The 144,179-nt window shown below is 48.7% G+C and overlaps 1 protein-coding gene across 2 annotated transcripts; it reads right to left on the bottom strand.

The window, feature by feature from the left end:
* Positions 1 to 87,724: 87,724 nt before the first annotated feature.
* LOC134999715 (transmembrane 4 L6 family member 1-like) lies at positions 87,725 to 143,582 on the bottom strand. Of its 2 annotated transcripts, XM_063951444.1 has the most exons (7): positions 143,375 to 143,582; positions 118,593 to 118,775; positions 99,716 to 99,898; positions 96,623 to 96,688; positions 90,442 to 90,587; positions 89,195 to 89,381; positions 87,725 to 88,124 (listed from the first exon to the last, which is right to left on the bottom strand). In XM_063951444.1, the coding sequence occupies exons 2-7, from the start codon at positions 118,617 to 118,619 to the stop codon at positions 88,110 to 88,112; spliced, it is 624 nt and encodes a 207-aa protein (XP_063807514.1). In that variant the 5' UTR covers positions 118,620 to 118,775; positions 143,375 to 143,582; the 3' UTR covers positions 87,725 to 88,109. The 2 variants fall into 2 exon arrangements, with proteins under 2 accessions (XP_063807514.1, XP_063807515.1); XM_063951445.1 differs by lacking the exon at positions 118,593 to 118,775 and having other exon boundaries at positions 143,375 to 143,569.
* Between the last annotated feature and the right edge of the window lie 597 nt (positions 143,583 to 144,179).

The following is a 144,179-nucleotide window of genomic DNA, read 5'->3' as shown; positions in this document are numbered from 1 at the left end:
GATAATGAACACTGTTCACACATGAGGGACGGGACCCCTCGGAAGAAGGGGTAGAATTACAAGCAGTACACATCAGTTTGTCAGCAGACATTATGTATACAATAACAATGCAGTGAACACCCCCTGAAAACACTTCCCCACAGACCCCAGAGAGCCCCTTGAGTGACATAGAGAACAAGGAGACCAGCACACAAACACAGCAGTGCAGTGTATAGCTGAGTATGTGGATCACACTATCTTATGCAGCGGCGCTACCGCTGATATGCTCCCCCCTTGCTATGGCCCCCTGGTACCAGTACAGAGTCAGTAACAGCCTGGGTCCTTGGAGGAGCAGTGTGCATGCAGCCTTGTGAGCCGCAGCAGCAGGAAATGGCGCCTTCCCGCCTCTGGATCCGCTCTCCGGGAAGCCCCGCCCCCATAATGGCGCGCGGTCCCTCTTAGATTATACTTGCTGAAACATGTATATACATCCAACATAATGTATACTGACAGATGCTGAGCACCCTGCAGAGCATAGCTCTCTCCTGAGCCAGTGTTGTCTACTGCGGGTACCACAGCTCGTGGCCCGTGACCGCCATGTGACATAACGCAAAACCGCACCGGGGACCCGCTAACCGGGACCCCGGTGTTAACACTCACCGCACCTGCGACTCTTAGGCATCTGTTAGAGGGTGGCAACTTGCTGCTGGTGTGGGCACACACAGTGTGGTGTGTGAAACAGCACATCAGGAGCTCAGTGTCCTGTCAGCTGGGATTACGAACCATTAACCCTCAGGAGGTTGGTTCGGTCCCCCCACTAAGCCCCACGAAGCAGGTAGACTGGTTGCCAACCAGTACTACCTGAAAATAGTAAACTATAATAAAAAATAAAGGAAACTCTCTGGAACTCCAGTGAAATGCACCCGGCTCCTTGGGCACATTTTTCTAAACTGAGTCTGGTAGGAGGGGCATAGAGGGGAGGAGCCGATCTATACCCATGGTACTAAAGTACAATTCCCCAGTACCCACTAGGATGTTAGAGAAAGTAGATTTTATTCCATTGTAAGCAGTGGCATAACACCTAATGATGCGATGACGCAATGCTGCATGACAGAGGAGCAGGGACTGAGGAGAGAGCAGGAAGAAGGCGGAAGGTTTTAGTTGGACAGTCACAAAAAAAGGGACTGTCCCACGAAAATCGGGACAGTTGAGAGGTATGGCTTAGTGCTGATGCCCTGTGTCTCTCCTCCCGGCCGGGTTCAGTGAGCATGTGAGTGATCTCACTACTATCACAAGATCTCACATGCAGTCCGGAGCTGGCAGCCGCTGCAGCCTGGGACAGCACTGTATGGGGCAACGACATCTGCAGCTGTCGAAATCGATAGCTGCAGGCAGGGGTGTAGCGAGGGTGGCTCCAATGGAGCGTGAGCTCCGGGTGTCGAAAATGTTAGAGGGCGCGCTGCCGCCCACACCCTTCCCACGGGCCACCCTACTGGCAGCCGCAGAGCAGGAGAAGCAGGGGGCGCACTAGGTAGGGAACAGGGCAGGTCAAAGGCGACAGCAGGAGACACTGATAGCCGGCACATGCCGGAGCTCTGCCCTTCCTCTTTATATGTCTCACTGTCTGCTTGTAGCTGTGCAGCAGGGTTATTTCTATCCTGCCCAGGCTGCTGTGGTATCTTTCTGCCCCGGCTGCTGCAGCACTTCTCTTTACATTGATGTTGCAGCACCTCTCTCTGCTCCAGCACCTCTCTCTGCCCCTCAGGCTGCTGCCGCACCTCTCTCTGCCTCTCAGGAAATTCTGGGACATTATTTTCATTGAAGCATGGTGGGATTATCAGGTCTGGGATATCAATTCTAGGGTTAAGGCATTGGGGACTATGAAACAGTGTGTGTGTGTGTGTGTGTGTGTGTGTGGGGGGGGGGGGGCAATTTTGATGCAGCATTTTCATTAAGAGTTTAGGGGTGGTTTGGGTCCATGGAAGGGGGGGGGGGGTTCACATTTGGGGCATTCTTTTGATTGAGGCTTTGGGAGATTATCAGATTACCATGAGCTCCACAAGGTCTACCACTACCCTTGTCACCTATTTAGGATTTTTAAACATTGTTTCTTTTCAAATGTAACATGCCGCCACGTGTTGGCTAGGCCCCCAATTCAGTATTCAGTATAGGGGAGGGGGGCGCCAAAACATGCCCTTGCTACGGGCACCATGGTGCCTAGCTACACCTCTGGCTGCAGGTGTCGGAACGGTCAGTGCCCTGCATATAGATGTGCTCTCTAAAAGATAGCAGTGCCCCTCTCACCTTGCGTGAACCGCCACATTAATACATGGAGGGGAAGCGGTATCAGCGCGCATGAGTTCCCGCCATAAGGCAGTATCATACATCTACCCCTGGATGCCTTGCTTCATCTCCGCTATCCATATGTACAGTATATCTGTGGCTATGGCTGTACAATATCTGTCTACCTTCTGTGACCCTCTTATCCATACACTCCCCTGCTTTACCTCCTGTGACCCTCTGAACCCTACACTCCAATGTTTTACCTCATGTGATTACATGAACATTGCACTCCACTGCTTTATCTCCTGTTACCCTTTTTCCTTACACTCCACTGCTTTACATCCTGTGACTTTGTATTCTGCCATTTTACCTCCTGTGACCCCATGAACTTTACACACTCCGCCGCTTTACCTCATGTAACCCCATGAACCTTGCACTCTGCTGCTTTACTGCCTGTTGCCCTCAACCTTGCACTCTGCTGCTTTACCTCCTGTTGCCCCATGACTCTTGCACTCCACCACTTTACTTCCTGTTGCCCTCTAAACCTTGCACTTTGCTGCATAATCTCCCTTTGCCCTCTGAACACTGTACTTTGAATTTTACCTCCTGTGACAATCTGACCCTTGCAATCCACTGCTTTACCTCCTGTGACCCCATGAACCTTGCACTCCACTGTTTTACCTGTTGTGACCCTCTGAACCTTGCACTCCTCCGCTTCCCCCCCCTCCCCCGTTACTCACTGAACCTTGCACTCTACCGTTATACTTACCCTCTGAACCTTGCACTCCTCTGACTCTTGACATCCACATCTTTGCCTTTGCAATTGTTATGATTCCAGTACTCCTGACCGGAGGAGATGTAATGACAATGGCCAGAGTACTGGAAGGGGAATGCTGGTTACGGGAGCTAGAAAGACTAGTTGCCCCTGGCGCCCTAACTCTATTGTCTCACCCGTGCTATCGAAAATCCCTTGCGAGACTATGGTTTCTTGAGCCCCTGGCAGCCACGTTTGAAAGGCGGATTATGTCTGCCCAACTCCGGTGCCCCCCGGTCTTAGTGAGAGACAAAGGGAAATCCGAGGCAGGATGATGACAAGAGGACCTCTGACTGACAACAGGCCAGGGGCAACAAGCTAACTAACCAAACCAGAAGTATGCGCGGAAAAACCGCCAGATAAAAGGACAACCAAAATCCACTAGTCCGTTACTCCTAGTGTGGATCTGTGGGAGCGGAATCCTCCGCAAAAGCTCCGAAACACAAATAATAAATAATAAGTAATAAAGCGGCCAAGCCGCAACACACGGCTACGCCGTGACTCACGAACACCACTGGATGTTTAAAGGTGCTCAGTCAGGACTCCAGGAACAGATGACGACTTCCGAGTACAGGACAACTGAGGACAGGAACGACCGGGTACAGCAGGACTGGAAACACTCTCAGCAAACAGATACAGCATGCAGGAAGCTATTACCGGCGTCTGTGAGAAGCCCTGGAAGTGTACTTAACAGGGAGTCCTCCAATCAGCTGTTTCAGAGGCTGATTGGATTAAATGCCGTGCAGCTGCCTTGCTGCACGGCCAGGAAACAGGTGCCCTATTAATTTAAATGGACCCAGCAACGGGGAACGCGGTCCGCCAGTGGCGTCCCCGTTGCTAGGGTCCGTGCGGCTCCGTGCGCCCGGCGTCTAGCGTTGCCAGGGAGCCGGCGGCTGTACGCGCACGGCGTCCCTGGTTGCTAGGCGCCGGGCCGCACCGACGAGCGGACCCCGGCGCCTAACAGTACCCCCCCCTTGAGGAGGGGTCAAGGAACCCCTAAAGCCAGGTTTCCGAGGAAATTCCCGAAAAAATGCCCTCTTGAGCCTCGGGGCATGGAGATCCTTATCCAGGACCCAAGACCTTTCCTCTGGACCATAGCCCTTCCAGTGCACCAGAAAATAAAGCCGACCCCGGGACAATTTGGAATCGAGTACCTTCTCCACCAAGAACTCCTGATGTCCCTGTACATCTACTGGTGATTTCCCCTGAGAGATCTTCCGATGAAATCTACTGGAAGAAACGTATGGTTTCAACAGGGAGCAATGGAACGTATTTCCGATTCGGAGAGCTCTTGGTAAACGTAACCGGAAAGCAACTGGATTGATTTTTTTAATAATATGAAATGGTCCAATAAATTTGGGGCCCAATCTAGCTGAGGTTTGTCGAAGTCTAATGTTACGAGTCGACAACCATACCCTGTCTCCCACCTTAAAAGTGCAAGGACGCCGGAGCCTGTCAGAAAACTTTTTCTCTCGAAATGCCGCTTTTCTGAGAGCAAGGTGCACTTTTTTCCAAATGACTCTGAGATGAGAGGTTAAGGTTAGCGAGGAAACAGAGGAATGTTGAAAAAAAGCATTAGCTCTGGGGTGAAAACCAAAAACTGAAAAGAATGGAGACACATTAGTGGAGGAATGACAAGAATTGTTGTAAGCAAACTCCGCCAAAGGAAGAAACTCGGACCAATCATTCTGGAGTTTGGCTGAGTACAAACGCAAATACTGTTTTAATGATTGATTAACTCGCTCGGTCTGCCCGTTGGATTGGGGATGATAGCCGGATGTTAAAGACAATTTAATCTTTAATGAGGCACAAAAAGACTTCCAGAATTGTGCAATGAATTGTGGACCCCGATCAGAAACAATATCAGTGGGCAACCCATGAAGTCTGAAAACATGGCGGAGAAACAAAACAACCAATCCCTGGGCAGATGGCAGTCGGGGAAGAGCAATGAAATGGGCCATCTTGCTAAAACGGTCCACTACCACCCATATGACTCGGAATCCGGCTGACAGAGGGAGGTCTACCACAAAATCCATGGAAATATGAGACCATGGCCTGAGAGGAACATTTAAGGGCATAAGTTGCCCGATAGGCAAGGAACGGGGAACCTTATGCTGTGCACAGACCTGACAAGAAAAAAACAAACTCCTTAATGTCTTTAGAAAGACCAGGCCACCATACTGAGCGGGAGACTAATTCCAAAGTCTTAGAGATCCCCGGATGCTATCATGAAACTCAGTCAAAACAGTAGCTCTCAAAAACTCAGGGACGTAAAGACGACCAGCAGGAGTATTTCCAGGAGCTTGATGTTGAAGCTGCTTTAACTGGGTAAACAAATCTTGTGTGAGGCCTGCCCAAATGACTGAAGACGGAAGTATGGGAGTAACAGGACTGTTATTATGAACTGGAAGAAAACTGCGTGACAGGGCATCCGCCTTGGTATTCTTGGAACCTGGCCTAAAAGTGATAATAAACTTGAAACGAGTAAAAAATAAAGCCCAACGAGCCTGCCGGGCATTCAGTCGCTTAGCTGATTCGATGTACTGAAGATTTTTGTGGTCAGTCAATACTGAAATGGTATGTGTTGCTCCCTCAAGCCAATGCCTCCACTCCTCGAAAGCCCATTTAATAGCCAGTAACTCCCGGTTACCAACATCGTAGTTGGATTCAGCAGATGAGAATTTCCTGAACATAAAGGCACAAGGATGTAGTTCCAGAGAGTCCGGATCCTTCTGAGATAGGATAGCCCCCACTCCAACCTCCGAGGCATCAACCTCAACAATGAAGGGCAATTCTGGGTTGGGATGTCTGAGGACTGGAGCTGAGACAAAAGCTTGTTTCAAGGCCTGAAAGGATAACTCAGCTTCACGTGACCAGTTGGTAGGATCCGCTCCCTTCTTAGTCAGTGCCACAATGGGAGCAACCAGGTCTGAAAAAGAATGAATAAATCTTCTATAATAATTCGCAAACCCTAAAAAGCGCTGAATTGCTTTTAAGTTGGTGGGTTGCGCCCAACTAAGGATGGCTTGGAGCTTCTTAGGTTCCATACAGAATCCCCGAGGGGAAATAATGTACCCTAAAAAGCATACCTCCGTGACATGAAACTCACACTTCTCCAGCTTGGCATATAGGTGATTTTCACGTAATTTTTGAAGAACCTGACGCACCTGGGTAACATGTTGTTCAATTGAGTCAGAATAAATCAGGATGTCGTCTAAGTAAACGACCACGAATCTTCCTAGAAAATCACGGAGCACATCGTTAATGAGATCCTGGAAAACTGCCGGAGCGTTAGACAAGCCAAACGGCATCACCAGATACTCGTAGTGACCCGACTGAGTACTGAAAGCCGTCTTCCACTCATCTCCCGACTTGATTCGGATGAGGTTATACGCTCCCCTCAGGTCAATTTTAGAAAAAATCACAGCCGAACGCAGCTGATCAAAGAGGACAGAAATCAGCGGCAGAGGGTAAGTATTCTTAACTGAGATCTTATTCAGGGCTCTAAAGTCAATGCAAGGTCTGAGTGATCCATCTTTTTTCTCCACAAAGAAGAAGCCTGCACTTAAAGGCGATTTAGATGGCCTGATAAATCCTTTCCCTAGGCTCTCCTTAACATACTCATTCATGGCCGCAGTTTCTGGCCCGGATAATGCATATAACCTTCCCTTTGGCAATGTGGCACCAGGAATTAGCTCAATAGCACAATCATAAGGCCGATGGGGAGGCAGAATATCCGCATTGCCCTTGGAAAACACATCAACAAAGTCCTGGTATTCCACGGGAATGAGTTCGGGAATGGCAGCAGCTATTCTGACGGGAAACGTAATACATTCCTTATTACAGATGGTACCCCATTGTGAAATCTCCCCCGACTGCCAATCAATGATGGGATTATGAAAGGCCAGCCAAGGGTGACCCAGAACCACTGGAACTGCTGGGCAATTGGTAAGGAAAAACTCGATCTTTTCGGAATGAAGAGCTCCTACCGTAAGTAGTATAGGGGGTGTACGGAGGGAAATAACCCCATTGGACAAGGGACTCCCATCTAAACCATGCATGGTGATACACCTACCCAAGGCTAACTGAGGAATACCTAAGGCTTTGGCCCACGTTAAGTCCATAAAGTTCCCTGCAGCTCCACTGTCAACAAAAAGCCGACACCGAAGAACTGAGGCTGCCAAAGGAAACTTTAGCTGGGACTAAAAGGGAGTTATTCGAGGAGATAAGCTGCAGACCAAAGTGAACCCCCTCACAATTCACTTGGTCGAGGCGTTTCCCGACTTGTTCGGACAATTACGGGCAAAATGTCCCTTACCCCCACAGTACAAACAAAGACCAGAGTTTTGCCTTCTGGCTCTTTCTTCTGGAGACAGCCGGGAGAGACCCATCTGCATGGGCTCCTCTATGTCCTCAGGAATGGAAAATACACATGGAGTAGACCTGACAGGTGCTCCTTTTTCAGCCCTCCGCTCTCTGAGACGACGATCAATCTTAATAGAAAGCTCCATGAGTTTATCGAGAGTCTCAGGAGCGGGATACTGAAGGAGACTGTCTTTTATAGACTCAGATAAGCCGAGGCGAAACTGACTGCGCAGGGCTGGGTCATTCCAGCCACAGTCGTTCGACCAACGGCGAAATTCTGTACAATAAACCTCTGCAGGATTTCTACCCTGTCTGAGAGCGCGTAACTGACTCTCAGCGGATGCCTCTCTATCAGGGTCATCATACAAAAGCCCTAAAGACCCCAAAAAGGCGTCTACTGACAACAATGCCGGATCCTCTGCTTTTAAACCAAAAGCCCAGGTCTGAGGATCCCCCTGGAGCAAAGAAATAATAATTCCGACCCGCTGAGATTCAGTACCTGAGGAGATCGGTCTTAAACGAAAATAAAGTTTACAGGATTCTTTAAAATTAAAAAACTCCTTCCTATCACCAGAAAAACGGTCAGGTAAGTGCATTTTTGGTTCAGGGACTACCCTCGGGGAAGTTCGTAAAAGATCTTCCTGCGACTTCACCCGAAGGGAAAGATCCTGAACCATCTGAGTAAGTTCTTGAATCTGGCTGACTAGGAGCTGGCCAGGATTTGGCCCTAAACCTGTGGGATTCATGAGGCCGATAACTCTTACAAAACTGAATAAGAAAAAAATCAAACCCTGTTTAATTTTAAGTTTTGGTAAGGCCGGTAATAATGTTATGATTCCAGTACTCCTGACCGGAGGAGATCTAATGACAATGGCCAGAGTACTGGAAGGGGAATGCTGGTTACGGGAGCTAGAAAGACTAGTTGCCCCTGGCGCCCTAACTCTATTGTCTCACCCGTGCTATCGAAAATCCCTTGCGAGACTATGGTTTCTTGAGCCCCTGGCAGCCACGTTTGAAAGGCGGATTATGTCTGCCCAACTCCGGTGCCCCCCGGTCTTAGTGAGAGACAAAGGGAAATCCGAGGCAGGATGATGACAAGAGGACCTCTGACTGACAACAGGCCAGGGGCAACAAGCTAACTAACCAAACCAGAAGTATGCGTGGAAAAACCGCCAGATAAAAGGACAACCAAAATCCACTAGTCCGTTACTCCTACCCAGCACCGCTGGATACCAGAGTGGATCTGTGGGAGCGAAATCCTCCGCAAAAGCTCCGAAACACAAATAATAAATTATAAGTAATAAAGCGGCCAAGCCGCAACACACGGCTACGCCGTGACTCACGAACACCACTGGATATTTAAAGGTGCTCAGTCAGGACTCCAGGAACAGATGACGACTTCCGAGTACAGGACAACTGAGGACAGGAACGACCGGGTACAGCAGGACTGGAAACACTCTCAGCAAACAGATACAGCATGCAGGAAGCTATTACCGGCGTCTGTGAGAAGCCCTGGAAGTGTACTTAACAGGGAGTCCTCCAATCAGCTGTTTCAGAGGCTGATTGGATTAAATGCCGTGCAGCTGCCTTGCTGCACGGCCAGGAAACAGGTGCCCTATTAATTTAAATGGACCCAGCAACGGGGAACGCGGTCCGCCAGTGGCGTCCCCGTTGCTAGGGTCCGTGCGGCTCCGTGCGCCCGGCGTCTAGCGTTGCCAGGGAGCCGGCGGCTGTACGCGCACGGCGTCCCTGGTTGCTAGGCGCCGGGCCGCACCGACGAGCGGACCCCGGCGCCTAACAGCAATCCTTAATCTTGAGCTCCACCACTTTGCTTCCTCAATCCTCAATTTTTCTCCTCTATCTCGTTCTTCCCTCAGGTTCTGGTGGCTCATTCAACTTGTCTGGATCTAATGACATGTTCATGGCGATGCAGGTCTTAAACAGGGATTCTTCCCTCACAGGTCAGTTTTAGGTCCTCTCCAGTGATATTATAATTTCCTGTTGTGTTTTCCTTGCTCCTCAGCTCCATTTCATCTATTGTGTTTGAGTTTCCTCTCCTGTTTGAGTGTTGTCTAGATGTACTTCCACCATCAGTCCTTTTACTTTACCTACTGTACTTCATGTTTTATATTTTCCTTTTCTTCCTCCTCCTTTTTCTTTCTGCTTAGTTAACTATCAAACTGTCCGCACCCTATGATGTTTATTCTTTCCAAGGTGGAGTCCTTGCGTCACACAATGGGTACTGGTTACAGTAACACATTAGCAGCAAATCAGATGCATTAAAATGAATTCAAGGGTTTGAAATTATATTAATCTATAACATAGCTTGTTGTTATTTATATTTAGATAGATAGATAGATAGATAGATAGATAGATAGATAGATAGATAGATAGATAGATAGATATTTTATTGAAAATTTTAAATATAGAACAAACAGAAAACAGGTCAGATGGGAAAGAGAATAGGGAACAAAGGAGAGGTGGAAACATGGGAAACAAAGGTGAAAACTTACCTGTAATGTACCTACCTCCATCCTACCCATCTTCTACTAACTTTATCCTGTCCCATCCAACCTCTGCTAACAACTTCGCATGCCATTCCCTTTCCCGCCACACGACCCTATTCGGATGGTTAATGACTAGGATTAATACATCATAGCACTGAGGTTATGGGTTCGATTCCTACCATGGCCCTAACTGTGTGTAGTTTGTATATTCTCCCCATCTTTGCATGGGTTTCCTTCATGGACTCCGGATTCCATCCAAAAATCCAAAAATATACTGGCAGGTTAATTGCCTCGCAACAAAAAATGAACCCTAGTGTGTAAGTGTGCATATACATGGGCAGACTATATGGGCCAAGTGGTTCTTATCTGCTGTCAATTTCTATGTTTCTATGTTTAAGTCTATCCGGCTGGTGTGCTCCAACCATTCTTTCCGCTGGTGTCTACTATTCACCATCTTGTGTACCCCACAGAATAGTACACACTTGGGATGTGCATTGAGGTAAATTGGTCAGGAGCCGCTGGCTAATACCAGAGACAGATTTACATGCAATACATGAGCCAAAGCGTACATCTGGGCATTATACACAGGTGCAGCAGTATAAACGCCTAGAAATGTTTTGATGAGAGATGTGGGGAAAAGATAGGCACTGCCTCACCTGCCATAGACTTTTTACTTCAAAGTTTTGACTATAAAAATTATTAGAATAATACAAAGAAGATATATCTAATAATTCTTTGTATTATTCATCTACTTTATATAGTCAGAACTCTGGTGCAAACGTTAGTATGACAGAAAAGGCTCTGCCTCACCGCACCGCACGTCAGGTGCCTAATTCAGATGCGGTTGCAAAGCGTCTATTGTACGTAAATCGGTTAGTTTTCTTACTGCGCATGTGTCTAAGCCACAGAGGTTTATGGTTAGACACTGGGTTAGGGTTAAGCACTGGGGAAGAGGAGGGTTAAGGTTAAGCAATAGGGGCAGCCAGGCAGGGTTAGGTAGGCTGACCATATTATCCCTTTTACCTGGAACACTCATGAATTACACAGGTTCTGTGGCTGCTTAAAACCAGGTGAAATGCAGGCTTGTGGTCAGCCAGCCACAGAACCTGTGTAATTCATGAGTGTCCCAGGTTAAAGGGATAATATGGTCAGCCTAGGTTAGGGTTAGACTGTGGGAGGGGAGGCAGGGTTGGACTGGGAAGCCAGGTTGCCTGCCAGGACTGCCGTCACCTCATTTAATAACTACCTTTGACCCAAGGTCACATTCACCCGGCGATACTCCCTACTAGTCTTTTCTTTCGGCAGTGCTGCTGCGCATAGAAGGAACTTTTGTTCCTCTACCCTGTTCTCCTCATCATGGGGATTTTTTAAGCAGATGCACAGGTGGAAGAAGTCGGCTCCCACCTGCCAGTAGGTGGACCCAGTGAATTATGGGAAAGGTCCTCTCCACGAAGGGTAACTAGATGCTGCCCTGTCAGTAGCTTTGATGCGGCTTTGGGGCTTATTCACACATTTGTGCAAATATATGTAACCGAGTTCTCTGAATTCTAATATTGTGTGGGATTTAAATCTGGTTACTGTTATCATTCAGGGTGCTGGGGGAAACAAAATGCCTTTTTTTTCTTGCTTAAAAATACCCCTCCCTTTCAAGCACCTGAATTATATCACTAAGCTAATTGAGCATCTGCTACTATATATGTCTGTTGTGAAAGGCAGAGAGGTATCCTGCATTAGGAGGAGGTGCAGGCCCTGACATATGGAGCATTATGGGGTTGCTCCAAGGTAGGTAGCTCTTAGCTTAGATATATTTAAGTAAGGAGCCATTATCATGTGGCTCCTTGCTGGTTAATCATAGACTCAGATTGGGGTAATGGAGGTGTGGGGTGTGGTGCCTCTGGACTGGCTCAGCTGGATGGCTTTAGTGTGGCATACCTTTACATTCTATTAACACTTTCCACATACTAATTTCCTTAACAATATTTCTCCATTTTAATTACATCTCATTTTTGTATCACCTTTATAGCTTCGGCTTCCTAACACTAATTTATTAACACTATAGTTGTTTCACTGGTATGCTGCCCTGGGCTTTCTGGCCTATGCTAGTGTTTTGGGGTGCCATACCCTGCACCAAGATATAGCGCTAGGGACCCCAAATAAACAGAGACGCCTTGATGCGGCTTTGGGGCTTATTCATACAGTTGCGCAAATATATGTAACCACGATCTCTGAATTCTAATATTGTGTGGGATTTAAATCTGGTTACTGTTATCATTCAGGGAGCTGGGGGAAACAAAATGTCTTTTTTTTCTTGCTTAGAAATACCCCTCCCTTTCAAACAGCTGAATGATATCACTAAGCTAATTGAGCATCTGCTACTATATATGTCTGTCAGTAGCTCCCTGCCAGGAGAGGTGAGACTGCGGTGTGATTGGAGGAGGCAGGTGTGGTGGGGGAGGGTGTCCACGTTGATGTGAATGCACAGCCCACTGAAGGCAGCAGGAGGCGCTGCTGAGTCAGGTATGTCTGTGACAGTGCTGTACATGATTCATGGTGTTTTCTTTATGGGGCACTGTGGGGAAAATGGCATCTTGGGGCATATGGTGCACTAAAGTGTTGGGTATTTCTGTGGAGCATTTTTGTGGGGTACATTTGATGGTGTTCATGTGGGGTACTTTTGTGGGGGGCTTGTGGGGTATGTTCATAGAGGTTTGTGGGGTACAATGATGGGGTTCATGCACAGGTTATTTCTCTGACGTCCTAGTGGATGCTGGGGACTCCGTTAGGACCATGGGGAATAGACGGGCTCCGCAGGAGACTGGGCACACTAAAAGAAAGATTTGGTACTACCTGGTGTGCACTGGCTCCTCCCTCTATGCCCCTCCTCCAGACCTCAGTTAGATTTCTGTGCCCGGCCGAGCTGGATGCACACTAGGGGCTCTCCTGAGCTCCTAGAAAGAAAGTATATATTAGGTTTTTTATTTTACAGTGAGACCTGCTGGCAACAGGCTCACTGCAACGAGGGACTAAGGGGAGAAGAAGCGAACCTACCTGCTTGCAGCTAGCTTGGGCTTCTTAGGCTACTGGACACCATTAGCTCCAGAGGGATCGACCGCAGGACCCGTCCTTGGTGTTCGTTCCCGGAGCCGCGCCGCCGTCCCCCTTACAGAGCCAGAAGCAAGAAGATGGTCCGGAAAATCGGCGGCAGAAGACTTCAGTCTTCACCAAGGTAGCGCACAGCACTGCAGCTGTGCGCCATTGCTCCTCATACACACTTCACACTCCGGTCACTGAGGGTGCAGGGCGCTGGGGGGGGGGGCGCCCTGAGCAGCAATAATATCACCTTGGCTGGCAAAATAACCACAATATATAGCCCCAGAGGCTATATATGTGGTAATTACCCCTGCCAGAATACAGAAAAAAGCGGGAGAAAAGTCAGCCGAAAAAGGGGCGGAGCCATCTCCCGCAGCACACTGGCGCCATTTCTCCCTCACAGTTCCGCTGGAAGGAAGCTCCCTGACTCTCCCCTGCAGTCTACACTACAGAAAAGGGTAAAAAAGAGAGGGGGGGCACAGATTTGAGGCGCAGTAAATATTATAGCAGCTATAGGGGACATAATTCAGTTAGTCCCTGCATTATATAGCGCTCTGGTGTGTGCTGGCATACTCTCTCTCTGTCTCCCCAAAGGGCTTTTGTGGGGTCCTGTCTCCTTTAAGAGCATTCCCTGTGTGTGTGTGCGGTGTGTCGGTACGGCTGTGTCGACATGTTTGATGAGGAGACTTATGTGGAGGCGGAGCAGATGCCTATAAATGTGATGTCACCCCCTGCGGGGCAGACACCTGAGTGGATGGACTTATGGAAGGAATTACGTGCAAGTGTCGACTCCTTACATAAAAAATTTGACGACATGCCAAATGCGGGACAGCCGGCTTCTCAGCTCGTGCCTGCCCAGGCAATTCAAAGACCATCAGGGGCTCTAAAACGCCCACTACCTCAGATGGCAGACACAGATGTCGACACGGATACTGATACCAGTGTCGACGACGATGAGTCAAATTTAATGTCCACTAGGGCCATTCGTGGCATGATTGAGGCAATGAAAGAGGTTTTACACCTTTCTGATATAAACCCGGGTACCTCAAAAAAGGGTATTATGTTTGGGGAGAAAAAACTACCAATAGTTTTTCCCCCATCTGAAGAATTAAATGAAGTGTGTGAAGAAGCGTGGGCTTTCCCTGATAAAAAATTGGTGATTTCAAAAAAATTACTAATGGCGTTCCCTTTCTCGCCAGAGGATAGGTCACGTTGGGAAACTCCCCCTAGGGTGGATAAAGCGCTTACACGTTTGTCTAAAAAGGTGGCACTACCGTCTCCGGATACGGCCGCCCTAAAGGAACCTGCTGATAGAAAGCAGGAGGCTATCCTAAAGTCTATATATACACTAGAGATGAGCGGGTTCGGTTTCTTTGAATCCGAACCCGCACGAACTTCATGTTTTTTTTCACGGGTCCGAGCGACTCGGATCTTCCCGCCTTGCTCGGTTAACCCGAGCGCGCCCGAACGTCATCATGACGCTGTCGGATTCTCGCGAGACTCGGATTCTATATAAGGAGCCGCGCGTCGCCGCCATTTTCACACGTGCATTGAGATTGATAGGGAGAGGACGTGGCTGGCGTCCTCTCCATTTAGATTAGATTTAGAAGAGAGAGAGAGAGAGATTGCTGTGATACTGTAGATTAGAAGAGAGTGCAGACAGAGTTTAGTGACTGACGACCACAGTGACCAGTGACCACCAGAGACAGTGCAGTTGTTTGTTTTATTTAATATATCCGTTCTCTGCCTGAACAAAACGATACACAGTCACACAGTGACTCAGTCTGTGTGCACTGCTCAGCCCAGTGTGCTGCACATCAATGTATTGTATATAAAGCTTATAATTGTGGGGGAGACTGGGGAGCACTGCAGGTTGTTATAGCAGGAGCCAGGAGTACATGATAAATAATATTATATTAAAATTAAACAGTGCACACTTTTGCTGCAGGAGTGCCACTGCCAGTGTGACTAGTGGTGACCAGTGCCTGACCACCAGTATATTAGTAGTATTGTATACTATCTCTTTATCAACCAGTCTATATTAGCAGCAGACACAGTACAGTGCGGTAGTTCACGGCTGTGGCTACCTCTGTGTCGGCACTCGGCAGGCAGTCCGTCCATCCATAATTGTATTATAATATATACCACCTAACCGTGTTTTTTTTTTCATTCTTTATACCGTCGTCATACTAGTGGTTACGAGTATACTACTATCTCTTTATCAACCAGTGTACAGTGCGGTAGTTCGCGGCTGTGGCTACCTCTGTGTCGGCACTCGGCAGGCAGTCCGTCCAACCATAATTGTATTATATACCACCTAACCGTGGTTTTTTTTTCATTCTTTATACCGTCGTCATACTAGTTGTTACGAGTATACTACTATCTCTTTATCAACCAGTGTACAGTGCGGTAGTTCACGGCTGTGGCTACCTCTGTGTCGGCACTCGGCAGGCAGTCCGTCCAACCATAATTGTATTATATACCACCTAACCGTGGTTTTTTTTTCATTCTTTATACCGTCGTCATACTAGTTGTTACGAGTATACTACTATCTCTTTATCAACCAGTGTACAGTGCGGTAGTTCACGGCTGTGGCTACCTCTGTGTCGGCACTCGGCAGGCAGTCCGTCCAACCATAATTGTATTATAATATATACCACCTAACCGTGGTTTTTTTTTCATTCTTTATACCGTCGTCATACTAGTTGTTACGAGTATACTACTATCTCTTTATCAACCAGTGTACAGTGCGGTAGTTCACGGCTGTGGCTACCTCTGTGTCGGCACTCGGCAGGCAGTCCGTCCATCCATAATTGTATTATAATATATACCACCTAACCGTGGTTTTTTTTTCATTCTTTATACCGTCGTCATACTAGTTGTTACGAGTATACTACTATCTCTTTATCAACCAGTGTACAGTGCGGTAGTTCACGGCTGTGGCTACCTCTGTGTCGGCACTCGGCAGGCAGTCCGTCCAACCATAATTGTATTATAATATATACCACCTAACCGTGGTTTTTTTTTCATTCTTTATACCGTCGTCATACTAGTTGTTACGAGTATACTACTATCTCTTTATCAACCAGTGTACAGTGCGGTAGTTCACGGCTGTGGCTACCTCTGTGTCGGCACTCGGCAGGCAGTCCGTCCAACCATAATTGTATTATAATATATACCACCTAACCGTGGTTTTTTTTTCATTCTTTATACCGTCGTCATACTAGTTGTTACGAGTATACTACTATACTACCGTGTACAGTGCGGTAGTTCACGGCTGTGGCTACCTCTGTGTCGGCACTCGGCAGGCAGTCCGTCCATCCATAATTGTATTATATACCACCTAACCGTGGTTTTTTTATACCACCTAACCGTGGCAGTCCGTCCATAATTGTATACTAGTATCCAATCCATCCATCTCCATTGTTTACCTGAGGTGCCTTTTAGTTCTGCCTATAAAATATGGAGAACAAAAAAGTTGAGGTTCCAAAATTAGGGAAAGATCAAGATCCACTTCCACCTCGTGCTGAAGCTGCTGCCACTAGTCATGGCCGAGACGATGAAATGCCAGCAACGTCGTCTGCCAAGGCCGATGCCCAATGTCATAGTACAGAGCATGTCAAATCCAAAACACCAAATATCAGAAAAAAAAGGACTCCAAAACCTAAAATAAAATTGTCGGAGGAGAAGCGTAAACTTGCCAATATGCCATTTACCACACGGAGTGGCAAGGAACGGCTGAGGCCCTGGCCTATGTTCATGGCTAGTGGTTCAGCTTCACATGAGGATGGAAGCACTCAGCCTCTCGCTAGAAAACTGAAAAGACTCAAGCTGGCAAAAGCACCGCAAAGAACTGTGCGTTCTTTGAAATCCCAAATCCACAAGGAGAGTCCAATTGTGTCGTTTGCGATGCCTGACCTTCCCAACACTGGACGTGAAGAGCATGCGCCTTCCACTATTTGCATGCCCCCTGCAAGTGCTGGAAGGAGCACCCGCAGTCCAGTTCCTGATAGTCAGATTGAAGATGTCAGTGTTGAAGTACACCAGGATGAGGAGGATATGGGTGTTGCTGGCGCTGGGGAGGAAATTGACCAGGAGGATTCTGATGGTGAGGTGGTTTGTTTAAGTCAGGCACCCGGGGAGACACCTGTTGTCCGTGGGAGGAATATGGCCGTTGACATGCCAGGTGAAAATACCAAAAAAATCAGCTCTTCGGTGTGGAGGTATTTCACCAGAAATGCGGACAACAGGTGTCAAGCCGTGTGTTCCCTTTGTCAAGCTGTAATAAGTAGGGGTAAGGACGTTAACCACCTCGGAACATCCTCCCTTATACGTCACCTGCAGCGCATTCATAATAAGTCAGTGACAAGTTCAAAAACTTTGGGTGACAGCGGAAGCAGTCCACTGACCAGTAAATCCCTTCCTCTTGTAACCAAGCTCACGCAAACCACCCCACCAACTCCCTCAGTGTCAATTTCCTCCTTCCCCAGGAATGCCAATAGTCCTGCAGGCCATGTCACTGGCAAGTCTGACGAGTCCTCTCCTGCCTGGGATTCCTCCGATGCATCCTTGCGTGTAACGCCTACTGCTGCTGGCGCTGCTGTTGTTGCCGCTGGGAGTCGATGGTCATCCCAGAGGGGAAGTCGTAAGCCCACTTGTACTACTTCCAGTAAGCAATTGACTGTTCAACAGTCCTTTGCGAGGAAGATGAAATATCACAGCAGTCATCCTACTGCAAAGCGGATAACTGAGTCCTTGACAACTATGTTGGTGTTAGACGTGCGTCCGGTATCCGCCGTTAGTTCACAGGGAACTAGACAATTTATTGAGGCAGTGTGCCCCCGTTACCAAATACCATCTAGGTTCCACTTCTCTAGGCAGGCGATACCGAGAATGTACACGGATGTCAGAAAAAGACTCACCAGTGTCCTAAAAAATGCAGTTGTACCCAATGTCCACTTAACCACGGACATGTGGACAAGTGGAGCAGGGCAGGGTCAGGACTATATGACTGTGACAGCCCACTGGGTAGATGTATGGACTCCCGCCGCAAGAACAGCAGCGGCGGCACCAGTAGCAGCATCTCGCAAACGCCAACTCTTTCCTAGGCAGGCTACGCTTTGTATCACCGCTTTCCAGAATACGCACACAGCTGAAAACCTCTTACGGCAACTGAGGAAGATCATCGCGGAATGGCTTACCCCAATTGGACTCTCCTGTGGATTTGTGGCATCGGACAACGCCAGCAATATTGTGTGTGCATTAAATATGGGCAAATTCCAGCACGTCCCATGTTTTGCACATACCTTGAATTTGGTGGTGCAGAATTTTTTAAAAAACGACAGGGGCGTGCAAGAGATGCTGTCGGTGGCCAGAAAAATTGCGGGACACTTTCGGCGTACAGGCACCACGTACAGAAGACTGGAGCACCACCAAAAACTACTGAACCTGCCCTGCCATCATCTGAAGCAAGAAGTGGTAACGAGGTGGAATTCAACCCTCTATATGCTTCAGAGGTTGGAGGAGCAGCAAAAGGCCATTCAAGCCTATACAATTGAGCACGATATAGGAGATGGAATGCACCTGTCTCAAGTGCAGTGGAGAATGATTTCAACGTTGTGCAAGGTTCTGATGCCCTTTGAACTTGCCACACGTGAAGTCAGTTCAGACACTGCCAGCCTGAGTCAGGTCATTCCCCTCATCAGGCTTTTGCAGAAGAAGCTGGAGGCATTGAAGAAGGAGCTAACACGGAGCGATTCCGCTAGGCATGTGGGACTTGTGGATGCAGCCCTTAATTCGCTTAACAAGGATTCACGGGTGGTCAATCTGTTGAAATCAGAGCACTACATTTTGGCCACCGTGCTCGATCCTAGATTTAAAGCCTACCTTGGATCTCTCTTTCCGGCAGACACAGGTCTGCTGGGGTTGAAAGACCTGCTGGTGACAAAATTGTCAAGTCAAGCGGAACGCGACCTGTCAACATCTCCTCCTTCACATTCTCCCGCAACTGGGGGTGCGAGGAAAAGGCTCAGAATTCCGAGCCCACCCGCTGGCGGTGATGCAGGGCAGTCTGGAGCGACTGCTGATGCTGACATCTGGTCCGGACTGAAGGACCTGACAACGATTACGGACATGTCGTCTACTGTCACTGCATATGATTCTCTCAACATTGATAGAATGGTGGAGGATTATATGAGTGACCGCATCCAAGTAGGCACGTCACACAGTCCGTACTTATACTGGCAGGAAAAAGAGGCAATTTGGAGGCCCTTGCACAAACTGGCTTTATTCTACCTAAGTTGCCCTCCCACAAGTGTGTACTCCGAAAGAGTGTTTAGTGCCGCCGCTCACCTTGTCAGCAATCGGCGTACGAGGTTACATCCAGAAAATGTGGAGAAGATGATGTTCATTAAAATGAATTATAATCAATTCCTCCGCGGAGACATTGACCAGCAGCAATTGCCTCCACAAAGTACACAGGGAGCTGAGATGGTGGATTCCAGTGGGGACGAATTGATAATCTGTGAGGAGGGGGATGTACACGGTGATATATCGGAGGGTGAAGATGAGGTGGACATCTTGCCTCTGTAGAGCCAGTTTGTGCAAGGAGAGATTAATTGCTTCTTTTTTGGGGGGGGTCCAAACCAACCCGTCATATCAGTCACAGTCGTGTGGCAGACCCTGTCACTGAAATGATGGGTTGGTTAAAGTGTGCATGTCCTGTTTTGTTTATACAACATAAGGGTGGGTGGGAGGGCCCAAGGATAATTCCATCTTGCACCTCTTTTTTCTTTTCTTTTTCTTTGCATCATGTGCTGATTGGGGAGGGTTTTTTGGAAGGGACATCCTGCGTGACACTGCAGTGCCACTCCTAGATGGGCCCGGTGTTTGTGTCGGCCACTAGGGTCGCTAATCTTACTCACACAGCTACCTCATTGCGCCTCTTTTTTTCTTTGCGTCATGTGCTGTTTGGGGAGGGTTTTTTGGAAGGGACATCCTGCGTGACACTGCAGTGCCACTCCTAGATGTGCCCGGTGTTTGTGTCGGCCACTAGGGTCGCTAATCTTACTCACACAGCTACCTCATTGCGCCTCTTTTTTTCTTTGCGTCATGTGCTGTTTGGGGAGGGTTTTTTGGAAGGGACATCCTGCGTGACATTGCAGTGCCACTCCTAGATGTGCCCGGTGTTTGTGTCGGCCACTAGGGTCGCTAATCTTACTCACACAGTCAGCTACCTCATTGCGCCTCTTTTTTTCTTTGCGTCATGTGCTGTTTGGGGAGGGTTTTTTGGAAGGGCCATCCTGCGTGACACTGCAGTGCCACTCCTAGATGGGCCCGGTGTTTGTGTCGGCCACTAGGGTCGCTAATCTTACTCACACAGCTACCTCATTGCGCCTCTTTTTTTCTTTGCGTCATGTGCTGTTTGGGGAGGGTTTTTTGGAAGGGACATCCTGCGTGACACTGCAGTGCCACTCCTAGATGGGCCCGGTGTTTGTGTCGGCCACTAGGGTCGCTTATCTTACTCACACAGCGACCTCGGTGCAAATTTTAGGACTAAAAATAATATTGTGAGGTGTGAGGTATTCAGAATAGACTGAAAATGAGTGTAAATTATGGTTTTTGAGGTTAATAATACTTTGGGATCAAAATGACCCCCAAATTCTATGATTTAAGCTGTTTTTTAGTGTTTTTGGAAAAAAACACCCGAATCCAAAACACACCCGAATCCGACAAAAATAATTCGGTGAGGTTTTGCCAAAACGCGTTCGAACCCAAAACACGGCCGCGGAACCGAACCCAAAACCAAAACACAAAACCCGAAAAATTTCAGGCGCTCATCTCTAATATACACACACTGGTGTTATACTGAGGGGACGCGGTGCACTACTTGGGGTTCCCGGTCACTCTACGAAGAAAACGACACCAAAAAAACATAAAAAACTCATGTAGACATTTTTCCATGTCGACCTTGTTCCTGTCGACCTTTTGTCCATGTCGACCTAAGGTGTGTCGGCCAATTGGCATCGACCTAAGGTGTGTCGACCTTTTTGTTGTCGACCCTGAGTCCCAGACCCGTTTTGTTTGAGGACATGTGGTCCTATTTATAGACATAATGGGGTATATTTACTAAGGTCCCGATTTTGACCGAGATGCCGTTTTTTCTACAAAGTGTCATCTCGGTAATTTACTAAGCAAAAATACCGGCAGTGATGAGGGCATTCGTAATATTTTGGAAGTCCTAGGAAAAATTCACGAATCAATACACCATCGGTCAAATACGCCTGCAATTTGGTAGAAATCGGGAATTTACTAAAAAGTGCAAAACACAAACACTGCCGACAATAGCCAAACACTGCCGTGCTAAAATACAAATCGTGAAAAAGTGCTAAAAAAAACAGACCTGCTTTTTTATCCCGTGTTTGTATAGGCATGCACGGATCCATGAGATCCGTGCATGTTTTTCAGTGGGAAGGGGGGGGGAATGTTCTAAATTTTCATTAAAAAAAATTGCGTGGGGTCCCCCCTCCTAAGGCAAACCAGCCTCGGGCTCTTTGAGCCGATCCTGGTTGCAGAAATATGGGGAAAAAATGGACAGGGGTTCCCCCATATTTAAGCAACCAGCATCGGGCTCTGCGCCTGGTCCTGGTTCCAAAAATACGGGGGACAAAAAGAGTAGGGGTCCCCCGTATTTTTGAAACCAGCACCGGGCTCCACTAGCTGGACAGATAATGCCACAGCCGGGGGTCACTTTTATACAGTGCCTTGCGGCCATGGCATCAAATATCCAACTAGTCACCCCTGGCCGGGGTACCCTGGGGGAGTGGGGACCCCTTCAATCAAGGGGTCCCCCCCCCCAGCCACCCAAGGGCCAGGGGTGAAGCCCGAGGCTGTCCCCCCCATCCAATGGGCTGCGGATGGGGGGCTGATAGCCTTTGTTCAAAGTGTTTGATATTGTTTTTAGTAGCAGTACTACAAGGCCCAGCAAGCCTCCCCCGCAAGCTGGTACTTGGAGAACCACAAGTACCAGCATGCGGCGGAAAAATGGGCCCGCTGGTACCTGTAGTACTACTACTAAAAAAATACCCCAATAAAGACATCACACACACACACCTTGAAAGTATAACTTTAATACATACATGCACACCAACATACATACATACTTACCTATGTTCCCACGCAGGTCGGTCCTCTTCTCCAGTAGAATCCATGGTGTACCTGTAGAGAAAATTATACTCACATAATCCATGGTTGAAGGCTCCTCGGTAAATCCTTTTGTAATCCACGTACTTGAAAAAATAAAAAAACGGATACCCGACCACGAACTGAAAGGGGACCCATGTTTTCACATGGGCCCCCTTTCCCCGAATGCCAGAAACCCACTCTGACTGATGTCTAAGTGGGTTTCTTCAGCCAATCAGGGAGCGCCACGTTGTGGCACCCTCCTGATCGGCTGTGTGCTCCTGTAGTGTATGACAGGCGGCACACGGCAGTGTTACAATGTAGCGCCTATGCGCTCCATTGTAACCAATGGTGGGAACTTTCAGGTCAGCGGTGAGGTCACTTTCGGTCAACCGCTGACCTGAAAGTTCCCACCATTGGTTACAATGGAGCGCATAGGCGCTACATTGTAACACTGCCGCGTGCCGCCTGTCATACACTACAGGAGCACACAGCCGATCAGGAGGGTGCCACAACGTGGCGCTCCCTGATTGGCTGAAGAAACCCACTTAGACATCAGTCAGAGTGGGTTTCTGGCATTCGGGGAAAGGGGGCCCATGTGAAAACATGGGTCCCCTTTCAGTTCGTGGTCGGGTATCCGTTTTTTTATTTTTTCAAGTACGTGGATTACAAAAGGATTTACCGAGGAGCCTTCAACCATTTATTATGTGAGTATAATTTTTTCAACAGGTACACCATGGATTCTACTGGAGAAGAGGACCGACCTGCGTGGGAACATAAGGTAAGTATGTGTATATGGAGGTGTGGATGGATGTATTAAAGTTATACTTTCAAGGTGTGTGTGTGTAATGTCTTTATTGGTGTATTTTTTTAGTAGTAGTACTACAGGTACCAGCGGGCCCATTTTTCCGCCGCATGCTGGTACTTGTGGTTCTCCAAGTACCAGCTTGCGGGGGAGGCTTGCTGGGCCTTGTAGTACTGCTACTAAAAACAATATCAATCACTTTTCACAAAGGCTATCAGCCCCCCATCCGCAGCCCATTGGATGGGGGGGACAGCCTCGGGCTTCACCCCTGGCCCTTGGGTGGCTGGGGGGGGACCCCTTGATTGAAGGGGTCCCCACTCCCCCAGGGTACCCCGGCCAGGGGTGACTAGTTGGATATTTGATGCCACGGCCGCAAGGCACTGTATAAAAGTGACCCCCGGCTGTGGCATTATCTGTCCAGCTAGTGGAGCCCGGTGCTGGTTTCAAAAATAAGGGGGGCCCCTACTCTTTTTGTCCCCCGTATTTTTGGAACCAGGACCAGGCGCAGAGCCCGATGCTGGTTGCTTAAATATGGGGGAACCCCTGTCCATTTTTTTCCCATAGTTTTGCAACCAGGATCGGCTCAAAGAGCCCGAGGCTGGTTTGCCTTAGGAGGGGGGACCCCACGCAATTTTTTTTTTACATTTAAACTTTTTTTTTTTTTTTTAACAAAGTGCACAATGAAGCCCAGCACGGATCTCTCAGATCCGGCCGAGATTCATTGTATTAAAGTCGGCAGTGTTTTACAAGTCACTCACGTAAAACACTGCCAAAAAAAAAGAATGACATCGACATCGGAAAACCCGAAAATGCAGAATACGGCAGCTTAGTAAATTTGTCGTAATCAATTCAAAAAGTTGCATATTTACACTTTCGATGTCATTCGTGGTTGAACTTTGACCTCAAACGGGAAAATACGAATCTTAGTAAATTTACCCCAATGAATAAGATGCCAAACAATTTGCATATATGAAAATGACTTTGCCACTTAGCCTGTGATTGCAGATGATCTAGTGTATGCTCTGTCTGCCTGCTTGGCTGACATATAAGACTGAGTGAATAGTGATTGGGATACAGTTGGTGTAATAAGCAATAGTGATGAGCGGGTTCGGTTTCTCGGAAACCGAACCCCCCCGAACTTCACTCTTTTTACACGGGTCCGAGCAGACTCTGATCCTCCCGCCTTGCTCGGCTAACCCGAGCGCGCCCGAACGTCATCATCCCGCTGTCGGATTCTCGCGAGATTCGGATTCTATATAAGCAGCCGCGCGTCGCCGCCATTTTCACACGTGCATTGAGATTGATAGGGAGAGGACGTGGCTGGCGTCCTCTCCGTTTAGCTATAGAGCCTTAGAGATAGTTGATCTGATTGATTGCTACTGCTTAGCTTTTTGTTGGGAGGATTGGGGAGCAGCTGTTAGGACAGGAGGAGTACAGTGCAGAGTTTTGCTAGTTTTTTTTTTATCCGTTCTCTGCCTGAAAAAAACGCTCCATACCATATCTGTGCTCAGCCTTAGTGTGCTGCATGATATATCTGACTGTGCTGAGTGCTCACACTGCTTAATTGTGGGGGAGACTGGGGAGCAGCTATAGCAGGAGTACAGTGCAGAGTTTTGCTGACAGTGACCACCAGTATACGTTTGTCTGCCTGGAAAACACTCCTGTGGTGTCTTTTTTCTTTATACTATAAACGCAGTCTGCTGACAGTGTCCACCAGGTCCATTATACTGTATATAGCAGTACGGTAGGCCACTGCTGTACCTACCTCTGTGTCGTCACTCGTCGTCATACATAAAGTATACTAGTAGTATATCCATCCATCTACATTGTATACCTGTGGTGTCTTTTTTTCTTTATACTATAAACGCAGTCTGCTGACAGTGTCCACCAGGTCCATAATACTGTATATAGCAGTACGGTAGGCCACTGCTGTACCTACCTCTGTGTCGTCACTCGTCGTCATACATAAAGTATACAAGTAGTATATCCATCCATCTACATTGTATACCTGTGGTGTCTTTTTTTCTTTATACTATAAACGCAGTCTGCTGACAGTGTCCACCAGGTCCATTATACTGTATATAGCAGTACGGTAGGCCACTGCTGTACCTACCTCTGTGTCGTCACTCGTCGTCATACATAAAGCATACTAGTAGTATATCCATCCATCTACATTGTATACCTGTGGTGTCTTTTTTTCTTTATACTATAAACGCAGTCTGCTGACAGTGTCCACCAGGTCCATTATACTGTATATAGCAGTACGGTAGGCCACTGTTGTACCTACCTCTGTGTCGTCACTCGTCGTCATACATAAAGTATACAAGTAGTATATCCATCCATCTACATTGTATACCTGTGGTGTCTTTTTTTCTTTATACTATAAACGCAGTCTGCTGACAGTGTCCACCAGGTCCATTATACTGTATATAGCAGTACGGTAGGCCACTGCTGTACCTACCTCTGTGTCGTCACTCGTCGTCATACATAAAGCATACTAGTAGTATATCCATCCATCTACATTGTATACCTGTGGTGTCTTTTTTTCTTTATACTATAAACGCAGTCTGCTGACAGTGTCCACCAGGTCCATTATACTGTATATAGCAGTACGGTAGGCCACTGTTGTACCTACCTCTGTGTCGTCACTCGTCGTCATACATAAAGTATACTAGTAGTATATCCATCCATCTACATTGTATACCTGTGGTGTCTCTTTTTTTTCTTTATACTATAAACGCAGTCTGCTGACAGTGTCCACCAGGTCCATTATACTGTATATAGCAGTACGGTAGGCCACTGCTGTACCTACCTCTGTGTCGTCACTCGTCGTCATACATAAAGTATACTAGTAGTATATCCATCCATCTACATTGTATACCTGTGGTGTCTTTTTTTCTTTATACTATAAACGCAGTCTGCTGACAGTGTCCACCAGGTCCATAATACTGTATATAGCAGTACGGTAGGCCACTGCTGTACCTACCTCTGTGTCGTCACTCGTCGTCATACATAAAGTATACTAGTAGTATATCCATCCATCTACATTGTATACCTGTGGTGTCTTTTTTTCTTTATACTATAAATGCAGTCTGCTGACAGTGTCCACCAGGTCCATTATACTGTATATAGCAGTACGGTAGGCCACTGCTGTACCTACTTCTGTGTCGTCACTCGTCGTCATACATAAAGTATACTAGTAGTATATCCATCCATCTACATTGTATACCTGTGGTGGCTTTTAGTTGTGCGCATTAAAATATGGAGAACAAAAATGTGGAGGTTAAAAAAATAGGGAAAGATCAAGATCCACTTCCACCTCGTGCTGAAGCTGCTGCCACTAGTCATGGCCGAGACGATGAAATGCCATCAACGTCGTCTGCCAAGGCCGATGCCCAATGTCATAGTACAGAGCATGTAAAATCCAAAACACAAAAAATCAGTAAAAAAATGACCCAAAAATCAAAATTAAAAGCGTCTGAGGAGAAGCGTAAACTTTCCAATATGCCATTTATGACACGGAGTGGCAAGGAACGGCTGAGGCCCTGGCCTATGTTCATGGCTAGTGGTTCAGCTTCACATGAGGATGGAAGCACTCAGCCTCTCGCTAGAAAAATGAAAAGACTTAAGCTGGCAAAAGCACAGCAAAGAACTGTGCGTTCTTCGAAATCACAAATCCCCAAGGAGAGTCCAATTGTGTCGGTTGCGATGCCTGACCTTCCCAACACTGGACGGGAAGAGCTTGTGCCTTCCACCATTTGCACGCCCCCTGCAAGTGCTGGAAGGAGCACCCGCCGTCCAGTTCCTGATAGTCAAATTGAAGATGTCAGTGTTGAAGTACACCAGGATGAGGATATGGGTGTTGCTGGTGCTGGGGAGGAAATTGACAAGGAGGATTCTGATGGTGAGGTGGTTTGTTTAAGTCAGGCACCCGGGGAGACACCTGTTGTCCGTGGGAGGAATATGGCCATTGACATGCCTGGTCAAAATACAAAAAAAATCAGCTCTTCGGTGTGGAATTATTTCAACACAAATGCGGACAACAGGTGTCAAGCCGTGTGTTGCCTTTGTCAAGCTGTAATAAGTAGGGGTAAGGACGTTAACCACCTCGGAACATCCTCCCTTATATGTCACCTGCAGCGCATTCATCATAAGTCAGTGACAAGTTCAAAAACTTTGGGCGACAGCGGAAGCAGTCCACTGACCAGTAAATCCCTTCCTCTTGTAACCAAGCTCACGCAAACCACACCACCAACTCCCTCAGTGTCAATTTCCTCCTTACCCAGGAAAGCCAATAGTCCTGCAGGCCATGTCACTGGCAAGTCTGACGAGTCCTCTCCTGCCTGGGATTCCTCCGATGCATCCTTGAGTGTAACGCCTACTGCTGCTGGTGCTGCTGTTGTTGCTGCTGGGAGTCGATGGTCATCCCAGAGGGGAAGTCGGAAGACCACTTGTACTACTTCCAGTAAGCAATTGACTGTCCAACAGTCCTTTGCGAGGAAGATGAAATATCACAGCAGTCATCCTGCTGCAAAGCGGATAACTGAGGCCTTGGCAGCCTGGGCGGTGAGAAACGTGGTTCCGGTATCCATCGTTACTTCAGAGCCAACTATAGACTTGATTGAGGTACTGTGTCCCCGGTACCAAATACCATCTAGGTTCCATTTCTCTAGGCAGGCGATACCGAGAATGTACACAGATGTCAGAAAAAGAGTCACCAGTGTCCTAAAAAATGCAGTTGTACCCAATGTCCACTTAACCACGGACATGTGGACAAGTGGAGCAGGGCAGACTCAGGACTACATGACTGTGACAGCCCACTGGGTAGATGTATTGCCTCCCGCAGCAAGAACAGCAGCGGAGGCACCAGTAGTAGCATCTCGCAAACGCCAAGTCGTTCCTAGGCAGGCTACGCTTTGTATCACCGCTTTCCAGAATACGCACACAGCTGAAAACCTCTTACGGCAACTGAGGAAGATCATCGCAGAATGGCTTACCCCAATTGGACTCTCCTGGGGATTTGTGGCATCGGACAACGCCAGCAATATTGTGCGTGCATTACATCTGGGCAAATTCCAGCACGTCCCATGTTTTGCACATACCTTGAATTTGGTGGTGCAGAATTATTTAAAAAACGACAGGGGCATGCAAGAGATGCTGTCGGTGGCCAGAAGAATTGCGGGCCACTTTCGGCGTACAGGCACCGCGTACAGAAGACTGGAGCACCACCAAACATTCCTGAACCTGCCCTGCCATCATCTGAAGCAAGAGGTGGTAACAAGGTGGAATTCAACCCTCTATATGCTTCAGAGGATGGAGGAGCAGCAAAAGGCCATTTAAGCCTATACATCTGCCCATGATATAGGCAAAGGAGGTGGAATGCACCTGTCTCAAGCGCAGTGGAGAATGATTTCAACGTTGTGCAAGGTTCTGCAACCTTTTGAACTTGCCACACGTGAAGTCAGTTCAGACACTGCCAGCCTGAGTCAGGTCATTCCCCTCATCAGGCTTTTGCAGAAGAAGCTGGAGGCATTGAAGGAGGAGCTAAAACAGAGCGATTCCGCTAGGCATGTGGGACTTGTGGATGGAGCCCTTCATTCGCTTAACCAGGATTCACGGGTGGTCAATCTGTTGAAATCAGAGCACTACATTTTGGCCACCGTGCTCGATCCTAGATTTAAAACCTACGTTGTATCTCTCTTTCCGGCAGACACAAGTCTGCAGAGGTTCAAAGACCTGCTGGTGAGAAAATTGTCAAGTCAAGCGGAACGTGACCCGTCACCATCTCCTCCTTCACATTCTCCCGCAACTGGGGGTGCGAGGAAAAGGCTAAGAATTCCGAGCCCATCCGCTGGCGGTGATGCAGGGCAGTCTGGAGCGAGTGCTGACATCTGGTCCGGACTGAAGGACCTGCCAACGATTACTGACATGTCGTCTACTGTCACTGCATATGATTCTCTCACCATTGAAAGAATTGTGGAGGATTATATGAGTGACCGCATCCAAGTAGGCACGTCAGACAGTCCGTACGTATACTGGCAGGAAAAAGAGGCAATTTGGAGGCCCTTGCAGAAACTGGCTTTATTCTACCTAAGTTGCCCTCCCTCCAGTGTGTACTCCGAAAGAGTGTTTAGTGCCGCCGCTCACCTTGTCAGCAATCGGCGTACGAGGTTACTTCCAGAAAATGTGGAGAAGATGATGTTCATTAAAATGAATTATAATCAATTCCTCCGTGGAGACATTCACCAGCAGCAATTGCCTCCAGAAAGTACAGGGGGACCTGAGATGGTGGATTCCAGTGGGGACGAATTAATAATCTGTGAGGAGGGGGATGTACACAGTGAAAGGGGTGATGAATCGGACGATGATGATGAGGTGGACATCTTGCCTCCGTAGAGCCAGTTTGTGCAAGGAGAGATTGATTGCTTCTTTTTTGGTGGGGGCCCAAACCAACCAGTCATTTCAGTCACAGTCGTGTGGCAGACCCTGTCGCTGAAATGATGGGTTCGTTAAAGTGTGCATGTCCTGTTTATACAACATAAGGGTGGGTGGGAGGGCCCAAGGACAATTCCATCTTGCACCTCTTTTTTCTTTAATTTTTCTTTGCGTCATGTGCTGTTTGGGGAGTATTTTTTTGAAGGGCCATCCTGCGTGACACTGCAGTGCCACTCCTAGATGAGCCAGGTGTTTGTGTCGGCCACTAGGGTCGCTTAGCTTAGTCACACAGCTACCTCATTGCGCCTCTTTTTTTCTTTGCGTCATGTGCTGTTTGGGGAGTATTTTTTTGAAGGGCCATCCTGCGTGACACTGCAGTGCCACTCCTAGATGGGCCAGGTGTTTGTGTCGGCCACTTGGGTCACTTATCTTAGTCACACAGCTACCTCATTGCGCCTCTTTTTTTCTTTGCGTCATGTGCTGTTTGGGGAGTAATTTTTTGAAGGGCCATCCTGCGTGACACTGCAGTGCCACTCCTAGATGGGCCAGGTGTTTGTGTCGGCCACTAGGGTCGCTTAGCTTAGTCACACAGCTACCTCATTGCGCCTCGTTTTTTCTTTGCGTCATGTGCTGTTTGTCGAGTATTTTTTTGAATGGCCATCCTGCGTGACACTGCAGTGCCACTCCTAGATGGGCCAGGTGTTTGTGTCGGCCACTAGGGTCGCTTAGCTTAGTCACACAGCTACCTCATTGCGCCTCTTTTTTTCTTTGCGTCATGTGCTGTTTGGGGAGTATTTTTTTTGAAGGGCCATCCTGCGTGACACTGCAGTGCCACTCCTAGATGGGCCAGGTGTTTGTGTCGGCCACTAGGGTCGCTTAGCTTAGTCACACAGCTACCTCATTGCGCCTCTTTTTTTCTTTGCGTCATGTGCTGTTTGGGGAGTATTTTTTTGAAGGGCCATCCTGCGTGACACTGCAGTGCCACTCCTAGATGGGCCAGGTGTTTGTGTCGGCCACTTGGGTCGCTTATCTTAGTCACACAGCTACCTCATTGCGCCTCTTTTTTTCTTTGCATCATGTGCTGTTTGGGGAGTATTTTTTTGAAGGGCCATCCTGCGTGACACTGCAGTGCCACTCCTAGATGGGCCAGGTGTTTGTGTCGGCCACTTGGGTCGCTTAGCTTAGTCATCCAGTGACCTCGGTGCAAATTTTAGGACTAAAAATAATATTGTGAGGTTTGAGGTGTTCAGAATAGACTGAAAATGAGTGGAAATTATGGTTATTGAGGTTAATAATACTATGGGATCAAAATGACCCCCAAATTCTATGATTTAAGCTGGTTTTTAGGTTTTTTTTAAAAAAAAACACCCGAATCCAAAACACACCCGAATCCGACAAAAAAATTTCGGTGAGGTTTTGCCAAAACGCGTTCGAACCCAAAACACGGCCGCGGAACCGAACCCAAAACCAAAACACAAAACCCGAAAAATTGCCGGTGCACATCACTAATTAAGCAAGAAAATATATCTTTCTAAAGAATTATATAGTTTCCTAAATTCTGAAGATGTATCATATAATGTGCTCATAACATTTAATTTCATTTCCTTTTAACTTCCCCTTGATGCTGGACATGCCCACTATCTGGAAAGTCTTGGGGGGGAGGGTGCTGCTGCCATGGCCCATGGCTAGACCTTACACCTCTGGTGGGGCCACTAGTACAAATTTTTCCAGGGCCGCTTTTTGTTCCCAATCCGCCCCTGGTCCCGCCCAGTGTCGGACTGGGACATGAAGGGCCCACCGGGGGACTGCAGTGATAGGGGCCCATACTTAAGGGTGTGGCCTGCCTACAAAAGGGTGTGTGGCCAGCCTCTTCAGTTGAAATACACAATAGTCTAGTGCAGTGTAATGCAACATATCTACCATGTATAATACAAGTGCACAGTCTGGAACCTAATCCCTAGAGCAAAAAGTGGGCACTCAGGCAGTGGGGCCTACCGGTGGTTTCCCTGGTACCCCTGTGGGCCAGTCCGAGCCTGATCCCGCCAGTACTTCACACATCAACTTGGAGCCGGTGACTAGAGGCGTAGCTAAGGGGGGTCGAGCACGTGCCCTGGGCGCTTTGGCAGGCCCAGCAGAGGGGGGCGCCACGGCATCATGCCCACTCGGCCCCACTACTATAGCTCTGCTCAGCTTCGTTGTGGGTGGCTGGCCGCACAGCTCAGCCCACCCGCCGTCATGGCCTGTCTGACTCCCTTCCTCGCAGTGTGACGTCAGCACATCACACCGCATGCTCTCCCACCCTTCCTGCCCGCAAGGGGCCGCTGTGATGCCAATCTCTGGGCCGCCTGCGCTCTATGTCCTATGATAGCTGCGCCCTGCAGGAGACATGCTGGCAGCTGCCTGCGGTTGTTAGGGGCTGCTCTCCAGAATGCTGCCCGTCCGTTTAGTACATCAGCGCCGTCTGAGCCTGGAACTGGGATCAGCCAGGTGGGGAGAGAACCCGCAACCCCAACGGTGAGAGGGGAGATGGAGGGAGCTGAGTGGCAGGTGGTCACCTCTGCCTGGCCCAGTGACTGGCCGTTAAGTAATAATGCAATAAGCAGGAGGCCTGCACCTCTCCAGCTGTGGAACGACAAGTTCCAGCATGCCAGGGCCTGGAGAGCTGCAGGCCTCCTGCTTTTTGCATTATTACTTAACGGCCATTCACTACTTACAGTTGCTGCTTGCTCCTTATTAAGGAATTACAATGCCCAGCATGCCGCTGCCGCTGTTCTCTTGGCTCCCGCCCACAGGCCCGGTGACAGAGGGGATCAAATGGGCCCCATGGATCAGGAGGAAATTTAAAAAATGGTTCCGCACCAACCTCCACTACCCCGCCGCTCCTCCTCCCTTACCATGTCACTTGATCTGGTGACGGTCCCTCCCTGTGGTGATGCTGTGCGGCGCTTCTACCTGTCTTCAACCGCAGCTGCCACCATGGAGAAGCACTTCGCCAGCCCAGCAGTAATGCCATTGGCTAGCCTCCCGCCGACGCCGGACACAACAAATGTCTATGTGACAGACAGTCTGTGGGGGCATACAAGCAGCAGCATCCGCCCACAGCCCCCCCTGTCCATACACACACAGAGATAGGCTGTGGTGAGTTCCTCCTGGCATCGTCACATATGTCTGCTTTTGTGTGTATGTGTATGTATATATATATCTCCTATATAATAGCCCAGATCTGTGACTTTGTGACTCATTTGCTAACGATGGGCGGAGTCACAAGACTGGGCGGAGTTAGTCAAATGAGTCACAGATCTGGGCAAATCTATAGGAGACTAGGAGCAGAAGCAGATAGTATGGGCATGGCACAGGCAGGGGTGCATATCTCCCAGCTTTCTTCAGGCAGACAGGGGTGCATACCTCCCAGCTTTCTTCAGGCAGACAGGGGTGCATACCTCCCAGCTTTCTGCAGGCAGAAGGAGGGACACACGTGCGGTAAAAAGGGGGCGTGGCTTCACGGGAGGGCCCCCGTTTTCGTCAGTGAGGGGGCATGCCCAGCGCTCTGTGAGCTGCTGGCATGCCTCCAGGGGCGGATTATGAGTCCGGGGGGCCCAGGGCACTTAAGACAGGGGAGCCCTATCTCATTGCTGTGCCTGCTGTAGGGTTGGGGGCGTGGCCTAATTGTGCCCGCGTGGCCACGCCCCGTTATGCAAATGCTGGGATTTTTGTTTTATATGGAATTTTGGCCCCTCAGCTAGGGCTAAATCCAGGGGAGGTGGTCGCTCCCCCCTACACACCCGCACAGGCAGAAGAAAGCAGGGAGACTGCTGCCTCCCTGCAACACCACAGACCTGCCAACACGCAGCAGCGTGTGCTGACTGTAGCACAATGCTGTTGCTGGCAGGACGGGGAGCTTCTGAGCTGGGACAGAGCTACTCCAGCCGGGGGGGCCCTAAAACTGTGGGGCCCACGGTACGTACCCCCTGCCCTACCCCTTAATCTGGCTCTGCTGCCGGACCCCCGGGACAGTTGGGGGGGGGTGTGAGGGGGTATGCCGTACAGACAGACGGGCACCGGCTCACTGTGTGCTTGACCCCCCACATCAGCATACTCAGCAGGGTCTCTCTGGCGCGGAGGAGCATCACTTTCTAGCACACTCCACGCTTCTTAGCTGCAGTTTTGTGGGGCACCTGCCGCTGTGCAGGTTCCGTACTGCCTCTGTTATCTCCAGCCCCGGCAACCCCACCACTAGCTGCAGCGCTGCCGCCCACAGTGAGGTGCGCCCAGCTCCTTCACACACTTTAGCCAGCGGGTAGCGCTGCAGAAGTCCGAGCTGCTTGCAGGCTCCGACCCCCTCCTCCCTCCAGCCGCAGCGTCTCCTGGGAGCTAACCAGTCACTCCCAGTCTCCCCTTACCACAGTGCCCAGCAGCTGCGAGGTCCGCGCCGCATGCATGCTATGACCCCCTCCTCCCTCCAGCCGCAGCGTCTCCTGGGAGCTAACCAGTCACTCCCAGTCTCTCCTTACCACAGTGCCTGGCAGCCGCGAGGTCCGCGCCGCATGCATGCCATGACCCCCTCCTCCCTCCAGTCGCAGCATCTCCTGGGGGCTAACCAGTCACTCCCAGTCTCCCCTTACCACAGTGCCCGCCAGCTACGTGAAGTCTGCGGTGTGTGACTGAGGAGGGGGGGAGGGATGCTGATGGGCAGAGGAAGCAGGACTCCAGCCTGAGAGAGTCAGCCATGCCAAGTCTCCACCAGCAGCAGATCCCAACAGGTTGGAGTGGAACAGCAGCAGCCAGCAGCAGTGACTCCGGTAAGACACATCTGTCTGTCACCACTGTTTTTTCCCTAATACCAATCTCTCCCGTGCCCTGTGTTCTGTCATGTCCCCGTCACCCCTGGCCTTACCCTTTCACCCTTATCCTGGCCCTTTCACCCTTATGCTGGCCCTGTTACCCCTATCCTGGCCCTGTCACCCCTGTGCTTGCCCTGTCAACCCTATACTGGCCCTGTCACCCCTGTCCTGGTCCTGCCGCCCCTACCCTGGCCCTGTCATTTCTGTCCTAGCCCCTGTCCTGGCCCCGTCACCCCTGTCCTGGCCCCGTCACCCCTGTCCTGGCCCCGTCACCCCTGTCCTGGCCCCGTCACCCCTGTCCTGACACTGTCACCCCTGTCCTGGCCCCGTCACCCCTGTTCTGACCCTGTCACTCCTGTTCTGGCCCTGTTACTGCATGCCCTCCAACTACCTTTTTGACAGGTACAGTACCTGCAGCACCTCCAGACCCCTCCTAAATGCACCACACCTCCACACCTTCCCCTCCACCACATGCGACACTCCACCCCTCCCCCACACGCTGTGCCTCCAGACCTCCTACACCACCCGTGGCTCCCACTCCTATGCCCCTCCACCACCCACAGCACCTCCAGACCCCTCCACCATCCACCCCCATATATGCCTCCCCCCCACACCTGCCCCCCTCAACCCGCAGCATCTGCAGTCCCCCCTCAACCACCCCTCCCCCACCCATGGCACCCCCGCACCTGCCGCGCCTCCGGACCTTCTTCCCCATCTACCGCACCACCCGTACCTACCCCTATCCTACCCACGGTGCCTCCGGACCCCCTACCCCATCCCCGGCACCCCCGCCCCTTCCCGTCCCACAGCACCTACGGAACCCTTCACCCATCCGCAACATCCCCGCACCTGCCCCTCTCCCACCCGTGGCACCCCTGCCACTCCCCCACCTACAGTGCCTCCGGACCCATCCCCCATCTGCAGCCCCCACTCCTCTGCCCCTTCCCCACCTGCAGCACCTCCCGACCCTTCCCCATCCGGGCCCCCCCCCCCCGCTTCCGCCCCCCCTCCACCCGCAGCATCTACAGACACCCTCCACCATCCGCAGTCCCTTCCCGCACCCGCTACATTCTGTACATCGTGCCCTGCAGGTGCTGTTCACGCCGTCGCAAGGGGCTGCGCCTCCTTCACCATCGCACGCCCTTTCATTGTGCAATATTTAACCACTAACAAAGGAATACAGGTAATACTCCATATAATACAAATATTGAACCCCAGAAAGGCATGCAAGGGTTAAGGGGGCGTAGCCCCTTGCGACGGTGTGAAGAGCGCCCGTAGGGCGCCCCTTTAACCCCTGCAGAGACGCGCGGCATCAGGGAGGGGACACAGACGCGAGACGTCGGGGAGGGGACACAAAGACGAGGGGCGGCGGGGAGGAGACAGAGACGCGGGGAGGGGACGCAAGGAGGGGACACAGACGCAGGGTGGGGACACAGAGACGCAGGGTGGGGACACAGAGATGCAAGGCGGGGACATAGACGCAGGGCGGGGACATAGACGCAGGGCGGGGACACAGAGACGCAGGGCGGGGACGCAGGGCGACAGGGAGGGGACACAGGCGGGGCCGTAGGGAGGGGAGGCAGAGACGCGGGCGGCAGGGAGGGGAGGCAGAGACGGGACGCGAGGCGGCAGGGAGGGGAGGCAGAAACGCAGGGAGGGGACACAGATGCAGGATGGCAGGGAGGGGACACAGAGGCAGGGCTCCAGGGAGGGGACGCGGGGCGCCAGGAAGGGGACGCAGAGATGCGGGGCGCCAGGGAGGGGACGCAGAGACGCGGGGCGCCAGGGAGGGTACGCAGAGCCGCGGGGTGCCAGGGAGGGGACGCAGAGACACGGGGCGGCAGGAAAGTGACGCAGAGCGGCATGGAGGTGACGCAGAGACGCGCGGCAGCAGGGAGGTGACGCAGAGACGCGCGGCGGCAGGGAGGTGACGCAGAGACGCGGGACGGCAGGGAGGTGACGTGGGGCGGCAGGGAGGTGACACGGGGAGGGGACACAGGCAGGTCGGGGATACAGAGACGCGGGGCGGTAGAGAAAGGGCTCAGAGGCGCGGGGCGGCAGGGAGGGGACGCAGAGGCGCGGGGAGGGAGGGGACGCAGAGGCGCGGGGAGGGAGGAACGCAGAGGTGCGGGTAGGGAGGGGATGCAGAGGTGCGGGAAGGGAGGGGACGCAAGGCGCAGGGAGGGGACGCAGAGATGCGGGGTGCCAGGAAGGGGATGCAGAGGTGCGGGGAGGGAGGGGATGCAGAGGCGCGGGGAGGGAGGGAGGGGACACAGAGGCACGTGGAGGGAGGGAGGGGACACAGAGGCGCGGGGAGGGAGGGGACGCAGAGACGCGGGGAGGGAGGGGACATAGAGGTGCGGGGAGGGAAGGGACGCAGAGGCGCGGGGCTGCAGGGAAGGGACGCAGAGAGGCGGGGCGGCAGGGAGGGGATGCAGAGAGGCGGAGCGGCAGGGAGGGGACGCAGAGACGCAGGGAGGGGACACAGACGCGGGGTGCCAGGAAGGGGATGCAGAGATGCGGGGTGCCAGGAAGGGGACGCAGAGACATGAGGCGGCAAGGATGGGACGCAGAGAGGCAGGTAGGGGGCGCAGAGACGCAGGAAGGGGACGCAGAGACGCGGGGTGCCAGGAAGGGGATGCTGAGACGTGGAGCGGAAGGGAGGGGACGCAGAGAGGTGGGGCGGCAGGGAGGGGAGGCAGAGACGTGGGCCGGCAGGGAGGGGACGCAGAGACGGAACGCGGGGCGGCAGGGAGGGGACGTAGACATGCAGGGAGGGGACGCAGAGGCAGGGAGGAGATACAGAGATGCGGGGCGGTAGGGAGGGGGCGCAGAGACGCGGGGCGGCAGGGAGGGACGCAGAGGCGTGGGGAGGAGATGCAGAGTCGCGGGGCAGCAGGGAGGGGACGCAGAGATGCGGGCGGCAGGTAGGGGACGCAGAGATGTGGGCGGCACGGAGGGGACGCAGAGATGCGGGGCGCCAGGAAGGGGACGCAGAGACGCGGGGCGCCAGGGAGGGGACGCAGAGACGCGGGGCGCCAGGGAGGGGACGCAGAGACGCGGGGCGCCAGGGAGGGGACGCAGAGACGCGGGGCGCCAGGGAGGGGACGCAGAGAGGCGGGGCGGCAGATGGAAGACGCAGCGAGGCGGGGCGGCAGGGGGGTGACGTGGGGCGGCAGGGAGGTGACACGGGGAGGGGACACAGAGGCAGGTCGGGGATACAGAGACGCGGGGCGGTAGAGAAAGGGCTCAGAGGCGCGGGGCGGCAGGGAGGGGACGCAGAGGCGCGGGGAGGGAGGGGACGCAGAGGCGCGGGGAGGGAGGAACGCAGAGGTGCGGGTAGGGAGGGGATGCAGAGGTGCGGGAAGGGAGGGGACGCAAGGCGCAGGGAGGGGACGCAGAGATGCGGGGTGCCAGGAAGGGGATGCAGAGGTGCGGGGAGGGAGGGGATGCAGAGGCGCGGGGAGGGAGGGAGGGGACACAGAGGCACGTGGAGGGAGGGAGGGGACACAGAGGCGCGGGGAGGGAGGGGACGCAGAGACGCGGGGAGGGAGGGGACATAGAGGTGCGGGGAGGGAAGGGACGCAGAGGCGCGGGGCTGCAGGGAAGGGACGCAGAGAGGCGGGGCGGCAGGGAGGGGATGCAGAGAGGCGGAGCGGCAGGGAGGGGACGCAGAGACGCAGGGAGGGGACACAGACGCGGGGTGCCAGGAAGGGGATGCAGAGATGCGGGGTGCCAGGAAGGGGACGCAGAGACATGAGGCGGCAAGGATGGGACGCAGAGAGGCAGGTAGGGGGCGCAGAGACGCAGGAAGGGGACGCAGAGACGCGGGGTGCCAGGAAGGGGATGCTGAGACGTGGAGCGGAAGGGAGGGGACGCAGAGAGGTGGGGCGGCAGGGAGGGGAGGCAGAGACGTGGGCCGGCAGGGAGGGGACGCAGAGACGGAACGCGGGGCGGCAGGGAGGGGACGTAGACATGCAGGGAGGGGACGCAGAGGCAGGGAGGAGATACAGAGATGCGGGGCGGTAGGGAGGGGGCGCAGAGACGCGGGGCGGCAGGGAGGGACGCAGAGGCGTGGGGAGGAGATGCAGAGTCGCGGGGCAGCAGGGAGGGGACGCAGAGATGCGGGCGGCAGGTAGGGGACGCAGAGATGTGGGCGGCATGGAGGGGACGCAGAGATGCGGGGCGCCAGGAAGGGGACGCAGAGACGCGGGGCGCCAGGGAGGGGACGCAGAGACGCGGGGCGCCAGGGAGGGGACGCAGAGACGCGGGGCGCCAGGGAGGGGACGCAGAGACGCGGGGCGCCAGGGAGGGGACGCAGAGAGGCGGGGCGGCAGATGGAAGACGCAGCGAGGCGGGGCGGCAGGGGGGGACGCAGAGACGCGGGGCAGCGGGGGGGGCCAGAGATGCGGTGCTGCCTGTGCACTCTCTCTCACCTGTGAAGTTGGTGCAGCGGCCACAGTATCAGGCGTGCTGTTCCCCGTCTCTGGCTTGTGGAGAAGGTAGTCCAGGCCTGTGGTGTGCAGTCCGGGTCTCTGGGGATGGTGGGAGGCAGCGTTGTGTTCGGTGTGCGGAGGAGGTGGCGGATGTCTGTACGCGGTGTGGCAGGGAGGGGAGGCAGAGACGCGGGGCGGCAGGGAGGGGAGGCAGAGATGGGACGTGGGGCGGCAGGGAGGGGAGGCAGAGACGCAGGGAGGGGACACAGAGGCAGGGCTCCAGGGAGGGGACGCAGAGACGCGGGGCGCCGGGGAGGGGACGCAGACACGCGGGGCGACGGGGAGTGGACGCAGAGATGCGGGCGCCGGGGAGGGGACGCAGAGACGTGGGCGCCGGGGAGGGGACGCAGAGACGCGGGGTGCCGGGGAGGGGACGCAGAGACGCAAGGCGGCAGGGAGGGGATGCAGAGGCACGGGGCGGCAGGGAGGGGACGCAGAGACGCGGGGCGGCAGGGAGGGGGCACAGAGACGCGGGGCGGTAGGGAGGGGGCGCAGAGACGCGGGGCGGCAGGGAGGGAAGCAGGGTCACGGGGAGGGGCCGCAGAGTCGCTGGGCGGCAGGGAGGGGACGCAGAGATGCGGGCGGCAGGGAGGGGACGCAGAGACGCGGGGCGGCAGGGAGGGGATACAGAGACGCGCGGCGGTAGGGAGGGGGCGCAGAGACGCGGGGCGGCGGGGAGGGGACGCAGACACGCGGGGCGACGGGGAGTGGACGCAGAGATGCGGGCGCCGGGGAGGGGACGCAGAGACGTGGGCGCCGGGGAGGGGACGCAGAGACGCGGGGTGCCGGGGAGGGGACGCAGAGGCGCGGGGCGGCAGGGAGGGGATGCAGAGGCGTGGGGCGGCAGGGAGGGGATGCAGAGACGTGGGGCGGCAGGGAGGGGACGCAGAGACGCGGGGCGGCAGGGAGGGGGCACAGAGACGCGGGGCGGTAGGGAGGGGGCGCAGAGACGCGGGGCGGCAGGGAGGGAAGCAGGGTCACGGGGAGGGGCCGCAGAGTCGCTGGGCGGCAGGGAGGGGACGCAGAGACGCGGGGCGGCAGGGAGGGGATACAGAGACGCGGGGCGGTAGGGAGGGGGCGCAGAGACGCGGGGCGGCAGGGAAGGAAGCAGGGTCACGGGGAGGGGCCGCAGAGTCGCTGGGCGGCAGGGAGGGGACGCAGAGATGCGGGCGGCAGGGAGGGGACGCAGAGACGCGGGGCGGCAGGGAGGGGATAGAGAGACGCGGGGCGGTAGGGAGGGGGCGCAGAGACGCGGGGCGGCAGGGAGGGAAGCAGGGTCACGGGGAGGGGCCGCAGAGTTGCTGGGCGGCAGGGAGGGGACGCAGAGATGCGGGCGGCAGGGAGGGGACGCAGAGACGCGGGGCGGCAGGGAGGGGATACAGAAACGCGGGGCGGTAGGGAAGGAAGCAGGGTCACGGGGAGGGGCCGCAGAGTCGCTGGGCGGCAGGGAGGGGACGCAGAGATGCGGGCGGCAGGGAGGGGACGCAGAGATGCGCGCGGCAGGGAGGGGACGCAGAGACGCAGGCGGCAGGGAGGGGACGCAGAGACGCAGGCGGCAGGGAGGGGACGCAGAGACGCGGGGCGGCAGGGAGGGGATACAGAGACGCGGGGCGGTAGGGAGGGGGCGCAGAGACGCGGGGCGGCAGGGAGGGGCCGCAGAGATGCGGGCGGCAGGGAGGGGACGCAGAGATGCGGGCGGCAGGGAGGGGACGCAGAGACGCGGGGCGGCAGGGAGGGGATACAGAGACGCGGGGCGGCAGGGAGGGGATACAGAAACGCGGGGCGGTAGGGAAGGAAGCAGGGTCACGGGGAGGGGCCGCAGAGTCGCTGGGCGGCAGGGAGGGGACGCAGAGATGCGGGCGGCAGGGAGGGGACGCAGAGATGCGCGCGGCAGGGAGGGGACGCAGAGACGCAGGCGGCAGGGAGGGGACGCAGAGACGCAGGCGGCAGGGAGGGGACGCAGAGACGCGGGGTGCCGGGGAGGGGACGCAGAGGCGCGGGGCGGCAGGGAGGGGATGCAGAGGCGTGGGGCGGCAGGGAGGGGATGCAGAGACGTGGGGCGGCAGGGAGGGGACGCAGAGACGCGGGGCGGCAGGGAGGGGGCACAGAGACGCGGGGCGGTAGGGAGGGGGCGCAGAGACGCGGGGCGGCAGGGAGGGAAGCAGGGTCACGGGGAGGGGCCGCAGAGTCGCTGGGCGGCAGGGAGGGGACGCAGAGACGCGGGGCGGTAGGGAGGGGGCGCAGAGACGCGGGGCGGCAGGGAGGGGCCGCAGAGATGCGGGCGGCAGGGAGGGGACGCAGAGATGCGGGCGGCAGGGAGGGGACGCAGAGACGCGGGGCGGCAGGGAGGGGATACAGAGACGCGGGGCGGCAGGGAGGGGATACAGAAACGCGGGGCGGTAGGGAAGGAAGCAGGGTCACGGGGAGGGGCCGCAGAGTCGCTGGGCGGCAGGGAGGGGACGCAGAGATGCGGGCGGCAGGGAGGGGACGCAGAGATGCGCGCGGCAGGGAGGGGACGCAGAGACGCAGGCGGCAGGGAGGGGACGCAGAGACGCAGGCGGCAGGGAGGGGACGCAGAGACGCGGGGCGGCAGGGAGGGGATACAGAGACGCGGGGCGGTAGGGAGGGGGCGCAGAGACGCGGGGCGGCAGGGAGGGGCCGCAGAGATGCGGGCGGCAGGGAGGGGACGCAGAGATGCGGGCGGCAGGGAGGGGACGCAGAGACGCGGGGCGGCAGGGAGGGGATACAGAGACGCGGGGCGGTAGGGAGGGGGCGCAGAGACGCGGGGCGGCAGGGAGGGGCCGCAGAGTCGCTGGGCGGCAGGGAGGGGACGCAGAGATGCGGGCGGCAGGGAGGGGACGCAGAGACGCGGGGCGGCAGGGAGGGGATACAGAGACGCGGGGCGGTAGGGAGGGGGCGCAGAGACGCGGGGCGGCAGGGAAGGAAGCAGGGTCAAGGGGAGGGGCCGCAGAGTCGCTGGGAGGCAGGGAGGGGACGCAGAGATGCGGACGGCAGGGAGGGGACGCAGAGACGCGGGGCGGCAGGGAGGGGATACAGAGACGCGGGGCGGTAGGGAGGGGGCGCAGAGACGCGGGGCGGCAGGGAGGGAAGCAGGGTCACGGGGAGGGGCCGCAGAGTCGCTGGGCGGCAGGGAGGGGCCGCAGAGATGCGGGCGGCAGGGAGGGGACGCAGAGACGCGGGGCGGCAGGGAGGGGATACAGAGACGCGGGGCGGTAGGGAGGGGGCGCAGAGATGCGGGGCGGCAGGGAGGGAAGCAGGGTCACGGGGAGGGGCCGCAGAGTCGCTGGGCGGCAGGGAGGGGACGCAGAGATGCGGGCGGCAGGGAGGGGACGCAGAGACGCGGGGCAGCAGGGAGAGGACGCAGAGACGCGGGGCGGCAGGGAGGGGACGCAGAGATGCGGGGCACCAAGGAGGGGACACAGACGCGGGGCACCGGGGAAGGGACGCAGAGACGCGGGACGCCGGGGAGGAGAAGCAGAGACGCGGGGCGCCGGGGACGGGAGGCAGAGCGGTACGGAGGGGACGCAGAGACGCGGGGCGGCAGGGAGGGGACGCAGAGACGCGGGCGGCAGGGAGGGGACACAGAGACGCGGGGCGGCAGGGAAGGGACACAGAGGTAGGGAGGGGGATACAGAGACGCGGGGCGGTAGGGAGGGGGCGCAGAGACGCGGGCGGCAGGGAGGGAGGCAGAGGCGTGGGGCGACGGGGGGGGGCGCAGAGACGCGGGGCGCAGAGATGGGGGGGGCGCAGAAACGCGGGGCGGCCTGTGCACTCTCTCTCACCTGTGAAGTTGGTGCAGCGGCCACAGTACCAGGCGCGCTGTCCGCCGTCTCTGGCCTGTGGAGAAGGCAGTCCGGGTCTCTGGGGATGGTGGGAGGCAGCGTGGTGTTCGGTGTGCGGAGGAGGCGGCGTTTGTCTGTACGCGGCGCAGGGAGAGCTATGAAGTCTTCTCCTGCGCCACCCGTCCCTCCTGATGTGTATGGCGGCGGCAGTTACAGGCGCGGGTAACCGCACTGTCTTCATCCGTTGTGCGGACGGCGTCTGGCGGGACAGTGGGTCCCAGGCGCGGCTGCAGTGCGGGAGCTAGCGCTGGAGGTGTGTGCAGGGCGGGATGGGTGGTGCGGGCTGCGGCTGTCTGGTCTGCCGTGGTGTGGCCGGCGGGGCCCGGCCACCGTGTCCGTGCCGAGGATGGCTGCTGGAGGTGCTGGCTTGTGCGGCGGGTGGGATCGGTGGTGTGGGGTTCGGCTGGGCAGTGTGTGCTGGTGAGGTATGCAGGCGTCAGGGTGGAGGGTGTCTGGGCCATCCATGGCTGGATGTGGGAGCTGGTGGAGGTGAGGTTGGGGTGTGTGGTGCGGGTATCAGTGGGGTGTAGGTGGCAAGGTAGGGGTATATGGTTACCTGGCACTGTGGGGCGTCCATGCCCTGGTGGCTTCTGGCTGGGGATGGTGGGGGGATTCTGTGGCTGCTGCTCTCGTTCTGCAAGTGGTGTGCTGGCACTGGGACAGAGCAGGAGCTGCTAACTCCGCCCACCACTGTGACTCCACCCAGCGTTAGAAATGCAGGCACAGAGTCACAGGGCAGATATATAGGAGATATTAGTGATGTGCACCGGACATTTTTCGGGTTTTGTGTTTTGGTTTTGGATTCGGTTCCGCGGCCGTGTTTTGGATTCGGACGCGTTTTGGCAAAACCTCCCTGAAAATTTTTTGTCGGATTCGGGTGTGTTTTGGATTCGTTTTTTTTTTTTTACAAAAAACCCTAAAAAACTGCTTAAATCATAGAATTTGGGGGTCATTTTGATCCCATAGTATTATTAACCTCAATAACCATAATTTACGCTCATTTTCAGTCTATTCTGAACACCTCACAATATTATTTTTAGTCCTAAAATTTGCACCGAGGTCGCTGGATGGCTAAGCTAGGCGACACAAGTGGCCGACACAAACACCTGGCCCATCTAGGAGTGGCACTGCAGTGTCAGGCAGGATGGCACTTCAAAAAAATTGTCCCCAAACAGCACATGATGCAAAGAAAAAAAGAGGCGCAATGAGGTAGCTGTGTGACTAAGCTAAGTGACCCAAGTGGCCGACACAAAAACTGGCCCATCTAGGAGTGGCACTGCAGTGTCAGACATGATGGCAGATTAAAAAAAATTGTCCCCAAACACCACATGATGCAAAGAAAAAAAGAGGCGCAATGAGGTAGCTGTGTGACTAAGCTAAGCGACCGAAGAGGCCGACACAAACACCTGGCCCATCTAGGAGTGGCATTGCAGTGTCAGACAGGATGGCACTGTAAAAAAATAGTCCCCAAACAGCACATGATGCAAAGAAAAAAAGAGGTGCACCAAGGTCGCTGTGTGACTAAGCTAAGCGACACAAGTGGCCAACACAAACACCTGGCCCATCTAGGAGTGGCAGTGCAGTGTCAGGCAGGATGGCACTTCAAAAAAAATTGTCCCCAAACAGCACATAATGCAAAGAAAAATGAAAGAAAAAAGAGGTGCAAGATGGAATTGTCCTTGGGCCCTCCCACCCACCCTTATGTTGTATAAACAGGACATGCACACTTTAACGAACCCATCATTTCAGCGACAGGGTCTGCCACACGACTGTGACTGAAATGACTGGTTGGTTTGGGCCCCCACCAAAAAAAAAAAGCAATCAATCTCTCCTTGCACAAACTGGCTCTACAGAGGCAAGATGTCCACCTCATCATCATCCTCCGATTCCTCACCCCTTTCACTGTGTACATCCCCCTCCACACAGATTATTAATTCGTCCCCACTGGAATTCACCATCTCAGGTCCCTGTGTACTTTCTGGAGGCAATTGCTGCTGGTGAATGTCTCCACGGAGGAATTGATTATAATTCATTTTGATGAACATCATCTTCTCCACATTTTTTGGAAGTAACCTCGTACGCCGATTGCTGACAAGGTGAGCGGCTGCACTAAACACTCTATCGGAGTACACACTGGAGGGAGGGCAACTTAGGTAGAATAAAGCCAGTTTGTGCAAGGGACTCCAAATTGCCTTTTTTTCCTGCCAGTATACGTACGGACTGTCTGACATGCCTACTGGATGCGGCCACTCATATAATCCTCCACCATTCTTTCAATGGTGAGAGAATCATATGCAGTGACAGTAGACGACATGTCAGTAATCGTTGGCAGGTCCTTCAGTCCGGACCAGATGTCAGCACTCGCTCCAGACTGCCCTGCATCACCGCCAGCGGGTGGGCTCGGAATTCTTCGCCTTTTCCTCGCACCCCCAGTTGCGGGAGAATGTGAAGGAGGAGATGTTGACGGGTCACGTTCCGCTTGACTTGACAATTTTCTCACCAGCAGGTCTATGAACCTCTGCAGACTTGTGTCTGCCGGAAAGAGAGATACAACGTAGGTTTTAAACCTAGGATCGAGCACGGTGGCCAAAATGTAGTGCTCTGATTTTAACAGATTGACCACCCGTGAATCCTGGTTAAGCGAATTAAGGGCTCCATCCACAAGTCCCACATGCCTAGCGGAATCGCTCTGTTTTAGCTCTTCCTTCAATGTCTCCAGCTTCTTCTGCAAAAGCCTGATAAGGGGAATGACCTGACTCAGGCTGGCAGTGTCTGAACTGACTTCACGTGTGGCAAGTTCAAAGGGTTGCAGAACCTTGCACAACGTTGAAATCATTCTCCACTGCGCTTGAGTCAGGTGCATTCCCCCTCCTTTGCCTATATCGTGGCCAGATGTATAGGCTTGAATGGCCTTTTGCTGCTCCTCCATCCTCTGAAGCATATAGAGGGTTGAATTCCACCTCGTTACCACCTCTTGCTTCAGATGATGGCAGGGCAGGTTCAGGAATGGTGCTCCAGTCTTCGGCACGCGGTGGCTGAATGCCGAAAGTGGCCCGCAATTCTTCGGGCCACCGACAGCATCTCTTGCACGCCCCTGTCGTTTTTTAAATAATTCTACACCACCAAATTCAATGTACGTGCAAAACATGGGACGTGCTGGAATTTGCCCAGATGTAATGCACGCACAATATTGCTGGCGTTGTCCGATGTCACAAATCCCCAGGAGAGTCCAATTGGGGTAAGCCATTCTGCGATGATGTTCCTCAGTTTCCGTAAGAGGTTGTCAGCTGTGTACCTCTTCTGGAAAGCGGTGATACAAAGTGTAGCCTGCCTAGGAACGAGTTGGCGTTTGCGAGATGCTGCTACTGGTGCCGCCGCTGCTGTTCTTGCTGCGGGAGGCAATACATCTACCCAGTGGGCTGTCACAGTCATATAGTCCTGAGTCTGCCCTGCTCCACTTGTCCACATGTCCGTGGTTAAGTGGACATTGGGTACAACTGCATTTTTTAGGACACTGGTGACTCTTTTTCTGAGGTCTGTGTACATTTTCGGTATCGCCTGCCTAGTGAAATGGAACCTAGATGGTATTTGGTACCGGGGACACAGTACCTCAATCAAGTCTCTAGTTGCCTCTGAATTAACGGTTGTTATGATTCCAGCACTCCTGACCAGAGGAGATCTTATGACAGTGACCAGAGCGCTGGAATGGAATGCTGGTAACGGGAGCAGGAAAGACTAGTTGCCCATGGCGCCCTAACTCTATTGTCTCACCCGTGCTATCGGAAATCCCTTGCGAGACTATGGTTTCTTGAGCCCTTGGCAGCCACGTTTGAAGGGCGGATTATGTCTGCCCAACTCCGGTGCCCCCCGGTCTTAATGAGAGACAAAGGGAAATCCGAGGCAGGATGATAACAAGAGGACCTCTGACTGACAACAGGCCAGGGGCAACAAGCTAACTAACAAAGACCTGAAGTATGTGCGGAAAAACCGCCAGGGAAAAGGACAACCAAAAATCCACTTGTCCAATACTCCTACCCAGCACCGCCGGATACCAGAGTGGACCTGTGGAAGCGGAACCCTCCGCAAAATGCTCCAAAACACAAATAATAAATGGTAAAGCGGCCAAGCCGCAACACACGGCAAAGCCGCGACTCACGAACACCACTGGATGTTAAACGGTGATCAGTCAGGACTCCAGGAACAAGATGACAACTTCCGAGTACAGGACTACTGGAGACTGGAACGACCGGATACAGCAAGACTGGAAACAGACTCTCAGCAAACAAGGACAGCATGCAGGAAGCTATTACCGGCGTCTGTGAGAAGCCCTGAGAGTGCATATAAACAGGAGTCCTCCAATCAGCTGCTGACAGGGCTGATTACACAAATGCCGTGCAGCTGCCTTGCTGCACGGCCAGGAAACAGGTGCACAATCATTTTAACTGGACCCAGCAACGGGGAACGCGGTCCGCCAGTGGCGTCCCCGTTGCTAGGGTCCGTGCGGCTCAGTGCGCCCGGCGTCTAGCGTTGCCAGGGAGCCGGCGGCTGTACGCGTACGGCGTCCCTGGTTGCTAGGCGCCGGGCCGCACCGACGAGCGGACCCCGGCGCCTAACAGTACCCCCCCCTTGAGGAGGGGTCAAGGAACCCCTAAAGCCAGGCTTCCGAGAAAATTCCCGAAAAAATGCCCTCTTGAGCCTCGGGGCATGAAGATCCTTATCCAGGACCCAAGACCTTTCCTCTGGACCATAGCCTCTCCAGTGAACCAGAAAATAAAGCCTGCCCCAGGACAATTTGGAATCGAGAACCTTCTCCACCAGGAACTCCTGTTGTCCCTGTACATCCACTGGAGATCTTCCCTGAGAGATCTTCCGAGGAAATCTACTGGAAGAAACGTATGGTTTCAACAGGGAGCAATGAAACGTATTTCCAATCCGGAGAGATCTTGGTAAACGTAACCGGAAAGCAACTGGGTTGACTTTTTTAATAATATGAAATGGTCCAATAAATTTGGGTCCCAATCTAGCCGAGGATTGTCGAAGTCTAATGTTACGAGTCGACAACCATACCCTATCTCCCACCTTAAAAGTGCAAGGACGTCGGAGCCTGTCAGAAAAATTTTTCTCCTGAAAGGCCGCTTTTCTGAGAGCAAGGTGCATTTTTTTCCAAATGGCTCTGAGATGGGAGGTTAAGGTTAGCGAGGAAACTGAGGAATGTTGAAAAAAAGAATTAGCTCTGGGGTGAAAACCAAAAACTGAAAAGAATGGAGACACATTAGTGGAGGAATGACAAGAATTATTGTAAGCAAACTCCGCCAATGGAAGAAACTCGGACCAATCATTCTGGAGTTTGGCTGAGTACAAACGCAAATACTGTTTCAATGATTGGTTAACTCGCTCGGTTTGCCCGTTGGATTGGGGGTGGTAACCGGATGTTAATGACAATTTCATCTTTAATGAAGCACAAAAACACTTCCAGAATTGTGCAATGAATTGTGGACCCCGATCAGAAACAATATCAGTGGGCAACCCATGAAGTCTGAAAACATGGCGGAGAAACAAAACTGCCAATCCTTGGGCAGATGGCAGTCGGGGAAGAGCAATGAAATGAGCCATCTTGCTAAAACGGTCCACTACCACCCATATGACACGGAATCCGGCTGAAAGGGGAAGGTCTACCACAAAATCCATGGAAATATGAGACCATGGCCTGAGGGGGACATTTAAGGGCATAAGTTGCCCGATAGGCAAGAAACGGGGAACCTTATGCTGTGCACAAACCTGACATGAAAAAACAAACTCCTTAACGTCTTTAGAAAGACCAGGCCACCATACTGAGCGGGAGACTAACTCCAAAGTCTTAGAGATCCCCGGATGCCCGGAAACTTTGTTATCATGGAACTCAGTCAAAACAGTAGCTCTTAAAAACTCAGGGACGTAAAGACGACCAGCAGGAGTATTTCCAGGAGCTTGGTGTTGAAGCTGTTTTAACTGGGTAAATAAATCTTGTGTGAGGCCTGCCCAAATGACTGAAGATGGAAGTATGGGAGTAACAGGACTGTTATTGTGAACCGGAAGAAAACTGCGTGACAGGGCATCCGCCTTGGTATTCTTGGAACCTGGCCTGAAAGTGATAATAAATTTGAAACGAGTAAAGAATAAAGCCCAACGAGCCTGCCGGGCATTCAGCCGCTTAGCTGATTCGATGTATTGCAGGTTTTTATGGTCAGTCAATACTGAAATAGTATGTGTTGCTCCCTCCAGCCAATGCCTCCACTCCTCGAAAGCCCATTTTATTGCCAGTAACTCTCGGTTACCAACGTCATAGTTGGATTCAGCGGAGGAGAATTTCCTGGACATAAAGGCACAAGGATGTAGTTCCAGAGACTCCGGATCCTTTTGAGATAGGATAGCCCCCACTCCAACCTCCGAGGCATCAACCTCCACAACGAAGGGCAATTCTGGATTGGGATGTCTGAGGACTGGAGCCGAGACAAAACCTTGTTTCAGGGCCCGAAAGGACAACTCCGCTTCACGCGACCAGTTGGTAGGATCCGCTCCTTTCTTTGTCAGAGCCACAATGGGAGCAACCAGGTCGGAAAAAGAATGAATGAACCTCCTATAATAATTCGCAAACCCTAAAAAGCGCTGAATTGCTTTTAAATTGGTGGGTTGCGCCCAACTAAGGATGGCCTGGAGCTTCTTAGGTTCCATGAAAAATCCCCGAGGGGAAATAATGTACCCTAAAAAAGATACCTCCGTGACATGAAACTCACATTTCTCCAGCTTGGCATATAGATGATTCTCATGTAACTTTTGAAGAACCTGACGCACCTGGGTAACATGTTGTTCAATTGAGTCAGAATAAATCAGGATGTCGTCTAAGTAAACGACCACGAATTTCCCTAGGAAGTCACGGAGCACATCGTTAATGAGGTCCTGGAAAACTGCTGGAGCGTTAGACAAGCCGAACGGCATCACCAGGTACTCGTAGTGACCCGACTGAGTACTGAAGGCCGTCTTCCACTCATCTCCGGACTTGATTCGGATGAGGTTATACGCTCCTCTTAGGTCAATTTTAGAAAAAATCACAGCCGAACGCAGCTGATCAAAGAGGACAGAAATCAGCGGCAGAGGATAAGTATTTTTTACTGAGATTTTATTCAGGGCTCTAAAGTCAATGCAAGGTCTAAGCGAGCCATCCTTTTTCTCCACAAAGAAGAAGCCTGCACTTAAAGGAGATTTTGATGGCCTAATAAATCCTTTCCCTAGGCTCTCCTTAACATAATCATTCATGGCCGCAGTTTCTGGCCCGGATAAAGCATATAACCTTCCCTTTGGCAATGCGGCACCAGGAATTAGCTCAATAGCACAATCATAAGGCCGATGTGGAGGCAGAATGTCTGCATTGCCCTTGGAGAACACATCAGCAAACTCTTGGTATTCCACGGGAATGAGTTCAGGAATGGCAGCTGCTATTCTGACTGGAAACGTAATACATTCCTTATCACAGAAGGTACCCCATTGTGAAATCTCCCCCGACCGCCAATCAATGGTGGGATTATGAAAGGCCAGCCAAGGGTGACCCAGAACCACTGGAACTGCTGGGCAATGGGTAAGGAAGAACTCGATTTTTTCAGACTGAAGAGCTCCTACCGTAAGTAGTACAGAGGGAAATAACCCCATTGGACAGTGGACTCCCATCTAAGCCATGCATGGTGACACACCTACCCAAAGATAACTGAGGAATGCCTAAGGCCTTAGCCCAAGTTAAATCCATATAGTTTCCTGCAGCTCCACTGTCAACAAAAGCCGACACCGAAGAACTGAGGCTGCCAAAGGAAACTTTAGCTGGGACTAAAAGGGAGTTATTCGAGGAGATAAGCTGCAGACCTAGGTGAACCCCCTCACAATTCACCTGGTCGAGGCGTTTCCCGACTTGTTCGGACAATTACGAGCAAAATGTCCCTTACCCCCACAGTACAAACAAAGACCAGAGTTTTGCCTTCTGGCCCTTTCTTCAGGAGACAGCCGGGAGAGACCCATCTGCATGGGCTCCTCTACGTCCTCAGGAATGGAATATACACATGGAGTTGACCTGACAGGTGCTCCTTTTTCAGTCCTCCGCTCTCTGAGACGACGATCAATCTTAATAGAAAGCTCCATGAGTTTATCGAGAGTCTCAGGAGCGGGATACTGAAGGAGACTGTCTTTTATAGACTCAGATAAGCCGAGGCGAAACTGACTGCGCAGGGCTGGGTCATTCCAGCCACAGTCGTTCGACCAACGGCGAAACTCCGTACAATAAACCTCTGCAGGATTCCTGCCCTGTCTGAGAACGCGCAACTGACCTTCAGCGGATGCCTCTCTATCAGGGTCATCATACAATAGCCCTAAAGACCCAAAAAAGGCATCTACTGACAACAAGGCCGGGTCCTCTGCTTTTAAACCAAATGCCCAGGTCTGAGGATCCCCCTGGAGCAAAGAAATAATAATCCCAACCCGCTGAGAATCAGTACCCGAGGAGATCGGTCTTAAACGAAAATAAAGTTTACAGGATTCTTTAAAATTAAAAAACTCTTTCCTATCACCAAAAAAAATGGTCAGGCAAATGCATCTTTGGTTCAGGGACTACCCTCGGGGAAGTTCGCAAAAGATCTTCCTGCGACTTCACCCGAAGGGAAAGATCCTGAACCATCTGAGTAAGTTCTTGAATCTGGCTGACTAAGAGCTGACCAGGATTTGGCCCTAAACCTGTTGGATTCATGAGGCCGATAAACTCTTACAAAACTGAATGAGAAAAAAATTAAACCCCGTTTAATTTTAAGTTTTGGTGTGGCCGGTAATAATGTTATGATTCCAGCACTCCTGACCAGAGGAGATCTTATGACAATGACCAGAGCGCTGGAATGGAATGCTGGTAACGAGAGCAGGAAAGACTAGTTGCCCCTGGCGCCCTAACTCTATTGTCTCACCCGTGCTATCGGAAATCCCTTGCGAGACTATGGTCTCTTGAGCCCTTGGCAGCCACGTTTGAAGGGCGGATTATGTCTGCCCAACTCCGGTGCCCCCCGGTCTTAATGAGAGACAAAGGGAAATCCGAGGCAGGATGATAACAAGAGGACCTCTGACTGACAACAGGCCAGGGGCAACAAGCTAACTAACAAAGACCTGAAGTATGTGCGGAAAAACCGCCAGGGAAAAGGACAACCAAAAATCCACTTGTCCAATACTCCTACCCAGCACCGCCGGATACCAGAGTGGACCTGTGGAAGCGGAACCCTCCGCAAAATGCTCCAAAACACAAATAATAAATGGTAAAGCGGCCAAGCCGCAACACACGGCAAAGCCGCGACTCACGAACACCACTGGATGTTAAACGGTGATCAGTTAGGACTCCAGGAACAAGATGACAACTTCCGAGTACAGGACTACTGGAGACTGGAACGACCGGATACAGCAAGACTGGAAACAGACTCTCAGCAAACAAGGACAGCATGCAGGAAGCTATTACCGGCGTCTGTGAGAAGCCCTGAGAGTGCATATAAACAGGAGTCCTCCAATCAGCTGCTGACAGGGCTGATTACACAAATGCCGTGCAGCTGCCTTGCTGCACGGCCAGGAAACAGGTGCACAATCATTTTAACTGGACCCAGCAACGGGGAACGCGGTCCGCCAGTGGCGTCCCCGTTGCTAGGGTCCGTGCGGCTCAGTGCGCCCGGCGTCTAGCGTTGCCAGGGAGCCGGCGGCTGTACGCGTACGGCGTCCCTGGTTGCTAGGCGCCGGGCCGCACCGACAAGCGGACCCCGGCGCCTAACAACGGTGGATACCGGAACCACGTTTCTCACCGCCCAGGCTTCCAAGGCCTGAGTTATCTGCTTTGCAGCAGGATGACTGCTGTGATATTTCATCTTCCTCGAAAAGGACTGTTGGACAGTCAATTGCTTACTGGAAGTAGTACAAGTGGTCTTCCGACTTCCCCTCTGGGATGACGATCGACTCCCAGCAGCAACAACAGCAGCGCCAGCAGCAGTAGGCGTTACACTCAAGGATGCATCGGAGGAATCCCAGGCAGGAGAGGACTCGTCAGACTTGACAGTGACATGGCCTGCAGGACTATTGGCTTTCCTGGTTAAGGAGGAAATTGACACTGAGGGAGTTGGTGGTGTGGTTTGCAGGAGCTTGATTACAAGAGGAAGGGATTTAGTTGTCAGTGAACTCGTTCCGCTGTCACCCAAACTTTTTGAACTTGTCACTGACTTCTGATGAATGCGGTCCAGGTGACGTATAAGGGAGGATGTTCCTAGGTAGTTAACGTCCTTACCCCTACTTATTACAGCTTGACAAAGGCAACACACGGCTTGACACCTGTTGTCCGCATTTGTGTTGAAATAATTCCACACCGAAGAGATGATTTTTTTTGTATTTTGACCAGGCATATCAATGGCCATATTCGTCCCACGGACAACAGGTGTCTCCCCGGGTGCCTGACTTAAACAAACCACCTCACCATCAGAATCCTCCTGTCACGATCCGGGTATCTGGACGCCATTACTTGCCTTTCAGATGTCTCCTGGGGCTGGCTCGGCGTTCCAGGGCCGGATTCCATCTGTCTCTGCATGCTGCACATCCCTCCTGTTGCGCTGAGACGCTGTCACAGCGCCACCATGTTTGAAGTCTGCATGGCGTCTCCCGTCCTCCGCGGCCTCCGCCGCCGCTCCTGTGTTATAGTTGCAGGTTGTCAGAGCGGTGTTTCATGTCTGCCGCGGCCTCCCCTGTCATCCACGAGTCTCAGCATACACTTGTCAATCTGGCGTCTCCTGTCCTCTGCGGCCGGCGCCGCCATTACAGTTATGTTTCCACATGGATTCCCAAACCAGTTTTCCCTCCAAGTTCTAACATGGGCGCAGCCATGTTGGATCCAATCACATGCTTCAGTTCCTCCAATCCACTGCCTCTGGAAATCTGCATAATTGCCCAGCCAATGCCTGCATTGCTGCAGGTATAAGTATCCTGTGCCTGGGCCAGGAAATCGTCAGTGCTTTGTTTGTCATACCTTGTTCCAGTCTCTCTCCTGTGGTTGTTTCTCCAGGTTGCAGCTCCTGTCTCCAGCATCCACTAAAGAGACCCGCACCCAGCATTCATTCAGTGACTTTATCGTCTGGCTGATCCCATTCCGCATCCACTCCGTGTCTTACCACCTTGCTGGTTCTATCCAGCAAATACAACAGCTGATTCAAGTTACCAACTTCATCTGTTCCATCTACTGGCATGTTCCTCGGATATCTTCACTACTACAGCCAGGCTTGGTAAGGTTATTCCATCTAAGGACTTTAACAGCTGTTCTTAACCTACCAGTTCCCTGTGAAACCATTTCATGGTCAGAGTGCTCCAGGAATTATATTATTTATTATTGCCATTATTTAACCTTGAATGCTGTCTGTTTACACGGAGTCTGTGAATAAACTTTTATTTTGACTTTTACCTGGTTGTCATGGTCATACAGTACCTTCGGGTTTCATTTAAACACTTACATGTCCAAGGGTCTGATTAAACCTTCCCGGTTTAAGTTCCTCTCAGCCCCTACAACTGAGGCTTTCTCCTGTCAGCCAAAACCCTCAGTTGTGACACCTCCTTGTCAATTTCCTCCCCAGCGCCAGCAACACCCATATCCTCATCCTGGTGTACTTCAACACTGACATCTTCAATTTGACTATCAGGAACTGGACTGCGGGTGCTCCTTCCAGCACTTGCAGGTGGCGTACAAATGGTGGAAGGCGCAAGCTCTTCCCGTCCAGTGTTGGGAAGGTCAGCCATCGCAACCGACACAATTGGACTCTCCGTGGGGATTTGTGATTTAGAAGAACGCACAGTTCTTTGCTGTGCTTTTGCCAGCTTAAATCTTTTCATTTTTCTAGCGAGAGGATGAGTGCTTCCATCCTCATGTGAATCTGAACCACTAGCCATGAACATAGGCCAGGGTCTCAGCCGTTCCTTGCCACTCCGTGTCGTAAATGGCATATTGGCAAGTTTACGCTTCTCATCAGACGTTTTCAATTTTGATTTTTGGGTCATTTTACTGAACTTTTGTTTTTTGGATTTTACATGCTCTCTACTATGACATTGGGCATCGGCCTTGGCAGACGACGTTGATGGCATTTCATCGTCTCGGCCATGACTAGTGGCAGCAGCTTCAGCACGAGGTGGAAGTGGATCTTGATCTTTCCCTATTTTAACCTCCACATTTTTGTTCTCCATTTTTTAATGTGTGGAATTATATGCCAGTATCAATAGCAATGGCCTACTACTAAATATACTGGGCACAACTGAAATGCACCACAGGTATGGATGGATAGTATACTTGACGACACCGAGGTAGGTACAGCAGTGGCCTACTGTACCGTACTGCTATATATATTATATACTGGTGGTCAGCAAACTGTGCAAAACTGAAATGCACCACAGGTATGGATGGATAGTATACTTGACGACACAGAGGTAGGTACAGCAGTGGCCTACTGTACCGTACTGCTATATATATTATATACTGGTGGTCAGCAAACGGTGCAAAACTGAAATGCACCACAGGTATGGATGGATAGTATACTTGACGACACAGAGGTAGGTACAGCAGTGGCCTACTGTACCGTACTGCTATATATATTATATACTGGTGGTCAGCGAACTGTGCAAAACTGAAATGCACCACAGGTATGGATGGATAGTATACTTGACGACACAGAGGTAGGTACAGTACTGTACTGTACTCCTATACATTATATACTGGTGGTCAGCAAAATTATGCACTGTACTCCTACTATATACTACAATACAGCACAGATATGGAGTGTTTTTCAGGCAGACAACGTATACTGGTGGTCACTGGTCAGCAAAACTCTGCACTGTACTCCTCCTATATAATATACTAGTGGTCCCCAGTGCCCACAATAAAGCAGTGTGAGCACAGATATATGCAGCACACTGAGCACAGATATGGAGTGTTTTTCAGGCAGACAACGTATACTGGTGGTCACTGTCAGTAAAACTCTGCACTGTACTCCTCCTACATAATACAGCTGCTCCCCAGTCCCAACAATTAAGCAGTGTGAGCACAGATATATGCAGCACACTGAGCACAGATAAGGAGACAATGTATACTGGTGGTCACTGTCAGCAAAACTCTGCACTGTACTCCTCCTATATAATACTGCTGGTCCCCAGTCCCCACAATTAAGCAGTGTGAGCACAGATATATGCAGCACACTGAGCACAGATAAGGAGCGTTTTTTTCAGGCAGAGAACGGATAAAACTGGTGGTCACTGATCAGCAAAACTCTGCACTGTTGTACTGCTCCTATATTATACAGCTGCTCCCCAGTCCTCCCCACAATTAAGCAATAAAGTTCAACAATAAACGGAGAGGACGCCAGCCACGTCCTCTCCCTAACATTTCCAATGCACGAGTGAAAATGGCGGCGACGCGCGGCTGCTTATATAGAATCCGAATCTCGCGAGAATCCGACAGCGGGATGATGACGTTCGGGCGCGCTCGGGTTAACCGAGCCATATGGGAGAATCCGAGTATGCCTCGGACCCGTGTAAAATGGGTGAAGTTCGGGGGGGTTCGGTTTCCGAGGAACCGAACCCGCTCATCACTACTTATAATTACCCTAATATTACACATACTGGGGTGACTCCGGGAGGTAGCTGTATGCTGAAGTGTAATGTACCCCTATCAGAGTTATGTGACACACCCGTGTCACTCCTATAACACGCACATAGGGAGGTGAATCTCTGTGCGTCTCAGTAGCGACCACCCTGATGCTGATGCAGACCCACGCAGGTCCGTTGTGCCCACACATTCTCCTCTCTCCTATTACACATGCCCACTCTAAGCTGGTGCATAACCAGTATTTCTCAGACGTCCTAGAGGATGCTGGGGACTCCATAAGGACCATGGGGTATAGACGGGAACCGCAGGAGCTTGGGCACACTAGAAAGACTTTGACTGGGTGTGAACTGGCTCCTCCCTCTATGCCCCTCCCCCTGACTGGACACACACTAGGGGAGCTCTACTGAGTTTCTCAAAAGACTTTATGTTAGATTTTTTATTTTCAGGCAGACCTGCTGGCTACAGGCTCCCTGCATCGTGGGACTGAGGGGAGAGAAGCAGACCTACTAATTCTTAGTTCAAAGGCTCTGCTTCTTAGGCTACTGGACACCATTAGCTCCAGAGGGTCTGATCACTTGGTTCGCCTAGCTGCTTGTTCCCGGAGCCGCGCCGTCACCCCCCTCACAGAAGCCAGAATACAGAAGCTGGGTGAGTATGTGAAGAACAGAAGACTTCAGTGACGGCAGAAGGCTTCAGTAACGGAGGTAACACGCAGCGGTCGCGCCGCGCTCCATGCTCCCACACACCAACGTCACTCACAGGGTGCAGGGCGGTGGGGGGGAGCACCCTGGGCAGCAAGTTACTAGAAGTTTAAAATACAGCTGGCATGTGTGTAGACTCTGTACCTGGGCACTGTTCCGATACCCCCGCCGGATATCGCAGCGGTCAGGCTGCTCGCCATTGCTCCCACACGCCAACGGTTGTTACGAGGGTGCAGGGCGCTAGGGAGGGAGCGCCCTGAGCAGCAATGTATATATATATAACTTGTTGGGGCTGACAGTACACCTATACAATGTCTATACACTTTATAGGGACCCCCGTTGGTATACACGAAGTTGTATTTTTTGCGGGCTGGAGCACGCCGGGAGGGGCGGGGCTTAGCCTTCACTTCAAGATACAGCGCCGTTTTCTGCTTGTCCCCGCCAAAAGCATGAGGGGGCACAATGTTGAGTGCTGTTTAGAGGTAAATAGCGCTATTTTTGAACAAATGGGCTGGTATTCTGTGTGTTATAAATATATATCTATATCTGTGAGTTCCCTGTCAGATACCCACTATAGTTTAGTCGACATAGGTCGACAGGTGTGCGTGCTCTGTCATTTATGTGGAGCACGGTTGACATTGCCGGCTACTGTTGGTACTTGATTCTGTAGATGCAGTGTCTGCAAGTCGGTAGTTGTATACTTGTCAAAGGTAAACTCTGTATGGGAGACACAGCAGTATGTGGGTGATTCTGTCGGCACCGACTGTTATTACTGGCTGTTAATTAACATGCGGTAACTACCTATACCTGTATATATGTTATATGTATATGTGGGGTACGCTTCCGTGGGCCTGTAGCTCGTGCGCAGACATGGTAGTACATATAGGGGAGTGTTATTGAACTTATTATGTATCTTTCTTCAGTCCCCTCGGAGTTATAAGTATGTTATTTTGAATAACTTCTACTCCCTGCTGTCGACGAATACTAGGTTTCTGTCGACCATAATGTTTCCTGGCAGATCCACAACTGGGGCTTCAGTACATGCTCATACACAGTCAGAACACGTTACTGTCACTAGGGACCTGTTGGTTCCGGATAATCCGCTTATATGTATGTATAATTGTATATACTATATATACACAAGTTTTTGCTCCGGCACTCGGCTCAGCCCCTGCTATGGGGCTGACTTGCTCAGGTGCCCTCCTCAAGGGAAAAGACCCTTTGCATAACACCAAACAAAAATGATGAGGCGGCACTCAGAGTCTTGTGAAGTAACAACAAACTGTAATGGTGCAGAATCAACGTTTCGGGGTTTCCCCCTTCATCAGGATAAGTGCAATGCAAACAACTGTGAGTTTAAATACCACTTACCCCCTCCTACAGTGCATACCCTTCTGTCCGGTGTCGCTTGCCGAGCCGTCCCGGGCCTCAAACTGACGTCACCGTGGTCTCACCGGAAGTGACGCGTCGGCGCCGGGAGGTGCCTCCATAGCAACCCAGCTTCAAGTCTGCAGCAGAACACCAAGGATACCAGTGTAAACAAAACGCTGTGAATACCACAACATACGACACGGCTTAAAACTAATCAGTGCAAATTCTCACATAGGTTCTTAAAACATTTGTAGGTGTTAAAATTAGAGATGAGCGGGTTCGGTTCCTCGGAATCCGAACCCGCCCGAACTTCAGGTTTTTTTACACGGGGCCGAGCGACTCGGATCTTCCCGCCTTGCTCGGTTAACCCGAGCGCGCCCGAACGTCATCATCCCGCTGTCGGATTCTCACGAGGCTCGGATTCTATCGCGAGACTCGGATTCTATATAAGGAGCCGCGCGTCGCCGCCATTTTCACACGTGCATTGAGATTGATAGGGAGAGGACGTGGCTGGCGTCCTCTCCGTTTAGAGTGACTAGAGTACTAGAGAGAGACACAAATTTTGGGGAGCATATAGGAGGAGTACTACTTGCTGCTGATAGTGTGACCAGTGACCAGTGCCACCAGTTTAATTAATCCGTTCTCTGCCTGAAAAAAAACGATACACAGTGTGACACAGTCACACATACCATATCTGTGCTCAGCCCAGTGTGCTGCATCATATACTGTATATCATTATCTGACTACTGAGTGCTCACTGCTCACACAGCTTAATTGTGGGGGAGACTGGGGAGCAGTTATAGCAGGAGTACATTTAAGTACAGTGCACACTTTTGCTGCCAGAGTGCCACTGCCAGTGTGACTGACCAGTGACCACTGACCACCAGTATTGTGATTGTCTGCTGACCACCAGTATATTGTGATTGTCTGCCTGAAAAAGTTAAACACTCGTCGTGTGGTGTTTTTATAAACGCATTCTGCAGACAGTGTCCAGCAGGTCCGTCATTACATAATATATACCTGTCCGGCTGCAGTACTAGTGTGATATATATATATTTTAATTTTATCTCATTATCATCCAGTCTATATTAGCAGCAGACACAGTACGGTAGTCCATGGCTGTAGCTACCTCTGTGTCGGCAGTCGCTCGTCCATCCATAATTGTATACCACCTACCCGTGTTTTTTGTTTTTTTCTATCTTCTTGATACTAGTAGCTTACTTTAGGAGTCTGCAGTGCTGAGTCTGACAGACAGTGTCCAGCAGGTCCGTCATTACATAATATATACCTGTCCGGCTGCAGTACTAGTGTGATATATATATATATTTTAATTTTATCTCATTATCATCCAGTCTATATTAGCAGCAGACACAGTACGGTAGTCCACGGCTGTAGCTACCTCTGTGTCGGCAGTCGCTCGTCCATCCATAATTGTATACCACCTACCCGTGGGGTTTTTTTTTTCCAATCTTCTTGATACTAGTAGCTTACTTTAGGAGTCTGCAGTGCTGACAGACAGTGTCCAGCAGGTCCGTCATTACATAATATATACCTGTCCGGCTGCAGTACTAGTGTGATATATATATATATTTTAATTTTATCTCATTATCATCCAGTCTATATTAGCAGCAGACACAGTACGGTAGTCCACGGCTGTAGCTACCTCTGTGTCGGCAGTCGCTCGTCCATCCATAATTGTATACCACCTACCCGTGGTTTTTTTTTTTCTATCTTCTTGATACTAGTAGCTTACTTTAGGAGTCTGCAGTGCTGACAGTGTCCAGCAGGTCCGTCATTATATAATATATACCTGTCCGGCTGCAGTAGTGATATATATATATTTTTTATATCATTATCATCCAGTCTATATTAGCAGCAGACGCAGTACGGTAGTCCACGGCTGTAGCTACCTCTGTGTCGGCAGTCGCTCGTCCATCCATAAGTATACTAGTATCCATCCATCTCCATTGTTTACCTGAGGTGCCTTTTAGTTGTGCCTATTAAAATATGGAGAACAAAAATGTTGAGGTTCCAAAAGGGAAAGATCAAGATCCACTTCCACCTCGTGCTGAAGCTGCTGCCACTAGTCATGGCCGAGACGATGAAATGCCAGCAACGTCGTCTGCCAAGGCCGATGCCCAATGTCATAGTACAGAGCATGTAAAATCCAAAACACCAAATATCAGTAAAAAAAGGACTCAAAAATCTAAAATAAAATTGTCAGAGGAGAAGCGTAAACTTGCCAATATGCCATTTACCACACGGAGTGGCAAGGAACGGCTGAGGCCCTGGCCTATGTTCATGGCTAGTGGTTCAGCTTCACATGAGGATGGAAGCACTCAGCCTCTCGCTAGAAAAATGAAAAGACTCAAGCTGGCAAAAGCACAGCAAAGAACTGTGCGTTCTTTGAAATCACAAATCCACAAGGAGAGTCCAATTGTGTCGTTTGCGATGCCTGACCTTCCCAACACTGGACGTGAAGAGCATGCGCCTTCCACCATTTGCACGCCCCCTGCAAGTGCTGGAAGGAGCACCCACAGTCCAGTTCCTGATAGTCAGATTGAAGATGTCAGTGTTGAAGTACACCAGGATGAGGAGGATATGGGTGTTGCTGGCGCTGGGGAGGAAATTGACCAGGAGGATTCTGATGGTGAGGTGGTTTGTTTAAGTCAGGCACCCGGGGAGACACCTGTTCTCCGTGGGAGGAATAGGGCCATTGACATGCCTGGTGAAAATACCAAAAAAAATCAGCTCTTCGGTGTGGAAGTATTTCAACAGAAATGCGGACAACATTTGTCAAGCCGTGTGTTGCCTTTGTCAAGCTGTAATAAGTAGGGGTAAGGACGTTAACCACCTCGGAACATCCTCCCTTATACGTCACCTGCAGCGCATTCATCATAAGTCAGTGACAAGTTCAAAAACTTTGGGCGACAGCGGAAGCAGTCCACTGACCAGTAAATCCCTTCCTCTTGTAACCAAGCTCACGCAAACCACCCCACCAACTCCCTCAGTGTCAATTTCCTCCTTCCCCAGGAATGCCAATAGTCCTGCAGGCCATGTCACTGGCAATTCTGACGAGTCCTCTCCTGCCTGGGATTCCTCCGATGCATCCTTGCGTGTAACTCCTACTGCTGCTGGCGCTGCTGTTGTTGCTGCTGGGAGTCGATGGTCATCCCAGAGGGGAAGTCGTACTCGTAAGACCACTTTTACTACTTCCACCAAGCAATTGACTGTCCAACAGTCCTTTGCGAGGAAGATGAAATATCACAGCAGTCATCCTGCTGCAAAGCGGATAACTGAGGCCTTGGCATCCTGGGCGGTGAGAAACGTGGTTCCGGTATCCATCATTACTGCAGAGGCAACTAGAGACTTGTTGGAGGTACTGTGTCCCCGGTACCAAATACCATCTAGGTTCCATTTCTCTAGGCAGGCGATACCGAAAATGTACACAGACCTCAGAAAAAGACTCACCAGTGTCCTAAAAAATGCAGTTGTACCCAATGTCCACTTAACCACGGACATGTGGACAAGTGGAGCAGGGCAGGCTCAGGACTATATGACTGTGACAGCCCACTGGGTAGATGTATGGACTCCCGCCGCAAGAACAGCAGCGGCGGCACCAGTAGCAGCATCTCGCAAACGCCAACTCTTTCCTAGGCAGGCTACGCTTTGTATCACCGCTTTCCAGAATACGCACACAGCTAAAAACCTCTTACGGCAACTGAGGAAGATCATCGCGGAATGGCTTACCCCAATTGGACTCTCCTGTGGATTTGTGGCATCGGACAACGCCAGCAATATTGTGTGTGCATTAAATCTGGGCAAATTCCAGCACGTCCCATGTTTTGCACATACCTTGAATTTGGTGGTGCAGAATTATTTAAAAAACGAGAGGGGCGTGCAAGAGATGCTGTCGGTGGCCAGAAGAATTGCGGGACACTTTCGGCATACAGGCACCACGTACAGAAGACTGGAGCACCACCAAAAACGCCTGAACCTGCCCTGCCATCATCTGAAGCAAGAAGTGGTAACAAGGTGGATGTCACAACTGAGGGCCTGAGCTGACGGGAGGCAGCCTCAGTTGTAGGGGCTGAGATGTAACGGAACCTGGGAGGTTGTATCAGACCCCTAGACATGTAAGTAACATGTAGAATAACTGCCCGAAGGCGTGACCACGACAACCAGGATAAAAGTCAATGATGTTTATTATGACAAACTCCGTAACACAGCAGCAGTAAAAGGAAACATAAAAGTCAACAGAGGATAAATACAATTCCTGGGTACTACAGGGTGGCAAGGGCCACAGGCACTGGTAGTGTGAGACAGTTCTTATAATCTTCTAGTTGGAAAATCCTTACCAGGCCTGACTGTAGCAATGGAGAGAACCCAGGATCGTACCAGCTGATGTTCCTGGAAAGGCTGGGCTGCTGAAGGTAAACGGCTGCTGTGGATACTGGCTGGAACCAGACTGTTGTTGGTACGGAGTGGATACTGGCTGGAACCAGTTAAATAATAAACGAACTTGAGAGCGATGAAATAATAATGAAGTTTGGAGTTTGAGAGCGGTGAAATAATAATACCGGTGGAGAGTGGTAAACTGCAGAAAAGGACACCGGCCTTTTAAGAGAAGCTATACACTGCTGGAAGCTGGGCTGGAAGCAGGTGATTGTTTGAGAGCGGTGAAATAATAATACCGGTGGAGAGTGGTAAACTGCAGAAAGGACACCGGCCCTTTAAGAGAAGCTGTACACTGCTGGAAGCTGGGCTGGAAGCAGGTGATTGTTGTAGCTGGAAACAGGTGAGTCCAGAATGGATCGGAGAGTCAGGCTACACCGCAGATGGAATGCTGGTGCGGGTCTCTATAGCAGAAGTCTGGAGACAGGAGCTGGAACCTGGAAGACAACCACAGGAGAGAGACAAACTGGAACTAGGTTAGACAACCAAAGCACTGACGCCTTCCTTGCTCAGGCACAGCATACTTATACCTGCAGCAAGGAAGGGGTTGGCTAGGCAATTATGCAAATCAACAATACAGACAGCAGATTGATGGAAATAATCAGATGACAAAATCCAAGATGGCTGCGCCCATGCAGACACTTGGAGGGAAGTTTGGTTTGTAATCCATGTGAGAATTGAAACAGCAATGGCGACGCCGGCCACAGGAGACAGGAGACGCCAGACTGACAAGCGCACATTTAACCACGCGGGCACAGCGGAGGCCGCGGCTGATGAAATCACCACTCTGACATTCTGCATGTGGAAACTCAGGAACAGCGGGATCCGGTCCTGGAACGCTGAGCCAGCCTTAGGAGGCATCCGAAGGGTAAGTAATGGCGTCCAGATACCCGGATCGTGACAGCACCCCCCCCTTTAGGAGTGGCCCCAGGACACTTCTTAGGCTTTAAAGGAAACTTTGCGTGGAAATTTCGGACCAAGGCAGGAGCATGGACGTCTGAGGCATTGGTCCAAGAGCGTTCTTCAGGACCATAGCCCTTCCAGTCAATGAGGTATTGTAACTGACCGTAACGGAAACGTGAGTCCAAAATCTTGGCCACCTCGTACTCGACTCCCCGTTGAGTTTGAACTTTGGGAGCTGGAGGAAGTGCGGAATGAAACCGATTCAGGATCAGCGGTTTCAACAAAGAAACATGAAATGTCCTGGGTATTTTCAAGAAGGATGGTAACTGTAACCTGTAGGCAACAGGATTGATGACTTGTTCAATCTTGAAGGGTCCGATGTAGCGAGGTGCAAATTTCATGCTGGGAACTCTCAACCTCAAATTCTTCGTGGACAGCCACACACGATCACCCACCTTGAGAGCAGGAACCGCTCTACGCTTCCTATCGGCAAACTTCTTATACCTGAATGAGGCTTTAAGCAGGGCTGCGCGGACGTTCCTCCAGTTATTTGAAAACTGACGCAAGGTGACATCCACTGCTGGAACAGAAGTTGCGGGAAGCGGTTGGAATTCTGGGACTTTAGGGTGGAATCCATAATTAATGAAGAATGGTGTAGAAGAAGATGAGGAATGGTATTGATTGTTGTGGCTGAACTCGGCCCAAGGAAGGAGTTGAACCCAGTCATCTTGAGAGGAAGACACATATATACGGAGGAAGGCCTCCAAGTCCTGATTCACCCTCTCGGTTTGACCATTGGTCTGAGGATGGTAAGCCGTGGAAAACTTTAACTTGACTTGGAGGGCTTGACACAAACTTCGCCAAAATTTGGCTACAAATTGTACTCCACGATCCGAGATGATCTCTTCAGGAAGACCGTGAAGTCGGAAGATCTCTTGTATAAACACTTGAGCCAACTTGGAAGCTGACGGAAGACCGGTGAGAGGGATGAAATGTGCCATCTTGGTGAACCGGTCAACTACCACCCAGATGGTATTAAACTTGTTGCAGATAGGTAGATCGGAAACAAAGTCCATCGACAAATGGGTCCAAGGTCGACGGGGAACAGATAATGGAACCAGTTGCCCCGCAGGCGACTGGCGGGAGACTTTGTGTTGGGCACACTTTGGGCAGGAGGCAATAAATTCCATAACGTCCTTCTTCAGAGTTGGCCACCAGTAGGACCTAGAAATAAATTCAAGGGTTTTCTGAATGCCTGTATGTCCAGCAAAACGGGAAGCATGGGCCCAATGCATGAGCTTCTTCCTTAGAACTGGCTTAACAAAACTTTTCCCTGGTGGAGGCGTAGAGTCCATCCCTACCGTGGAGAATGCCAACGGATTAATAATAGGATGCTTGTCTGCAGACTCGGACTCATTTTCTTGCTCCCATGAGCGGGAAAGGGCATCGGCCTTACGATTCTGAGAACCCGGACAGAACTGGAGTTTAAAGTCAAACCTAGAGAAGAAAAGTGCCCATCTGGCCTGACGAGGATTCAGACATTGTGCGCCTTTGAGATATAAAAGATTTTTGTGGTCGGTAAGTATGGTGATTGAGTGGGAAGCTCCCTCCAACAGGTATCTCCACTCCTCCAGAGCGAGCTTGATGGCTAGCAACTCCTGATCGCCAATGGCATAGTTGCGCTCAGCTGGGGAGAACTTCCGGGAGAAGAAACTGCAAGGATGTAGATGTCCATCTTTGGCCCTCTGGGATAACACTGCTCCTACTCCAACGGAGGAGGCATCTACCTCTAAGATAAAAGGAGAGTCGGTGTCTGGCTGTTTCAGAACTGGTGCAGAGATGAACCGTTGCTTCAGAAGGTGAAAGGCCTGTGTAGCTTCCTCGGACCACTTGGACGCATTAGCACCTTTCTTGGTTAATGCAGTGATAGGCGCCACAATGGTGGAAAAGTCTCGTATAAATTTTCTATAATAATTGGCGAACCCTAAGAACCTCTGGACCCCTTTGAGGCTTAAGGGTATAGGCCAATTCTGGATTGCTTGGAGTTTCTCAGGATCCATCTCTAGTCCGGAACCGGACACAATGTAACCTAGAAACGGAATGGTTTTAACTTCAAACACACACTTCTCCAATTTACAATAGAGGTGATTGACACGGAGACGAGAAAGAACCTCTTTTACCCAGAAACGATGATCTTCGAGATTATTAGCAAAGATGAGGATGTCGTCTAGATAAACCACGACATGGCGGTACAAGATGTCTCTGAAAATCTCATTCACGAAGTGCTGGAAGACTGCTGGAGCGTTGCTCAATCCGAAGGGCATGACGAGGTACTCATAATGTCCATCACGGGTGTTAAAGGCGGTCTTCCACTCGTCACCCTCACGGATTCGGATGAGATTGTAGGCACCCCTCAAGTCCAGCTTTGTAAAAATAGTTGCACCACTAACTCTATCAAAGAGCTCGGTAATCAGGGGTAAAGGGTATCGGTTCTTGACGGTAATGTCGTTCAGACCTCTGTAGTCGATGCACGGACGCAGACCACCGTCTTTCTTCTTAACGAAGAAGAAGCCTGCGCCGGCTGGAGAAGAAGATGGTCGGATGAAACCCTTCGCCAGGTTCTCTTTGATGTACTCTTCCATGGAGTGTGTCTCAGGCAGAGACAACGGATAAGTTCGGCCTCGCGGTGGAACCTTCCCTGGAATGAGGTCGATTGGGCAGTCCCATTCTCTATGAGGAGGAAGGATATCAGCAGAGGCTTTACTGAACACGTCCGTGAAGTCTTGATATGGAGGAGGCGGAACATCAGATGACCTGGGGAAGGAAGAACAAACAGGAAGAACTTTGGCTAAACAAGTCTCAGCACAGGAGGGACCCCATGCCAGTATTTGCGTAGTCGTCCAGTCAATTGATGGGTTGTGGAGACGGAGCCATGGAAGGCCTAAAACCACTGGATGTGTGGCTCTTGGAATCACTAAAAAAGAAATATACTCAGAATGAAGAACTCCCACTCTCAGACGAACTGGAAGAGTCCTTAAGGAAATGACTGCGTCAAAAATCTTGCTGCCATCCACGGCAGTCAAAGAGATGGACGAGGACAGTCTCTCGGTGGGTAGGGACCACCGTTTAACATAAGCTTCGGTTATGAAATTCCCAGCTGCTCCGGAATCAAGGAGGGCAATGACGTTCCTGTAATGTTGAGCAATTTGGAGCGACACTGGGAGGTTACAGTCATGAGGAGATGGAGAGGAGATCATTACTCCTAGCCGGCCCTCTCCTTGGCGAGCTAGGATCTGGAGTTTCCCGGACGTTTGGGACAGGCATTGATAGTGTGCGACGGAGCTGCACAGTAGAGACAGAGAGACTCAGAGAGACGTCTTCGGCGCTCAGCGGGAGATAGACGGGAACGACTAATTTGCATAGGCTCATCCTTGGATGGAGATGGTTGACGAGGAGGAGGAGCAGAAGATTTAGGAGTAGATGATCTTCCTCGCTCGGTTGCTCTCTCTCTGAAACGTAGATCAACCTTCGTGCAAAGAGAAATTAGCTCATCCAACTTAGAGGGCAAGTCTCTGGTAGCTAACTCATCCTTGATGCGTTCTGATAAGCCATGCCAGAATGCAGCATACAGGGCCTCGTCGTTCCATGCCAGTTCGGATGCCAGGATTTTAAACTGTATAAGATACTGTCCCACAGTACGTGTTCCCTGGCGTAAACGGAGAATCTCAGATGAAGCAGATGTTATCCGGCCTGGCTCGTCGAAGATGCGCCTGAATGTAGCTACAAAGTCAGTATAGGAGGATAGCAGGGGATCAGACTTCTCCCATAAAGGTGATGCCCAGTCAAGGGCTGAGCCACTGAGAAGGGAGATGATATAGGCAATTTTGGTACGGTCACTGAAGAAATTGCCAGGTAGTAGCTCAAAGTGGATTTCACATTGATTGAGAAATCCCCTGCAGAACCTTGGAGATCCATCAAATTTTGCTGGCGTTGGAAGATGAAGATGTGGACTGGAAATGGGTAAGGTGGGTGGGGTTACAGCTGGTGTTACTGTAGTGGACGCACCGGACGTGCCAGGTCCACGGAGGGTCGTTTGAATCCCATCCAGCCGTGTAGAGAGATCCTGGAGACAGCGGATGATGTGGCCCTGTGCAGCCTCCTGATGTTCAAGTCGGGCTGCCAGTTCTTGCATCGGCCTGGCCGCTTGATCCTGGTCTCCGGCTGGATTCATTAGGTCAGTGCTTACTGTCACAACTGAGGGCCTGAGCTGACGGGAGGCAGCCTCAGTTGTAGGGGCTGAGATGTAACGGAACCTGGGAGGTTGTATCAGACCCCTAGACATGTAAGTAACATGTAGAATAACTGCCCGAAGGCGTGACCACGACAACCAGGATAAAAGTCAATGATGTTTATTATGACAAACTCCGTAACACAGCAGCAGTAAAAGGAAACATAAAAGTCAACAGAGGATAAATACAATTCCTGGGTACTACAGGGTGGCAAGGGCCACAGGCACTGGTAGTGTGAGACAGTTCTTATAATCTTCTAGTTGGAAAATCCTTACCAGGCCTGACTGTAGCAATGGAGAGAACCCAGGATCGTACCAGCTGATGTTCCTGGAAAGGCTGGGCTGCTGAAGGTAAACGGCTGCTGTGGATACTGGCTGGAACCAGACTGTTGTTGGTACGGAGTGGATACTGGCTGGAACCAGTTAAATAATAAACGAACTTGAGAGCGATGAAATAATAATGAAGTTTGGAGTTTGAGAGCGGTGAAATAATAATACCGGTGGAGAGTGGTAAACTGCAGAAAAGGACACCGGCCTTTTAAGAGAAGCTATACACTGCTGGAAGCTGGGCTGGAAGCAGGTGATTGTTTGAGAGCGGTGAAATAATAATACCGGTGGAGAGTGGTAAACTGCAGAAAGGACACCGGCCCTTTAAGAGAAGCTGTACACTGCTGGAAGCTGGGCTGGAAGCAGGTGATTGTTGTAGCTGGAAACAGGTGAGTCCAGAATGGATCGGAGAGTCAGGCTACACCGCAGATGGAATGCTGGTGCGGGTCTCTATAGCAGAAGTCTGGAGACAGGAGCTGGAACCTGGAAGACAACCACAGGAGAGAGACAAACTGGAACTAGGTTAGACAACCAAAGCACTGACGCCTTCCTTGCTCAGGCACAGCATACTTATACCTGCAGCAAGGAAGGGGTTGGCTAGGCAATTATGCAAATCAACAATACAGACAGCAGATTGGTGGAAATAATCAGATGACAAAATCCAAGATGGCTGCGCCCATGCAGACACTTGGAGGGAAGTTTGGTTTGTAATCCATGTGAGAATTGAAACAGCAATGGCGACGCCGGCCACAGGAGACAGGAGACGCCAGACTGACAAGCGCACATTTAACCACGCGGGCACAGCGGAGGCCGCGGCTGATGAAATCACCACTCTGACATTCTGCATGTGGAAACTCAGGAACAGCGGGATCCGGTCCTGGAACGCTGAGCCAGCCTTAGGAGGCATCCGAAGGGTAAGTAATGGCGTCCAGATACCCGGATCGTGACAGTGGAATTCAACCCTCTATATGCTTCAGAGGTTGGAGGAGCAGCAAAAGGCCATTCAAGCCTATACAACTGAGCACGATATAGGAGGTGGAATGCACCTGTCTCAAGCGCAGTGGAGAATGATTTCAACGTTGTGCAAGGTTCTGCAACCTTTTGAACTTGCCACACGTGAAGTCAGTTCAGACACTGCCAGCCTGAGTCAGGTCATTCCCCTCATCAGGCTTTTGCAGAAGAAGCTGGAGACATTGAAGGAGGAGCTAACAGAGCGATTCCGCTAGGCATGTGGGACTTGTGGATGGAGCCCTTAATTCGCTTAACAAGGATTCACGGGTGGTCAATCTGTTGAAATCAGAGCACTACATTTTGGCCACCGTGCTCGATCCTAGATTTAAAACCTACCTTGGATCTCTCTTTCCGGCAGATACAAGTCTGCTGGGGTTCAAAGAACTGCTGGTGACAAAATTGTCAAGTCAAGCGGAACACGACCTGTCAACATCTCCTCCTTCACATTCTCCCGCAACTGGGGGTGCGAGGAAAAGGCTCAGAATTCCGAGCCCACCCGCTGGCGGTGATGCAGGGCAGTCTGGAGCGACTGCTGATGCAGGGCAGTCTGGAGCGACTGCTGATGCTGACATCTGGTCCGGACTGAAGGACCTGACAACGATTACGGACATGTCGTCTACTGTCACTGCATATGATTCTCTCCCCATTGAAAGAATGGTGGAGGATTATATGAGTGACCGCATCCAAGTAGGCACGTCAGACAGTCCGTACTTATACTGGCAGGAAAAAGAGGCAATTTGGAGGCCCTTGCACAAACTGGCTTTATTCTACCTAAGTTGCCCTCCCACAAGTGTGTACTCCGAAAGAGTGTTTAGTGCCGCCGCTCACCTTGTCAGCAATCGGCGTACGAGGTTACATCCAGAAAATGTGGAGAAGATGATGTTTATTAAAATGAATTATAATCAATTCCTCCGTGGAGACATTGACCAGCAGCAATTGCCTCCACAAAGTACACAGGGAGCTGAGATGGTGGATTCCAGTGGGGACGAATTGATAATCTGTGAGGAGGGGGATGTACACGGTGATATATCGGAGGATGATGATGAGGTGGACATCTTGCCTCTGTAGAGCCAGTTTGTGCAAGGAGAGATTAATTGCTTCTTTTTTGGTGGGGGTCCAAACCAACCCGTCATTTCAGTCACAGTCGTGTGGCAGACCCTGTCACTGAAATGATGGGTTGGTTAAAGTGTGCATGTCCTGTTTATACAACATAAGGGTGGGTGGGAGGGCCCAAGGACAATTCCATCTTGCACCTCTTTTTTCTTTAATTTTTCTTTGCGTCATGTGCTGTTTGGGGAGTAGTTTTTTGAAGGGCCAGCCTGCGTGACACTGCAGTGCCACTCCTAGATGGGCCAGGTGTTTGTGTCGGCCACTTGGGTCGCTTAGCTTACTCACACAGCTACCTCATTGCGCCTTTTTTTTTCTTTGCGTCATGTGCTGTTTGGGGAGTAGTTTTTTGAAGGGCCAGCCTGCGTGACACTGCAGTGCCACTCCTAGATGGGCCAGGTGTTTGTGTCGGCCACTAGGGTCGCTTAGCTTACTCACACAGCTACCTCATTGCGCCTTTTTTTCTTTGCGTCATGTGCTGTTTGGGGAGTAGTTTTTTGAAGGGCCAGCCTGCGTGACACTGCAGTGCCACTCCTAGATGGGCCAGGTGTTTGTGTCGGCCACTTGGGTCGCTTAGCTTACTCACACAGCTACCTCATTGCGCCTCTTTTTTTCTTTGCGTCATGTGCTGTTTGGGGAGTAGTTTTTTGAAGGGCCAGCCTGCGTGACACTGCAGTGCCACTCCTAGATGGGCCAGGTGTTTGTGTCGGCCACTAGGGTCGCTTATCTTACTCACACAGCTACCTCATTGCGCCTCTTTTTTTCTTTGCGTCATGTGCTGTTTGGGGAGTAGTTTTTTGAAGGGCCAGCCTGCGTGACACTGCAGTGCCACTCCTAGATGGGCCAGGTGTTTGTGTCGGCCACTAGGGTCGCTTAGCTTACTCACACAGCTACCTCATTGCGCCTTTTTTTCTTTGCGTCATGTGCTGTTTGGGGAGTAGTTTTTTGAAGGGCCAGCCTGCGTGACACTGCAGTGCCACTCCTAGATGGGCCAGGTGTTTGTGTCGGCCACTTGGGTCGCTTAGCTTACTCACACAGCTACCTCATTGCGCCTCTTTTTTTCTTTGCGTCATGTGCTGTTTGGGGAGTAGTTTTTTGAAGGGCCAGCCTGCGTGACACTGCAGTGCCACTCCTAGATGGGCCAGGTGTTTGTGTCGGCCACTTGGGTCGCTTAGCTTAGCCATCCAGCGACCTCGGTGCAAATTTTAGGACTAAAAATAATATTGTGAGGTGTGAGGTGTTCAGAATAGACTGAAAATGAGTGGAAATTATGGTTATTGAGGTTAATAATACTTTGGGATCAAAATGACCCCCAAATTCTATGATTTAAGCTGTTTTTGAGGGTTTTTTGAAAAAAACACCCGAATCCAAAACACACCCGAATCCGACAAAAAAAATTCGGTGAGGTTTTGCCAAAACGCGTTCGAACCCAAAACACGGCTGCGGAACCGAACCCAAAACCAAAACACAAAACCCGAAAAATTTCCGGCGCTCATCACTTATATATATATATATATATATATATATATATATATATATAGCCTGTGATGCAGCATTCACGGCTTTCTCTCATACTTACACACTTATACATACATACACACACACATACACTTACTCTCACTTTCTTACCATCCACTTACCAGAGTCTGGTTGGCCGGATGGGATCTGCCTCAGCCTGGGTCTCATGTAGCTCTGCCCTTTTTCGGCTGCATGACTCCACCCCCTTTTGTCCGTGTGACTCCACCCCCTTCCTGTGCGTGTAGCTCCACCCCCTTTTGTCTCGTCCCTGTGACTGGAGGAGGGGGTGGGGGAGAGCAACAAGCTGTCGGCGCTGCTGCCTGTCATACAGTGACAGGCACAGCAGCCGGCAGCAGCAGACTCAGAGGGGACAGGGCGGCGCAGCAGCAGGGATGCAAAGCAGGTAGAGCGCCTCATCAGCCAGGCGCCTACCTGCTTTGCATCCCCTTCCTGAGTGGGTAGCTCCGGGCCTGCCCATAGCAACCAACCAGCTTATTGCCTATCCTTTTATTTATACTGGTAATATAATTATACCTGTCTTCTTCCTGCAGGGTCTTTGACACCAGGATCACACAGGAATAAATCCCAGCAGGTCAGTATTAGCTTTACTGCAGGTATACAACACAATAATATTTTTACTCTTTTAGCTTGCGCAGTTGGGGCTTTTATATATTTAATAGGAGATTCATCGTGACCCACGGGAGCTCTTCACACCGTCGCAACGGGCTACGTCCACTTAACCCCTGCACGCCTTAGCAGTGCCGCTTATACATACAGTGCCCACTGGTAGCATCGTCGCTTATACACACAATGCCCACTGGTAGCAGAGCTGCTTGTACACACAATGGCCACAGGTAGTAGTTTCATTTATACACACAATGCCCACTAGTAGCAGCGTTGCTTCTACACACAATGGCCACAGGTAGCAGAGCCGCTTATACACACAATGCCCACAGGTAGTAGCTTTGTTTATACACACAGTGCCCACAGGTAGCAGTGCCACGTATGGATGCGAGGGGTGGTGCACGGATGGGGGAGGGGGTCGGAAGGTGCTGCAGGTGGGTTAGAAGCGGGGGAATGGGGGCCATGAATCGGGGAGGGCATCCAGAGGCGCTGCGGGTGGGGGAGGGGCGGTGGTGCAAGGGCAATTTTTCGGGTATTTGGTAGACAACTAAATGAGTTGGGTCCGGAGCTCCTTGAGCTTCTGGGCACCATAGGAATGGCAACCCTTGCATCCTCTATAGTTACACCCATATATAAGGTTATTAGAATATTTCCGTGGTGAGTTGAGCTACTTTATAACTGATTATTTGGAAGGACTGACTTCCTATAATTACACCTGACTGAATAAACATTTTTGAAGGTAAAAGCACACTAATGTATCACGTGGCTGCCTAAGCAATGCCTTCAGTTAGCCAGTAGGCGGCACTATGCACATTTGTTTTACTTTGAACAAACGTAACCATTGACCGAACTTGCTACAGTATGTACAGCTGCAGTGCAAACGGTGACCCCTGGCAAAGACATTAGGGGGCATATTCATTATCCTTTGAATGTCACAATTTCTACACTCCGCTGGAGATGTAGCAATTGTGACATTCATCAAACTCTGGAAAAGTATTTTTTTCCGGAGTTTGAACCTAAAACTCAGCGGCGCACCCAGGGGGGGTTTCCGAGTACCCAGAAACCCCCCTCCACTAAAAAAAAAAAAAAAAATTTTTTTTTTTTTTTTTTAGCTGCATGAGTATTATTAATGACTGTCTAGCGTCCTCTGCAGCCTGCTGTCTTCCTGGTGGCACTTGCAAGTGCAATAAAAGTTTACTTTATTTAAATTATAGTACATATATATCCATGTGCCTACATATATACACATGTATATACATACATACATACATACATATAAACACGCACACACACACATATATGATATATATATATATACACATGTGTATATATATGTGTACTGTATGTGTGTGTGTATATATATATATATATGCATGCATGTTTGATATGCTATGTATATGTGTATATGGGTTCACTACGATCTCCCGGCGGCCGGCCTCCCGGCGACCAGCATACCGGCGCCGGGAGGCCGGCCGCCGGCTTACCAACAGTGTGGCGAGCGCAAATGAGCCCCGTGTGGGCTCGCTACGCGCGCCACACTATTCTATTCTCCCTCCAGGGGGGTCGTGGACCCCCACGAGGGAGAATAAGTGTCGGTATGCCGGCGGTCAGGCTCCCGGCGCCGGTATGCTGGTCGCCGGGAGCCCGACCGCCGGCAAACTGAAGACCACCCGTGTATGTGTATGTGTGTATGTGTATATATATATATATATATATATGTGTGTGTGTGTGTGTAGATATATGTATATATATATATGTGTAGATATATATATATATATATATATACAGTTACACACACACGCACACACAGACACACTAGTTTTACGGACCCAGCATATACTGGGTCACCTCAGTCCCCACCCCCGTGATTGGCTCCGCCCAGTTCTGGAAACCCCCCCATGCAAATCCTGCGTTTGCCACTGAAACTGTTCACCATCCTGAGATGGCGAACAGCTTCCGAATCTCTTCACAAGCTGCCGTTTGCACGGCAGCTTGTGAAGCAAAGGAGGGGAGTGCGGGGGGGTCCGCCGCTGCACTGACAAGTCGGCCAGCCCCAGGCAGCCACACAGTACATGCCGCGGGTGGGAGGGGTGTACAGGGTGGCCGCTGCTGAGCCGACCAGCTCCAGCAGACAGACACATGCTGCGGGGGGGGGGGGGGGTGCGGGGTGGCCTCCACTGAGCCGTTCAGCCCCGGGCAGCCTGACATATTTTCTTGCGGGTGAGAGAGGGGTGTGGGTTGGCCGCCTCTGAGCCATTCAGCCCCGGGCGGCCAGACTTCCATGCCGTGGGTGGGAGGGGGGTGCGGGGCGGCCACTGCTGAGATGGCCAGCCCCGGGCAGCCAGATTGGCTGGTACTTTATCTCCGTCGATTTTATCTCTATACATTGCTTAGTAAATAGACCCGATAAATCCTTACCAGGAATATTCTATACCTTGCATTACTTCAGCTACTTACTGTTCCACTTGTACCCCTTTTACATCGCTCAAATAACCCGGTATCGACACGGTATATTGCTGAGTCGACACGGGTCAGTGTGCGATGTGAAAGGGCCCATGGAGAATTCCCGGGTCGCCTGACCCGGTAATTCAACCCGGGTTATAAGAAGGGTTATTCCCAGGTTGAATACTGGGTCAGTGGCAGTGTGAACGGGTTGCTGGGTCGATGCGACAAGGGACCCGCTCAATACATAGAGCTCATCTCCCAGCGCCGGCCCTGATGCCGGCTCCGCCCCCGCCACTATGGCAACTTGACCCGGCATATTGCCAGATCTTAGGGTCCAATGCCGGATCCCACCCAGAAAGGACTCGTTTCCAATTCCCAGGTGGGATCCGGCATTGGAGATGTGAAAGGGGCTTAAATGGCATTAAAAATCTTCCTCTCACTGACGTTCACTTTAAACCCTATGGCTGTCACAGGAAACCTGTCACTTGCAGCACTTCTGTTTTTTTGACATTACACCGCCAGTGACTATGAAGTGTATATATTACTACGTTACTTACTCTAGTTGGCAGCCGTTCTCAAGTATTTAGTGAAAGCTGAATACAGTTTTCCAGTCTGCTTAGTATTAAATTCTCCTCTTAATCAGGTTCTGCTGCTTTCTATAGGACAAATACCTAATTATATATTCTTATGCCTCCAGGAATAGCTGGCCTGCAATTCTGATGATGCTGCCCCTCTCTGGCGTGTCTATGAGCAGCTCATCTCCTTGTGTTCGGTAGGTAATGGTGCTCTGTATCTGTATGGGGTGCATTAATCTCACCACCTGTAGACTCTAGTGTAAGCCTGACTGTGCTGCTCTCACAGAGGTCTGCTGCTGCCTGGCTGCCTCCCTCCGAATAGTATTAGCTAGCTGCTCCCTCTGCTCCGCCTGCTCCTATCCTGCCTCAGTCTTAGGTAGCAGGACACTTCTCCTGGATCTCAGCTTCTTGAAGGTTTGGACACTGTCACTGTCCGCTAGGCTCCCCCTACCTGCAGCAACCCAGTCACCGCTACTTCACCACCTCATCCTGGGGTCAATCTCTAGCCACCCACTGCCAAGATCAACCTTCAGCGCCATCCTTGGGGGTATGATGTCTGCCAGTCCTTCCTCCGCTCTGGTCACGGCACCTGTCTGGCTTGGGCTTCACACTCCTGGCCCCTTCTCCTGACGCTATGTTTACAGCATCAGCTCTAATGTTGCAGCAGTGCTAGGGTGCCGGTGTGTACGCTCTGCCCAGGGGATCTGCAGACTGGCCTGTGCCACTGCCGGGGCTCCTTTTATACCCCCTCCTTACCTGCTTGCACGCACTGCTAATTTCCCACCACTGGCGGGTGTGTCCTCCCTCCACAGCCTTACCCTAACCATCCCTGTGGTGCTGATCACTAAACGTCGGCATCCCCAAAATGTCGACATTTCATATGTTCACATTGTAAATCCATTGACAGTTTGAGGATGTAGACTTGGTGCATGTTAACAGTTTTAACCATGTTGACATTCTGATGTCGACACTGTAATATTGACCTTGTGAATATAGACATGGTTACTTTCGACCATTCCACCAGATACCCAACCGAAGTGATGTATTCTGTGATTCAGCATCCTCACTGCAGGAGTTGCTGGGGTCATCGGCACTGCAACACAACAACACGTAATGGAACTTTCCTAAAAGTACTAGGGGGGTTCCCACCTCTACTGGTTACACAGCAATAATTGGGGTATCGGGATAAGCCTACAAAGCAAGTACAAAAATTACCACTTATCTAGAGATATTTGAGAATCTCATGGTAGTCCATAGGTCCAAACTGGACAAGCAAAGTACTTAAAGCCTGATGCAGGCTAAGCCTGGTGGCATGTGGAATCTATGGCAAAGTCTGGAGAACTATGCTAACCTGAATTGCCGTGACACCAGATTCATACCATAAAAGACTCTGGACTCTTGTTAATCTGAGGCCATACCTGATGGATGCAGTTTGGGCAAGCAGTGACCGGATATCTGAATCTTGATAGAGTGGGTGACTGGCCACAATGAACAGGCTGATCAATGGTAGATGAATTTGTGACTAAATGGCAAATAATATTAGGACCATCACTCTGACCCCGTGGTATGACTGAGGTACCAAAATTAAATGGCAATTGTCAATCTAACCAAGGAATCAGATGCCTGAACTGTCAGAATTGAGGATGTGCTTCCTCTGCGGTCACTCTGGCCACACAAGCAATGTCACCACCCCCCTCCGACTTCTCGGGCCTTTTCTCTGGGCTTTCTCTGGTCCATACACAGTGGCCTGTTACCAGGAAGTCCATCACTACTTCACAGAACAGATAAGATATCCTCATGCAGTAGAAACAGTGAACTTAGTGTATGGAGCAAAGACATAAGCCGCTTGGGTGGAGGATCTTAGGTGGAGTAACAAGTATTCAAGAATCGGTTGGTTCCAATTGCCACTGTAATGAAGGTCACCGCCATAGTCCACATCTGATTGGACAGGGGACATGGCAGTGGATCAGTGAAAGTAGTACTTCTAGATGCACCTCCACTGAGGTCACTCTGGGCAAATATCTGGGACACAAACACTGACCAGTCCTGAACTGAGTAACAGATCAGCCAATGCTGCCACACCAGGATTAGAAGACCCTGATGTTTTTCCATTTACAACCAATGAGCTGCCACTGATGAATATGCAAACTATGGACTAGCCTAACGTGAAGGTTAACTTAGGTGAGGGTGTCGGGGCAGATTTCCGAAAAGCCCTGCAGGCTGACCAACCTTGGCGAGCCCGCAAGAACACTTTCAGTTTGAATCACATGATACAATGGGGTGTGGCTTTTTTCAATAATAAAGACATTAAATCATTCTAAAGATGCTTCTTGTGTTTTGCAAAATGACCTGATGCATTGGGTATTTAAACAAACCTATTTTCCAACATTCATGCCACTGTGCGGTGTCATATTTTATGTCACATTTTTTAAATACCGTAATATGATCCCTTTCTCTTTCAGAAACAATGACTGCTCTACTTTTTCTGTATTAATATATTATCATCATCATCATCATCATCATCATCAATATATTAATAGCAGAAGGATGGCTTTTATGAGTGATATACTGTATTTCTATGATGCAGAGCAGGGCACATCATATACCAAATGAAAGTTCTTGGTCCATAGATTTGCAGAAAAAATATTGGTTTTGTAATTGATTGCTTCTTTTCAGAGTTATGTGGGGGAACCTCCGTCTGCCATTTACAATGCATCCCCATTGTGCTCTGGAAAATGTGACAGTTGTTGAACTCTCCCTGTGCACCTGCTGGGTGGTCTGAAAACTGTGACAATTATTTGCAGCCACCAACTAAGAAGGTTTTTTTTTAATTCGACTCCTAAGGGAGTGAAAAAGGGTAAAATGTACCGCCCAGTAAACCTTTGAAACCAGACACATCAGATACTTATGTTACTAATTATTATTATTATGAATCTAAAAAAATGATAATGGAATTTTTATCATTATAAGACATAATGGGCCTGTTTAGACATGTACGCTAATGTGTTCATCTTTGTACGCGGCTACTGTTCGCCGGGATTTGTATTAAGACTCCCACAAGCGACATCACAAATTTTAGCAGCTTCGTATAAAGACTGTACGTTGGTCGCAGAAGCTTTGATATAATTGACCATATGAGTATCCCTATGATTGTGCAGCATGGCCGTGAGAACGGCTTGTGCCATGTTTCCTGCATTCAAGAATGCAGTCACAGCCTTAGACACACCCTAAAAAATGGATGCGGCACACCTGCTTTTTTGGCCACCACTATACGTTACCTGACCCAAATGGTCCTTGACTGTTAGTCACTTTGCAAATTAATCTTTAGGCACCTTGGCTCATGCACAGTTTACCGATAATCGCTCAGCTCCGTATCTATCGGAATTGCATACTGTACGTCTCTTAAGCTGACAAACAATTAGGAAGCTGCTCAATCATACCTGGAGGTAATTATATATCAGGTGCTGGAAGGGGGAGGGGTCACAGACAAACAACAGACAAAGAGGAAGGGGGGTGCAAATCCCCAACCCCCAAATTCCCTTCCGCACACTGAGAATTACCTGTAACAATCCCTGAACCTATCTGGTAATAAAATTCAGAGAATTCGTCACAAATGTTTGCAAACACATGTTTAGCTGCTGGCCACTTCACGGCTTCTCTGATACAGCAGTCCTAACCTACATAATAGCAGTGCCCACATAGGGCCATGTAATTTGTCACAGTACGCCTCATGATAAAGGCTTTTACTAAAACACTTCCAAACAGAGAGCTAACTTACCCGGGAGCCACCCCCAGGATCTCCCATTGGCACTACAAGGAACAGCATGCCTTCCAAATGCTGCTCCCATTCAATGCCTCATGCACACAAGTAGACAAACAATTAGGAAGCTGCTCAATCATACCTGGAGGTAATTATATATCAGGTGCTGGAAGGGGGAGGGGTCACAGACAAACAACAGACAAAGAGGAAGGGGGGTGCAAATCCCCAACCCCCAAATTCCCTTCCGCACACTGAGAATTACCTGTAACAATCCCTGAACCTATCTGGTAATAAAATTCAGAGAATTCGTCACAAATGTTTGCAAACACATGTTTAGCTGCTGGCCACTTCACGGCTTCTCTGATACAGCAGTCCTAACCTACATAATAGCAGTGCCCACATAGGGCCATGTAATTTGTCACAGTACGCCTCATGATAAAGGCTTTTACTAAAACACTTCCAAACAGAGAGCTAACTTACCCGGGAGCCACCCCCAGGATCTCCCATTGGCACTACAAGGAACAGCATGCCTTCCAAATGCTGCTCCCATTCAATGCCTCATGCACACAAGTAGACAAACAATTAGGAAGCTGCTCAATCATACCTGGAGGTAATTATATATCAGGTGCTGGAAGGGGGAGGGGTCACAGACAAACAACAGACAAAGAGGAAGGGGGGTGCAAATCCCCAACCCCCAAATTCCCTTCCGCACACTGAGAATTACCTGTAACAATCCCTGAACCTATCTGGTAATAAAATTCAGAGAATTCGTCACAAATGTTTGCAAACACATGTTTAGCTGCTGGCCACTTCACGGCTTCTCTGATACAGCAGTCCTAACCTACATAATAGCAGTGCCCACATAGGGCCATGTAATTTGTCACAGTACGCCTCATGATAAAGGCTTTTACTAAAACACTTCCAAACAGAGAGCTAACTTACCCGGGAGCCACCCCCAGGATCTCCCATTGGCACTACAAGGAACAGCATGCCTTCCAAATGCTGCTCCCATTCAATGCCTCATGCACACAAGTAGACAAACAATTAGGAAGCTGCTCAATCATACCTGGAGGTAATTATATATCAGGTGCTGGAAGGGGGAGGGGTCACAGACAAACAACAGACAAAGAGGAAGGGGGGTGCAAATCCCCAACCCCCAAATTCCCTTCCGCACACTGAGAATTACCTGTAACAATTAGAGATGAGCGCCGGAAATTTTTCGGGTTTTGTGTTTTGGTTTTGGGTTCGGTTCCGCGGCCGTGTTTTGGGTTCGACCGCGTTTTGGCAAAACCTCACCGAATTTTTTTTGTCGGATTCGGGTGTGTTTTGGATTCGGGTGTTTTTTTCAAAAAACACTAAAAAACAGCTTAAATCATAGAATTTGGGGGTCATTTTGATCCCAAAGTATTATTAACCTCAAAAACCATAATTTACACTCATTTTCAGTCTATTCTGAATACCTCACACCTCACAATATTATTTTTAGTCCTAAAATTTGCACCTAGGTCGCTGGATGACTAAGCTAAGCGACCCTAGTGGCCGACACAAACACCGGGCCCATCTAGGAGTGTCACTGCAGTGTCACGCAGGATGTCCCTTCCAAAAAACCCTCCCCAAACAGCACATGACGCAAAGAAAAAAAGAGGCGCAATGAGGTAGCTGTGTGAGTAAGATAAGCGACCCTAGTGGCCGACACAAACACCGGGCCCATCTAGGAGTGTCACTGCAGTGTCACGCAGGATGTCCCTTCCAAAAAACCCTCCCCAAACAGCACATGACGCAAAGAAAAAAAGAGGCGCAATGAGGTAGCTGTGTGAGTAAGATAAGCGACCCTAGTGGCCGACACAAACACCGGGCCCATCTAGGAGTGTCACTGCAGTGTCACGCAGGATGTCCCTTCCAAAAAACCCTCCCCAAACAGCACATGACGCAAAGAAAAAAAGAGGCGCAATGAGGTAGCTGTGTGAGTAAGATAAGCGACCCTAGTGGCCGACACAAACACCGGGCCAATCTAGGAGTGTCACTGCAGTGTCACGCAGGATGTCCCTTCCAAAAAACCCTCCCCAAACAGCACATGACGCAAAGAAAAAAAGAGGCGCAATGAGGTAGCTGTGTGAGTAAGATAAGCGAGCCTAGTGGCCGACACAAACACCGGGCCCATCTAGGAGTGTCACTGCAGTGTCACGCAGGATGTCCCTTCCAAAAAACCCTCCCCAAACAGCACATGACGCAAAGAAAAAAAGAGGCGCAATGAGGTAGCTGTGTGAGTAAGATAAGCGACCCTAGTGGCCGACACAAACACCGGGCCCATCTAGGAGTGGCACTGCAGTGTCACGCAGGATGGCCCTTCCAAAAAACACTCCCCAAACAGCACATGACGCTGAACCACTAGCCATGAACATAGGCCAGGGCCTCAGCCGTTCCTTGCCACTCCGTGTGGTAAATGGCATATTGGCAAGTTTACGCTTCTCCTCCGACAATTTTATTTTAGATTTTGGAGTCCTTTTTTTACTGATATTTGGTGTTTTGGATTTTACATGCTCTGTACTATGACATTGGGCATCGGCCTTGGCAGACGACGTTGCTGGCATTTCATCGTCTCGGCCATGACTAGTGGCAGCAGCTTCAGCACGAGGTGGAAGTGGATCTTGATCTTTCCCTAATTTTGGAACCTCAACATTTTTGTTCTCCATATTTTAATAGGCACAACTAAAAGGCACCTCAGGTAAACAATGGAGATGGATGGATACTAGTATACTTATGGATGGACTGCCGAGTGCCGACACAGAGGTAGCTACAGCCGTGGACTACCGTACTGTACTGTGTCTGCTGCTAATATAGACTGGTTGATAATGAGATGTAGTATGTATAAAGAAGAAAGAAAAAAAAACCACGGGTAGGTGGTATACAATTATGGATGGACTGCCGAGTGCCGACACAGAGGTAGCTACAGCCGTGGACTACCGTACTGTACTGTGTCTGCTGCTAATATAGACTGGTTGATAATGAGATGTAGTATGTATAAAGAAGAAAGAAAAAAAAACCCACGGGTAGGTGGTATACAATTATGGATGGACTGCCGAGTGCCGACACAGAGGTAGCTACAGCCGTGGACTACCGTACTGTACTGTGTCTGCTGCTAATATAGACTGGTTGATAATGAGATGTAGTATGTATAAAGAAGAAAGAAAAAAAAAACCACGGGTAGGTGGTATACAATTATGGATGGACTGCCGAGTGCCGACACAGAGGTAGCTACAGCCGTGGACTACCGTACTGTACGGTGTCTGCTGCTAATATAGACTGGATGATAATGAGATGTAGTATGTATAAAGAAGAAAGAAAAAAAAAATCACGGGTAGGTGGTATACAATTATGGATGGACTGCCGAGTGCCGACACAGAGGTAGCTACAGCCGTGGACTACCGTACTGTACTGTGTCTGCTGCTAATATAGACTGGTTGATAATGAGATGTAGTATGTATAAAGAAGAAAGAAAAAAAAAACCACGGGTAGGTGGTATACAATTATGGATGGACTGCCGAGTGCCGACACAGAGGTAGCTACAGCCGTGGACTACCGTACTGTGTCTGCTGCTAATATAGACTGGATGATAATGAGATGTAGTATGTATAAAGAAGAAAGAAAAAAAAACCACGGGTAGGTGGTATACAATTATGGATGGACTGCCGAGTGCCGACACAGAGGTAGCTACAGCCGTGGACTACCGTACTGTACTGTGTCTGCTGCTAATATAGACTGGATGATAATGAGATGTAGTATGTATAAAGAAGAAAGAAAAAAAAAACCACGGGTAGGTGGTATACAATTATGGATGGACTGCCGAGTGCCGACACAGAGGTAGCTACAGCCGTGGACTACCGTACTGTACTGTGTCTGCTGCTAATATAGACTGGTTGATAATGAGATGTAGTATGTATAAAGAAGAAAGAAAAAAAAAACACGGGTAGGTGGTATACAATTATGGATGGACTGCCGAGTGCCGATACAGAGGTAGCTACAGCCGTGGACTACCGTACTGTACTGTGTCTGCTGCTAATATAAACTGGATGATAATGAGATGTAGTATGTATAAAGAAGAAAGAAAAAAAAAAACACGGGTAGGTGGTATACAATTATGGATGGACTGCCGAGTGCCAAGTGCCGACACAGAGGTAGCTACAGCCGTGGACTACCGTACTGTACTGTGTCTGCTGCTAATATAGACTGGATGATAATGAGATGTAGTATGTATAAAGAAGAAAGAAAAAAAAAACCACGGGTAGGTGGTATACAATTATGGATGGACTGCCGAGTGCCGACACAGAGGTAGCTACAGCCGTGAACTACCGTACTGTGTCTGCTGCTAGTAGACTGGATGATAAATAATGATATAAAAAATATATATATATCACTACTGCAGCCGGACAGGTATATATTATATAATGACGGACCTGCTGGAGTGGACACTGTCTGTCAGCAGAATGAGTTTTTTAATTTTTATAGAATAAAAAAACACCACACAAGTCACACGACGAGTGTACTTTTTCAGGCAGACATTCAATCACAATATACTATACTGGTGGTCAGTGTGGTCAGGTCACTGGTCACAGTGGTCAGTGGTCAGTCACACTGGCAGTGGCACTCTGGCAGCAAAAGTGTGCACTGTTTAATATGTACTCCTGGCTCCTGCTATAACCTATAACTGCTCCCCAGTCTCCCCCACAATTAAGCTGTGTGAGCACAGTCAGATATTATACATAGATGATGCAGCACACTGGGCTGAGCACAGATATGGTATGTGAGTGTGACTGAGTCACTGTGTATCGTTTTTTTCAGGCAGAGAACAAGAACAGAACGGATTATTAAATAATAATAAATTATAAAACTGCACTGGTGGTCAGGTCACTGGTCATCAGTCACTAGTATAACTCCTCCTAAGCTCCAGTAAGTAAATGAAGTGTCTCACTCTCCTATCTATTTTAATTTCTAAACGGAGAGGACGCCAGCCACGTCCTCTCCCTATCAATCTCAATGCACGTGTGAAAATGGCCGCGACGCGCGGCTCCTTATATAGAATCCGAGTCTCGCGATAGAATCCGAGCCTCGCGAGAATCCGACAGCGTGATGATGACGTTCGGGCGCGCTCGGGTTAACCGAGCAAGGCGGGAAGATCCGAGTCGCTCGGACCCGTGTAAAAAAACATGAAGTTCGGGCGGGTTCGGATTCAGAGAAACCGAACCCGCTCATCTCTAGTAACAATCCCTGAACCTATCTGGTAATAAAATTCAGAGAATTCGTCACAAATGTTTGCAAACACATGTTTAGCTGCTGGCCACTTCACGGCTTCTCTGATACAGCAGTCCTAACCTACATAATAGCAGTGCCCACATAGGGCCATGTAATTTGTCACAGTACGCCTCATGATAAAGGCTTTTACTAAAACACTTCCAAACAGAGAGCTAACTTACCCGGGAGCCACCCCCAGGATCTCCCATTGGCACTACAAGGAACAGCATGCCTTCCAAATGCTGCTCCCATTCAATGCCTCATGCACACAAGTAGACAAACAATTAGGAAGCTGCTCAATCATACCTGGAGGTAATTATATATCAGGTGCTGGAAGGGGGAGGGGTCACAGACAAACAACAGACAAAGAGGAAGGGGGGTGCAAATCCCCAACCCCCAAATTCCCTTCCGCACACTGAGAATTACCTGTAACAATCCCTGAACCTATCTGGTAATAAAATTCAGAGAATTCGTCACAAATGTTTGCAAACACATGTTTAGCTGCTGGCCACTTCACGGCTTCTCTGATACAGCAGTCCTAACCTACATAATAGCAGTGCCCACATAGGGCCATGTAATTTGTCACAGTACGCCTCATGATAAAGGCTTTTACTAAAACACTTCCAAACAGAGAGCTAACTTACCCGGGAGCCACCCCCAGGATCTCCCATTGGCACTACAAGGAACAGCATGCCTTCCAAATGCTGCTCCCATTCAATGCCTCATGCACACAAGTAGACAAACAATTAGGAAGCTGCTCAATCATACCTGGAGGTAATTATATATCAGGTGCTGGAAGGGGGAGGGGTCACAGACAAACAACAGACAAAGAGGAAGGGGGGTGCAAATCCCCAACCCCCAAATTCCCTTCCACACACTGAGAATTACCTGTAACAATCCCTGAACCTATCTGGTAATAAAATTCAGAGAATTCGTCACAAATGTTTGCAAACACATGTTTAGCTGCTGGCCACTTCACGGCTTCTCTGATACAGCAGTCCTAACCTACATAATAGCAGTGCCCACATAGGGCCATGTAATTTGTCACAGTACGCCTCATGATAAAGGCTTTTACTAAAACACTTCCAAACAGAGAGCTAACTTACCCGGGAGCCACCCCCAGGATCTCCCATTGGCACTACAAGGAACAGCATGCCTTCCAAATGCTGCTCCCATTCAATGCCTCATGCACACAAGTAGACAAACAATTAGGAAGCTGCTCAATCATACCTGGAGGTAATTATATATCAGGTGCTGGAAGGGGGAGGGATCACAGACAAACAACAGACAAAGAGGAAGGGGGGTGCAAATCCCCAACCCCCAAATTCCCTTCCGCACACTGAGAATTACCTGTAACAATCCCTGAACCTATCTGGTAATAAAATTCAGAGAATTCGTCACAAATGTTTGCAAACACATGTTTAGCTGCTGGCCACTTCACGGCTTCTCTGATACAGCAGTCCTGAATGGGAGCAGCATTTGGAAAGCATGCTGTTCCTTGTAGTGCCAATGGGAGATCCTGGGGGTGGCTCCCGGGTAAGTTAGCTCTCTGTTTGGAAGTGTTTTAGTAAAAGCCTTTATCATGAGGCGTACTGTGACAAATTACATGGCCCTATGTGGGCACTGCTATTATGTAGGTTAGGACTGCTGTATCAGAGAAGCCGTGAAGTGGCCTGCAGCTAAACATGTGTTTGCAAACATTTGTGACGAATTCTCTGAATTTTATTATCAGATAGGTTCAGGGATTGTTACAGGTAATTCTCAGTGTGCGGAAGGGAATTTGGGGGTTGGGGATTTGCACCCCCCTTCCTCTTTGTCTGTTGTACGTCTCTTAAGCTGGCCTGATGTTTCCCGTAAAGTAGCGGTTTTGCTACATGACGCTAATTAGAATAGTACAGAAGTTCTCAAACTCTGTCCTCAGGACCCCAATCAGCTCATGTTGTCTAGGTCATTGGTTCTCAAACTCGGTCCTCAGGACCCCACACGGTTCACGTTTTCCATGTAACCCGGCAGCTGCACTGTGTGTCACCAACTGTCACATTTTAAAAATCTACAGGTGACCTGCAAAACATGAACCATGTGGGGTCCTCAGTACCGAGTTTGAGAACCTGTGGTCTAGGTCATCAGTTGATTTTTAAAATGTGACAGTTGGTCATACACAGTGCACCTGCCGGGTGACCTGGAAAACGTGACCTGTGTGGGGTCCTCAGGACCGAGTTTGAGAACCCCTGGAATAGTGCATAGAGGGTGGGATTTACATGATGTGATGAAGATATTGCAGTGGCATATTGTTCCTACTAACATTTCAAAAGTCAAAGTCTGGAGAAAATAAACTGAAGTATTAATCCAGTCATACCCACCCTGATCTGCCCAACTTCACCCCTATTCCAACACACACACAAGACACATCTACCTATCAATAGATAAACCCACTTGGAGTCCGCGAATCTGGGCTTTCCCACCAAATTAGAAGACCTCTTCCACAGTGATGAGGCCCCGATGCTTCAAAAGACCATGCATAGTTCCAAACTGGGGTTACGCTGGGGCTGATTGTGAGGGGACCGTGTGTCTATTGGGGGAGTGTATACTTCATGTGTTGGCACTGCTCATGCTCCAAAACTGTGCATCTGCAAGAAAGGGCGACTCCGGTTGCAGGACTACTGGATAATCTTCAAAAATTTGAACTGTCCCTCCAAAAGTGGGAAGGCTGGGATATGTCCAATTTAGGGATCATGCAGTGTCAAACGGATAGGAGATATTAACCCAATAAATGAGACATAATGATATGTAATATAAAATATAATCAACATTTCTTTCATTTGCTAATATATTATTAGCTAAATTCTCCAAGGGTGAGAAGGAAAAAGGGACACGCCCCTCTCAAAACTAACTCTTTCTGCACATGTTACATCTACCCCAGCTGCAGTGCAGCATGGTTTTACTCAGATGCAAAGTTACTTGCCCTTTTTGCTTTACTCCTAATTCAGAATCTGCCCCAGTATGTTCGACTGAGAATAAGTATATAACTTTTAAAGATAATTGTTTAATATGAGGACAATTTTACAGCCAATTGATGAGTATTAGGATAATGTAAATTGTAGAGGTAGTAGATACCGAAACATATGACACATTTATTGTATAAAGTATAAGAGGATAATAAGAAGCTGCTATTGGGGTTTGTTCCATCAACCAACATGGATGCTGGCGCTGGCGTCATGCTGGATGTATCCCTTTCCACAGAAGGAAATAAAGTTCTAGAGAAGATATCGCCTATATTCATTATTCAAGTTTCAAGACAGTTTCCAAATTTGACCTCAATACCCCAAATAAATCTCTTTAACATATAGTTTAATATTCAGTGAGTTCCGCCATTCTTCAATATATTCTACCAATAGAGGGTATTTGCAGCTAGGCGACACCAGTCTGAAAGAAAACACATTTAATATATTATGTTCAACGGCACACATGTGATTGCAAACAGCCAATCAGAGCTAAGTATAGCTGTCGTCTGGGAACTTGACTTTATGGGGGGAATTCAAATGTTTGGAAAGTCAGTTGGGTGTCTGTTTTTTCCTATCTAATAGACAGGAAAAAACAGACACCCAACCGACTTTTCAAACATTTGAATTCCCCCCCAATAATTCTTCTTTAATTAAATCATTTAGACTTCATCCATTCTATTTTATTCTAAAGGGGCAAATGTATCAAATCTTCTAAAGAGGACAGGGGGAGACGCTGCCTATATCAACTAATCAACTTCTAGCTTTAAATTTCAGAAATTATAGCTTGAAGTTGATTGGTTTTTATAGACAACTTCTCCACTTGTCCTGTGTAGAACGGGGGTTGGGTCTGGAAGACCAGCAGTCAGCATACAAACCCCGGGATCCTGGTAGCAGAATGCTGGGGGGGGGGGGTGTCGAGCGCAACCACGCCCCTTGCAGGGTTTGGTGGCTCACTGCGCTCGCCACATGTTCTATTCCCACACTATGGGTGTCGTGGACACCCACAAGTGAGAATAGTCCCAACATGCCAACTGTCAGGCTGGTAAGCAGGCGGGATCCCGGCGTCGGCATGGTGACCTCCAGGATCCCGAGCACCGGTCACATGACCGGATCCCATAGAAGGTTTGATACACTTCCCCCTGTGTAACTAGTAATACTCTCTGAAGTTTATTTCTGATTTAGCTTCCTGTCAGAGGCAGAACAATAATAGGCCACGGTTACACTAATTATTTATTGTCTTGCAGTTATTGGATAGGATCTTCCTATTGGAAGGACCAGTTTTACTAATATTTTCAGACATTTTTCAATGAAATAGCAGAAAAAAAACAATAAATGAGGGATTTAAAAAAAAATGTATATATTTAATTTTGGGCAAAATTCAATTCAACGTAGATACTAACCCATTACTTGCATTTTGATTGGAGCTGTCTCTGAGAATGGTAATAAATATTTCACAACAATAACACATTACCAAGCAGCACATTCACTCACTTTTCTTTGTCTCAAGCACGTGCCGCAGATGACGCCGAATAGCCCATTAATGACTTGGATTACACACAGAACAGTTTCAATGGCGCCAATTCCCAAGAGAATGGAGAATAATGTAACATTCCACAGCACAATGTTCTCAGGTGCCTTACAAATGCTCCAGGTGCTCTGATGAAACAGATAATTGTCCCTGCAGAAGAGAGAAATGTTCCGTTAGCTATAACATGTGCCATACATTACATTACTATTATGACAGTATTGTTATATCACGACCCTTAGGATAAAGAACATATTACCTGGAATGCTGCATAATCTGCGTTAATTGGCTGAAACATTAAGGTGCCTATTTATGAAGACTTTTAATGGAAAGTCCATCAAAAGGGATTTCAGAGGATTTCCGCCTCTTTTGGTCACCGGAGCAGCCCCCATTGCAGTCTATGGGGAGTGCGATATTGGCAAATTTATTAAGCTTCCTGGAGCTTGCCACCATGATAGCTACATCATATTTATAGGTCTATTTATTATTATTATTTATTTATTAACAGTTTCTTATATAGCGCAGCGTATTCCATTGCGCTTTATAATTAGAACAACAGAATAGAACAAAACCGGGTGACAGACATAGAGGTAGGAAGGCCCTGCTCGCAAGCTTACAATCTATAGTATCGCTAGCGGTAACGGCCACTTGTCCGCGATCTGCTATGCCTGAATCTGGAAGTAATGTGATCAGGTAACTTTTTGCATATTGCAGGGTATGGCTCCTATTGGAACCTGTGTCCCTGCATGTATATTTTAGGGTGTGTGGGGGGGAAGGGGGGGGGGGGTGACATGGTGTCTCAAAAATTAATTGTAATTTTTTTTTACTTTATTGCTTTGTGGCCCCTTACAACAAACAACAGCCCTTCTCATTCATAATAGAAACACAAGCAAAAAAATGATTGGTCCCTTAGAGGAAAATTGTTGACATGACTGTTTGACATCAATGAATCATGACATCAAATTTGGACTGTTCCAAAAGACAAATCTGAACCTGCAATACTGCAACGTCATTCATTGGAACATACAGTTATAAAACATAATAAAATAAAACCTACAGTAGTCAAGTCATTTATTAAACAAAACAAACACCAATAAGCAAAAAAAAAAAAAAAAATACATAAAAAAAAACCTATTAATTTTGAGATTTTTTTAAAGAGATGCGTTGTGCTAATAACTTATGGGCTTCTATGACCCGCGGACACGTGACTTACTCCTCAGTTTCATTCCTGAAAGGGTATGTGTATTCTCCATCTCCTGTGTCACACAGAGGTCCACGGACTAAACCCATGGCAGAGATGACCACACAGTAGGCTCCTCCTATGGCGCCCAGTGCTGACAGCATCACAGACAGGAACATCTGTGGAGCCCCAAACATAAGACAAGTCACCCATTTCTTCATCCATCAGAGGGGTCATGTTCTGCAGCAAATCCAGACTCATTATTCTATGTTCAATAGCATTATTTTTATTTCTGTATTGTTTGCATACAAATCCTTTACTATTTAGTACTCTTAAATTGCATATGATTTCAGTATTCAAACAAATAACTGGTACATATAAACAGAAACAGAAGAGAATGGATTTAGGGGTCTATTTACTAAGCCCTGGATGGAGATAAAGTGGACGGAGATAAAGTACCAGCCAATCAGCTCCTAACTGTCATGTTACAGGCTGTGTTTGAAAAATGACAGGAGCTGATTGGCTGGTACCTCCTCTCCATCCAAGGCTTAGGTGGTCATTCAGACTTGATCGCTCGCTAGGGTTGTATTGCAGCGCTGTGAACAGATAGTCGCCGCCCATAGGGGAGTGTATTTTAGCTTTGCAAGTGTGCGATCGCATGTGCAGCCGAGCGGTACAAAAAAACAGTTTGTGCAGTTTCTGAGTTGCCCAGAACTTACTCAGCTGCTGCGATCACTTCAGCCTGTCCGGGACCGGAATTGACGCCAGACACCCGCCGTGCAAACGCTTGGGAACGCCTGCGATTTTCCAACCACTTCCAGAAAACGGTCAGTTGCCACCCACAATTGCCTTCTTCCTGTCAATCTCCTTGCGATTGGCTGTGCGAATGGATTCTTCGTAAAACCCATCGCACAGCAACGATTCGCTTTGTACCTGTGCAACGCGCCTGCGCATTGCGGGCATATGCATGCATAGTTCTGACCTGAATGCAGCGCTGCAAAAAACACTAGCGAGCAATCAGGTCTGAATGACCCCCTTAGTAAATAGAACCCTACGTTTAGGAGTGTTTATTAATCCCTGGGGCTATATTTACCAAAGGTTGATATACACTGTGTGTGTGTGTGTATGTATATGTATGTGTATATATATATATATATATATATATTTATTTTTATTTTTTTGAGTATTGATTTCAAAATGATAAAAATCAATCTAAATCAATGTTGCATTACATACCGTATATACTCGAGTATAAGTCGACCCGAATATAAGCCGAGGCACCTAATTTTACCACAAAAACCTGGGAAAACTTATTGACTCGAGTATAAGCCTAGGGTGGGAAATGCAGCTCTACCCGTACACAGACCTCATAGTGCCAGATATGCCCCACAGTGCCAGATGTGCCAGATATGCCCCACAGTGCCAGATATGCCCCACAGTGCCAGATATGCCCCACAGTGCCAGATGTGCCCCACAGTGCCAGATGTGCCCCACAGTGCCAGATGTGCCCCACAGTGCCAGGTTTGCCAGATATGCCCCACAGTGCCAGGTGTGCCAGATATGCCCCACAGTGCTAGATACTTACCCTCCGTCGCTCCCACGCTGTCTTCTGAAGGAGGGACACGGAGAGCGCAGCGCACGTCTCTCCTGTGTCCCTCCTGCATCTCCGGCGGCAGCGGCGTGTGTTAAAGGAAGGAAGTGCCGGTTCGTGCACTTCCTTTACCACACAGACGCCGCTGCCGCCGGAGATGCAGAAGGGTCACAGGAGAGCCGCGTGCTGTGCTCTCCGTGTCCCTCCTAAAGCTGACCCAAGTATAAGCCGAGGTGGCTTTTTCAGCACAAAAAAAAGTGCTGAAAAAGTCGGCTTATACTCGAGTATATACGGTAGATTAAAACACACATTTACTAACAGATGATTTCTGATATTCCTTTTTATAAATGTAATGGCCCTACACACTGGGCGATAATACTGAAAGATATGAACGATCTTGTTCATTAATGAACGAGATTCCTTTCATATTTTTCAGTGTGGAGGCACCAGCGATGAACGATGTGCGGCCCCGCGCTCGTTTATCGCTGGTGCCCTGTCGCTTGTGCATGCAGGCCATTAGTAAATGTGTGTTTCAGCTCTAGGAAGACAACATAGATTTAGATCAATTTTCATCTATTTAAAATTGATTTAATTTTTTAGTTATTTTTTAATTGACCTTTGGTAAATATACTGTACTCCCGGGTTCCTTGGTCTCAGACATGTGGCTGAATGTGTGTGCAGGTTAATGTCAGTGGTTGATTGCCAAGAACACAGATCTGCAGCTCTGCAGACAGATTAGTTAATGAGTAATGTACAGAACAAGCTATTTGGATACAATGAATAAATAATTCTGGTTGGTGCAAATTTATAAACTAACTATTGTAGCTTCTACCTGCGGCTTTCCCCATGCCGCCTGCACACAACTCTTGCACCACCTATACACAACTCTCATGGGCCAAAAGCCCCTCACCCTCCACCCCTACCGGCCGCACACATAGTGCCACACCTATCTCTTGTATTAACGATGCCAATAAAGTTTGTGTTTGTTGTTGTTCAGCTCTATCTCGACGGATCGGGATGAAACAAAGTGCAGGTCATTTCTACGAGTTTCCACTACAAAGTGATGTCGTTTTCATGAAAATCGGTTCAGTCGTTTTTGTGCCAACTTGGAACAAACCGACAGGCATAACATTTTAATAATATTCCTCTAGATCAGAGATTTTCGACCTTGTACAACTCGCGGCACACTGAACAAGATTTAAATATTGCCAAGGCACACTCAGATATAATGGTGATGCATGGTGCAGTTGCGAGTCCTAGGATTTCATGTCGCAGCTTCTCCATAGGTAATGCCTGAGCCACATCTGAGAAAGCCAGAAGCCAACACTGCCTGAGCCCAAAATTAGAACTGGCTCTGCAACCACTAAACTCACCAGTATTGATTGTTCCAGGGCCTCAGTAGAGGCAAAACACTGACAGGTCTGGCTGTGCTTCTATGGCGGCACACCTGGAAACTGCTCGGGGCAGACTAGTGTGCCACGGCACAGTGGTTGAAAAACACTGCTCTAGATTATTCCATACCATACACAATTCTGAAAAAACTGGGATAATTCTGTTCACACTCAATCCAGCCACTGATCCATCAGACCAACCCATACTTTGCTCTTGCCACTCCCCTTTAATTTGTGTCTGTGTCGTGGTCTGCATTTGTTAACAGAGGCAGGGATGGACTGGGGGCCGAAAATTGTCGAAAGGTGGTGCATGGACACTTCCGACGGGGGCGTGCCACAAGTCAGGGGGCATGGACTCGCAACACCCTCCGTGGAGACAGGCGGGGGAGCGGCCAGACCAGAGAACCGGTGGCTGCGCTTCGCGTGGCCTTCCCGGCTCTCTGTGTGACAGGACCGGCCCTCCAGCCCATCGGACCTCTGGCATTTGCCAGATGGGCAGTCCGGCCCTGTTCAGAGGTGGGCGCTGTGTAGAAGCATCTGCTGTGAGAAAATATGTAAAAGCCACAGGAGGCATCACTGTGGCTTCAGTGGTCCGCTGCGGCACCTGAAGGGGATTAGTATGAAATACCTACAATCAAAATCCAGACAACAATTGACCGACAGTCAAAATCCCGACAAGGTCAAAATACTAACAAGGTCAAAATACCGGCATTTAAAATGTCGACAGGTCAAAAAGTCATTTTTCATTGGGGTTTTTTGTTTGTATGACAACATAGGTTGACATGGACACCATATAAGCGTACCGCGTCCCCTCACATGGTGCCTCACTGCGCTCGGCACACTATTACATTCCCCCTCCAGGTCGACTGGGATAGTACAGTATGAACAAGTCGGTTTCAATAAAAAAAAATCATGAAAAACTCATAACGACTTTTTGACCTGTCGCCATTTTAAATGTCGGTATTTTGACCATGTCGGTATTTTAAATGTCGGTGTTTTGACTAAGTCGGGATTTTGACCTTGTCGAGATTTTGACTGTCGGTCAATGGTTGTCGGGATTTTGACTGTTAAGATTTTGATTGTAGGTAAATTGACCGCATCCCACCTGAAGAAGCAGCTTAATCAGACTGGCCACCAGCTACTCTGCCATGACCCTGGCCATGGTATGCCAAACAACAGTCCCTGTTGACGTCCCCACCTCACACCCTTTCTCTAGTCACCTTACATTTAATGTCCCTCCCTCCGCACAAGCGCAAACGTGAACGTGCTAGGTGCTGTAACCGCTGTCCTGGGCATGTGCAGATCAAATTTACATAGAACATATTAGCAAATTGGTGTAGTACTCCCTATTCATCAGTCCCACTGAGTGGATTTGATTTACAGAAGTCACTATGTAAATCACCATGTTTTAGCAATTTACATGGTGATTTTAAAACCACTGTATCTATTCATGGGAAATTATCATAGAAGACTGTAGATCAGTCACACTAGGTGAATCTGTAGTGATTGCAAAGGAGGTAATAATGTTGTGGAATCATCATTAATTTCCATTCTATTTAATGCCCATTTTTTTTCAATGGCTCACTCATTTCAATGGGTTCCTTGTCTTGAAAGAAAATTACTATTTACTAGATTAGAGAGGCTGCAAAATTATTTGCAATTTACTAAAGGGGATTTTTTTATATATTTTAAACCTCTGAAAAAAATCTTTACTAGATATGAATGTAATTTCTGCATCCTATTATTACAGAGGATTTTAAGAAATGAACTTTTACATGTTTGCATTATGGCAGCCATCCTCTGGGAAATGTGCCATCCCCACCAGCGAGGCATTCTGTGCTCCTTTGCAGAGTCTTATAAACACTCTTAAATCTATTCAGTCCCAGGAAAGAGGGTGAAGATGGAAAGACTGTGAGTGCACATGCCCCAGCGTAAAGGCTTTGGCAAAGGGGAACCTGTCCAGATGTAGCCTAACCTGAAACCACAAATACAGACTAGAGCCTGCAGAGGTGCCTGTCTCAGGGAAAGGGGTGGTTCTTTACACATACCCCTTGCCTCTAACAGCAGACTCATGAGAGTCAACTTCTGGCGGCCTCCTCTCCACCACCTTGCAATTTCCCGATATCCTCTCTGTCACCTATCTTAAATGTATCAGTAGATGACTATACAGTGCTGAAAGTAGGGTGCTATGGAGTAACATTAAGAAATGTGGTGGTACTCAGTACCACCTGCCCACAGCTGGGGCATAATTTATAAGGGTCATTTTTGTGTGTGGGACATAAAATGGTGTCAGTGGCATAACTGTGTGTGGCATAATACAGTATGTAATAGGCATTACGGTGTGGTATAATATGTAAGACATTACTGTGTGTGGCATAATGTGTAATGGGCATTACAGTGTGTGGCATAATGTGTAATGGGCATTACGGTGTATGGCATAATGTGTAATAATCATTAGAGTGTGTGGCATAATGTGTAATGGGCATTACAGTGTGTGGCATAATGTATAATAAGCATTACAGTGTGTGGCATAATGTGTAAGGGGCATTACGGTGTGTGGCATAATGTGTAATAAGTATTACAGTGTGTGGCATAATGTGTAATAAGCATTACAGTGTGTGGCATAATGTGTAAGGGGCATTACGGTGTGTGGCATAATGTGGCCATGCCCCTATTGTCATGTAGCCACTCCCCTAGTTTCATGTGACCACACCCCCTCATGACACAGGACCACGGCCATTTTTTCTATCAGCATCACTAAAGGGCAGTACACACTAGGAAAAATGTGTGCTGAGCGATCTGTCACAGACCGCTCAGCACACATCTCTCCCACCCGCTCGGCAGTGTAGTCAGATTGCTTAGATTATAACACGGATCTCTCCGTGTGTACCCCCCTTAAGAGAACATTTCTACTTACACCACTGTGACTATATGGCAAGTAAGGACACAGACCTGATCTGAGAGTGCAGCCATTCCTAAATACTCAACTGTGTTATGCAACTTGCATATGGCCTGATTGCTGGAAGCAGAGACAACAAACCATAATCTAGAACCTGTGGGGCAAGTGATCCAAGAGTACTTTAAAGGTCATTTTAGAAAGAAATGCACCTACATCCTTCGCCAGAGGCGCAGAAAATTGAAAAGTTCAAAGATGTCATTTGTCATACATAAAAAAAATATTTTAATGCAAAGTTTGCAAATGTAATATTACTATTGGCCGTTGCTTCCTTACCCCACATCTGTTTGCGCAGCATCCCTCTCCCCCGACACCCAGCATCATAAACGCTGGCAGGAAAGCCTGCAGGAGAAATCAGAGAAATTGTTGGACTTTCTTCCTGGGGTCAGGTCTTCAAATGCAATAAAGCTGCAGTATAACCTATAACCTATTACTAAGATGCCCTTCCCCGAACTGCAGACAGTTTTTGGGATCTGTCGAGAGAACTGGCTAATCAATTTTGTTCAACAACTAAATGGCGGTAGAATGGTGCAAGTGAGCTCATTGTAACTTGTTGCAACTAAGTACTATGGAATTGATTCAGAGATGTACGCAAACTAGGACTGCAGAACTACAGCCCCCCCAGTAAAATATGCCACCTGCAGGGACTGCCAGTCCGCCTGTGTTTAGCAGATAGAGCACTTCCATGTGAAGCCACTCCCCTGCTATAACATCAGCCCTATCTGGCTTCTATGGGCCTCAGAGGCTGATGCAGTCACTAGAAACCAGCCTGTTTAGCAGCGCCGGAGTTAAACCCCGCCCCACTGCCGCTGGACCTGAGCCTCACATCACGTTGACGTCAGCCAGACAGGTGACGAGCTGCCACTGATGCAAACCTAATGGGGGGAGATGTAATACACCTCGGAGAGTGATATAGTGGAGAGCAGCGGCAGCTCCTATCTGTGTGGAGGAGGGGGGTTGCCGCTACCTTGTACGCTGGAGGAGGAAGAGAGCCCCTGTTGCAGCCGCCGCTGGCCAGTTACCAGCCCCTGCATAATGAAGCTGACAGGAGCCGGGACCTGCGCATGTGTACAAGCGACACATGCGGCAGGGTGACTGTGGCCGCGCCTTCAGGCCGCAGCGTCCCCACCCGCAAGCCCGCACCTAAACCCGCCACTGTGTGAGGACTTACTGTTACACTGCTAAAACGAAGAGAGAGTTCATCAGGCTAAACCACACTTGCCAACTTTTCCTGCCTTCTCCGAGAGATGCCTGGAGAGGGGAGGCTGCTGGCTACTTTGGTGGGTGGGGACGGGCTGTCACATCATTAGGCCCCATCACGGCAAAATACAGCTATTTGCAGGGACACAATTTGCGTAATCTATCCCCGCCCCCTCAATGTGGTGCAGTAGTTCTGGTATTTATCTCACCATCCTGCCCACTCCACTAGGAAGTGGTTGGGACGTAGGAGATGCGTCTACTCTAACAGGGGTTTGGGGAACTCCCCGAAAAATCGTGAGTCTCTCGCTACTTCCAGGAGTGAAGACAAGCATGGGCAAAGCCCAGCAAGTGGCAGCACTCGTAGCAAATACCTACACATCGTGCTGAGAGTACCAACAGCACAACTGGCGTCACACCCGCTCTCTACAGCATGCTCCAGGAGATTTATATAAGCTACTGTACTGAACGAGCATACTAGCACCCTTTGCACGTACATTACACCTTTTATAAGCTATTTTGTATAAGCGTTCCATATGGTACACATTTTAATACTGTATTTACCATTATGTGCGTTGACTTTTTGTGGGAGAATTTTTTATACTTGATTTTGCTCTATAAATATATAATACATTGGTATAGTTTATATGCTGATCTAGAGTACATAGACATTTATATAGTTCACATTATTGTGCCGAGATTATAATATATAATGTAATTGGTGAGTGGCACCTAATACGGACATCATTATTAAAGATGGAGACTTACAGTAATTGTTCCAACTATCAAATCCAATGTTCCCTTTAAATAACCATTAATATTCTGGTGCGGAAAAACTTTTTCTTTTTGGGATTATAATATATCAAACCCCTACAGCATGTATAAAGTAAAAGGTTGTCTGCAAGTATAATTTTAAGGATTTGCATACATTGGGGCTGATTTATCAACAGTTTTATCATATACAAATAGTTTTAAAACTCAGTTTGTATGATAAATGGGGCTCCAATCAGCTCCCAACTGTCATGTATTTGAAAAATGACAGTTGGAAGCTGATTGGACGGAGCACCATTTATCATACGAAACGAGTTATAAAATTAGTCGCATACGATAAAACTCGTTGCTAAATTAGCCCCATTGTTTTCTAACAAGTAATGCAATATCAGTCAGCATGTCATGTCTGTCTCAGCTACTGTACAGGCGTCATCTTTAGTGAGCGGCACTGGCTGAGGAAGCTGGTGATGGAGAAGTAGAGAGCTGATGACTGCATCATTTACAATTATATAAGAATTCAAGGGCCAAAAAGGCCTGAAGAATAAATAAGCGTCCTGGTTTTTTTAGGAGAGAAGCCTTGGGCTGGGAATTTGGGAAGGGGGAAGGGGAGGGTAGAGCAGAGAAATTCCTAAGCACATCCTGTAGGACAAGGGGGGAGGAGAGTTACCTATGAGGTACAAAAGATCAGGAAAGGCAGGCAGGCTTCCTCTTCCATGCTGGACAAGGATCCAAGAAGGCACCCACCCTCCCGCCCTGGTGATGGGGCAGTTTCGGCACATAGGCAGTGGACATGTTGATTAACTGGAATTTGAGATTTTTTTATTTTCGGTGGAGGCACCGGTAGGCCATTTCTGAGTTTAATATCAACGTGCAAAGTTGGTTAAATGGAAAATTTGAATTAATTTTAATGCCGATGGAGGCACCGTCAGGCCATTTCGAAGTTTAATTATCACCTGACATGAGAGGTCCAGCAGGTGCGGCAAGCAGTGCTCCTCGGCGGTCTGTAGTAGCGCAACATCGGTTGGCCGGCACTTCCCCCAGATACTCGGCGAGTTTGTCGTGGCCTCAAGGGCCGACACGGTCGTCATCATAAGGGTTGACCGGTGCTATGCCAATGGTGGGAAGTGGTACCGCTCAGCTAACTTGCGCAAGGGCGGGACTTAGGTTCCGCCCCGTTGTTTAATTTTAAGAGGAACTTAATATTGAGACTGTAGCCGGGGGCACGCACTGCTTTCTCGCCACCCACTTATAAGAGTACCAATTCTAATTCGATCAATAAATTTGGCTGTGACCTTTTAAATCGCAATTCAGTTGTCCGAGTGATTATTGGGGAGAAAGGTGGTAGGGGGTGAGGGGCGAGTGTATTAATAAAACCAATGGACGGCTTAATAGTTTCCTTACCAGTAATCCAGCACCCACAATTCCATGGAAAAACCAGACAAAATCCGTTATCTGTTCCACCTCTAATATCGTTCCATTTGGGAAGTACAGCAGTAGATTTGCAACCATGGCGCAGATTCCCAGCGGGAACAGAAGTTTCCCAATGACTTTTGAACATTTCCCCGTACACATTGTCTCGTGAAACTGTAACGATAAAAGCTCATGTACTGAGAATGTTTCAGTGATGTTACTATAAACCACACAACTGGCTACAGTGACCTCTATACCAACCCACAGAGCGAAATAATGTTTCTGCTAAAATACCTTCTATAGAACTATAAATCTTTCTGTTTTAAATATAGGGGTTTCCCACTGTCAGATGATGTATTAGTAGTAAATGATGTTACCAGGGTTAGGATACAATGATCAAAATATATATGGACTACAGGGTTGTACCGTACAGCGGCAATAAACATAGACAACTCTGCTATAAGAAATACACCTGTCTAGAAAGCACAGAAGGGAGGAAGGAAGAGAAGTAAAAGCTGCAGACTGGAACAAACCCATTCATTGAAGTAATCTCTGGCAGAAAATAAAGAATGTAGCAAAAAAACAACAAAGAACATCTGGGGTAGGGTTACGAAGGGGTGGGTTGTGAAAGACGCCAATCATCAATGGCTTTGGGTGATAGTTCTAAAACGGCAACAGAAATAAATGCTAAAGTAGCCTGGTTTTGCTTTCATTCTTATCGCTGCTTTAAAACTATTGATCAAAGCTGAAGGTTATCAGCAAACATTGACAACCTGCAAACGTTCCAGGGGCCTGTTTTGTAGATATTGTAGAACTTCTAGTTCAGAAGGGCCATGTATGCCATTGTACAGTGTGCTCCCACTGTACTGCGGCCTTTACCCTAGGGCAGGTACAGTATAAGCCCAGGACTCTCCGCATAATTAGGCTGACCATACGATCTCTTTAAACTGGAACACTCCTGAATTACACAGGTTCTGTGGCTGGTTTAGTTCAAGCAAATAATTTTTAGACAAGATCAGCTCCAATAACGACATAAACAACTCGGCATTAGGCCCATCAAAATCATCATTATTAGATATCAACCTCCTTACTGATTGCAACCCTAGACTGTGGGGTATACAGGTGTAAAGGCTGCATACATCAACCGAACACAATAACACATCGTCAGGTAAATCAGGTAATTCCTTTAATGCCAGCAGCAAAGAGGTTGTATCCTTTAAATTAGTAGGTTGTGCCTGTATAATGGGCTGTAAAAAACCATCTAAATATACAGATACCGGTTGATAAATAGATCCTCAAGCCAAAATGATTGGTCTCCCTGGTGGTCTAGTTGGATGCTTATGAATCTTGGGGAGGGTGTATAGAATAGGCTTTATGGGATAGGTCACCGTCAGACAGTCTCTGACTTTCTCAGAAATGAAACCATCTATAACCGCCCTCTCCAAGACAGCATCTAATTCTTTTTTTGAAATTGACAGTAGGGTCCCCCGGTAGGACTCTATAAGTAACCTCATCCGAAATTGCTGCATAATTTCAGCTCTATAGGTAAACAAGTCTTGGATGATAATAGATCCGCCTTTATCAGATTGTCTAATTATGATGTCATCATAGGACGCCAGTGCTCTTAATGCTGCCTGTTCATGATCTTGTCTAAAAATTATTTCTTTTTTGACGGGAAATATTATTTGCAAACGGCAGGAGTTGCTATGGGTTCTTCTGTAGCACCTTCTGTAGCTAATTGTTTTATATTCATGGTTGAGCAGGATCTGGTCTCTAAACATATAATAGCATATTTTAGTTATATAGATGATGTGCTTATGTTCTGGTCCGGTAAAGATATTGAGATTATCTCTTTAATTGAAGCACATAACAACTCTGTTAGGCCTGTGAAGTTTATATACACTTTGAGTAAACAAAGCATTAATTTCCTTGACGTTACTATAACGAGATCTGGTACTCGACTTGAGACTTCTTTATACACCAAAGGGACTGACAGGAATAATTTATTGCTAGCCTCCAGTGCACACCCCAAGGCTTTAAAGGATTCATTATCGCATAGACCGTTTTTTAGAGTATTGAGAATAACTAGCAAACGATCAGAGGCGCTAGTTAAACTAGATCAGATGTTCAATAAATTTGTAGAAAGGGGATATGGGGGGTAATTCCAAGTTGATTGCAGCATCAAATTTGTTAGCAGTTGGGCAAAACCATTTGCACTGCAGGTGTGGCAGATATAACATGTGCAGAGAGAGTTAGATTTGGGTGGGGTGTGTTCAAACTGAAATCTAAATTGCAGTATAAAAATAAAGCAGCCAGTATTTACCCTGCACAGAAACAAAATAACTCACCCAAATCTAACTCTCTCTGCAAATGTTATATCTGCCCCCCCTGCAGTGCACATGGTTTTACCCAACTGCTAACAAATTTGATGCTGCGATCAACTCGGAATTACCCCCATTGTGCTAAACAACTAAACCTTATGAAGGATAAAGCACTAGCTGTACCCATTGACCAATTGTTAGTGAGCCAAAAGCTCACTGATAATCGGAAAAAAATTACTTGGCCTAACACTTATACACATGAGTCCTCAAATAATTAAGACAGCTAAAAGGTTTTGGCCATTAATAAGTACTGATCCCGGGCTGAATCTGAATGATACGGCATTGATGCCCTGCTTCCGTAGAGGTAGAAGTTTGAGAAATAGCCTTGTAAGAACATGGGTAAAAATAAATCCTCTACTTTTCTGGGAAACCATAAGCCTGGGTGTTTCCGTTGCCCAAATTGTACAACATTTGGTTTTATGCAACCTGGAGCGATGTTTTCCACCCTTTTTCTGGAAAGAAGTTCTTTATTAAACATCATCTTACGTGTACCAGCCAATTTGTGATCTGTCATCACTTACCCGTGTTCCCTACAATATGTCGGGAACATCAATTTAAGGAGAGGATGGCGCTACATCGCTCCGCCATTAAAACCGCTATACAGAAGGGCACGAGTGATCAGCCATTGGCGCGGCACTTTGCGGTTGCTAGACATAGTTTAACATCCATTAAATATCGCATCATAGATCACATTCCATTGCCTCCCAGAGGCGATAGGAAGAAAATGTTACTACAGCAAGAGGTTCAGTGGATTGACAGATTAGGCACTTTGTCCCCAAGGGGATTGAATGAAACCTTGGGTTTAACTTGCTTCTTATAGATGTTGCAACTCCTGCTTGATTTTGCATTAATTATTCGTTCAGGGTGGTTGAGACACTGTATAAGTTAAATGCTCCACGGCAACAATGTATCTTGTATGGAATGTTCTCATTGTGATGGCTTTTACAAGTTAATATATGGTTGCCGATACAGACCCGATGTTATACAGTGATATATGATATGTATTATGCTTTAATGTTTTTATTGCATGAAGTGTCACTATAATGCATTTTTTCACTGCTGTGGTTGTTGGGATATGTGGTTTAAAGTTGATTTGTTTATAGTTGCTATGCAACACGTTTGGGCTATCTGACATAATTTTCCGGCGTCGCCGGAGCTTTTGACGGCATGGCTGGAAGCGGCTCCAGAGACGAACGTGCACTGTGTCTATTTAGGGGGTGAGTTTTGTATGTAAGTTTATTGTGACACATCTTGATAAAAGTGCAGCAGCACTGAAACATTGAAAAACAACTTTATGCGTCTGTGATATTTATCCTGAGTTCAGTCCTGAGTGCCGCCGTTGGAGAATATTGTATGGAGCTGTATGCTAAGGTACAGCTTAATACGGAGGGCACCAGGCAAGTTATCCATGGAGAAGATCTGAGTGCCGGATTTTTGCTATATATATATATATATATATATATATATATATATGTATATATGAATAAGTGGAGAAAATGGCGCCTTCTAGTGTCTAAAAAGTATATAGTGTAGACCCAGTGTGAGTAAAATGGACTACTTATCTGATACAGTCTTTCTTCAGTCATATGACCAATATGAGTACATAAAAAAGATAAGACAAATATAACATAGCACGTACAGTTTTCATACCATTGTTTACCATAAAATTAGTTGTGTATAAAAAACCTTCTAAGAATAAGCAAATCCTACAATTTACAATTCACAACCAGGGATAATAAAAGGTTTTTCACAAATTTTAATACAACACATAAAAACAAATGGTAAAAATGCAAGCGTACAGGATAAAAAAAAATTCAAGCTTATCTATCCATATAGGAAATCGGGGTACATCTAGTTTTCCATAAGTATCCGAAGAATGGTAAAAATGCAAACGTACAAAATATAAATTTTAAAAGGCTTATCTGTCCATAAAGAGGTTCAGGTACAGCAGTACCAACGCGTTTCGTCAGCAGTTAGACTTCATCATGGGGATCATATATATATATATATATATAAAATAAATACAGACCAGAGTGCCCGGCTCTCCCATTAAGACCGCGTTACTGGGCAGGGTGCCTCCACAAATAATAATCACATAAAGTTCAAAGGTGCGGCACTCCTGGCGGCTTGAATAAAGGACAACAGCAGGGCATGCGTGTAGACGTTTCAATGCCTTTATTGCGGCATAAAAGACCTGATGGCAATGCAGCAAAAAAGGCATTTAAACGTTGTCTACACGTATGCCCTGTTGTTGTCCTTTATACAAGCCGCAAGGAGTGCTGCACCTAGCTGAGCCGCTGACGGGAGCTGCTGACCGCTCAGCGTCTCTGTCCACTGCCCCAACAATGAAGTTTTAAACCCACTGTGCCACCAACTTAATATTAAATTAATTATAATGGGTTCAATATAATATATTAATACAGTTCAGCACTCACCAAAGCAAGCTCACTTATTTTCACAACATAAATAAATAAATGATGGGGGTTTAGTTAGTGAATTGGCCAATGCACGGAAGCCTGCAAACCGCTCGCCAAGGTATCCCACCCTCATTCAGGTCCTACACTATCACAGAGTCTCAAAAATTAAAACCTAGCAACTGTATCACACATAATATAACTGCAAATATGCCCACTTGGTTTACTGTGTATCTGCCAAATACTCCATGGCTTTTAAAGGTACACTAGTCACCTGACACTGGCTGATAAATTACAGCTGACTCAGGTTTAAGATAATTGGGCTTGCATAGGGGTTCATGAACAAAGCTTGTGGCCACAGTTAATATGAGCTAACCAAATTTATTGAAGATGGGGTACCTTGGCGAGCGGTTTGCAGGGTTCCGTGCATTGGCCAATTCACTAACTAAACCCCCATCATTTATTTATTGATGTTGTGAAAATAAGTGAGCTTGCTTTGGTGAGTGCTGAACTTTCTGTTTGTATATTTTTTCTAAGTAGATGGCCATAGGCTACATGCACCCCACCCTTTGAGTGGTGAGTGCAGACACTGCACCCCGCTTCTGGGGTGGTGAGTGCTGTGGTTTTATATTTGTTGGTATATATATATATATATATATATATATATATATAAAAAATATTAAACCCATTGTAATTAATTTTATATTAAGTTGGTGGTGCAGTGGGTTTATAACTTCATTGGTGGGGCAGTGGGCGGAGACGCTGAGCGGTCAGCGGCTCCTGTCAACGGCTCAGATATGAAGCCGCTGCCGGGGAGGGAGGCACTGGAGGGGAGGTGAGCAATGTCACATTGTGCACATCGCTCATCGCGGCTCCGTACACACATGCCGTGATGAGCGATGTCACAAGTGACATTGCTCACATTGAGCAGGCAGCTCAGCACAACCGCCAATCAACGAGCGCGGGTGCGCGCATCGTTGATTGGAGGACCATACACACTAGACGATGCGAACGATATATCGTTCACAATCGTCATTATCTTTCAGATCTTTGAAAAATATCTTCTAGTGTGTATGGCGCTTTAGAGTTGGATGAGTTCAACAGCTGTTTCAGCCAGAAAACTCTCCCTGGAAACTCACATAGACAGTTATGTGTAGCTCACAGGATAGATGTCACATTCCTGCACTCAGGAGAGTGATGTGGGTCCCTGGCCGGGAACATCAGCTCTGCGTCATATAAACCTTTTCTCTACTTACACACACAGGATCTATCCAAAGGGCAAATGTAAAAACTGTAACTCTGGAAATGTACAGTTGCTTCAATTAGGTGCTTACAGTAGCTAGGTATATAACTGGAGCATACTGTAATCGTATTAATTTATTTTTAACTGGGACCCAAGTGTCAGTGTCTCATTATACAGTACTAGGATCACAATGCCAGTGTTCCCCTAAACCAGAGCCAGATTAAGAAGGGGGGGGGGGGCACTCTACCCTGGGCCCCCCTGTGTTGGGCCCCTACCCCAGCCGGTAAACACTGACAGCACTGGCTCTCCCTCTTGTGCAGCAGCAGAAGGAAGAACCAGACAGCCAGAATGTGTGCAGTGCAGGCAGGGACACAGGAGTATCAGGTTTCATGAGCCAGTGTGTAAGTAGTACACCATTGGTTTCAATTTAATATACACAATCTAATATACCCCCCGAGCATACTGCTGCACTTGCACTGTGCAGTCCCATAGTGGGGGCCAGCGAGATGACATTTGGGGGCAGTGCTGACAAGATGTGGTGGATCCTCCTGTCTTAAGTGCCCCAGTGCCCCCCCACCCCCCACACACGGCTTTATACAGCCTTGCCCTGTACTGGGACCACAATTGTCAGTGTCCCATTATACAGTACAAGGACCACAAATGCCAATGTTCCCCCTTACTGGGACCACAAGTGTCAGTGTTCCATTATACAGTACAAGGACCACAAATGCCAGTGTTCACCCTATACTGAGACCACAAGTGCATACCCTCCAACTGTACCTTTTTAGCAGGTACAGGACCTTTTGTTATGGTCTGTACCGATTTTTGGCTCTCCAAACTTCCATTGAAAGTATAGGGAAAGGGGCGTCGACATGCCCCCCCCCCTTACCCACAGCCACGCCCCTTTCCTAATGTGGATCGATTTTTATGTGTAAAATGTTGGAGTGTATGCAAGTGTCAGTGTCCAATTATACAATACTAGGACCACAAATGCCAATGTTCCCCTATATTGGGACCACAAGTGTCAGTGTCCCATTATACAATACTACAAATGCCAGTGTTCCCCTATACTAGTACCACAAGTGTAAGTGTCCAACTATACAGTACTAGGACCACAAATGCCAGTGTTCACCTATGCTGGGCGCACAAGTGTCAGTGTCCCATTATACAGTACTAGTACCACAAATGCCAGTGTTCCCGCATACTGGGACCCTAAGTGTCAGTGTCCAATTATACAGTACTAGGACTACAAATGTCAATGTTCCCCTATACTGGGATCATGAGTGTCAGTGTCCCATTATACTGGGACCATAGGTGTCAGTGTCCTGTTATACTGGGACCACACATGACAGTGTCCCATCATACTGGGATCAAAAGTGTCAGTGTCCTATTATATTGGGACCACAAATGCTGGCAATACTGCATTGCACAGAAAGAAAAATTGAACTACAAATGTTATATATCTCACACAAGACAGGTCATTTGAATGTATGCAGACAAATGCGAATGCTATACAAAATAAGAAATGACAAAGATGAATTGGCCCTGATTGTCACAGAATCCAAGATTTGTTTTATGTACCAGAAATGGGAACAAATCTCATAGCCATCAGTGTCCAACAGCAAAGAGGCAAAAGAGTGCATTTTGCTAAAGGGAACTACATTTAATGTAACAGAAAAGGGACTCAGTGCCATCTATTATATGTCCTTGATACACAGCATTTTTCCGTGATGATTACAATTGAGTCGCAGTCACTAGAACTCTGGCACAGAAGATCTCATCACATTGTTCACAAGTTACTGAACGAGATTATCATCGGAATGTCAGTGACGCGTTGGGTATGGTTTATCGACGCCTGTAATACTGTCAATTATAATACCTCCACCAAAATCCCAATGTGTTTGTAAGAACGACATTTAACATGTCTACATGGCCAATATACCGGTATTTAAAATCCCGACAATAGAAGTACCGATAGGGTTAAAATACCATCATGTATTAAATATCTACAATCAGGATACCGGCAGATCATTATACCGACATAGGGGGTCATTCAGATCTGATCGCTGCTGTGCATTTTTGCACAGCGGCCGATCAAGTCATAACAGCGCATGAGTATGCACTGCAATGCGCACGCACGTCAGACAACAACAACGGGCATTGCTGGCCAGCAATGGGATGGTGTGAAAATTCCATTTGCACGGGCATTCGCTAGGTGATTGACAGGAGGAGGGCGTTTTGGGTGGCAACTGCCTGTTTACTAGTGTTCGGAAAAACGCAGGCGTGTCCAGGCGTTTTCAGGGAGGGTGTCTGACGTCAGCTCCGGTCCCGATCAGCCTGAAGTGATCGCACTGTAGGAGTAAGTCCTGGGCTGCGCAGAGACTGCACAAAGTGGATTTTAGCAGCTCGGCGTACACATAGCATTGCACACTTGCACGACAAATTTACACTCCCCTCGTAGGCGGCGACTATCTGAACGCAGGACAAAAAAATTAGCAGCCCAGCGATCAGATCTGAATCACCCCCATAGTTAGAATGCAGACAATTTACCATACTGACAATGTCAAAATACCGACAGCCAAATTACCAGCAAACAGTATACTGACACTAATGTAATACCAACAACTGAAATGCCGGCATTCAACAGTAATTCAAAATACCGACAGCCAAATTACCAGCAAACAGTATACTGACACTAATGTAATACCAACAACTGAAATGCCGGCATTCAACAGTAATTCAAAATACTGACAGCCAAATTACCGGTATGTTGAAATGCCGGCAAACCATATATACAGTTAAAATACCGACGCTGAATATCCCGGCAGCCAATATACGGTTAGTGCAAAAAACCAGCATCAACAATGCAAGAGATTGTGTAAATCACCAGCAGCCCAGACACCATCATTTGTGATCACCAACACCACCAGTGTCACAGTATCTGCCGTGTCACACTGCCTACCCTTCATGTCCCTAAAGCTATATACCGGTTATAGCACAGCCGCACCATTAAATCTAGCCGCCATGTCCTATTAGCAGCCTTGTCACATTAGCCCCCATGTCTTTCTACCTATCCGTCTAACGCGGCCGTGTTAGACATGACGCCCCCTCCCCATGGTCACACCCGCTTCGGTTAACACCCGCTGCGGTTAACACTAGTGAGGCCGTCAAATTTGTATTCCATTAAAAATGGTGGAGTGCCCTCGAGGGTATGGGATCTGGTCCTCGAAGGTAGGGGGTCTTTCTACACGAACCCCTCTTTCAGTCACTCCTCGGGAGATAAATGTATGAAGCAGTGATAAGTGTGGAAAAGTGAGCCTGTGGAGAAGTTACCCATGGCAACCAATCAGCTGCTCTGTATAATTTTATAGTATGCAAATTATAAATGTTACTTCAATGCTGATTGGTTGCCATGGGCAACTTCTCAATTGGCTCACTTCTCCACTCTTATCACTGCTTCATACATTTACCCCTGGGTCCATTATATACGTACTTTTCCATGGGACCATTCATGGTTTGTTGGTTTTTTAATTCCTGTATTTTTGTATTTATTTTTAAGAATAACACCCTGAGGGCTGTATTCAAATGATGGTGTCTGGGACGCTGGTGATTTAACCAATCTCTTGCATTGTGGGTGCCGGTATTTTGCGGTATATTGGCTGTCAGGATATTCAGAGTCCGTATTTTGACTGTGTATATAATTTATTTCACAGTATGTTGTTTGCTGGTATTATGTTTGTCGGTATATGGTATCTGTCGGTATTGCGTGTTGTCTGTATTTAGTCGGTGTCTGTATATTATATTGTCTGTATTGCGGCAGTCGGGCATTCAGCAATGCCGGTATTTAGCATCTGTTGGTATATGGTGTATGGTGTGTCGGTATTTAGTTACTGTTGGTATTTGGTTTGCCTGTGTTATGTTACTGTTGGTATTTTTTGGCTGTCAGGGTTTAGTTGTCGGTATTGTGAGTATCAGTATGGTGTTCAGTGGTATATTAAGTGTATACCTTCAGATACAGTGCAGGTGGATAGATACAGTACAGGTCGGATACAGTGCAGGTTACAGTGCAGGTCAGATACACTGTAAGTTGGCTACAGTGCAAGGTCAGATACAGTGCGCATTGGATATAATGCGAGATACAGTGCAGGTCGGATACAACAATAGTGCACTTACTGTGGCAGGGGGTGTCGGCGTTGTCCTCAGTGAGGGGCTGTCAACAGTGCAGAGTTTCTTCAATGCAGGGGTGTCGGCAGTGTGAGAGTGCTGGCTGTGTTGTTAATGTGGGCAGGCAAGCCGTGTCGGCAGTGGGGGGTGCCACTGTGTCCTCAGTGCTGGGGTGCTAGCAGTGTCCTCATTGTGGGGGTGCCGGCAATGTCGGCAGTGTGTGGGTGCCGGCGGTGTCCAATGTGGGTATGCCGGTGCTGTCGGCAATGGGCAGGTTCAAGCATTGTCAGCAGTGCAAGGGTGACGGCAGTGTTGGAAGTGCAGGGTGTCCCAGTGGTGTTCTCAGTGCAGGGGTGGTGGCAGTGTTGGCAGTGAGGGTGTTCCCAGTGATGTGCTCAGTACAGGGGTGCCGATGGTGTCGGCACTGTTGGTGTCCCAGTGGTGTCCTCAGTGCACGGGTGCAGGCGGTGTCCTCATTGCAGTTACAGGGTTGCTGGTAGTGTTAGCAGTGCAGGTGTCCAAGTGGTGTCCTTAGTGTGAGGGTGCCAGGGGCGGATCCAGAAGAAAATGATAGGGGGGGGCACCATGAAAGGGGCAAGTACATTTGCGTGCGGCTTCGGTGCATGTGAGGTGGCGCTTCTTATACAATGCCCACAGTTGTAGCGCTCATTATGCAATGTCCACTGTACTGGTAGTGCCCCTTATATAAACCCCATAGTAGTGGTGCCCCTTATGCAATGCTCGTATTGCCCCCAGTAGTAATGTTGCCTGTAGTAATGCCCGTAATCATTTAGCACCCTAGTAGTTATGTAATGCACCCCTGTAGTTTGCCCCATTGTAGTTTAGCCCCTGTAGTTATGCCCCCCTTGTAGTTTAGCCCCCAGTAGTAATGCCCCCAGTAGTTTGGCCCCTGTAGTTATCCCCCAGTAGTTTGGCCCCTGTAGTTATGCCCCCAGTAGTCTGGCCCCCCTGTAGTTAAGCCGCCAGTAGTAATGCCCCTGTAGTTACGCCACCAGTAGTAATGCCCTCCTGTAGTATGCCCCCAGTAGTTAGCCCCTTTGTAGTTGACCCCCAGTAATGATGTCCCCCAGTAGTTTGCCTCCAGTAGATGCCCCCCAGTAATAATGTCCCCCGTAGTTTGCCCCCAGTAGATGCCCCCGCTGCATTAAGGAAGAGAAAACAGAACATACTTACCAAGCCCCGTTCCCACTTCCAGACCGCTGCAGTCCTCCTCTTGGCGTCCTCTCCTCAGCACTATGAGAGAGACGTCATGACTGACATCTCTCCCATAGCGCACGGCGCACAGTGACAGCGCCGGAAGCCGGAGCTCAGTACTGAGCTCCTGCCTCTAGCTGTCACTGTGCAGGGAGACGGGCGCCCGCTGGTAACACAATCTCAGCGGGCGCCCGTCATCTCCCTGTGCGGCGCCGACGCCGGGGGGGACACCGCGGACCACAAATGACAGGGGGGGCACGGGCCCGAGTGCCCCCCCCTGGATCCGCCACTGGAGGGTGCCAATGATGTCGGCAGTGCGGGTGTCCCAGTGGTGTCCTCAGTGCAGGGGTGATGGCAGTGTGAGTGTCGCAGTGGTGACCTCAGTATAGGGGTGCTGACGGTGTCCTCATTGCAGGGATGCCAGGAGTGTCGGCAGTGCAGGTGTTCAAGTGGTGTCCTTAGTGCAGGGGTGATGGCAGTGTGGGTGTCCCAGTGGTGTCCTCAGTACAGGGGCGCTGACGGTGTCCTCATTGCAGGGGTGCCAGCAGCGTCATCAATGCGAGTGTCCCAGTGGAGTGTGTCGGCAGTGTGTGTCCCAGTGGAGTGTGTCGGCATTGCGGGTGTCCCAGTGATGTCCTCAGTGTAGGGGTGCTGACATTGTCATCATTGCAGGGGTGCCAGTAGTGTCGGCAGTGTGTGTGTTTCCAGTGGTGTCCTCTCTGCAGGGGTGCCGATGATGTCGCTAGTGTGGGTATCCCAGTGGTGTCCTCAGTGCAGGGGTTCTGGCAGTGTCCTCATTGCAATTGCAGGGGTGCTGGCAGTGTCGGCAGTGCAAGGGTCCAAGTGGCGTTCTTAGTGCGAGGGTGCCAACGATGTCGGCAGTGCAGGTGTCCCAGTGGTGTCCTCAGTGCAGGGGTGCTGACGATGTCCTCATTGCAGTTTCAGGGATGCTGGCAGCAGGGTTGTTTCTAGACAATTTGGCTCCCAATTGCGCTCCCCCCCCCATTAACATTCAAAAATGCGCCCCCCAAAGATATAAAAAAACACCATTTTGATTGCTCCCTGTGAGAGGACGTGATCTTACTACAATGGGCGTGGTCTTGCTAAAATGGGCGTGGTCTGGCAAGAAAAGACTACCTTACACCACAGTTTTTGACCCTGCACCAACAGACTTCGGCCACCACACAGGAAAAAAAAACGACACCATATTAAGCCCCACACAGTAATGCCCCTTGCACCATATTATGCCTCTTGCACCATATTTTGCCACACATCGCAATGCCCGTGAAACATTATGTCCTACTGTAAAGCTTCTAATTACTTTTATATTACCTGCCAGGGGTTTCATGCAGTGGGTGTCACGCTCATTGCAGGCTCCCATGCGCCCCCCCTTATTTGTTTTTATAAAAAGGTGAAACTGATATTGCAGACTCCTATGTCTGTTACTCTTAGCCGCCCTCCCTCGCTCCCTGGAAAGAAACAGAGAGATCCTCAAAGATACAGAGCACACTGCAGTGCCAGAGAATAAATACTCACTCTGTAGCGCTGCGTCTGCGGTGGTTTTGCTGAGTGGACCCGTGGGACTGCTGTCACTGCCGTCGGTCCTGCTGTGCTGTTCTCCTCTGCCTGCTGCTGAATACACTGCCTCAGGCCCAGGCCGCACACTTCCAAGCACCGCCTCCTCCGTGTCCCCCCGATGCTCCTCCTCGGCGGCTCCATTCACCCCGGCGACGGTGTGTGACGTTATGATGTCATGATGTCAACGCAATCGCGCCATTATGCAGAACTCCGCCCAGTGAGCTGAGTTACATGGAGGGGCGGGGGAAGTACTAAGAGTGAAGGCAGCTGCGGGTAGCAGCTGCCTGCAGGGGTCGCGGTGGGCGCCCCGTGCGAATGCTGGTAGAAACGTCCCTGGCTGGCAGTGTGTCCAAGTGGTGTCCTCGGTGCAAGGTGCTGACGGTGTCCTCATTGCAGGGGTGCAGGGCCGGCAACAGAAATCTTGGGGCCCGGTACACTGATATCCCTGTGGGCCCCCCGATATACAAATATAGGGGCGTGACCACAGAGCTCCTTTTATACATTACGTCAGGCAGAGTCTCCCTTTTTACACATTACAGCAGCAGAGTCCCCTTTTTTACACATTAGGCAGGCAGAGTCCCCCATTTTTACACATTATGGCAGGCAGTCCCCATTTTTACACATTATGGGAGGGGGAGAGAGTTATACTCACCTGTAACGAGCCAGCATGCCCCACCATAATGGCCATCCCTACCTTTTCTCGCCCTGCAATCTTCGCTCTTACCTACAGTAATACCAGGTTTACAGGGCAGATGTAATGCATGCACATGCATCCATGATATGTGCCTGCACGCAGCCCATCCCAAACCCAAAGCCCCAAACTCCTGCTGGAGAGCCGAGTGCACCTGCAATGCAGACACTTGACTTACCAGACACAGCCGCCGGCGCCGTGAATCAACGAGGCTCAGCCTCCGAGTGACCAGCTTGATGCACCCCGCCGCAACAAGCTGCCAGCAGTCCCACAATCCTGCTCCTGCCTGCCTGCTCACGCTCCTCACAGCAGAGACAGGGCGGGCGGGGATGACTGGGAGAGGAGGGGAGGTCCGGAGGTAGCGTTGTGTGACAGCTGACCTGGGGCTGGGCTTGGGGATGCTTAAGTGGTGACTACAGATCATGGGGGTGGGGGAGCTGAAAAAAAAGGTCAGTTATTGATTACTTTTAACTGCACAGCGGGCGGCCCGCAGCTGGCGCGATGCCGCAATATATATAATTATTTAGGTCTGTTACATGCTGCCGCCGCTGGACCTTGGGGCCCCTTACAACGTCGGGGCCCGGGACGGCTGTCCCCTTTGACCCCCCCTGTCGCCGGACCTGCAGGGGTGCCAGCAGCGTCGGCAGTGTGAGTGTCCCAGTGGTGTCCTCAGTGCAGGGGTGCCAACAGTGCTGGCAGCGGGGGGAGGGTTGCCGTCGGTGTCTACAAAGGGGGGTGCTGGTGGTGTCGGAAGTGCGGCTGGCGGTGTCCTCTGTGCAGTGGGGACTGCCATATTGCCCCCATTGAAGTCAAAGGGGACAAGCTGATTGGATGAGAGCAGCCAATCAGCGGTCAGCCTTGTTGATTATTCACTTGGCTGGTGTTCGAGCCTTATTGACAAGCTGGGAAAGCCACACGCTGTGTTTCTGTATATACAAATATCTATCTATAGCTACTATTTTTTTAAAGCCACCCTTTGCTTTAAAAGGGGGTGGTTAAGGGGAGTTGCAGGGGGGCCCCAGAGATATCAGGCCTCAAGATTTCTGTTGCCGGCCCTGACCCTAACCCAGAGTCCTAAACTAACCCTAATGCCTTAACCCTAAAGGGCAGAATGTATGGGCTATGTAATTCTTATCTGCCGGAAAATTCTAGGTTTCTATGTATATGGTGTATTACAAGAAAATATCTGAAAATCCAATCAAATGGTAAAGTAAGTACGGTATATACGGGCACTTATGGGGCGAGAACTTCGCCCATAATTGAATTCAGCCCTGTGAATAGAGGTTGTTTGATCCCTGTGCAGCAGTCACAGAAAGGGTTAATCTCTGCAGTTTGTCACTCAAATTACATTGTTCCTCTTTTATTTTTGCAGAGCTGGGAGCTGTAACCCACAGACCAGCTGCAATAGTTACTCTTAAGGTGCATACACACTGGGCGTTTTTGCCTAGCGTGTATGCACAGCGATAATGTGAACAATGCTGGCAGGAAAATAGCTCAGTGCATACACACTGAGCGATTTTCCCTGTGCCCAGAGATGCTCATGGGGGTGAAGCACTTTCCACAGTAGGAGACTGTGGATACGTACACACTATGCAATAATCTGGGCAATCAGATGATGTTCTGCTGCTCAGTCCGATAATGGCAGAGTGTGTACTATGCATCCATGACAGATTATCGTTTCAAAACCAGTCTGATCAGGTGATTGGATCTGCCTGCTGCATAACATTTATCCAAAGCGATGAGCTTATGATATCATGCACATTGGGGGTCATTCCGAGTTGATCGCTAGCTGCCGTTGTTCGCAGCGCAGCGATCAGGCTAAAAGGCGGCACTTCTGCGTATGGGGCGCAATGCGCACGCGCAACGTACTTTCACATCAAACAATGTAGTTTTACACAAGGTCTAGCGACGCTTTTCAGTCGCACTGCTGGCCGTAGAGTGATTGACAGGAAGTGGGTGTTTCACGGGAGGTAACTGTCCGTTTTCGGGGAGTGTGTGTAAAAACGCAGGTGTGTCAGATTAAAACGCAGGCGTGCCTGGGAAAACGCAGGCGTGGCTGGCCGAATGCAGGGCGTGTTCGTGACGTCAAAACAGGAACTAAATAGTCTGCAGTGATCGCAAGGTAGGAGTAGGTCTGGAGCTACTCAGAAACTGCTCGAAAATATTTTGGTGTTGCTCTGTGATCCTTTCGTTCGCACTTCTGTAATACTCAGTTAAGGTTATGAGGTTATTTTTATTTATTTAGGTAGGTATCAGGTAAGTTTTTAAGGAGTTGTAGAGTTTACCTTTCGTTTCTGCTCTCTCCGCAGGTCTCTATGGCTTTTTGTCGTGATGAGGGATGACGATGTGTGAATACCGGTTACAGATAATATAATTACATACGACTGTGTAACATTCAAGAAGTGTTTATTAAGCTGGAACCGGGAATACAGTTGCTGTGTCACTTTGATCTGCTTCCACGACCTAAATGACGGTTAGTATATCATATCTCGTAGCAACTAAATACAATAGAATATCATACCTTATAGCACTAACTATAATAACATTATCTCCAACCGATACAATTACAATATTATACCACAACACCCGATACCCCTTCTAATCTAAGTACTGCAGCTCCCTATAAGTCCCACAGTTCAGCTGAATATTCGTACGTTGGTGCACATACAGGGATTTATAACAATAGATCTTAATTATTTGGTAGCTTTCTTTCAGCAGGTCTTCCCTTGTCCACTTTTGAAGTTTGACTCTAACTAGGAGGGTAACCGTACTCCCTTCAATATCAATTATATGTGTATTTTCACTGTAGGAAGAGTCTTTCGTTAAACAGTACTAACACCCGAGTGCTATACATCGGTTGTCTATTAATGAATGAGGTTGGTTGATCCTTCGCTGACTATGCTGGGGACGGTCAGATATGGCTGCGTTTACAGCGACAGTTGTTTTCTGTCAGTAGCGGATCTTGCCATGGGCAAGCAGGACTTTTGCCCGGGGCGCCGCCTTCCGGAGGGCGCCGGCGCCGTCCGGAGGGCGCCGCACCATGGCAAGATCCACTGCTGCTGTGGCCCCCGCTGTGAAGGGAACTAGACGCGTAGCGTCTAGTTTCCCTTCGTGGAGAGGACCTTTGCTGTGCGGTGCGCGATGACGTCATCGCGCACCGCACATCATTTCAGCGGCGCTCATACTGTACAGGGGGGTGTAACTGACCACGCCCCCTGTATGAAGCCACGCCCCCATTGCCTGCCCGGGGCGCTGCAAGCGCTCGAACCGGCCCTGTTTTCTGTATCTGAATAAGCTAATGTGGATTAGGGCTTGTATTTTCCCGTAAAGACTAGGTTCTCAGTCTGTTTAAATTCACTATCCTCTTCGTGAACGTGAGCTGCACTGAGTATACTGGGTTAATCAGGTTGACTAGCTGTACTATAATTGTTCCTTGCACTGGATTAGTCACGAGGGCTACTGTACTGGGGTATTCCTGGTGCTGGGTTAATCAGGCAGGCTAGCTGTTCTATAATTGTTCCTTGCACTGGATTAGTCACAAGGGCTACTGTACTGGGGTATTCCTGGTGCTGGGTTAATCAGGCAGGCTAGCTGTTCTATAGTTGTTCCTTGCACTGGATTAGTCAGGAGGGCTACTGTACTGGGGTATTCCTGGTGCTGGGTTAATCAGGCAGGCTAGCTGTACTATAATTGTTCCTTACACTGGATTAGTCAGGAGGGCTACTGTACTGGGGTATTCCTGGTGCTGGGTTAATCAGGCAGGCTAGCAGTACTATAATTGTTCCTTGCACTGGATTAGTCAGGAGGGCTACTGTACTGGGGTATTCCTGGTGCTGGGTTAATCAGGCAGGCTAGCTGTACTATAATTGTTCCTTGCACTGGATTAGTCAGGAGGGCTACTGTACTGGGGTATTCCTGGTGCTGGGTTAATCAGGCAGGCTAGCTGTTCTATAATTGTTCCTTTCTCAAACGTAGGAGGAGAGGATTTCTGACAGTGGTCTCTGGCTGCTGAAGCTGCACTACGTTTTCACTGGTGGTACCCTTTATTTTGCGCTGCTGGGCCCCGAGGAAGCAGTAAATTGGGCTAAATACCTTGGTTGACAGGATAAACACGTCTGGTTGTCAAGGGAGGCACTGCTCTGTCCCTCCGCCTGTCCCGCTGCCAGCTAACTGGTCGAGTCCCCCTGCGGCCGTCCCCGCTCTTGTCACTCACGGGGAAGCCGCCTCCTCCTTCCTTTCTCTCGTTCTCGGCGCTGGACTGCTCCAATGGCTTACAGTGCTGCTCCGCCGTCCAGACCACCAACACCCGGGACTGTTCTCTTACGGTGAGTCCGGGGCTCTGTTTCACTGTTGTCCCCGTCAGTTACTCAGTAGCGTCCTCTCTCCGCCTTGCCTTCCCTCATCGACGACGACACAACCGCCGGTGCTCGAGCCCTCTTCCTTTTTTAAGCTCTTCTCCAGAGTGCCTGTATCTGTCCCGCCAGCCGCGCGTGAGGTCTGGCTTGCTAGTCACTGGCTCCTCCTGGGTCCCAACGCCTCCATTGCCCCCAATTGATAATAACATTAAAAAAAACAGTATTAAGGGAAAAGTAACCCTGGGGGTTACTCCTGTTATCCATTGTTACCCCTATTGATGGGTTAAATTAAATCCCCAGCCTCGGGTATCACACTTCTGCTAAGCTAAGATACACTCCCAAAGGGCGGCGGCTTAGCGTTTTCACGGCTGCTAAAAGCAGCTGGCGAGCGAACAACTCGGAATGAGGGCCATTGTGTACTGTGTGTGCCATTCCAATCATCCGTCTGACATTTCTGCCCATAGGTCATTAAAAAAGTCACCTTTGTGATGAGTATTAGAATTTCTCAGTTCGGAACTATAAATCATTAGTGTGTCATCAGTCATCAGATCGTTTCATCACTGAGAGAATCATAAAGTTAGTTGGTTCTAACTTTAAAATCCTTCAGGTGTGTACCTAGGGTTAAAGTATATATATATAAAAGTTTAATAAAAAAAAATATTTAAAAAAAAATCATAAATAAAATTTCTATGCACACACGGAGCAACACTATATTATGCCCCTTGCACCATATTAAGTCCACACAGTGATGCATCTGACACCATATTATGCCACCACATTAATGCCCTTGTCACCATATTATGGCCACGCAAGAATTATGCAAGTACCTGCTCGTTGTTAGGGGTTCTACTCATTGCCAGGGGTTCTGCTCCTTGTCAGGGGATTCCTTCCCCCCTCCCCTTCCCCCCGGTCGTCGCCGCTGTGGGTCATGGGTCTGTTGCTGAGGGTCTGCCGCCTTCCTGCTTCATGCTTCAGTTTATTGAAAACATCCCTCCCAAAATGGCCACCACCTTAGAGGAGACAGTTATTAAAGATACTAGAGGACATTTTCAATACAGAGCTGCGGGAGGATGGAGAATGGCGGGGGAACGGCGGGGACAGTGGCATATCGGCAGGGACAGCAGGTGGCGGGCGGGCAGGCGGTGGCATGAGCTGCACAGGCCCTCCGCTCTCTGGCAGAGAGGCCGGGCTCGGGACAGCTGTGCCCCCAGTACCCCCCTGATGGAGGCCCTGTGTGTACCTGGCACATGACTCCTTAGGAACACACAATTTCACAGGGTAACACTGAACAGGAAATTGTTAATAATGTAAGTTCTGCATTAGAGTGAGCTTGTAATTAATTTATTACTAAAATCACGCAGTGATCGCACACTCTTCACCTTCAGGTAGGACTTGATGGCGTGTGTGTGGGTGTGTGTGGGTGTGTGTGTGTGTGTGTGTGTGTGTGTGTGTGTATGTGTGTGTCATACCCTCCAGCTGCACCTTTTTGGCAGGTACAGTACCTTTTTTTATGGTCTGTACCGATTTTTGACTCTCCAAACTTCCATTGAAAGTATAGGAAAGGGGGCGTGGCCACGTCCCCTTTACCTGTGGTCACGCCCCTTTTCCTAGTTTGTACCGGTTTTTATGTGTAAAATGTTGGAGGGTATGGTGTGTGTGTGTGTGTGTGTGTGTGTGTGTGTGTGTGTGTGTGTGTGTATAAGTGGCACTTCTGCAGGCATTAAGGGTAGATGACAGAGGCAGAACTTTTGCCGGAGCAGCCAATGCAATGCACCCGGTCCCACAGCACTTGGTGGGGCCTCAACCAGTGGATCAGTCTACAGGACTAATAACGATGTGCTGCGGCTAGCCATAGGACAAAACGAGAAAGTAGGTGGTCTTCTCCCCTCCCTGACCTGCCCCTCCCGTCATCAGGGCTGGCAGAACCCGCTCAGCGAAGGGATGCAAAGCAGGGAGGCGCCGGGCTGGAGAGGCACTCTCCCTGCTCTGCAACTCTGCTGCTGTGCAGCAATCACCGGCAGCGCAGCTCTTCCCGGCGTCGGCTTCCTCACTCTTCTCGTTGCGGCGCCGGCAACGAGAAGCGGCTCTTCTTCACCGGTCAACCTTGCGCTTTTCGCTGGTGAGGTCACGGTCTCCCTCCCCTCTCCTCCCCACTTCTTAATTAATTGTTCAGCACCGCACTGCTCCCGTCCCCTCCTGTGGACGGTATGTATAATGTATGTATAATTATGTATAATGTATATGTAATGTATGTATAAAATGATGTCTAATGTATCTGTGTAGTGTTATGTATAATGCTGCATAACTTTATATTAAGCAATTTGAATTGGGGGTACTGTTGTGTGGTCATGCCCCTTGGGAAACCATAATCCTTTATTTGGGTCCTTCGGCACATGCTCTCCTTTTATTAACTGTGAGAGGGAGTGCGCAAATTTATAGTTTGCAGGGGGGGCACCGAACACCCTAGCACCAGCCCTGATTAAGGGTACTCACACACCTACAGAGCTGGCTTCTAGCAGATGTGTTTGAGCCCCCAAGACATGTATGGGTGGAGATTCTGAGAACAAGATTTCTACCCCACATACCTGCTGACAGTCTGCATTGCAGCAGTATGCATCAAGTACTGCAGATATTTTGCAATACATCCTGCCCCCCCCCCGCCCCCCTCCTTGCATACATACCAACGCTACTTACCTGCTGGGACAGCTCTTGCAATGTCCCAGCAAAGTACTGACTTCCTGGTTTATGACCTGGGAGTCCTGTTGCACGTGTGTGGCCATTTGCCAGTAAATACGCAAGTCGCAGGGGAGGGGGTGGAAGGGGATCCTCTAGGCACTTGTTGCAAATATGAGCCCTAGGCTTCTATAGGCAACCCTATCCATAGATGGTGTTGCCTATTGGGCACAAGCTATTGAAAGTTAATGTTTTAATTAGCTTGATGCATAGGGGCCCATGGCAGTCCCAGAGAGTTCTATAGGACTTGCTGCGCAGATAGGGGGTAATTCCAAGTTGATCGCAGCAGGAATTTTTTTAGCAGTTGGGCAAAACCATGTGCACTACAGGGGAGGCAGATATAACATGCGCAGAGAGAGAGAGATTTGGGTGTGATGAGTTCAATCTGCAATCTAAAATGCAGTGTAAAAATAAAGCGGACAGTATTTACCCTGCACAGAAACAAAATAACCCACCCAAATCTAACTCTCTCTACAAATGTTATATCTGCCCCCCCCCCCCCCCCCCTGCAGTGCACATGGTTTTGCCCAACTGCTAAAAAATTTCCTGCTGCGATCAACTTGGAATTACCCCCATAGTCCGCAGTGGATTTCCCTGATATCTGCTGCTGACCTATTTAATATACAGCATACGGTGATCCATGTTTATTGCGGTAGATTTGGTAGTTTATTTGACTGCATTGTTACTAATGGAACATCCCGCTCCTAAGCATCAGAACCGTAGCAGTCACAGAGGGCCCTCTTTTACACATTGTTCTTACAGTACCTGCCTACGGTTTCCGGTACAGTCCCTATTTACAGTGATCCAATAGTCATGAGCTTGGTTTCTCTGAGTGCACTTTGGGTATACTGATATAGTATCAGGGTTGGACTGGCCCACAGGGGAACAGGGGAAACCACCAGTGGGCCCCACTGCCTGTGGGCCCACCTCCTCCTCTAGGGATTAGGTTCCAAACCGTATCCTAGTGCACTTTAATTATACATTATACATATGTTCAGGGCCGTTTCTTGGGGCAGGCGAGCAGTGCAACCGCACTGGGCGCCCGCCGCGGCACTAACTGTGGCTCCCTGCTTCCCCCTCCTATTTCTCCCTGAGTAACCTGCTCGGGGGGCGGAGTTTCACGGAATGACGCGGTTGCGTCATTACGTCGCGACGCAACCCCGTCACTCCGCAAAACTTCCCCCCCCCCCCCGAGCGGAGTACAGAGGGGGATCCAAGTTAGGAAGAGGGAAAGGCCGGCGCGAGGAGCGACTGGTGAGGCGGGCCGAAGAGCGGTAATCGCCTCTGTAAGTATTCTCTCTCTCTCTCTACTGTCAAAGTCAAAAATATTACATAGAGAGACCATATAAACTGCACACATATAAGCCGCTATACTTGCAAATATGCGCAGCGAGCACAGCAAACACCAGACATCATGGAGATATAGAATTGGCTGATGAATTGATGTCATGAATACGTATCTTTTGAACCGAACCAGATAAACACATCATGTTTGGTATTGAAGCAAGCAGAATGAGGTGTGGGTTAGTTTGAGGCCTGTTGTGTTGTTGTGGGACATTGCAGCGGATAGATATGATTATATGTATAAAAGCTAAGATCATATTGTTAGAACAATGGATGCTCAAGACAACCTTTTACTAAGTTTTCAGGGCTGAACCTGATTAGCATATACAAAGAGAATAGTGACTCAATACAAAGGAGAAAGAAAGACCCCTCCCCCAGGTACTGGTCAAACAGGAAGGTAGTGGTCAGGTGTGGCCTCAGAGAACAGATGTAATGTAGCTACACTCACACACACACACACACAGCTACCTGGCACCCAGCAGCATGGCGGCTAAATCCCCAGGACATCCTCCAAACTAAAGGCTAAGTATTGAACTTCACATGGCTAGATAAGGAAACAGACAGATTGCTTTCTGGTTTAAATAGGATATTGTAACTTGGTTGTGTGATTGTTGGGTGTTTGTGGATACTCTGTGAAGTCTGTGATGGATTGGAACAGTATACCATCTGTAGCATAGTATTTGTGGTATTTGTTTGCCTATGGAGATTTAAAATAGATTGTGCTGGTTAGTTATACTATATATCCTGTTAATCATAAATACCACCATGCAGTTACGTTTGTGTTAATTACATTGTGATCTGGTCTTGTGATGAATATGCTCTGGTTATTGAGATACTGAAGTTGTTTGGGATGTGAAATTATGAGATGGTTCTAGGAAGTTGGATTACATTGTGAAAGGTGATTTAGATGGTTTGGAATTGTAAAATCAGAACATATGCATTGTTTTGAGGCTTGGACATTTTGGAATAACATGGAGTCTTGTGTCTCCTGCTATGTGATTGTGGTGTAGTTGAGAGTGCCATGTGTTTGGACCTGCAAATCTAAAATGGCTGCTGCTGGATGTCTTCCCCTCCCCCTTTCAGCCATGTGGTGTGGTCTTTGGAATCAAGTGGAGGTTTCCCAAAATGGAGTCTAGCTTCTGTCCCATGATATAGGGACAGCCAGTATGAGTAAGCCCAAGTATTTCATCAGCATTGACTAACTGCGCAGCGATTGTTCCTCACATGTGTAAGCTTCTCTGCAATCATGTTGTCTTACTGTGAGCCATTTCTCTCATATCTCTCTCTCTCTCTCTCTCTCTCTCTCTCTCCCTTCTCTTTTCTCCCATATCTCCCCTTTGACTAGTATTGTATTGTATTGTATTAGATTGGTATTGTATTGTATTTCTAGTGTAGCTATTTTGGTTAGGAAGTATCTGTTATATTGTAGTGTATCATTTGTACTGTTATTCCCTTTTACAAGTATATTAGATATAATACAGTTAATAGGCTTTGGACCCTAAACCAGTATCTGTGTATTGTCTATAGTTTTAAGTGTTCACTTGAGCGTCGGTGACGCTCAAGCAGTTTTGTAGTTAGTCAGGTTACACAAGGTTGCACTTACACCCTGTATTCACATTAAGGTATTCTGTGTATTTCATTGATAAGGTTTAGACATAAAGGTATAGCGTTGTGAGCGTCTGCGCCGCTGGTGATCTCCTCGTGGTCTCGAGCGTCCGCTACGCCATAGCGAATCAGTACTCTAGTCATAGCCAACAACGTGCTGTCCTGTGATCTCTGGGCCGTGAGCGAACGTGACGCGTGAGCGTCTCGCCTACGGCTGAGCGATCGTTACGCAACCAGCGTACCCATACGGTACTTCTTAAGTAAACAGCGTACAGTGTTCTTAGACTTCATAAAGGGTTGTTTATACGACAAAGGAATTTAACATTGTCAATTGGGGGACTCGTCCTGTCCTTCACATATCTCTGCTAGGTAATATCAGCAGACATTATCCATCAGCAAAGGGCGGGATCATATTCCTTGCAGTGCTGATTGGATAAGCGTCTGTTTCGCTTAGTAAAGGGTGCTGAGGGAATCCGGGACCGGAGGTAAGAACAGTACGCTATTGTCTTTGAAAATCTGGTTTTTATTTCAATTTGGTGCCAACTACACACTCAGGCCTAGAATAACTTTAGGAGTTTTGAATGATGACTTTCTTTGTGACAAGAGGCCGCATGGTCTGTCCACCATTTTGTGTGACCCTCATGGAGGTGGAAGGGGGAGGAGCAGCGGCCATTTTGGGAAGGTCAAATTTTTTTATTTTTTTTTCTGAGCGGCTGGTTTTCAGTTGACTCAGGAAACAATCAGCCATCCACTGTCAAAAAGAAATCATCATTTAATGAGTTTTTTTTATGCATTTATTTAATCTATATCATAGTCAATCATAAGTAATAGTGATTGGTACTTATATGTAATATCTATATGCGTGTGCTTACATCAATGTATGTTATTAGATTAAATTTAGAATTGCATTTTCATCTGTGTAAGTTTCACATCTCACCTTCCTGTTTGCCATTTGCATTGATAACGTGCTGAGAAAAAACAAGCACACAGCATAGAAGATACTGTGTGGTGTTTGGTAAGCGTTTATATAGTGAAATATCGCTTATAGTAAGGCGATACAGAAGCCACAAGACAATAGCACACATTTGTTCAGTTTCCAAAATTTAGTTTAAATACCTTACTTTACTGTAACGCCTCTGGGGAGAGCTATCAGACTACGGGAAATGATTTTTCTGATCAGAAAACTATAAGAATGATAGTGGGTTGAAAACGGTATGAGTGTATTGAATCCCGCTTTGTGGACTTTGTGATCTATGTGATAAAACGGTATTGAATTCCGCTTTGTGGACTTTGTGATCTGTGTGATCTATGTGGAACGTGATGAGCACGATCTGAGTGAAAACGTGCAACAGAGTGTGATAAAGTTTTCGTTGTATTACGCTCTGGCTGTTTTGGAGCACAGTAGGGAGACTCCAATGATCCTACCATTTATGGGTAACAAGTGTCTATAAGTGGTACGATTGGACCGCACGGTTGTATGTGTGACCAATAACGCAACGTGATATGAGGTCGTATATCCATGCGTAAATCTTGCCCTCATACGTGTTGTAGGGAGCACATGCAAGCGTGATTTGTGTAAAAGAAAAAGGAAGGGAATTTTCTCAGGAAAATCTCTAGAGATAGGGCCTGCAACGGCTACACGTGTCTGCTAGAAGGCGGAACGGGGATACCCGGAGCAGAAGAAGTTCAGTGGAAGAGCTTTAAGGATTTCCAACGAAGTTCTGTGTTTGGTGCATTTTAGGAAGTTTTTCTGTGTTAAAAAGGTCCACAATGGCAGCCAAGTGCACAACACAGAGACGGTCGGAGGTCAGGATTCAGACTCCAGAGGCTTGCAGACCCCGAGGGTCTGCTCGGTTAGTAATGTGGGGGAAATATGGTCCCCACACTGAGACCTTTTGTGATGAATGGACACGAATGACTGCAGGGGATAAGGCACCATTTCCCGGGATAGGTAGTTTTGACTTAGAGGTGTTGCATAATTTAAGGCAAAGGATCAGTCTCATAAAATCCTGGAAACAACGAGTTAAACATGATGATTGTTTGTAGTTATGGCAACAGGAAAGTGAAATGCAAAGAAATGTAACTTACATATCTAACTTTCATCTTGAGAGGAGAGACATGGCATTGAAGAGGATTATGGTTGCAGAGAAATGGCACAATGTTGTACGATAAAAATGCACTTAGTAACTGTATTAAGAATGAAAGTGTTAAATGTAATAATGTTTATGAAAATGAAAGTGTAAAAATTACAAATGTTAACCTGTGCAAGTCGCACCCCATGTTAAACTTCCCTCAGGATTACCAACAAGAAAGTGAGCCCAGAACGATGTCGGCACCTCTTCCAGAAGCCATCCTACAAGACATCCAGGTGGACGCGACCAAATTGGTAAAGGCAATAATCAAACCCCCTAACGGAGGGTCAGGTGAGGTCGTGTCCACAGGTACGTACAATGTTTTATATCACGCACAAACAAATGTACCCCATATTGTAAGACCAAAACAAGGTGATGTGATTGAGTTTAGTCCTGTCAGGGTGATCACAGTCCCCAATGGGAAGACTGATGATCAGGGAACCATTCCCGTCAAGGACAGTGCAATGCGCCATCCCTGGTCCCGGACAGAATTGAGATCAATCAGATCTGATTACCCAGATCCTAGGAAAGATCTAACTGTATGATCAAAGATTCACAGAAGGTATATCAACTCCCTAGACAACGACATAATCATGGTATCCAAGGAATCAGGTAGGTACAGGGAAAGCGGTTGATGGTGATGAGCATCCAAGCGTTTGAGGAGGCATCAAATCAGCCAAGACCCCAGTTCACTGACACTTGGAGAAAGCCAAGGATCTGTTACCATTGTAGAAGAGAAGGGCATTATGCCAACAACTGTAATAACCCACATAAAGTTAGACCCCCTAGACCAAGAAATGAGCAAAATTACAACACACACCATTATAATCAGGGATCATATAGGAAGAATTTTGGGCCACACCCATAATATATAGTCAGGAAAGGTGATCATTAGGACTGATGGTAAGCCTGAGGTAACGGTTAATAAAGTGGGAGGTCATTCACTGAAGACACCGGAATGACCAGGTGAAACGTTGTAAATGTATCTGTGAAATGTTTTTTTTTTTCTCTCTCTCTCTATCCCCATCTCTGACGATTATTGGTAAGAATTCAAACATTGCATATCCACTTGGTCCTTGCAGAAGTCTACCAAACCCCAGCATGACCTCCGCCACAATGTATTTCTGGCCAGATACAGACAGTGGAGTAATGCAGGTGCTGGTGGGGAGGGACTGCTCAAGGAGACCAGTAGACACATAGATATGACAGCCTAATAAGTCTGACAATGTTTTTCTAATGCTAACAATGTTTTCTTAATGTTGACAATGTTTAAAAATGTTTTGTTTCTCTTTTCTCATTGGTGGTTATTGTCGAGTTATGTAATGTATATATGCACATGAATTGTTCTCTATCTCTTTTGTTTTTTTGTTGTCTCTCTCTTCCCACTCATGTTTCCATGGTTTAAAGATGGTATGTCACCCCTCAGTTGGACCAATGGTAATGCCAGATTTTTTTTCTCCTTACAGAAAGATCGCCGGTTAGGAAGGAATATTGCATCACCAGAATGTTCGTTTGGAAGACTGAGAGACAGCACCTTTGAGAGGACAGCAGAACAAGAAGAACAACAAGACGAGAGAACTTATTATCGTAACAAGTTCTCTCCCCCTCAAACTGTTTTCTTATGCCCCCTTTACAAATTTCTTCTTTTCTCCTCCTGTAAGATGGACTTGCCCCAAGAGACTGTGATATGGATTTTCCCGTTAACCATGATGTTGACCAGAGCAGTCTGTTTCGGTGAGAGTACCAGCGAGGTCGAGAAAGGATCCAGAAAGGTCCTGATGACTGAGACGGAGGTGTAAATTTCCAATAGCAACCCAATCACCAAGCAAAGGCGAGTACCGGGCACGATCTAACAACCATGTTATTTGTAAACAATTGTGAAGGATTGTTAGTTCAAAAAGAAAATTGTATCTGTAGGCTCTGTGACAATCTGGTAGAGGATGGATGCATAAAGAAATGCCAATCCAGTTTTAATATCCATATGGACCGGCATCCATTGAGTGACTATCACTCTTTAGTGGGTAATGTGTTAAACAAAACAGATTGTTGGGTATGCTCTCAAGTACCTCAGGGTCATAGCAAATCAGGGCTAGTACCATTTCCTTTAACGTTAGGGGAGGTACTTGAGCTAAGTGGTGGGAGACCGGTGGACCGGAGGTTTAACATCTCCAGCCCTCCTAGTTTGAAGCTCCACCAATACCATGTGGATAGGTCCCTCTTATGTTTTAATATCTCCAATCCCCGTAAGCCGGGAAATTGGGAAGTGACATGGAGCAACCTTACCATGACCTTTTCACACAGAGCAGATAGAATGCCTACAGATACAGAGCTTGTACGCCACATAGCCAGTAGAGGAAAATCTTTCCGGTATCGATATACCTTAGGAAATAGGATTACTAGAGTTGGAGAGGTATCACCAGGATACTGTGCACATATCGTACAAACTGATACGTGCCTTAAACAGATGGAAGAATTAGGGTCAGGAGATTTCACCTGGAAGGTCTGTAACATGGTCATGTCCTTCTCCGTCCCATATGTTCTCCCCGATGACGCATATTTCATATGCGGGAGAAAGGCGTACAAGTGGCTTGCCCCAAACTCTGAAGGATTGTGTTATATTGGAAAAGTATTGCCTGAAGTGATGACTGTTACACATGACAAAATGAAGGACATACACCGTGGTGCCCAAGCTCCTTATACTCACACTCATTACGAGCACCGAGTTAAAAGACAACTGTCAGAAAGGTTAGAGCATCCGGCCTCTGATCTTATCCATGAATCCACCGGGATTCAGGTTCTGGTAGCGTTAGATTTCACTCGCACCGCTCGGGGAGTGATGAATTATAGGTACATTTCCGCACTCGCCAATTTGTTAGATAATATCACTGAAATGTATGATGACACGTTCAGATACACTGGAAGAGAACTTCAAGCTTATAAAACAGAACTAGTTCAGCATAGGATGGTTCTTAATTATCTTACAGCAGTAACAGGCGGATATTGTGTTACATTGGCAACACAGTACGGCATAAAGTGTTGCACGTATATCACAAATAGCACCGAGGATCCGGTAGAGGTCATAGACCAAAAGATGGACGATATTCTCCAATTGAAGTGGGAATTTCGTCGAAAACACAATCTCACCCTTGCTGCTGTAGGTAATGAGCTGACTGGTTGGGTGTCATGGTTGAACCCGCGAAATTGGTTCTCCGGTTTAGGAGACTGGGCTCAAGGAGTCATAATGGATGTTGGAAAGTTTCTACTATGTATCTTGGGTGTCGTTATATCGATTAGATTGATATTTAGATGCGGGCAGGCTTTAATGAGGTGCAAACAAAGTACAAAAGTGATGAGCCTGAGGAGTGAGGAAACTGTAATTAACCTGGATTTGATTTATGACCCAATGATAGAAACCATGATGTGATGAAAATGCGATTATAAGGTCCGTTTCTTTCACCTGTTTTTCTGCTTTTCCCCAAGATACAAAGACCCCCTTGGACGAGGAAGTTGACGAGACGCTATATAGACAACAGACAAGCACCAAAGATGAAGTTTTGACCACTTGAGAAATGGACATTTGATGAACTTTGCCATGGATCCCCAGTTTCCCTAGTATTTTAAACTCACGCTAGCCCAACATTTTTTGTAAATCTGATGGCACTGACAAAGCTATTTGCTCATGCCCAAAGAGCAATACAGCGCAAAGAAGACGACTCTCAACAGATACCGAACAAAACTTCAACAACAGATGTACATTTCCCTGACATAGAATATCATTGCATTTTCCATAAGTGTTCTTCATCTTCATCTCTACAACCCTCAGGTAATAACACACATAGTATAGGGAATACAGGCACAGATATCAGCAATCACATATTCCCCCATTCATGTATCATCAACTAAAATGTGCTCCCCATTTTGTTCAAAAAAAAATCCGAAAAGAGCTCGGTAAAGTTTGACAGCCCATCCACAGACCTGTACCACAGGATAAGAAGGAATTCAATTGTATACTTCGCAATACCTCGAAGCTTGATGTACAACACGTACGGCACGATGATACATGACCCCCCAAACATGGATTCATACACACATGCTTCTGCTATCTCACTAGGTCATACCCTCTTCACACCTTCTCCTCTCTCCTCCCTTACCCAACCATGGAAATGTATTAACCCCTGACATATATTTTTCTCTTTTTGAAATGTTTTAGGAAGTGGCAGTTATTGGTGACTGCCAAAGGGTGGACTGTCAAAGTCAAAAATATTACATAGAGAGACCATATAAACTGCACACATATAAGCCGCTATACTTGCAAATATGCGCAGCGAGCACAGCAAACACCAGACATCATGGAGATATAGAATTGGCTGATGAATTGATGTCATGAATACGTATCTTTTGAACCGAACCAGATAAACACATCATGTTTGGTATTGAAGCAAGCAGAATGAGGTGTGGGTTAGTTTGAGGCCTGTTGTGTTGTTGTGGGACATTGCAGCGGATAGATATGATTATATGTATAAAAGCTAAGATCATATTGTTAGAACAATGGATGCTCAAGACAACCTTTTACTAAGTTTTCAGGGCTGAACCTGATTAGCATATACAAAGAGAATAGTGACTCAATACAAAGGAGAAAGAAAGACCCCTCCCCCAGGTACTGGTCAAACAGGAAGGTAGTGGTCAGGTGTGGCCTCAGAGAACAGATGTAATGTAGCTACACTCACACACACACACACAGCTACCTGGCACCCAGCAGCATGGCGGCTAAATCCCCAGGACATCCTCCAAACTAAAGGCTAAGTATTGAACTTCACATGGCTAGATAAGGAAACAGACAGATTGCTTTCTGGTTTAAATAGGATATTGTAACTTGGTTGTGTGATTGTTGGGTGTTTGTGGATACTCTGTGAAGTCTGTGATGGATTGGAACAGTATACCATCTGTAGCATAGTATTTGTGGTATTTGTTTGCCTATGGAGATTTAAAATAGATTGTGCTGGTTAGTTATACTATATATCCTGTTAATCATAAATACCACCATGCAGTTACGTTTGTGTTAATTACATTGTGATCTGGTCTTGTGATGAATATGCTCTGGTTATTGAGATACTGAAGTTGTTTGGGATGTGAAATTATGAGATGGTTCTAGGAAGTTGGATTACATTGTGAAAGGTGATTTAGATGGTTTGGAATTGTAAAATCAGAACATATGCATTGTTTTGAGGCTTGGACATTTTGGAATAACATGGAGTCTTGTGTCTCCTGCTATGTGATTGTGGTGTAGTTGAGAGTGCCATGTGTTTGGACCTGCAAATCTAAAATGGCTGCTGCTGGATGTCTTCCCCTCCCCCTTTCAGCCATGTGGTGTGGTCTTTGGAATCAAGTGGAGGTTTCCCAAAATGGAGTCTAGCTTCTGTCCCATGATATAGGGACAGCCAGTATGAGTAAGCCCAAGTATTTCATCAGCATTGACTAACTGCGCAGCGATTGTTCCTCACATGTGTAAGCTTCTCTGCAATCATGTTGTCTTACTGTGAGCCATTTCTCTCATATCTCTCTCTCTCTCTCTCTCTCTCTCCCTTCTCTTTTCTCCCATATCTCCCCTTTGACTAGTATTGTATTGTATTGTATTAGATTGGTATTGTATTGTATTTCTAGTGTAGCTATTTTGGTTAGGAAGTATCTGTTATATTGTAGTGTATCATTTGTACTGTTATTCCCTTTTACAAGTATATTAGATATAATACAGTTAATAGGCTTTGGACCCTAAACCAGTATCTGTGTATTGTCTATAGTTTTAAGTGTTCACTTGAGCGTCGGTGACGCTCAAGCAGTTTTGTAGTTAGTCAGGTTACACAAGGTTGCACTTACACCCTGTATTCACATTAAGGTATTCTGTGTATTTCATTGATAAGGTTTAGACATAAAGGTATAGCGTTGTGAGCGTCTGCGCCGCTGGTGATCTCCTCGTGGTCTCGAGCGTCCGCTACGCCATAGCGAATCAGTACTCTAGTCATAGCCAACAACGTGCTGTCCTGTGATCTCTGGGCCGTGAGCGAACGTGACGCGTGAGCGTCTCGCCTACGGCTGAGCGATCGTTACGCAACCAGCGTACCCATACGGTACTTCTTAAGTAAACAGCGTACAGTGTTCTTAGACTTCATAAAGGGTTGTTTATACGACAAAGGAATTTAACATTGTCACTCTCAATGTGTAAAATGGGGACACCTGCCGTAATGTGTAAAATGGGGACTCTTGCCTGCCGTAGTGTGGGGATTTAATGTATCAAGGGCATTGCGGTGTGTGGCATAATATGGTGCAGGGGGCATTGCGGTGTGTGGCATAATATGGTGCAGGGGGCATTACTGTGTGGGGCTTAATATGGTAGAATTTTTTTTTTCCTGTGGTGGTCGTGATCTGTTGGAGCAGGGTCAAAAACTGGATTGTGAGGTAGTCTTTTCAGATGAGGCCACATCCATTTAGATGAGGCCACGCTCCCTTTACGGGTGCGCGCACAAGTTTTTTTTTAATCTAGGTGTGTGTGTGTGGGGGGGGGGGGCGCATTTTTTTTATGTCATGGGGGGGGCGCATTTTTAAATCTCGCACTGGGAGCCAAATTTGCTAGAAACAGCCCTGCATATGTTCCCTTATACTGCATAGGACTATGGGCCCAGACCATGCACTCTCTTACAGTTAGCCGGGCCTCTGTGGTGGTTGGCCACACCTCCACTATTGCCTGGCCACACCCTTATGCATGGGCCCCTACCACTGCATTACCCCAGTGGGCCCTTTTTGCCCCAGTCCGACACTGTATATTATAAATTGTCCTGATTTCTGTACAGATTTTTGTATGGGGAATGCTGTCAGGTATGGATTGTGGGCCTAACTCAGACTGGATTGCTGCAGCGATCGTAGTCTGAAGCCCTTTAGGGAATGCACCCTGGGAGGCCCAGTGAGATGCTAAAAGCATCTCAGGGCTGCGATCGCCTCTGACTGATTGACAGGCAGAGACGGTCGTGGGGCGGGATGGGGTATGCCGTTGGTGGGGCGCGGTCCGGACACGCCTGCGTTGTGGGGGCGGACCGCGGCGGCTGCGTGACTTCACACGCAGCTGCTGTGACCTGGGACGTGACGGCTGCGTGACGTCACACACAGCCGCTGTGCCCGGGATGCGGCGGGTAGCTGCCTGCCAACACAGCTAGGCTGCGCAGGCAGGGAGCTACTCGGCGGGGGCAAAAGCAACACTGCCGTGTGATGCTTTCGCACCCATGAGGGGAGGGGGGGCTCAACATGCGGGGCGGACTAGCCCTGTGCTGAGCGGCCCCCCGCTGTTTGAGTAACTGATCATAGATGTGCTAAATTTAGCACATCTACGATCAGATCTGAATCACCCCCCATGTACGGAAAATGGCAGGGGATGGGTCCATTGAAGTTTATCTTGGATATAGGCTGAGGGAGGGCACCACAGGAAAAGCAGCCTACGGTGTGATGTCACAACGCAAACGCGTCATTACGCAAGACCCCACTCCTGAGCGGAGTAGTAATGACGGGGAGGAGGGGGAGCACCAGGAATCAGCAGAAGCACCTGACTGGTGGACGGGAGGAGGAGGAGGAGAGGGGGAGATGCTGGCTGGCGAGCGCTGTATACACTAATGACACAACCACTACACAGCCCTGGCAACTGGCATTCAGCCCTGGCAAAAGGCATTACACAGCCCTGGCAACGATCATGACATCCGTCCCAGAGCATGAAACCCCTGGCAACCAGCATGGATCCCAGAGCATGAAACCCCTGGCAACCAGCATGGATCCCAGATTATGAAACCCCTGGAAACCAGCATGGATCCCAGTGCATGAGACCCCTGGCAACCAGAATGCATCCCTGAGCATGAAACTCCTGGCAACCAGCATGACACCCAGCGCGTGAGACCCCTGGCAACCAGAATGCATCCCTGAGCATGCAACCCCTGGCAACCAGCATGACACCCAGCGCGTGAAACCCTTGGCAATGAGTAGGTAATTTAAAAGTAATTAGAAGCTTTACTGTAGGGCAGAATGTATCAAGGGCACTGCGGTGTGTGGCATACTGTAATATGGTGCAGGGGGCATTACTGTGTAGGGCTTCTATGCTCCCATGCCACCGAGCATTTCTAGGCAAACACTGAAGATTATAGTCTGTAGTTACACGTCACAGCCAGGGCAGTGGGCATACACAGTACATCTGTCTGGGACCAGCTTATAAGGCAGTGCACCACCACTAGGTTGGGTATCGGTGCAGATGGTCTGTTGACCATTACGTTTGTGGCGGCCCCCTTTGTGTGTAATATTTTATCTGAATAAATGTAAACGATAGATAAATTTGTGGTTGCTGCATGCTATGTCAGTTACATGTTGTAAAGTGTAAATGATGCCGCATGAATAAATATTTACGCCACAGCGTAGGAGACATTTTCCATTGCATAGCTCTGTGGACCCTACAATTAATCAGACCAAAAAGTTAAGGGGGAAATTGTCTAGCCTTCAGGATGATGGAAGATATTTATATGTCCAGGTCTGGTATTCGCATACACTGTATATCACAATGAATGTACTGTATGTGCTCCAGTCATACACAGTATGGAAGTCTGGGGTTTTCTTTTGTATAATAATTTAAAACCTGATGACTGCAATAAGGTTCTGACCATTTTCATGTGTCGACCATATGTCCATGTCGGCCATGTCAATGGTCGACCGTCCAAACGGATACTCTGCCATAACATGTAACAGTAATACCAGTGATTTTACCTGTCTTTGTCTACATTGTGAGATAAATAAAACATCTCTCCTTGATTTCTGATTTTCTTCCCTAATCATCTCTCAGAAGCAGGTTTTTATATTTGGCCCCCATTTATCAAGCCTTGGAGAGTGATAAATAGGAGGGTGATAAAGTAGCAGACAATCAGCTCCTAACTGTCATGTCACATGCTGTGTTTGAAAAATGACAGGAGCTGATTGGCTGGTACTTTATCACCCTCCTATTTATCACTCTCCAAGGCTTGATAAATCTGGGTCAAAGTTAGAAGGACACTCTATACAATGTCTACAAACGTATAACTGGCCGATTTAAATCCTGCAAATGCCTAGTAATCCTATAATTGTGGGAATTCCAGTGTAGACAAAGAGCTTTAAAATAAGAAAAATGTTATTTGTCCAGCACACCACAGTAATTAATAGAACCGAGTGAGAGCGCAGCAACGAGATTATGATGGTAAAACATCTCATTAACAACAAATGTTTATATCACAGTTATATAGTCACTTAGGCTAGCAATGCATAAAGATGGGAATGATAATATATGACATTACTGAGCATTAGAACGTACACACGGAGGAAAACTGCAGTGTTGTGAATTGCTTTACTCCAACAAGCCAATCATGACAATTCTCCATAGATACTGTAACAGCAGCAGCTGTAACACCCCCTTCCTACTCCCCCTATTCTGCCGCCTCCTGCCCAGTTCAGTTTGTGAGATCCTGTCAGAGCCGGCCCTAGCCAATTTGATGCCCTAGGCAAAATTTTGTCTGGTGCCCCCTAGCTCCGCTGCTAGTTCTGCATCTGTACCTGCAACGCTCAGGTAGTGGGGCCCACCGGGGGGTTACCCTGTGGGCCAGTTCAACTCTGCACAATGCCACACAGTAATGCCCATAATACATATAATTCCACACAGTAAAGGAACCTTACACATATGCCCCACATTAGTAATGCCCATAATACACATAATGCCACACAGTAATGCACCTTACACATATGCCCCACATTAGTAATGCCCATAATACACATATACTGCCACACTTGCTGGTTATACAAAAAGATCAGTATCAAACATGTAGAAACTGTCCATTCTCTTCACTATTCAGTGTGTTTGCTGGTGTCTGTTACTGCATGCCCTTTACTTTATACTGTGGGAGCTAAATGCTCTGCCCTCCAGTCTGATGTGTCCGAAAGTCACGCTGCACTGATGTTTCATGTAGAAATAGCACAACGCAACTTACTGACCACGTTACAGTGCTAGATGGCAGGGGAATTTTACGGTATGGACTGACTAGGAAATAAAGCGTGGGGAGAACACTGCCCATGTTATGTCCCTGCAGACACCTGGGGTTTGCACAGGGATAAGGGACACACAGAGGATGGCAGGGTCCCCCTCCCCCATGTGCACAAGCAGTATAGGTGATGTCAGGTTTCTGTGAAGCAGTCTTCCAAAATACACATGTGTTATCATAAGAAGCTATCCAGTAATAACCTTATATAGTCAGTGAAAATGTCACAGGTCCAGGAATTGCATTTACTTGGCTTCTGCTGTCTGTCTGATCTCTCACAAGTCAGGGGCATTCAAGCATGTCAGAGGAAGTTTAAGGCACAGTGTGCATTTTTTTTGACAAATGTAAACAGCAGTGTATACAAGTACTGATTGAATACATTTGGAAAGTAACAGTTAGTTTGCGGACTGTCCCTCTCAGCATGAGATACTGCAGGGACATGCTTGGATGCCCCTAGACATGCTTGAATGCCCTAGGCAAATGCCTAGCCTGCCTATAGCTAAGGCCGGTTTTGGATCCTGTAGATTGCATATACCAGTTGTCTCCAACCTTAATTGGGGTGTGAGCTACTTTCAGAAAATAAAACCTCTGAAGGAGCTCCCCCCTCCCCCCAATGCGTGTGCGTTCCTGAAAAAGTGGGTGTGGCCTCACAACTACAAGTAATGCCCCCCTGCATAGTGCCAGATACACAAATAATGCCCCTCAGCAGTGCCAGAAACACAAATAATGCCCCTCAGCAGTGCCAGATACACAAATAATTCCCCCAGCAGTGCCAGATACACAAATAATGCCCCCCAGCAGTGCCAGATACAATGCCCCACCAGTGCCAAATACAATTCCCCCCGCAGTGCCATTTAAAATGCCCCCCGCAGCGCCAGATAAAGTGCCCCCTCCCCCGCAGTGTCCGATACAGTGCCCCACACAGTGCTAACCCTTGCTGGCTTCTTCTACTGCCGCCGGTGCTGCTCCTCCTGTATGAGGGACGGAAGGGGAGGAGAGCGCAGTGTGCGCCTCTCCTGTGAAGTCCGGAGAGCGGCTGCGGTGAGGGTGACAGAGTCTCCAGCGGCAGCGGGCATTTAAAATATGCTACCGGTAAGTGAGCCAATCAAAACTCACGGCTCGGCAGCCAATCTGGTGCCGCCACTGCCAGTCCACAAGCTCTGATTGGCTGATGGCCGGCACCATATTAAAAATGAAGGGAGGAGGAGTGCCAGTGACTGCCCAAGCCCGTGCGCTCTGTGAGCTACCGAAAATACTACAGCGAGCTACGGGTTGGAGATCACTGGCATATACAGTTACTTGTAAATTCTATTTTCATACACAGTGTAACTTTTATACAATAGATGCATCAAAAATTGATCATTTCAGTGGCAAACGCAGGATTTCTAGAGGTGGGTTTCCAAATGCAATCTACAATCTCCCACTCTGCGGAACATTGAAGCAAGTGCGGGAGTCTGAGGGAGCACCAGAAGAATCTAGTAACGACCCTGGACATTAATTTAAACATTGGTCTATGTATGCAATGGATACTGTATGGAATACAGTATTAATATTTAATACTATAGATGGTCTACAGTATAGGCTGTATCAAATATTTAAATAAGATAAATAAGATAAGTGGTCAGGAAAAGTTAAACATACTGTAATAAATAAATTAATAAATTAATAATTAGCAAACATAATAGAACCAGTACTGCACTTTCTAAGAACACATTCTCCCACCTCATGGTAAGGCTCCTGCTTCCTGGCAGCTGCTCTCTGGTCCAGTGCACTGAGTGAGTCAGATCCACCTAACACTGAAAAACTTGGTAGAAGAAGCTGCTGCCACTGGGCTCTGCTCTGTCCCTTAAACTGCATGATGTGGTAGCAGTTCTGGTAATTGTATTATATACCATTGCAATTGTTGTCATAAGGGAGGGGGGTTTCCAGGCAACTGGACCCCCCCCCCCCCCCCCATTTGCCTATGCATTTTTGGGCCAAATCCCTGCTTTCTATATATATATATATATATATATATATATATATATATCACTCCAAAATCAGGTGGCACTCACGGGTCTTCACATCAATGGAACAGATAATAGATCAGGTAGATCAACGTTTCGATTTATTATAAAATCGTCATCAGGATCAGATAAATATAAAGACAAGATAAACAAATTTATAGCTCACCCAAAGTAATATCCCCGCCTCCTCACCATGCCGCCGGGCTCCGAGTGCCCAGCGTCTTCCGGTGACGTCACCGCCGCCGGCGTCCGTCCGTACGTCACCACGTCAGCCCGGCTTCCCGTTGCCCGGCAACACAGGTGGGCGGGCTAATGTCAGTGCTCCCTTCACCAATGAAGGCCCTCCGCCACTCCTCCTAAACCTGGTAGCGAACCCGGAGCGCCCAGCGCCAGATGACCATCACCCCGCCTCCATGTGATCAGCTCCGTTAGGCGTCCCGTTGCCCGGCAACCAGGGGGGAGCAAACAATGCGGAAGCCCGTACATCAACTAAAAACAATGTAACCACAGGGAAAATTGACACAGAGCAATATAATCAATCCTGTCTAGTCAGGACTATTTCTAAAATATAGGACACCAAACAGACTGATTCTATATTGGTAATATAAACAACAACACTACACTGAAGCAGCAGATTTGCAAACACCCAGAGTTCACAGGCTGATCAACGGAGTATTTCAAAGGAAGCAATTAAGGCCTAATGATTCATTAAGGCCACGAGGGGCCACAGTATCTAAGCGATGTATCCATTTAGCTTCCCTCTGTAACAGAGCCCGATCCCTGTCACCTCCTCTAATGTTTTTAGGGACCTGATCGATGATTTTATACCGCAATGTAGCCAACCCATGTTTAAAAATCCTAAAATGGCGTGCCACTGGTTGTTCTTGGGGCACCACCAGGCCTTCCACCGCTTTACGTATCGAGGACCTATGCATGTTCATGCGTTCCTTAAACTGTCTCATGGTCTTCCCTATGTAGAGAAGACCACATGGGCAGCGAATGAAATATATGACATGCGTACTAGAACATGTCAAAACCTGGCGAATGGAAAAACGCTTCCCCGTATGTGGATGGGAAAACGAATCCCCACTTTCCAGGAAACTGCAAGTGGTGCAACCAGTACACCGGTAGCACCCAGGACGGCGACTCAAAAAGTGCATAGAAGAAGGAATTTTAGTAAACCCTGAAATATCATTTTTCACAAGCCAGTCTTTTAAATTCTTATTCCGTGAGTAACTGGGCATGACCTCGGTCTCGTGAAAGACCTTCAAGTCAGGGTCACTTTTCACTAAAGGCCACAACCTTTTTATATGCCTTACAGTATCAGCACTTTGGTTGTGAAATTTCTGTACAAACGGAATTTTTTTTAATTAACTTAGAATTCTTAGTAGTAGATTCCAGGGCCTGTTCTCTAGGGATGGCCAATACCTTCTGTTTGATGCGTATTAATTCATCAAAATTATACCCTCTGGCCACAAACTGACGAATCATTACATCTATATCCCTTTCAGTAGTCATCAAATTATCCGAAATTCTATGCACCCTGAGAAACTGTGAAAATGGAAGACCTTTTCTCGTACTAATGGGATGTTGACTAGAAAAATGTAAAACATTATTCCTATCAGTGGGTTTTTTGAATAATGAGGTATGGAGACCATCTGGATCCAACTGGATGGACACATCCAGATAATTCACCTGTTTATTGCTAATAGTATAGGTGAATTTAATAAATTAATTGTTGTTATTGGCCTTAGATATAATATCATGAAACTCAACCTCACTACCAGACCATATGATCAACAGGTCATCAATATACCTCAAAAATAACAAAATTTTAGAAGAAATACTTTGATCTGCAAAAAAAATTTCACGTTCGACATCAAACATATAACAATTAGCGAATGCCGGGGCCACACAGGACCCCATGGCACAGCCTTGCAATTGTATATACCAACGGTTATCAAATAAAAAGTAATTCCTCCTAAGAGTCAACCCTAGCAATTGTATGAAAAATGCAACATCAGGGCCCTGATACGCTGAACTCTGGGAGAGCAATCTTTCTGCTGCCTGTAAACCACCATCATGCGGAATACTTGTGTACAAATTCACGACATCTACAGTACAGAGAAAACAACTAGGTAAGGGATTCGGCAAGGTTTGCAACCTGTGGAGTAAAACAGTAGTATCTTTCAAATATGTGTTCTGCACTTGAATGACAGGTTGGAAGAACGTGTCCAGATACTTAGATACTTTATAATAAATAGAATCCCTGGCGGCAATAATCGGCCGACCAGGGGGCCGTAAAGGATGCTTACTATCCAGCATGCTTACTCTACGACAGGTGTGCCTGTTCCAAAATCTGTACAGGCCCACTCTACTAGGTCAGTGGGTTCTTCCGGGCGGTTGCCCGGGGTGTCTCGGCTTTACAGCTCTGCCTAGCAGCTACTTGGTCGGGTTCGAACACGTTTGCAAAGTTCTACAAGTTCGATACCTTGGCTGCTGAGGACCTTCAGTTTGGTCAATCGGTTCTGCAGGAACCTCAGCACTCTCCCACCCGGTTTGGGAGCTTTGGTACATCCCCATGGTACTAATGTGGACCCCAGTATCCTCTAGGACGTAACAGAAAATAGGATTTTATTTACCTACCAGTAAATCCTTTTCTCGTAGTCCGTAGAGGATACTGGGCATCCGCCCAGTGCTTCGTGTTTCCTGCACCGTTACTTGGTTAAGTATTGTTGTTGGTTCAGCTGTTGCTGTTCCTGTTCAAGTTGGGTTAGCATGGCTTTCCTCTTGGTTTGTGTGTGCTGGTTCGAATCTCACCTCTGTCCTTTAAATCCTTCTCTCAAGGTATGTCTGTCCCCTCGGGCACAATTTCTAGACTGAGTCTGGTAGGAGGGGCATAGAGGGAGGAGCCAGCACACACTCTTAATCTCTTAAAGTGCCCAAGGCTCCTAGTGGACCCGTCTATGGGGGTCATTCCGAGTTGATCGCATGTAGCAACTTTTTGCTGCTCGTGCGATCAACCTGACGCCGCCTATGGGGGAGTGTATTTTAGCATAGCAGGGCTGCGAACGCTTGTGCAGCCCTGCTATGCTATAAAAGTTTCATGTAAAACAAGGCCAGCCCTAGACCTACTTACCATTTGCGACGGATCCAGCGATGCAGGTCCCGGATTTGACGTCAGACATCCACCCTCAAAACGCCTGGACACGCCTGCGTTCGCTGGACCACTCCCGGAAAACGGTCAGTTAACGCCCCGACATGCCTTCCTCCTGTCAATCTTCTTGCGTTCACCACTGCGACCGCTTTCTTCGTTCCCAGCGTCGCTCAATGCGCAAGCCGCACATGCGCAGTTCTGACCCGATCGCACCGCTGCGAAGAAGTGCAACAGCGTGCGATTGGGTCGGAATTACCCCCTATACCCCATGGCACTAATGTGGACCCCAGTATCCTCTACGGACTACGAGAAAAGGATTTACCGGTAGGTAATTAAAATCCTTTTTTTTTTATCAATGAAACTGTTCAACACATGTGATGCTAATCATATATAAAAGGGAAGTCCAGGTAGAGAGCATTTTGTCCCTCCTGGAATGGGTCATGATGAGAAGTATGCACAATCTAATATACACCCTCCCCCCCCCCCCCCCCCCTCACACACACACCTGGGCCCCCCTGTCCTAAGTGCCCCAGCCCCCCAAAGGCTTAATCCAGCCCAGGTTTATCTTTATAGCTCTTTGCTCTTTAAGGGGGAGATGTATGAACACTTGAAGAGAGAAGAAGTGGAGAAGATGCCCAAAGCAACCAATCAGTTTGTAACTGTCATTTATCTAGCACATGTTTTGCAATGACAGTTAGGAGCTGATTGGTTGCTTTGAGCAACAGCTCTACTCAGGGGCGGATTGGGAACAAAAAGCGGCCCTGGAAAAACTTTGTACTAGTGGCCCCACTTGGGCAGCACCAGAGGTGTATGGTCTAGCCATGGGCCATGGTAGCAGCACCCTCCACCCCAAGACTTTCCAGATAGTGGGGATGTCCAGCATCAAGGGGAAGTTAAAAGGAAATACAATTAAATATTATGAACACATTATATGATACACCTTTAGAATTTAGGAAACTATATAATTCTTTAGAAATATATATTTTCTTGCTTATTACACCAACCGTATACCAATCACTATTCACTCAGTCTTATATGTCAGCCAAGCAGGCAGACAGAGCATACACTAGATCATCTGCAATCACAGGCTAAGTGGCAAAGTCATTTTCATATATGCAAATTGATTGGCATCTTATTCATTATGTCTATAAATAGGACCACATGTCCTCAAACAAAACAGGCCCCGCGGGTGCGTCGGCCCACCGGGAATCTTCCCTGTAGACCCTATGGCCAATCCGCCTCTGGCTCTACTTTATCTCTCTCCAAGGCTTGATACAGTACATCTTAAGAACTTAAGATACATTTTGAGAAAATTCCTATTGATGTTTTGCTGATTTTTACATTTTCAATATGTAAAATTGTATATACTGTAGTAAATAATTAGGCGTTTTGCTTAGGCAGCAAGAACAGCTCGGAAGAGGTAGATATTTGCAAGGTTTAGGCAGGGAAGGCTGTACCATTAGGCAGCGCTAGACAGCTGCTTAGGGTGCCTGGACCTCTTGGGTGCAGTCGGCTGGCTGAGGAACTTACAACACGCTGCCTTCGCACTTTCACCTCTGGCTGAAAGTGCAACTGGTTGGTGGTGATGGTGGTGGGAGAGTAGGTACAAGTTTTGCCTAGGGGGTAAGAGATAAACGGGGTCATTCCGAGTTGATCGCTCGCTAGCAGTTTTTAGCAGCCGTGCAAATGCATTGTCGCCACCCACTGGGGAGTGTATTTTCGCTTTGCAGGAGTGCGAACGCTTGTGCAGCAGAGCGCCTGCAAAATCTTTTTGTGCAAAACAAGACCAGCCCTGTAGTTGCTCTTTGTGTGCGTTGATTCTAATGACGGAGGGACGGCTTTGTTTTGACGTCACACACCCGCCCAGCGAACGCCCAGCCACGCCTGCGTTTTTCTAAGCACTCCCTGAAAACGATCAGTTGACACCCAGAAACGCCCACTTCATGTCAATCTTCCTGCGTTCGGACGTGCGACTGGAATGTTCGTTACACTCTGTGCAAACCCACAATGCTCATTGTACCCGTACGACGCGCCTGCACATTGCGGTGCATACGCTGTGAACAACGGCAGCTAGCGATCAACTCGGAATGACCCCCCAAGTCCACAAAGGGTCTATATTTTTTACTTTCTTCTTATTGTTCTTTCTTTATCTCTGTATGTTAAACGTGCTCATCGGCAAACCATGAACGATGCATGCTCCCGTGGGTCGTTATCGACCCCCTCTGTCGACTGTACTTGCAGCTCAATTTGGTCTTATCGTCCAAAGCTGCATGTACGGGCCGGTGGCGGCGTGGCGGCACTGAACAATATCGTTAGCAATATCGTTCAGTGTGTACGCATTATAACGGCCGCCCGAGAGGGTAGGGAAAACACTAGGCGATATCGCTCATGAAACGTATCGCCTAGTGTGTAGGCACCTAGAAAATAAGAGTAATAATTTATTTAAAATATTTATTATCTGTAGTAGAAAACAAACTTGTTACCCTGTCATTATCCATTTAAAAAAAAATAATATAAAAACTAAACAAAATACAAATGATAATGACCTACCTGGCAAATGAACAAAGATGAATTAAGGTGCAGTGACTGGATTAGGTTAGTGGAGTGGAATCGGAGACCAGTGGCGGCTCTGGTGCTAGTCTCAGGCCAGCACGGAACACCAAGTGACCAGGTGAAAGCAAACACTGACCTTCCCGAAAAGAATTTGGGAGGACTCTGAACTGCTCTCTGGGCTGCAGATATTACAAATAAGCAGTTATTGATTTTCCCTGTTCTCCTGCTGAGTGTACCGGCTTCTCACTAACCAGCAGCGCTGATGTCATGTTTAATGAATAATTAGGAGGAATTAAAACAGTGCACCATGGGGGTTATTCAGAGTTGATCGCAGCAGCAAATTTGTTAGCAGTTGGGCAAAACCATGTGCACTGCAGGGGGGGAGAGATATAACATGTGCAGAGAGAGTTAGATTTGGGTGGTGTTTGTTCAAACTTAAATCTATATTGCAGTGTAAAAATAAAGCAGCCAGTATTTACCCTGCACGGAAACAATATATATAACCCACTTAAATCTAACTCTCTCTGCGAATGTTATATCTGCCCCCCCCCCCCCCTGCAGTGCACATGGTTTTGGCCAACTGCTAACAAATTTGCTGCTGTGATCAACTCTGAATTACCCCCCATATGCTATCACAGAACTGTATGTGGCCATACAAGGTGCCTAATTCAGTCCTGATTAGTGCTGTGCAGTGCATCCCGCCCGCCGGGAAATACTATGTATTCAGGACTGAAACAAATAACTGAATTCTATGGAAGCAGTTGGGGTTTGTGAATCCAAATGGTACTGAGCCTGATTTGGA

This window comes from Pseudophryne corroboree, chromosome 2, assembly GCF_028390025.1.
Source record: "Pseudophryne corroboree isolate aPseCor3 chromosome 2, aPseCor3.hap2, whole genome shotgun sequence".
Classification (NCBI taxonomy): domain Eukaryota; kingdom Metazoa; phylum Chordata; class Amphibia; order Anura; family Myobatrachidae; genus Pseudophryne; species Pseudophryne corroboree.
This window is presented reverse-complemented; position numbering and strand designations above follow the sequence as displayed.

Coding starts and splice junctions, on each gene's coding strand:
- LOC134999715 (XM_063951444.1), bottom strand. CDS start 118,619: ATGAGTAGAACCCCTAACAACGAGCAG. Junction 90,588..96,622: donor GCTGCGCAAACAGATGTGGG/GTAAGGAAGCAA, acceptor GGGGCTCCACAG/ATGTTCCTGTCTGTGATGCT. Junction 89,382..90,441: donor TTCAGGAATGAAACTGAGGA/GTAAGTCACGTG, acceptor TCTCTTCTGCAG/GGACAATTATCTGTTTCATC.